The 144,179-nt window shown below is 41.2% G+C and overlaps 4 protein-coding genes across 7 annotated transcripts; 2 read left to right on the top strand and 2 right to left on the bottom strand.

Annotated features, from left to right (window-relative positions):
• Positions 1 to 8,458: 8,458 nt before the first annotated feature.
• Positions 8,459 to 15,880, top strand: SGK1 (serum/glucocorticoid regulated kinase 1). Of its 2 annotated transcripts, none has more exons than XM_052683534.1 (12): positions 8,459 to 8,726; positions 10,512 to 10,587; positions 11,221 to 11,296; positions 11,721 to 11,825; positions 12,291 to 12,374; positions 12,478 to 12,609; positions 12,892 to 13,004; positions 13,175 to 13,298; positions 13,600 to 13,695; positions 13,809 to 13,964; positions 14,077 to 14,166; positions 14,658 to 15,880. In XM_052683534.1, exons 1-12 carry the CDS (start codon positions 8,693 to 8,695, stop codon positions 14,823 to 14,825), a joined length of 1,254 nt encoding a protein of 417 aa, XP_052539494.1. In that variant the 5' UTR covers positions 8,459 to 8,692; the 3' UTR covers positions 14,826 to 15,880. The 2 variants fall into 2 exon arrangements, with proteins under 2 accessions (XP_052539494.1, XP_052539485.1); XM_052683525.1 differs by lacking the exon at positions 8,459 to 8,726 and adding an exon at positions 10,239 to 10,381.
• Positions 15,881 to 41,171: 25,291 nt separating this feature from the next.
• On the top strand, positions 41,172 to 70,872 carry SLC2A12 (solute carrier family 2 member 12). The gene is made up of 5 exons (XM_052675895.1): positions 41,172 to 41,483; positions 48,677 to 49,996; positions 65,552 to 65,674; positions 67,798 to 67,930; positions 68,727 to 70,872. The coding sequence occupies exons 1-5, from the start codon at positions 41,366 to 41,368 to the stop codon at positions 68,821 to 68,823; spliced, it is 1,791 nt and encodes a 596-aa protein (XP_052531855.1). The 5' UTR covers positions 41,172 to 41,365; the 3' UTR covers positions 68,824 to 70,872.
• Positions 70,873 to 74,827: 3,955 nt separating this feature from the next.
• Positions 74,828 to 88,007, bottom strand: TBPL1 (TATA-box binding protein like 1). 3 transcript variants are annotated; one of them, XM_052675878.1, is made up of 7 exons: positions 87,864 to 88,007; positions 81,395 to 81,581; positions 80,737 to 80,819; positions 79,508 to 79,571; positions 77,804 to 77,907; positions 77,623 to 77,717; positions 74,828 to 76,055 (listed from the first exon to the last, which is right to left on the bottom strand). In XM_052675878.1, exons 2-7 carry the CDS (start codon positions 81,527 to 81,529, stop codon positions 75,985 to 75,987), a joined length of 552 nt encoding a protein of 183 aa, XP_052531838.1. In that variant the 5' UTR covers positions 81,530 to 81,581; positions 87,864 to 88,007; the 3' UTR covers positions 74,828 to 75,984. The 3 variants fall into 3 exon arrangements, with proteins under 3 accessions (XP_052531838.1, XP_052531828.1, XP_052531848.1); XM_052675868.1 differs by lacking the exon at positions 87,864 to 88,007 and adding an exon at positions 87,714 to 87,854; XM_052675888.1 differs by lacking the exon at positions 87,864 to 88,007 and adding an exon at positions 86,733 to 87,455.
• Positions 88,008 to 98,952: 10,945 nt separating this feature from the next.
• Positions 98,953 to 101,203, bottom strand: TCF21 (transcription factor 21). The gene is made up of 2 exons (XM_052685160.1): positions 100,515 to 101,203; positions 98,953 to 99,484 (listed from the first exon to the last, which is right to left on the bottom strand). The coding sequence occupies exons 1-2, from the start codon at positions 100,962 to 100,964 to the stop codon at positions 99,395 to 99,397; spliced, it is 540 nt and encodes a 179-aa protein (XP_052541120.1). The 5' UTR covers positions 100,965 to 101,203; the 3' UTR covers positions 98,953 to 99,394.
• Positions 101,204 to 144,179: the final 42,976 nt, after the last annotated feature.

Genomic DNA, 144,179 nt, shown 5'->3' with positions numbered 1-144,179 from the left:
AATAAAAGTTCTTTTATATTATCCTATGACTCAGGTCACACAGCCTAAGCAACTTGGAAGCTTGCTAGTTGTGGTTGCAGCACCAAAGACAAAAACATTTGGGTCAGGATGACTGTTTGACTGATTACAGATCTTCCATCATGGTGATCTGAGAATGGTGAAAGAGTTAGAAGTTCTGTGTTTATTCTATCCTAAACAAGACAGAATAAATACATATTAATTGAAAAAAAATGATCGCAGCTATAACATACTGCATAAAACTAAAGATGTGAAAAATGTATTCTGTAAAAAATAGTTTAGAATGCTGTTTCCAGACAAAACTGAGCATATTTTACTACCACGTACTATCCATGTTGAAGTAGATAAAATGAAATCAAAAAAGGATTATGCAGATACAGAATTACTACTCACTTGAACCTGGTGTACGCAGCTCTGCGTATGTTATATTTTCATACCTCAAACACTGGCACAAATACATTTTCTTCCTTTCTGAGAAATTGGCTTGCTTTCTTTGCTCTTTCCTGTATGGAAATTCTGTGAAAGGTGCTAAGAATTTCAAAACTAGGGAACAAGTCAAAGCTGGAGCTTTATTTGTAAATCTGAGGGAGAGTGAGAGAGAACAGCATTAAATTGATTCAGTGTTCAATAATTGGAACTTCAGTGACTGTTTTGAGTCAGTCAAGCTGAGTCAGTCACTAAATGAGCAAAACTACTGCCAGTTTAATTCTGCATCTTGCAAGAGGTGGGCTTTGTGTGTGGAGCATAGGACCAAAAGTCACATGCCCTACAAGATACTTATTCTATTTTGGGCTCATCATATGACAGTGACCCAAGTAATCCAACTTCCCCATGTCTTCATGCTTTGAAACGTCACTGTTAGTATTTGACTGTGTGAGGGCTTTAAGATCTTTAGATAAAAACACACATAACACACATAAGTGAATATCATTGCAAAGTAAAAATCGTTAATATCAGCACTAGCAGCACAATTTCATGTAATTGTAGAAAACTCTTCAGCATTATACTTTGGAAGTAAGTGAAGCTGCCACTTGTAGCTACACTGGGCATAGCCTTTCTGTATTTAAACTGTGTATTCACCCTCAGTTGTGAACTTGCCAGTATAAGTGGTACAATACCGAAGGCTAAAAATCTTGCTTTCAATCCCCGTCTCTCTGCACAGTAATTTGCTTAGCCTTTTTTTTTTTTTTTTTTTTTTTTTTTTTCTGTTTCCTCACGTGACACTTCATCTGTACTTCTGAACTGCTTGGTAATATTTTCTATTGGAGTAGACTGAGACATGTTTGGAATTTTCCTGAGTTCCGGGGGTTAATTTTTCTGACGTTCTGTTAAAAATACAAGATTACAGTTGATTATCTTTTTCCTTCCCTTCCCTTCCCTTCCCTTCCCTTCCCTTCCCTTCCCTTCCCTTTTTCCTTCACTTTCTCCTTTCCTTTTTCCTTCCCTTCCCTTCCCTTCCCTTCCCTTCCCTTCCCTTCCCTTCCCTTCCCTTCCCTTCCCTTCCCTTCCCTTCCCTTCCCTTCCCTTTATTAAACCTGTCTTGTATGAAAGATCAGCATGTGATTATTCAGCTAGGTAGAGGAGAGAAAGGCTGCGTGCACCTCACTGCAGGCATAGATCTCAGTGTCACACTGAGAATTATGTACCAACCACACAGCATTTGGCAGTAATTCTGTCTTCCAGACATGCTCTTCCTTGTTCCTAAATGCAAATATTTTCCAAAAATATCAAAGTGCTATAAGGTTCTTATGGGAACTGCTGCAGAAGTATCAGTAACCACTTGGAGCAGCACCCTTCCAAATCTGCATCCTTTTTTAATGAAGCTAAAATGACATAGCAGCCAATGTGCTTAAGATCAGTAGATTTTATGCTCCCTGCTCAGGTCACGCACTGGCTGAGCAGGATGGGATGCAGGCCTGCCTCCAGCTCCAGCTGTGCCAGCTGAAGTGGCTGTGCCCAGATGTGCCTGGCTGACTCAGGCACCTGAGTGGGAGGTTGCATGTGGAGACCTGCCAGCTGATCCGCCCAGCACCTGAGTGCTGATGAGAAGCTGCAGGTGTGCTGGGATGAGGAAGACCTTGGTGGAAGCTGAAAGGGTCATGTACTCTCAACTTGGTGTTCATTGCATGATTATGCATGCTTGGGTAAGTGTCTATGCTTGTCAAAATCTCCTGATTATTTTCCTGGAACTGGAAGAAAATTTTGAGATAGATAAGCTTGCATTAAGGGGAAGAAGCAAGAAGCCTGGACCTGAGTTACATTGTAGCAAACACAAGCCAGCATTATGCAGATAGTCAGGCCAGATGTCCTAGTAGATCCTTTTGGTCCTCAAGGGTAGTAAACTTATGGCCAAAACATTCAAGCTCAGATGACTCAAGTGAAGGTCTTCTTTGTGGAGTCATGTACACCACTTTAAAAAAATAAAAATAAAAGCAGCTTCTATCAAAGTAAGTGAAACCAATATCAAAGCTTCCTACTTACTTACTTTAGGGCTTAAGACGTTAAAAAGATTTGGACTAATTGGAGTACTACAAAGAGATACACAGTGCAGTGAATGACTGAGCGGTTTGAAAATAGCATCTGGAAGTGAAAGAAGGTCATGATGCAGAAGTTTGTGGCTTGTTCTTTCTGCATCTGCCTGTGACAAAGGCTGTGGGACTTTTCTGTCTTATGATAATATTTTTTGTGTTGATCCTGTGCTGCAAAAGGGGTGTTTCCCCATGTTCAACAGTGACAGGTGATGTTGCCATTTGCCAGTTGAATGTATGTATAATTATGGAGGCTTCTCTTCACCACAAATCTGGATTCAAGTGACTATCTAATAACAAGAAAAGTTTTTAAGTGACAGTGTTTCTAAGTCCCACATATTTCTTTGTTGTCAGTTTTCTTGCTGGGATGGGATCCAGGGCTACAGTAATGCTAGATAGATACCTAGGCAGGATCCAGAAAGGTGCAGCAGGTACTCACAGTGCCTGCTCTGGCTGATGGTGATACCATCCTAAACTGTCTATTTACAATATGTGTAATTGCGCAAATGAGGTTGGCAGATATGGAATAGATATTGCTGCACAGCAATCATAAAATTACATAATGATTTACGTTTGAAGGGACCTCTGGAAGTCATCAAACCCAATCTTAATCTGTTTATTACAGTGGGATAAAGTTAACTTTGCATTTAATTTTTGGTTCTGCCACAGACTTCCCTGGGATGAGGCACCTTGTCTTCCCTGTGATTTAATTCCTGCTGATATAAAATAGAACTAATGCTTTCAAATCTCACTGACATGTTATCAAGAATGGCATAAGGCAAGATATGTCAATTACGTTTGAGAGAGCTGGTATGTCTTGTCTACCCAGCACAATAGAGAACATACAGGGATACTAACTTGAAACCAAGATGTACAATTGATCCTTGAGGAGCACTGTGGAGAGCTATACTTATGTTACAAGGCTTCTTCCAGGTTCATAGCTAGACTGTCAGGAATTTATAATGTATAGTACTTGCCCTAAGCTTTCACTTTTTATATGAATATGTAAGAAATAGGGAAAAAATGGCCAGAGTCTCAGCTCTCCCCTGGTATGTTGAACACATGATCCTCTGAAGTAATTGTGCACCTTTTACATGTGAAATTTCAGAAATAACAAAAATATTGTTATTGATTATGATTCAAAAGTACCTCTACCTACCTGTCAGTTTCAAGCCCAAATTATTTCAACTAAATATTAGGCATTGCCTAAGTCAGGCCATATATTCACGAAGTCACCTCTGGGGAGCTTATTTTCTCTTCTGACCAAGGAGGGTACCTTTGGTGACTATATGCCTGCTTAAAGTGCCAAAACTTAAGGAAGGTACAGTGAATTAATATATGAGTAGATATTTTGACTCTACTTTGGACCACTTGCCTAGGGCAAAATTAACACTTCTTCTCTAATACTCTAGTTTAAACTAACTATTCTACCCTCAGGAATACTGTTATAACCCCACTAAAAGCAACAAAAACAAGTAACCAGGTAATAACTATGTCCTGAAACTATAGATCACTGGAGATAAATCCCCCCAAATAAAGGCCTGTTTAACATACATGTTGAACATTCTTCTGCCCAGGAAGCCCCTCATGCCTTCCAAAATAAAATCTCACAGAAACAGTAAGGAATAAGAAAGCAGTTGACATGATGGCAAGAGACACAGTGGTATCACCAAAGAGAAAAGATTAAGACCTGAAAGTGTAAGCCTGACTTTAGCATGCCTCAGTTTTCATGTCCTGCTCACCCCTGAGAATCCACGTTGCTGCTTCAAGTTATCAGCTAAATGAACCTCTCTCTAGCAAAAATTCCTCCCTTTGTCTGATTTGCTCACTATTTATGGTACCTTAACTCCAACGCTGCTGGAGGGCTTACAGGCTTGAAGAGATCTTTCTTTTAAGATAATGAACGACAATGGTGATGATGGGTGTTGTATACACATAAAAGGGACTGAGATATCATGGTAGAAAACACCTTGTGGAACATGAGATGAAGAGATAGGGGAAAGTCAGATGATCATTCAGTTAGCCTGGATATCATTTGTATTTTAGCACAAGTATTTAAGTGAGAGGCATAGGGAAACTTGTTCAACTTGCGCTCTCAGAAGAAAATGCCTAAATCCATCTTTGCTATCATCTTTCAATAGCTGAAGTTTTCAAGGGAAAATCTCTCAGATTAAGCAGACAACGCATGCTTATACTCTTCGTTCTGGAGCATGTACCAGCTGCTCACATCAGCCTGCCTTGTGACCAAAGGAGAGCAGCAGCATTAAGAATCTTAATCTTCCTCACAAGCCCTTTTTTATCACCTTCCCATCCTATATTTTCACCTCAATTGCCATACTGGCCTTGCTCATTTCTGATGAGACCATCACAGCACATTATTTTAAGTTCATAATAACAATAATGAATTCAAGTTTCTGTCACCTAACCTGTTTTAATGACTGTAAGCCAGAGAGGCTGCACAACAATGCAAGGACTTACACTAATCTGGGCTGTGAGGGGGGCACATTCTAAGGAAGGCAAACAAATAGTGGCAACATTGGCTCATAAAGTGGTAGGGACATCTATGTTAGATCGAAATCACTGTGCTGAAGTTAAAATGGAAGCAAGGGGCATCATTTATCAGCTATTTTAGCTAGAGGTCAGTGCATCTAGAGGATGCTGTAATTTTCCACTGCTTTCTGCAAGGACGGGAATTACTTTTTTCTCAGTACAGCTCTGCTCCACTCTGTGATCCTGTGAGCATAATCCCTTGACACTAAAGCCTCTTATTGACAATGCAGTAAACCTGCTCTACAGGCATCAGAAAAGGGAAATAAAAGATGTTCCCAATTTGGGTTTGGCAAAACATGACATTGAAATCAGCTAGATATTTCCAGATCAATAGGAGCTTCAGTCAATAACTCTCCTTTCAGAATAATGCCAGCAGACCTGTTGACAGCACTCAGAACCTTCTGATTTAAAATCTCTATTTGGGTTATTGTTAAGGCTGTTATTCAATTCTTATCTATTTGTTGCTACTCATAGACACCATTTGTGGGGACAGCCTGAAAATCTTGACTGAATGCTTTGGCTGTTCTGCATGAACATTAGTTATAGGGTCATGGACTCGTTTGTTGGGGATTTACAGGAGGAAAGCAAAAGCTATTTTTGGGAGAATTTGGTTCTGAGCTCAGATGCTGTCAGGAGCACAGCCTCCTTTTGCATCCGGGATAGCGTCATTCCTGCAGTCCAAGGCCTGAATCCCATCTTTGTTTAATTAACCTGAACTTAATTGTCACTGAAAATATTTGCAGAATTTTGTGAAGCTTCCGCTCAGTCAGCCAAGAAATTCTAGGAACAGCTCAACCTGCCACATCCTAAAGTTGAGATCCAGCAAGATAAGATGCAGGAATTCATTCCCTTAGCACTGAACTCATTGCCAAATTGAAGTTCAGAAGCTATCTGAGAATCTAATTCCTGAAGGATGGAGGCATGAAGGACAGGCGTAAATCATTCCACAGCACACAATGAGCACCGGGACATAATCAGAGGAAGAGAGTTCACAGAATCCAATTACTGAGTGGGCTATGGGAGCATCTGACCTTCCTGAAGGACGAGAGGGAAAAGTTTCTGTGCTCACGAGTACAGTTGAGCAGGACAAGCATCCATTCACTGCAGATGAGATTCCTCCAGCAAGACTTGTCAAGGGAGACACGTTTCCACAGGCAGCATCTGCTGAAGGTGTTTCCAACACAGAATCCCACCAGTGTTGTGTTGTTTGTCCTTTAAGATAAACTGAACCACATTCCCCATGAGTTTTACCTTGAGCAAGTCTCAGCCTCTGTGTAACAGGACCTAGGGTTACCCATAGATGCCACATATGGGCAAGGACACACTGCGCTAGCTCTGCCTTGATGTCTGGGAAACCCATTGCTGCAGTAGGGCTGTGCCTTCCTGCATTTCTGCCAGCCCCACAGCTGGGCTCTGACTTGGATGCTGGCATGGCGTGAGGGGTGACGAGAGTCTGCTTAGCCGCTGATACTCTTACATGCAGCAGAGTTACTCAGCAGTCATGCTTTGTACTAGGTTACAAAATTGAATCAGTTACCTGCCTTCTTGCCAGCAAGCAGCAGTTTCCAGGTTGTGTAAGTGGGTTAAATTGTGAGCACAGACCAAGAACAGTGTCTCTCAGAAGGGGAATGGGAGAATCATAATGAAGGTGTGGAACTGAGTCCATGAAAGTCAATGTATGGGGTTACCTGCACCAGCAAACACCAGCACTTCCAAGGGCTCTGGAGCATGTCCAGAGAAGGACGGCAAAGCTGGTGAGGGGTCTGGAGTACAAGCCTTACGGGGAATTGAGCTGAGGGAACTGGGATTGTTTAGACTGGAGAAAAAGAGGCTCAGAGGAGGTCTTATTGCTCTCTATAACTCTCTCTATAACTGCCTGAAAGGAGATTGTGGCAAGGTTGGACCGCTTCTCCCAGCTAACAGTGATAGTACAAGAGCTAATGGCCCCACGTTGCACCAGGGGAGATTCAGGTTGGATACTAGGAAAAAAAAATCTTATCTGAAGGAATGGTGAGGCAATGAAACAGGATGCCCAAGGAGGTGGTGGACTCATCATCCCTGAAGCGCTCGAGAAACATGTGGATGTGGCTTTTAGGGACATGGTTAGTGGGCATGGTGATGATGGGCTGATGGTTGGACTAGATGATCTTGGGGATCTTTTCCAATCTTAATGATTCTATGATTGGACAACTGCTCTGTGATGTGCCCCTGAAGCATCCCTGACTCCCAGGAGTTTGTGGTTCAGGAATACAGTGGGTCAGACATGCTGCCCTGGCAGCTTACAGCACTCAAATAGGTTTTTTTTCTGTTAAATTTGTGCAGCCATTCTTGTGCAGCTCTGTAGTTCTGCAACTTTTCATACGCCATTTCCTTTTTCATTTTGAATGTTCTAATACTTCATTACTTAACCTTTTTATTATTATTATTATTATTATTATTATTATTATTATTATTATTTTAAAGAAAGAAAAGAAAAAAAAAGAAAGAAAAGTATTAATTTAGAAGTTCAGGAAGATAGACAAAAATTTCAGTCCCAGAGAAAAACACAGTGTGAAACATCATTGTAACTGTTGGATTCTTCCCTTGCGTGTACTTATCAGCACACTCCTGACCCACCGCCTGCATAAGTCATTGGTGCAGACCATTGCAGTTTATTGATGCTCCCAGAACTCCTGATGCTTTTCCATGAGACTCAGCTCTTGAGTAATGGGATACCTCTTGGCTACTTCTCGCTCCTCTATGCTCTATCTTCCATTTCAATGGAAGATGTTTTGCTGACATCGCTGTAGAGAAAAGCTGTAGAACGTATCCTCGGGGCACTCGAGCTTCTAAGAACGCAGTTGACGGCTCCAGAGAAATAACAGCAACGCGTTCCATGCGAAGGAATCGCATTAAACACACCCACTCGGTGATGCACGGGCCGCTTCCCTCCGGAGGGGAGGGGGCGAGGAGTGGTACCCGGACCCATCCCACGGGGCCGCGCAGGTGGGCGCCGGCACGGGCGGGCGGACAGCGGCTTTCCGCAGCGGGGCGCGGCCGGGGTGCGCGGCGCCGGACCGGGCGGGAGGGGGGCGCCGCCGGGGCGCTGCCGGCGGAAGGCGCTGGGTGCCAGCTGGGAGCGGGGCCCGGCCCGCCTCGGCGCTATCCGGCCGCTGCCCCCCCCCGCAGGAGCAGCGCCTGCGTTGGCTCCCTGCCATCTTTTTTTTTTTTCTTTTCTTTTTTTTTTTTTTTTTTTCGAAGGGGGGGTCGAGAGGGCAGCGCCCGCTTCCGTGGGTCCGGGAGGGCAGGGCCGCCCCCCCGCGCTGCCGGGGTTTGTGCGCGCGTCTCGGGCTCCCGCTGATGACAGTAATTTTGACGGCGATGTTGCAATGGGGCAGAGAGTGCGGGGCGGCCCGTGAACTTTATAACGCTGCCTCATGTAAATCGCCCTCGGCGCTGCGCTCATAAGCGGGACAGCAGGAACGGTGCCGGCCTCCCCCTGCTCGCCGCCTCCCTCCAGTCCCGGAGCCGGCCAGGAAGGGCGCGCAGTCGGGATTACGGCAGCCCGCACGCAGCTGCAGCGCACTGCTCCGCGCAGAGCCCGCATCCCCGCGGCGATGAGGGGCAAAGAGGAGAAATCTTCACTGAAAGGTGGGCTCCGCTGCGCTCTGTGGGGGCTTTTTGCAAAGCGCTCTCGACGGAGAAATAAAACCCAGTGTCGTGCGCAGGGCTGGAGCACGGGAAGGGGTCAGGAGCAGTGGCACAAGCAGGACGCGAAGAGGCGGCAGCGGGAGGGGGGTTAAAGGGAGGGGGTGCCGGTTGTGCGGAGGAGAGGGGGACAGTACCCGGGGGGCTGCGGAACGGCGGCCGCCCGAACGGTGGTAGTGTAGAGCATTGGTCTTGTCGCAGCCCCGGAGGGGAGCGCTCCTGCTGCTGTCCACCCGGCTTTTTTTTTTTTTTTTTTTTTTTTTTTTTTTTTTTTTTTTTTTTCTGTCTTTTTGTTTATTTGTTTTCTACTACTGAAAGCGACAGTTTTAGCAACAGAGGGAGGACGGCAACAAGTAGGAGAAGACAGAGCCCCGCCGGCTGCACTCAGCCTTCCGTGCTGCTCCTTGTCGCCCCTTCCTGCCCTGGCGCCGGCTCGCCTCCGTCCCCTGGAGCGCGGCTGCCGCCCTCCCGGCTCTGTTCGCTCCTTCCTCTGTCGTTGTAAAACTGTTTGCGAGAGCCGTGACCGTCCCGAAGGGTCGGTCCTCTCCGCCGCGGGCCGTGCTGTGCCGGGCTTGCTCCCCGTTCCCGGCCCCGAGGAAGCAGCCGAGGGATGCCGCCCAGCGGCCGCCTGGGGTTTCTGGACGGGGGGGGCGAAAGGAGCCCCGGGGGGGGGGGGAGGGGGGGGGGTGATGGGGGCACGGCGCAGCTGGAGCCGCTGGCGGCAGCCCAGGAGATCTGATATGAAATGAGTGCGTGCGTAGTGCCCGCCGGGCGGAGAGTACCCACGGGGGAGCCGGGGGGAGATGCCCGACCAGGCTCGGAGCGCCCGCTGGGCAGCGGATGAAGCGGGTGCACAGGGAAACAAACTGAGTGGAGGGACGGTCCTCCATTTCTGTTAATTTTTGGGTCGTGCGGTTCTTCGTCATCTCCCCGGCTTTTTCCAGCAGCAAAACTCTGCCCTCTCCTCCTCCCAAGTTCAGGGAACTGGGATTTTTTTTTTTCCCCTACATTTCCCTTTCTGGCACAAAGAAGAAACGTGTGCTTTTTTTTTTTTTTTAATTTTATTTTATTCCCTTTTCCCTTTCAGTAATGTCCCGACCGAGCAACCGGGCGTAGGGCCATTTGTTTGTTTTATTGAAAAGCCGGGGCAGGAAATCTCCTTCTCCTGAGTCACTGTGGCTCCTTCAAGGAAACGTCAAACGCCGCCTTTATCGCAGCTCCCCGGGGCCGGCGACTTTCCGAAGCGCCTCTTTAGGGCTCCTGCACCCGGCCAGAGAGGGCTGCGAGCACGGAGCGACTCGATCCCTCCCCCCCGCCGCGGCGTTATCGGAGGCCGGCAGCCTCTGAGGACGTTGCGAGGGTGCGGGGTGGGGGGTAGGAGGTGGGGGGGACGAGCGAAGCCGCCCCGCCCCGATCCCGCCCCGCTCCGCCGCCACTTAAGCGCCGTCGGGTACTGCTCCCGGGCAGTGCGGTGCTGGCAGCAGAGCTCTCGGTGGCTCCGCAGCCCCTTCCCAGCGCAATGACAGTGAAGGCGGCCGAAGCTTCGGGTCCCGCTTTGACTTATTCGAAGATGAGGGGAATGGTGGCCATTCTCATCGGTGAGCGGGAGGAAGGATGCTCGCGGGCTGCATTTTTTTTTTTTTTTTTTTTTTTCCGGCAGGGCAAGCAGATGGCTAAATGCTCTTTGTTTTTTAACACTCCCTGTCTTTTTTTTTGGTTGTTTTATAGCTTTCATGAAACAGAGAAGAATGGGGCTTAATGATTTCATTCAGAAGATAGCCACCAACTCCTATGCATGCAAGCAGTAAGTATTAGCAATTTCAGACGGGTTTCAGTGACAAGGGAGGGTCAGGTTGGGTTTCAGGAAAAGGTTCTTCCTTAGAGGGAGTTGGGCAGTGGAGCAGGCTCCCCAGGGCAGTGGTCATGTTAGTGAGCTTGCAGAGTTCAAGAAGCTTTTGGACAACACTCTCAGCCATACGATCTGATTTTTGGGTGGTCTTGTGTGGAGCCAGGAGTTGGATTCTGTGATCCTTATGGGTCCCTTCCAATTCGGGATATTCTATGATTCTAACAAATCCCACAGTTGGTTAAAAAAAATTGTTTACTGTAGTGCTTCTGACATGACTGTTACAGAAGAGTTAATTGCTCTTCGAGGTATTAGTCACCTTATGGCAAATCTTCCTGAGCAGGGTTTGGGTGAAATTGGTTGGATGGAATTTCTGTTGTGATCCGTACATACGGCATAAATGCATTTCTTTTTATGGCAGAATTTACATTCTGTAAATTAGTTTTACTCCTTAAGCCAAACAGATTGTTGCTTTCTGTAATAGACCAAGCCCAAACTCTTCTTTCCCCAGCGCAGTCCTTGCTTGCCCTCTGGTGGAAAAATCCACCTGATGTTTTTGGTAATGACTAACACATATTCTCATCATTACAGCCCTGAAGTTCAATCTATCTTGAAAATCTCCCAGCCTCAAGAGCCTGAACTTATGAATGCTAATCCTTCTCCTCCGGTAAGCAGATTTTACGCTCCATGAAGCATTTTTAGAACATCAAATGATCTGATAATAGAAGCGTAGCAAAATTAGCATCACGAGTGTTACTTCAGTTTATAGTGCAGCGATGTAGGTGGGGGAAAAGGTGATCAAGTTAGCCTGGAACTTATTTTCAATGTGGAGAAGAAAATTCTTAAATTAACCTTTATTAGTTGTAGCTTCATTATGCAATGTGACTAAGACCTCAGAATTCTTAGATTGGCTATTGCTGTTATACTTCTCTTGAGTAGTACCAAAGAGTGTAAGTCATCTGGTAGATGTCTAGTTTAAAATTTTAGTGATAAGCAGAGTGTTTGTTCTCATTTTCAAAGTTACTTTATCTATATTAAAAAAAAGTCTCACTGTTTTATGAAAACTGTTTTCTGTGTGTTTGTTTTTCTAGCCCAGTCCATCACAGCAGATAAATCTTGGCCCATCATCCAACCCACATGCCAAGCCATCAGACTTTCATTTCTTAAAAGTTATTGGAAAAGGAAGCTTTGGAAAGGTAAGCATAACTTCTTTTTACTGTAGTTGAATTGCTCTTCAGCTCGTGTATGTGGTGATGCATATGGGCTGTGTTTGTGCTGCCTTTGGTGAATGGCAGTCATTTAGAGCAGATATGGGCAGTGCTGCTGCCCAGCGCCTGGCTCTTCTGGGCTGCAGGGAAGGGAAGCAGGGTGCTGCATTTCTGTGAATCACAGTAGAGCAAGGGAGAGAGTAGGCAGGGGTGGGGGTTCTTCAGCTCGGGAGGGTATGTGTTTCCCTTCTGGAAGGGGAGGCCACTAACAGTAAAAACTAGATTTATCTGTGGGAGTGCTGACAGCTTTAGGTACTGCCAGCACAGAGCTTGCATTATGAGCCAGAGGAGTGGAGCAGTGTTCAGCCGTTAACAGAAGGGATTGTTTTCTGTTGTGTTTACTCTGTTTTGTAGTTTAGCATTTCTCACTTCTGGGAATCTGTCTTCTTTCAGGTTCTTCTTGCACGGCATAAGGCAGAAGAGCAGTTTTATGCTGTTAAAGTCCTACAGAAAAAAGCAATCCTGAAGAAGAAGGAGGTGAGCTGCTTCTTAGTGTTTTTGTTGTGATATTTGTCAGATTGATTTTTACTGCTGTTGCTCAGCAAATACTGTTGCTAAACATTGATTTCCGTGTGTTCAGGAAAAGCACATCATGTCAGAGCGCAATGTCCTGCTGAAAAATGTGAAACACCCCTTCCTGGTCGGACTTCACTTCTCCTTCCAAACTGCAGACAAACTGTATTTTGTCCTGGACTACATCAATGGTGGAGAGGTAAGCAGTAAGAAAATCAGGTAGTATTTCCTATCATGTGTGCAGTAGATTTTTTTTTTTTCACCCTTCCTTTTAAATAAAAATTGCTCCAAGGGGAAAAAAACATGGGGAAAAGTTACTAGAATTAATGTTTCCGGCCTGCCAAGTTTTGGACTACCAAAGGATCGTTAGGCCATTTCCTGCCATTGTTCTCCCTGGCTATATATGTTGAGTCTAATTAAGCTCATTGTTAACAGGCTCTGGCGCCGCTTTACAGAACTTTGTTCTTTCTGTCTCCTGCAGTTGTTCTACCATCTCCAGAGGGAGCGTTGCTTCCTGGAGCCAAGGGCCCGATTTTATGCTGCTGAAATTGCCAGTGCGCTGGGCTACCTGCACTCCTTGAACATTGTCTATCGGTAAGCAATGTTGTTGGACTAAAACAAACCATGCCCTTTGTTTAATAAGCATTAAAAAGTTTACATCGATATTAGCCTAGAGATTATCATTTTTTATGACTTAATGAGTAAACAATCTTCTGACTCCAACTCTTCTAATGAACGTCTTTTTTTTTCATCTTTTCCTACAGTGACTTGAAGCCGGAGAATATTCTGCTTGATTCGCAGGGGCACATTGTCTTGACTGACTTTGGACTCTGCAAGGAAAACATAGAGCACAATGGCACAACCTCCACCTTCTGTGGCACACCTGAGGTACGTCCAGTCCGCAACCTGCGGTCACAGCTCATCATTCCCATGTGCTTTTCTTGTGGGTGAGGCACGTGGGGGTTAGGATGGGTAAGGTGATATCAGACTGTGAGGACCTGTGAGAGCTTGTTGATGAGGGGAGAGTGGCTATCAAGCCCGCTGCTGTTTTTAAAAGTACTTGCATCTTCCTGGTAGCTTAGATACTGTTGGGATTCAGTGAGCTGTTTTCAGTCAGAAATGGGGGGGGACTGTACTAACTAAACAGGTCCCTTTTACTAATGTGCTTCTTTTTCCTTCTCTTCCACAGTATCTTGCTCCTGAAGTTCTTCACAAGCAGCCCTACGACAGGACTGTGGACTGGTGGTGCCTTGGAGCAGTCTTGTACGAGATGCTTTATGGACTGGTAAGCAGTGCATCCTCACTGACAGATCAAACAAGCTCACTGTTGCGCTCTCAGAAGGCTCATACTCATGAGTCAGCCCCGTAACCTTGATCTCTCTATTGCTGTTCCCACAGCCGCCTTTCTACAGCAGGAACACGGCAGAAATGTATGATAACATCTTGAACAAACCATTGCAACTGAAGCCAAATATTACCAACTCTGCCAGACATCTCTTGGAAGGCCTTCTGCAGAAAGACAGGACAAAGAGGCTTGGTGCCAAGGAAGACTTTGTAAGTGCCAAACGAGCAGTTCTTCCTGTGTGCGCTACAGGAAGATGACTAGGTCATATTACTTACATTAGCTGGGGTCTGAATTAATCTATTTTTTTTCTCTCCCTAACAGACGGAGATTAAGAATCATATCTTCTTCTCCCCAATTAACTGGGATGATCTCATTAATAAGAAGATTACCCCCCCTTTTAACCCAAATGTGGTACGTATCACTTCTAATTATAGAATGTGTAAGGAAGTGTCTTCCCACATCTTCGTGGGGTGCCCAGAAGCTAGAGGAAACTGGCCACATGGAGATGTGGTTGGGCAGCACAGCTTTCCTCATGGCCATCCAGACAAGATTAAAAACAAGCAGTAGCTAACTTTTTGCTGATGGATTTTCTAAATTTAGATGCCTTTTTTTTTTTTTTTTTTTTGGGGGGGGGGGGGGGGGGGAGCGGCTCTCTGACAAATAAGTACTTAATTTGTGTGGCTATTTTAAACTAATCCCCATGTTACCAAAGGGGAAGGTAAGGTGCAGAAAGTTGGTAGATTCCCATGCATAGAGCAAAATTTGGCTTGTCAGCTAGTAACTAAGTGCAGGCATCTGGTTGTGAAGGTGGTTCTCTTTTACTGTTCGAGCATTTATTTTTCTCCAGAAAATAGGAAGGTCTGGTCTAAATAGTGTGTTTTTCCTTTTGTCTCCTTCACCAGAGTGGCCCCAATGACCTGCGGCACTTTGATCCTGAATTTACAGATGAGCCAGTCCCCAGCTCTATTGGCCAGTCTCCAGACAGCATCCTCATCACCGCCAGCGTCAAAGAAGCTGCTGAGGCTTTTTTAGGCTTCTCATATGCCCCACCTGTGGACTCTTTCTTGTGAACATTTTTCTTTCTTTCTTTCTTTATAATAATAATAACTATTATTTTTATTTTTGTTTGGCCTTCTGGTGGAATTGCCAGTTGACCGGTCACCTTGAAACAGAATTTGCACATTTCCACCATGGCAGCTTTGCAGCCTTAATTTCAACTACACTGTTTGCTGGAAGCTTTTTTGAAGAGCACATCACTCTCTGAATGAGCTTTGCAGGCTTTTCATTTCCATTTTTTTTTTTCTTCCCCCAAAGTGGTGCTGTCTCCTTGGGAAAGAAAAACAAAAGTGACTGCTGCGATAGACTGCTATGGCAGATTGTAGAGTAAGAATGAGCAGTTTTGAAATCGAGCTCTGAAAAGCCTTGCCTGAAGATCTTTCTGAATGTGATAAGGATTTTATGAAATGTGCCTTTTTCTGATGAGATCTTGTTAGCTCCAAAGCTTTCCCTGTTGCAGAGTGTGTTTCTCAGTTCATTTATGTGGGTTTACTATGTGAACAAATGGTATGCGTGTGGTCTGCGTATTACAGATGGACTTAGTGTAATGCATCAATGTGACACTTGCAGGATACCACAATGTGGGGCACTGTTTGTTTCTTCCATATTTGGAAGATAAATTAAGTGTAATTTTGAAATTTTTTTTTGTAAATCTATACAGTCAACTGAAATTATTGAAATGGGCTCTCAATTACTTGTATCCAAATGCTTGAAGAAAGCATTGCTGCTATGAACAGATTTCTATTTTTAGAAAGGGTTTTTATGGACCAAAATGCCCCAGCTGCAGTCAGTCGAAGCTGTTGGTTTCTCTTTCTTTTTTTTTTCTTGTTTAAAAGATGTCATCTGTAAAATGGGCATTATTTATGGTTTTGGGGGTTTTTCATTCCTGGTTGTATGTATTGTAAAAAATATCTGTACATTCAGTTGTAACTCTAGATGTATATTTAAACTTAAAGACTTAACTTGTAATGTATACCATCATTGTTATGTAATATAATTAACATGGTTATATGTATCATATTTTTTTGTGACCAAACCCATTGGTTTGCAGTAAAATATTGAAAAAATACATCCCTGAGTTGGTCTCTGATGTAGACAAAGCATAACTACACTTCAAGAACTAAGTCACTAAGCCAATTGCATAGCAAAGACTAGATTTACTTTGCCACTGTGCTGCAGTCATATGCTAATGCAGATTTTACTGAGGCCAGTGGAAATTCCTTATCTGGGCATCTGTCTTGGAGCATCAAATGGAGCATCAAACATTGCTGCAGTGTGGTAGGGTGCAAGGTGCCTTGAGCTTGTCAGTGGTGACAAAAGGTACCACAAGGGCAGATTTCACCAACTGACTATATGCTTGCTTGAATGGGGTATATCTGAACTTAAAACAGCTGTTAAATACTAACTTTTATTACTGACTACTGCTGGGTGGCTTGCAAGAGGGACCTGCTATCAACTTTCAGCTAAGAATGAAGATAGCTTTTGGAGTGATCCCATTCAATTTCTTTTTTTTTCTGGATGGATTGAGTGCTTGCACCTTGTTTACAGTTTCTATTTCCTCTGGTTACTGCAGTTGGTGTTCCTTGCAATTTGGATAATCAAAATAAGCAGTTGCTTGGAAAAACCTGGATAGAGTCTGCTGTAGCTCAGGTCATTGCAATAGTTTCACAGGGGTGATATTTCTGTTCACTATGTTCCTGAGATACAAGTGTGCAGTAACTTTCCATCTTTCATTATTGGATATAGGAGAGAAAAGCAGTGTGTTGCTCCAGCTATGAACTGTGTGTTTGGGAGATCACACTCAAAGTTGAAAATGCTAATTTATAGCAGCCAGGAAACCCCTCTTCTTTCAGAGCATATTAAGATAGGAAAGGGATGCAGCCACCTTCCCCCTTAAATTCAACAACCCTTGAATTCATGTCATCAGTAATTCTTTGAATAGTGTTCTGATGGGCCTTGCAAAGTTTCCACAGCTATATAGTGTGCCTGAGACATCTTTTGTGTTGATGGCTCCTAGGCCTCTTGAAAGACCAAGAGAAAATGAAACTGGACTTGCTAAGCTATGAAATTGTGATATGTTCTATCTTTGCCTTCTGTTTCCGTCTCACTGGCAAGGTGCTGCACGTAGATATGCAAGCAGAGAAGTGCAGCCCAAATGTAACAACACAAAATATACTTTCTACTGTATTCAAGAAAAAAAAAAAAAAAAACAAACCACTGGAGGCATTAATAATGAAGAAACGGAACTTCAGTGACTCAGAGATGTACACTGTGTGCATTTAATCTTTGCCAAGTACATAGTATAATTTTAATGGGTTACATTTTAAAAATGGTCTGATTGTAATTTTAAGTATTCTACCATGTATAAACTCGTTACATTGCTACTGCTTTGTGCAAAAGTCTGTGACTGTTAGCAATGAATATTCAATGCACCACCTCCATTTTTTAGCGTAGGAAGGGTGAGTAATTTGCCTGTGTTTTCAATCTGCCTGAATCTAACCTACTAAAGGCATGCCTGAAAGGAGATAGTCTACTGGAGTCAGCTGTGCTATAACTGCCATCTGCTTGGGAAGCTTTAGTTAGCAGGGCAATTGAGAGAAACAAAATATCATATTATATCCCAAGTAGTGAGCATGGTAGGGTCCTTCTACACTCATTGGACAGTGTGTACTGATGGTAATACAAACATAAAAATGCACAGGTTCAGATATTTTACACAGTCCTTTCTGTATGATTTGTCCCAATGCATTACAAGCCTTGTTTCATTTCATGAACCTTAGGGAGTTAATTGAAACTTATTGGTGATGAAGGCGTTCTTCATATACTCTCTCTGCAATCAGCAGAGTGGCAGGCACTTCTGGAGAGCTATCTGTATCTTAAGTTAAAACAGGAGATGCCTCTACATGTTTCAAACGCTGTTATAAAGTAGTTTATAACCATCTGCCATTCACTTATTTTAAAGATCTTCCAGAAAATAATTAAGAACAAGACTTTTGTATAGCTTTGTACCTGAAGTGAAAAATTTTTACAAACACTAGAAAAAAAATTGAGGGACATGGCTCAGAAAAGAGATTTGAAGGTGGTCCTAATTAGGCTGGTGTACTTAAAGCATGATGACGTGGATCAGGGCCCATCTGCAGTATTCAACATTACTCTCCTATTTTGCTGTAGCACTAGCTCTACAGATACTTTTGTGATACCATGTGGACAGTTTTCCCCAGTAGAAACAGTAAAATAGCTTACGTTAATTGCGGTTTCTGACACTCCCCACACCTACTATTTTTTTATGTCAAAGTCAACATATAAAGATTGGGATAAAATTTTCCATGTTGGCTGGGACTGTCTCTGGAAAGTTTTCATGGAAATGCTTCCAAAACTTTAAAAAAAAAAAAAAAAAAAAAAAAAAAAAATGCAGATAAGTGTCGCACTTAAGTTTTGAATTAGAGGCAATCTGGTCAGCAGATTCTGTTATTGTCAGGTAAGGCATTAGATAAAAGTTTTTTTCTTCAAGAGATTGAAGCTTAGTAATTTATTTCCTCGCTGTAAAGGTAGGGTAGGTACTCTACAATACTCTTATATAATGACTACAAATTTCCACTCGATCACCTGCAGTTGTGAAATAAGTTTTCCAGCTTTGCTCTTTGGAAACCCAGAAGAGAGATGGGGTCTATTGTTTATTCAGGAGTTTCCTCCCATGTGTTTGAATATATAAAAGTGATGAGAGGGAAAAAAAAGAAGAGTGAACCTCTACTGTTCTCTACAGAGTAAGCACAGCCTAAAGAACCCAACCTGCTCTCACCTTGTGCTGCACTGCCAAACGGCCTTTGCACCAATATCAAAGGGCCATAGCCATGTCTGGAGAAGGCAGTCAGCATCCACATCCATTCAGTCTCTGGTCTTTGTACATGGTACCATGAAAACAGTGATGGTGGAACTTTCTTGTGCAAGTGCTTAGCTGTACCTCAATGGGAAATCCTTTGAATTATCTCACCACTTATGCCAATATTTGCTTCTGCACACAGCTGGAGGCCTCTCTTCAAGCCATGCTGCCCTGCTATGGGCTCTTTTGGGTCTCGGTGCAGGGAGGTGGTGTGGGCTCAACATAAGTCTGGACCAAGGGTGACATCGTGTGGTCAGGTCGTGTAGTGTCTAGCTTCTGAGTGGCCTTAAGCACTCGGCAGTACAGATATCTGTTAGCTTGTCTATCTCGAGATTGCTGTCATTCTGCACCTGGCTCATCAATTGCTTTAACTTGCTATTAAGAGATGAGAGTGGTCTCAGAATTCAAGACCTTGTTCCACACGGGCTTCATCTTCTGATGACAGATGGTTTTCTTTCCTGAAGCTGGGCAGACTGCAGTCTGCCCAGACAAACCCCTCCCTCAGTCAGGTGCCGTCCCTCTGTAATACCTAATACCCCTCTCTAGATCCACCAGCCTTTGAGATGCTCCCATCTGACACAAGTGTTCCCTCCATTTATTTAATTACTCACAAGTGTTTCCCGCATTTTAGTGTTTTGGTACATAGACTGTCAACTGCTACAAAAACTGTTTATTTATTGCCTCCCTCCCTGTCCTCTAGCAGGTAAGCCCAAGCTGTGACAGGAAAACAACATGCACTATGCCAATGGACTCCTTCAGCAGCTCCTGTGTGGGACAACTGAACTGTTCAGTGAATGGGCTATAGCCTGCACTGGTTTGTTCAGGGAGGATCTGTTCATTGTTTTGGTCCTCTTCGCTGTGCAGGGGAATATGAGGAACCCAGTGGTTTATGCAAGGCCTCTCATTTATGAAGAGAAGATATCCCACTGCTCAGACTATCTCTTATGAATGTAATGTATGAAACACATGAATAAGTTGTTATTAGGATAAGGCCTAAGACTACTTCAACTTTATCCTTTTTTTTCAGTACTCGTAAACATCCTCCTGCTTCTTATGATCTATAATAATAACAGTTCTCTGTTGGTTTGATACTGAGATTTTCTGGTCTTTTGAGTTTGAAAACAGAATTAAAATTAGTATATTGGAGATGTAGTACAGAGATCAAACTGTTTCAAAAATATATTCTAAGTCAGTTACTTTTTTTGCTGTTCCCAAGGAGATCAGTTCATTAGTTCAGGTAAATGAATATGTTGCTGTGATGACAGCTGAGTAGATATCTCCAAGTACAAAGTATATGCTATTCAGTGAAGTTTCCTGCTGAGAACCGTGCTGTATCAATTGCATTGTATATGCCAAAAATAGCCTTTAAGTGGATTAGAACAGAAGTAATAGATGCCATACAGCCATAGTTGAAGACTGACTGTACTAAGGCACATTGAAATAAGAAATAGAGCCTATGTGCGAGTATACAGGGACTCAGCTTTTCCAAAGGGACAAAATAACATGCTGACTTCTTTTAATCAACAGTCACACAACAAGCTATGGGAGATGCTTCAGTGAATAATGGTAAAGAGGGTCTCAGACGTGACATGTTTCCAAATTTGGGCACAAAGTTGCTCAGTGCTCCAGGATCACTTGGCATCAGGGTTAGGAGCACACTGCGTATTCTGGGGTAGATGTTATCCTTAAACTCAACAACCAGAAGAGAGTGGTATAGTTATAAGTAATTCATCTGCTATCATTGGTGACTAGAAGCTGTAGAGATAGATTGATATAAAAAAGACGCAGGACTGGAAATCATGAAACTCACTAGGGAGCTGAAGTATTTTACCATTTCAGTTGCTTGCAAGTCTTGTAAGTCACTGAAACAAAATTAACAAAGAAAAGCTACATTTATTTAAAACATCACTGCAAGCCAGTACAAGTCGCATCAAATGTGACTATGAACATACTGGAAAAGCATGGGTTTTTAAATTCTGGTTTATAGGTAACTAGTAATATATTACTCCTTATTCCATGGTCACTAAAATGAAATGTCAGCAGCTGAGAACCAGGAGAGAAGGGGAACAAGTGTTCTATAAACCGAAAAGTGCTGGAGAACAAGAAATATGAAAGCACAGGGAAAACATATTTTTGAACTTTCTGAAGCACTTTAGCTGCCTGCCCTGAAATATATGTGATAAATTAAAAATTAATCACATGACGCTACATCTTTTAGCATGTTTCCATCATGGAAAATATTGTGACAGATAATGGGAGAGTGCTGGAAATAGGTAAGATGCTGGAAATAAATAAGATACTGCAACACTCCATTAGAAAATCATTTGCAGAGCTTTCCATGGAGAAGTGAAATTATGTCCAAAAGTGTGTGCAAATATTTAAACTTCTTCCTACTACTTTTTTCATGCAACATAACAGTGTTGTTAGAGAAGCCATACTGCTAACACCAATCAAACTAATCAAACCAAACGTTTGATGAGGGCGTGTTATTACCATCTGGGTCAAAAATAAATTACCAGCTGTTCTTAATAAAATGCTTGAGTAATTACTACTAGCCAGATTATAGAGGTTGCCAATACATCACGCACACAAAGCACTCACTCCAATTCTGCCTTTGGTTTCAGTGAAGCTGTTTACATGAACAGAAGTTAACATCAGTGAGTACCTGCTCCATCACTGAACATTTGATAGCTCTGGCTGATGTATTCAAATAACCTTTTTTCGTGTGTGATTCAATGCTTTTCAGCATTCCATCTCAACTATGTGTGATAATGGATAAGCTGGACAACCATTGATTTTCATGTCACTTTGATTGCAACTGTCTGAAAGGAAACATTTGGTGACAGAAGTTGCGAATTACTTTGTCTTAATTAAGTATTGCCTATCAAAAGAGCTGTGGTAACCTACACTCTGTCTTGCTAGAAGCTGCATGGTGAACGTTAGAGGGTTCTTTAACAGTTCATTTAACCAAAATGGGAGGGCTCCTGTAAGTCCTCCTTTCTGTCATACCCTGGGGCCAGCAGAGAGGTGGGGAAGGGAAGCTGTAATGCAGAGCCCAGGCTCCATTTTAGCAAAAGTTTTTAAATTGGCTCACCATTCTCATGGGTCTGCTACTGATGGTTTTCCATAGGCTATGGAAAACTGATCCCTTTGAATTCTCTGACTGTGACTTGAGATTACAGGTGGCAACTATGGGATTTGATGGGTGCCAGCTGTGGGCACCAGCAGGCCTTTCCTTGTTTCATTTATGAGTCCGCACATCAGGCTCCGGGCTGTGGACTATGACAGCAATTTTGCAGCACATACTTGCAATTCTGATGACCTCTGCAATATTTTTAATGGGTACCCATGTTTGAGCTGTAGTCCTCACATGAGGGCCCTTGGGGAAACTCTATGATCTTCTAAATAAGTATAAATTGAATTTAGATAATCTCTTAAGTGTGTTCACGCATCTGAGTTTTTTTCCTTTCCATTACGCAGTGAGGCCTTGGGTCACTCCAGAAATCTAGAAATGCTCAAATTAAGTGTTGGTATGCATTTTAATTTGCCAAAATTATTTTGAAAACCTCAATGATAATGAAATAAGGAGAAAAAAAAACAAAAAAAACACAACAGCAAATGAGCTTAATTCTTGCTTCTCTTTCTGATAGTTTGATTCTGTTACAGCAAGGATGACTCTTCTGAAATTAATATGAGATTCTGCTGTGCAATAAAAAAATAGACCAACTCTTTTAAAATTTCATGCAGGTTGTTACAGTGAGAATAAATTTTGACAAGATATACTTACCTTTTTCTGCTAGAGACAGTTTTATGTGACAGATCGTAGTTTTAAAGGAGACAAATGCCAAACCTCTGTGAAGTGTGAGGAATTGCAAACAGGCTACTTGCATCTATTTTATGAGTGGATTTGAACCAAGTGGTAGGTTTTTTTTTCCTCACATGTAGCAAAGTATCTAGTCTCTATGTGTTTCTTCCATTTCAGTTATGCTCTTTCATACATTGCAGCAAGTATACCTTCATATTATCTTGTCATTTTATGAGTCCTTTTCAAGTTAAAAAAAAAAAAAGTGAACAGGTTCCAGAATTTTCTTTCTGTAGACACCATTTAAAAACAGACATCAATACCCTTCTCTGGATGAGTGTTCAAGAACTCAATTTTCACTGCTGTTGTACTCCTGGTACTGTACTCATGGCTGATGGATGACATTCACATATACTGTATTATTCATGCAGCTACACACAGTACCAAAAGCCATTACATGTGGAGATAAAATATGCCTATAGTTTAAAATGCAACAGCTATCTATGTGACTACATATTAAAAACAGGACCTATTTTATCTCTCTATTTATCCAACATCTAGTAGCAAATTATTCTATGAAACTGCAATTACAATTTTCTTTCACAAAGATTACAACTAAAACCCATTGGCCCAGCTGTCTGTGACCCTCTGCACAGTCTTTTGTGTGTCAGATCCCAGTCTCTCTGAATCCTCAGATTCAGGCAAGGTTATGTTCTATGGTGCAAGGAAATATCATGTCTTCTCATAGATAGTGCTGTAGTTTCTTACACATTACAGTGTACTGCAGATGGGTTTCTTTCCGAGGCTTTTGATTCAGGTCCTCCACTGATCATGCATGGCACAGCAAGCCCTAACAGCCTGTTTTTTTGTTTGTTTGTTTTCTTTAAGCTGTAGACAACATTTTTAACAATATGCTGCCAAATATGTGAAGTAGGAATTCATATATTTTTATGGTCAAAACAGCTTTTCCCACATCCTTTCACTTTTTACTTATAGGAAAGATTTTATCCTGCTTGAAATTTCATGAAACTGGTAGTTACTTGCTGTAGAATCATTAAGTTCCACATTAGTCCAGAAAGCTTTAAATCCAAACAGGAACTTATTCCTATGTGAAAGACTACAAACTTTGTTTCAGTCATTTTTTAACTGGCCAGTTTTTAAAAAGGTAGACATTAAAAAAGAAAAAGAAAAAAAAAAAAAAAGGTGGGGAAAAATCTTGTTATTTATGCCCACTTGAATTATAGTGACCCCAACGAGTCATCACAGCTTACCTGAGGTTACACAACTGAAACTGAAAGCAAGGCTTGGCCATCATGGTCATTACTACTTAATAACTGAGTCCTGCTGAAGAACAAAATAGCCCAACAGTAATCTGTTCCCACGATGCTATCTGCTTTTGTTTTTAGCTCTAAGTACAATGCTTTCCATTATCCATCCTAAATTTAGAATATCTGTCTTTACAGGTTTAAAGTCTTTTCTTATGCTTGCCATAGATCAGGATTGTTTTGCAACAGCCCTAAATAAAGTGAGGCTCTAATGCTAAATTACTCACTGCCTAAGGACAAAAATACACCAATTACACGATCAGGATATAAAAAGGATGTCAAGAATCTTTTGATTGTAAGTGTGGTATTTCCAGGAAGCTTAGCTGTGTATACTGTGTCTTCTTTTTGTTATTGAAATTTGCACTCCAAAAAAGCAGCTGGAAAAGGACTGTTACGAAAATGAAAAATTACTTCAGAACCAATCTGATGACATCATCCACTTTCTTCCTTTGCACAGGGTCATCCTGCCAATATATTCTGGAGTGAGGATTATTGATTTCTCACACTATAAATTCTTGATCAAAAAGGCATTTTTATTCTATTTGTTTAAAATACTGTGTATTGGCTTTCCCAAATTAAAGCCCCTTAATGACATCTCCGTAATAACTTGAATGACAAGTTAATTCATGTTCCTAAATTAATGAAAGAGAATTTTTCAATACACATATGAAATCATTGCAGATGTACTCTAATATTTTCTCATTCTCAGCATAGGAGTTTGGTCTTCTGCCTTCATATCTCAGCAATATTCAGAGCCACACAACCAGACAGTTTTTCTCCACTCCAAGAAACTGAGATGAGAAGATTCTACCTCATGGAGTTCACCCAACACTACATGACAAAACTCTCAGTTATTTATTTAGGAATAGGCATGGTACTGCATCATAGAAATAGAAAGTCCTGTTTCCTAACCTCTTACTTGAGCCTCACTCTGGGAGCATGTTTACCCTGCAGCTGGGATGTGACTGCACGAGTGTATAGGCATCCTTGAACTAGATTTAAGGTACCTGCAGGCTGCTCTTTCTGATAGCAGGCTGCTTGGCTGCTCAAATACGTATTCTGCTTCTAAACTGGGTTTGGCAGTCTGAATTAAATTCTGCCGTGGGAACATTGCTAACTTGATTGATGTTTATCCTACACAACTCTGACAGGAACTGCAAGCAAGGCGTGACAGCCTGGCTTTCAGTGTGGGCTCAGCAAACCTACAGGGGACATGCAGTGCTTGCTTCAGCGATGAGCCTGTGCAGAAAACACGTGTGTTGTTCTTCACTTCTGTATATATTAAAGTTGACTAGATGAAGTTTTAACCAAGTACATTTCACTGTCCTGTCATCCTACCTTCATCTGGCAGCAAACTTCTCACTTTTGCTGATTCATAAGAAAGAGGGGTGCCAGGTCATACCTCACAATTAATGTCTTCATGCCAGTTCCTGCCACAAGAGGACAGTATGGGAGCTGGACTGTGGCCACAGACTGTCTCTGCTCCTGGACTTCCTTTGTATCTCTCTTCTCCTCGATGACCTTAGAGTTGTCACATTAAGGAAATACTGAATGATCAGTCCCTGCTATCCCTCTCAGCATCACTTGTGATTTATAGGCAACCAGCTAAAGGTGAGAAAAAGCAATTACCAAGAGGGTGAACATCCACAGTTTCGCGAGAGGCCAATTTTTCTCCATCCCAGAGTCTTTAGCCATGTACGCTACTTTGTTTTGGTTTTTTTCTTTTGCCTCTGAACAAGGGCAAAAATGATGTTGGCAAGGACTGAGAGAATGGAAGGAGTGTCATGCTCTTTAGCAGGTTTTTCCTGAACTACACAGACAGACTTCATTTCAGAGATACTGCTGCTGAGAAGTGTTAGCTGCCATTGGTTAAAGGCAACTGATATCTGTCAAGTGCTGTAAATAATAAAGTTATTCACATTCACAGTGGCTTAGCTGTTCCTTCTAAAAAAATGTAGTGCACAGTGCAGCACTGGAAAGAGTCTGCTTCAATTCCTTCTTCAGCTGTTCCAAACATGAGTGGCCCAGCTAAGCAGGTGGGGGTTTTGCCATTCCTGTCAACTCTGAACCACTGCTTGCTGCCAGAAATGCCTGGAAGTCTTGCAGCTACTTTCCTTAGCTCTCTGCCATGCTCCCCTTGGAGCTGCAAACTGCAGGGAGTGAGATTTTCTACATTCTGGCAAACAGTATAACCAGAGGCAATGCAGTCAGAACATTTGGTACCATATCATGACCCACTATTACTTGACACTCTCACTTTCCTGCAGGCAGAAATTGAACTGCTCCACAGTCACAGGATCTGTGGTGACTAACAGTTTCAAGCAGACAGATAACCCCTTGTCTCTTTGCCTTCTTGGTGGAGCATGGCCAGGGCAATGCCCATGGAGGGGATGAGGATGGTATATCCCAAAATAGACTAACAAACAGGAAATTAATGAGATTAAGTCTTTGCAAAGAGTTGAAGGCAAAACATGGAAGAGGGAAATATCTGCAATGATGCTTATGAACTGGAGAGGTTCCAGAGGATTGGAGGCTTGCTGATGTGACTCCCATCTACAAGAAGGGGCGTAAGGAGGATCCAGGGAACTACAGGCCTGTCAGCCTGACATCAGTGCCAGGGAAGGTCATGGAACAAATCCTCCTGGGAGAGATCACACAGCTTGTCCATGAGATCAGGCCCAGCCAGCACGGGTTCACGAAAGACAGGTCGTGTTCGACCAACCTCATCTCCTTCTACGACTGGGTGACCAAACTGGTAGATGAAGGAAAGGCAGTTGATGTAGTCTACCTAGACTTCAGCAAAGCCTTTGACATGGTCTCACACAGTATCCTTCTGTGGAAAATGGCTGACCATGGCTTGGACAGTTTTACCCTCTGTTGGATAAGGAACTGGCTGGAGGGCCGTGCTCAACGGGTGGTGGTCAATGGAGTGAAGTCCAACTGGAGACCTGTTACAAGTGGTGTCCCCCAGGGGTCGGTACTGGGGCCCATCCTGTTTAATATCTTCATTGACGACTTAGATGAAGGGATTGAGTGTACCCTGAGTAAGTTTGCAGATGACACCAAGTTGGGAGGTTGTGTCAATCTGTCTGAGGGCAGGGAGGCCCTGCAGAGGGATCTAGATAAGCTGGATCACTGGGCTGAGATGAATGGGATGAGGTTTAACAAGGCCAAGTGTCGGGTTCTGCACTTTGGCCACAACAACCCCATGCAGCGTTACAGGCTTGGGGATGAGTGGTTGGATGATTGTGAAGAGGAAAGGGACCTGGGGGTGTTGGTTGATGCTCAGCTGAACATGAGCCGACAGTGTGCTCAGGTGGCCAAGAGGGCCAATGGCATCCTGGCCTGCATTAGAAATAGTGTGGCCAGAGCAGGAGCAGGGAGGTGATCATCCCCCTGTACTCAGCACTGGTGAGGCTGCACCTTGAGTACTGTGTTCAGTTTTGGGCCCCTCACTACAAGAAATACGTGTCCAGAGAAGGGCAACGAAACTGGTGAGGGGTCTGGAGCACAAGTCTTATGAGGAGCGGCTGAGGGAGCTGGGATTGTTCAGTCTGAAGAAGAGGAGGCTCAGGGGAGACCTCATTGCACTGTACAACTTCCTGAAGGGAAGTTGTGGTGCAAAAGGGTCTGGCCTCTTCTCCCAGGCAAATAGGAGGATCCGAGGAAATGGCAAGAAGTTATACCAGAGGAGGTTTAGGTTGGATATTAGGAGAAACTTTTTCTCTCAAAGGGTGGTCAGGCACTGGAATGGCTACCCAGGGAGGTGGTGGAGTCGCCGTCCCTGGTGGTGTTCAAGAGGCGCCTGGATGAGGAGCTACGAGAGATGGTTTAGTAGCTTGTGGCACCGATAGGAATGGGAGGGTGGTTGGACTGGATGATCTTGCAGGTCGTTTCCAACCTTGTGATTCTGTGATTCTGTGATTCATTAAACATTCTGTGCAAGCCATTGCTCAAGGAAGTGTACAAAGTTTGGCAGCAGTGTTTGCCATTGATATCAGGTGATACATGAGCAATACACAATTTCTGGGAAAAGACTCATTTTGTTTCAAATTGCATGGTCTGTGACACAGTCTGGCAGCAATGGTGCACTCAGGGCTGTTACCAGGACTGTGGGATACTGTATGCCATCATCTCCTGCTGCAGCATGATGTGTGTTGGCCTGCTCCCCCCAGAAAAGCATGCCAAGGCCTGAAATTTCATTGTTCATGGAAAAATACAACCTCCTAGTAAGCAAACCAACCTACATAGCCTGTGGCTCTGCATAATGACCTGATCCTTTTATAGGATGAGGTGTCGAGGCGAGGCTATGTTCAAGTCTTGAGATAACAGGTTAAATCAGGCTTGAACCTGACACTGTTACAACACCAAAAGAGATAACTGTGCCATGCAGCTGTGGGGAAAGAACACAGCAGCATTTCTGTGTTGCAACAGGAGGAGAACCATGGGTGGCCTCAGGCTGCTGCAGGGAGCAGCAGGCAGGTTTGGTGCTCCCAGTGCGATGCTCTTGTTGCTAGATGTGTTAGAGACATGGGGTTGATATAAGAACTGCTACTGCCAGCTCTTGATCTGATCACCCCTGTGTTGCATAGCATATCACATAAATTTGGTATTAGCCAACTGCAAAACCACCAGCAACAGAGTTGTGATGATCATGAGCTGAGCACAGCCCTCAGCCTCACAGAAGAGGCACAACAGCAAAAATGGTTTCTGATCGAGTTTGCCCCTAGGGGTCAGATTATTGAGACAACTCTGTACTGCTGCAGGCCTCAAAGTGATCTTGGGGATAAACTCAAAGCCAGGTTTGAACAATTGTTCCAGAATGATTCCTTGGCCATATTCATCATAGAGTCTTAAGTGAATTTCTTAAACTGAAACAATTCCGGTCTTTCCCACAGCCTTCTTTGTAAAAATATTGTGCTGGTGACATCTAGTGGAATAAAAAAAAATATATAGATACCTTTTGATCCTTTAAGACAGACCCTAAAATCCATATTAAAAACAGTGATTTTTTTTCCCAAGCTTTATTAATCTGAACACCATAAAATTAGAATTTATTTCACTTCTTTTGTGTTTAAAAAACTCAAATCAACACTATGAAACTGCTCTTGGGAGCTCATAATCCCAAGTGATTCATGTTACTGGTAAGATCACGGTGTTATTATTAACACAAAGGAGGTATGTGACATTTATAAAGCACATTTAAACTCTGGGTAAAAAGAAGGAATTCTCGGAGGATGATTCCCTCAAAGCCTTTTCGGTGCTTGCTGTTGTTCTTCTCTATGGCCAGACGGTGGAGAACTCGTGGTTTCCCTCTCACAACTGATAGCAGGCGAGGCACTGCGAACAACTCAGCCGCTGTTGAGAACTAACTGCAAGCTTTCTGGTAACAACCCAATTAATATACTTAACAGAAGGAGTTAGTTACCTTTTTCCGTCCATTACCTCAGAGGTTGCCAATGGCTATTGTAAACGTTATTTGGCTGTAACTATACAATTATGCCTTGTTTTGTTTGAGGCCTTTGAGCAGTGATTTTCTGTTCCTACTCTTTCCTTCTGGCTGAGCATCCTGTCCAGGCTCCTTGATTGCCTGCCCAAGTCTTTTTCAAGTTTCCTGGGCAGAGTGGCAGCCTGGAGCACCACCCGACTTCCCTGCACAAATGAAGCCCTGGTGATCAGTATGTACACTTCAGATCTGCTCACGGTGTAACAATGTTCTCTCCACAAGCAGTGCTAGGGAAAAAAAAATGTGTTTGCCAATGATAGAAAATATATTTACTTAGAAAAGCATGACTGCCACGTCCTCCTCCCCCATTCTGCCACATACCAACTATTTGAAATTTAGCAAAAGTAATTTTTGTATCAAGAATGCATGGTTTCCTGCAAAAAGCTGTTTTGGATTTGGTTACATTAGGAGTTCGGATATGTACAGGTGTGCAAGAGCTTACAGGCTGAAGTCTCTCAGGGTGCTATAGAGAACAAATAATTGCACCCTTCCATCCCAGCTGCACCTTGCCCATGTCTCAATCTGGAAGGGAGAGCTGCCCCTGTCCAGCTGCTCAGCAAACAAGGCCAAGAGGTGCCTTAGCCTGGAGGTGGATAGAAGTTGAGATCTGACTGCAGCCTGTGGTATGGAGTTGCAATGTGATGAAGAAGAAGTGATACCAAGCTTTCTGCAGGAGTTTATTTCCAAGTGCCTTGTTTCTTAAATGCACAGTTAGTAATGATAGTAGGATCACTACTTGAGGAAATACTGACAAATCATCATCAAAATGTACAAAAACCTTTTTCAGCTTCCACCATGGACTGTCCTGAGTCTGCTTCTCTTTCCTGCTTTCTGTTCCACTGCTTATGTCATTAAAAGATGCACATATTGAAATTGTGTGGGAGACAACAAAGAACATACGGCTGGGAGAGGAGCTGCAGGCACATGGGAAGGCAGGAAGCAGACTGCAGCGAGTTGAAAGGAAGAAATAATTCAGGTAGGAAGACCACAGAGATTTACATTTAAGTAAGGGTAATTGATTTTCAAATTATAAAAAGGGACCCGATGGGATGGATAATAGTTCTGCAAATAAAGATCAGGGGTTACAGTGTATCCCAAGTTATTCATGAGCAAGAACATGATACTGTTGAAAGAAAAGTGGAGATCACTTCTGGGTCATATAAACAGAAGTAGCAGGAAAGAGGCACAAAGAAATCTTTCTGTCTTACACAGCACCATGAGCCCCTGGTGCTTTGTGTCCAGCTCTGGGCAGCATTCCCCAAGGAGAGGTGTGAGCCAGCAAGCACTCCAGGGGCCAGCAGCAGATCCTCAGTGTGTTCAAAGAGCAGAGGAACATGCAGTTCTGTATGTTCCCTGCAGACAGAGCAAGAAAAGATGGACTGGATACTGTACAGAGAGTTTTGTCTAAACACCAGTCTAACAAGAAACATAATTAGGAACTGGAAGAGACCTGCCTCAGAAGTCAGTTAAATGTCTATTTTTAGGATTTTTTAAGAACAGGTTATGCAGGAACAATTTAACTATGGGAATATCCAGGGAAGACAGCTTTAGCTGACCTTTTCTTAAGGCAGGAGGATGGGCTAGGTGGCCTACAGTGGATCCTTTTCTCTTTGTAAGAGCTGAGATTCTGAAGCTTTATTTTTCAGCTTTGTTTGAGACTCTCAAGTGCAAAGAAAGTCAGTGCACACTGCCTTTGAGCCTATTAAGACTTGCTTAGTGCTCAAAGACAAGAGCAGACTCTAGGTTTTCAGACTGAGCACCTAAATTTAAGGCATGTTTTTGTATTTTAATTATATGTCTCAGTTCCCCAACCCCAAAACTGAGATAATGCTGTCTGCTCATCTTAATAGCATGTTGTGAAGACAGATTAGTTCAGGCTTAGGATTTTTTAATTATTATTATTTTTTTTACATATATTACAGCACCATATAGGATTTTATAGGGAAGCTGTTAATCATAACTCCATGATGGATTATCCCCATCTGACAGCTTAGGACCATATGGCAGAACAAATAGAATCAAAATAGTGAGTAACACTGCACATTATAAGGACAGCAGAAATCATTGCAATTTTGCAGTCTGAGTTCTGATGTAACACAATTATTAGCTAATTGCTATCTGCTCTACGTAGAAAACAAGGTAAGGGTGTATGGAAGAAATCATATGCGGTAAAGCTATTAAACAATGTACTGTGCATATGCACAGAAGAGTTGAAGTACAGAGGCATGAATACTCTCTAAGTTTGGGATTTCCTAACTTCTGCATAACTGCCTTTTATAATAGTCTTTCTAGGTATCTGAGTGCATGGAATAAACCTAAGCAGTACTTGAACATAAAGAACAGATACACAAGATTTATTGAGAGACCTGCCTTTTCATCACTAGGCAGCCTAGACAGGAAATATTTACTTCTTTCTCCTGCTCAGATGAAGGGGCCCAAAGAGCAGCACAACACAATTGTTGTTGAGACAGCTGCAACGCTGTTCCCTATGTTCCCCATCTCCCAGAACAGGAGACAATGTGCAGAGGGCTGTGCAACCCTGTCAGGAACCACATCCATGTCTGTGGCTACTCAAAGATCTCTCCTTTCTGAACTTAGAGCAGCCAAACCTCTGTTTGGTACGTAATCACTCAGGGAAGAAGCAGAGGAATGGAATGACACAAGAGGCCTCAGAAAGCAGCCACAGCAAATACAAGAGTCTGTGCAACCTCTGCAGCTACCCCAGGCTGTAGAGCTGGGTAGACAGTTAATATCATGTGTTGCACCTGACCACCTGCAGCCATAATTCTGAAGGATTAAATCCCTACTAGCTTTAGATTTGCTTATCCTCAATTTTAATGTCATGTATATTCAAGCTAAAGATGAATTGTTAAACTTTTTATATACCTTTCTGAAAGCCAAAATCAAAGGACTGACCTGCACAACTTGGCTGTAAAAAATGAAAAAAAAAAAAAAAACAAAAAAATCACTTGAATTCTTTATGATCATAGTCTCATTTTTGAGTGTCTACTGAATGAAATTAAACTAGCTCAGGCTTTGAAGATTTTACCACTGAGAGAGTGGGTTGGGTTGCATAAGTGTGACAACCATAAGACTGCAGAAATTAGGCACTTCAGCATGTTGGTTATGTTTTCAGTGGCATGTTTGAGAGCTGGCCCAAGTGCATTTGTTTTTAGAATTTGCAAGGGAGCTAAATCCTACAATGATAGATATAAGAAGACATAGAGAACTGGGAGTCAGAAAGTCTGAGTGTGTGCTTGTGGGAGTGAAGGTGTCTTCACTGAAGCATAACTGAAATTTCAGAGCTGTCTGTCAGGAGAGAACAGACACCCAATGCAGAAAGACCAGGTGCAATTCAGGAGTCACAAACATGGAAAAAAGGACATTTCTTTTGGTCAGGATAGTATGTATTTGTCATTACCTAGGAAAGAGAAAGATATGAAGAAGGCAGAGCTTGAGGAAAATGCTCCAAGTTCATTGCCTAACAAGGGAGAATGTGAAGGTAGTGCCAAAACTCCTCACAGGCTTCCCCAGAAGTCAGCAAGATTTGCGTCATCTCTCTGTGATGATACTGGAGAAGGAAAAGTGTTGCTTTGCTGATCCAAAGAAGCTAGGAAAAGCCTCTCATGTTCCCATGCTCTAATAAAGGCAGCTACAAGTAAGCACCCACCCTACTGCTGCACTGGTTTATGATTGCTTTTTGTAATGAGAAAATAACCTTCAGCTGAGTGAAGTAATCCCTGCCTATTGACTCCATGTGCACAAATGCTTTCCTGAGCCTTGTGTCTGTTCAAAGCACCACGCATCTTGTGCAACACTTTGTACCACTGATAGTCTGCTGGCCTTTGCCAATTTCTTCCATGTTAATTTAAACACTTAACGATAAATTTTCAGTGATTAACCTGAAACAGGGAGCCTAAGGCCAAATTTAGCAGCACAGAATCTGAATTTGAACAAGATATGACGAAGAAAGGTTTCTTATAGATGAGGTTTGTCACAGGCTGGCAGACCAAGACAAGGAGAAGCCAAATGGGTGCACCAGGACTGCTGCAGCCTGAGGGGAAGTTCCAGCCTCAGCACTGATGTCTCATTGCACAATCCTTGGGAATAGCTTTGTGCTTGTGGTGGGGGGGGAGCAGCGCCCAGGTGTCTGGGAGGAAGCCCAGAGCACCTCAAGGGCACTGTTTGTAGAAGTCACACCATTAAAGCAGAGGGAAAATTACTGTAATATTCTCTGGACAGAGCTTGCTTCTACCCCAAAGGTAACTACATCAGCTGTCCCAGAGGTGGCATGGGCCTGCAGCTTTTAGAAAACCAAATAAAATGCAAGATCCTGAGCAACCAGCTCTACACCTATACTGATCAGGTCACAGGGCTGGGCATTTGACCTTCATTATTTCTTGCATCTACCAAGAGGAATCCTTTTATTTTTAAATTGAGAAACGAGGCCACAGTTTCCCTGCTCCTCCCAAGCTAGTCAAATGTATACCTGGTGCAGGTATATATGTATATATACATATATACATACCTGGGCAGCAGGGACAGGAACTCTCCATGGGGCCACCCTGTTAAAGCCCTGACAGGCTCTTGCCTCCCCAACTGGCACTGAAAAGACCAAATTTCTGTGGGTGAAGATGCAGAGAAGGATATTGGGACAGAAGCCTCAATTAGTTCTCAGTTGTCCCTGGTTTGTTGTCCTGGCAGATACCAGAGCTGTCAGCCCATCTTCTGAGCTTTAAGTTTCTCCTGCTGTGGGTGAGGATGCTAAAAGACAAACCCAATGCAACTTTCTTCAGCAGCCACATGTTTGTCTATAAGAACTGCCAGAGCTATTTTCTTTTTGTGTGGTGAGGAAAATGCCCCAGGAACTCACCTCCTTCAAAGCACAACTGACAACTTATGGTAACATCTTGGCAAAGCACGCTGGGAGTTGGTCTCATTCCCCATCTGCCTGTGATGGTCTCAGTGTTTTGCTGGGCTTTCAAAAGCTTTACTTGGACATTTGGTATTAATGAATGCCTGTAAGACTCCTTTTGGGCTGCCAACTGTGGTAAAAAAACAGCAAGACATTAAAGAATTGAGGCATTAATGACATTTAGTTGTTTATTTTTGCAACAACAAAATTTGCAGGAGAAAACACAACACTTTCTCAGCAGAAATAATTAAAACCATGAAAATGACTGCATTTCCTATGTGACTGACACAGACCACGCAGGATAAAATGTTCCTCAGCAACCAGAAATACATTATAGTGGCTCACATTTCTCAATACACAATTTTTTCCCTAACCAAAACAGGCAAATTGAACTATAGGTTGCACATTTTTAACAATTCCTCACACGAGGAAGCAGAAATATCCTTTTCCCATGGAGCTGGAAAAATTTCAAAATCCCCCTAACTCTAAAAATAGACATATTTCATAATAGTCTTTCTATTCACGCTATCTGTAACCTGAGTTTATAGCATGACATAAATAAACTTTGTTTATGTATTTATTTATTAATGGTGGGAAATCTTCACTGCTGTGAAAGTAAAAATCTGAAGTAAAAATCTCTTTTTGTTTTTCCCCTTCCCCTTCCCTCCCCTCCCCTCCCTTCCCTTTTCCCCATCTCATTTTTTTTTTTTGTATTGTACTTGTCAACCTCCCACTCATAACTTCAGTTTAATTTTAAGCCTTTGCCAAAACATAATTCTTAAAGTTGCTGACCCTGGTCATATTGCACTTCTACAGAGTACTTTTAAAGAAGATGTTAACAGAAGAATAGCAGGAATAAATAGTTGTGGAACAAATCAGTAGGTGTTCTTGAAGCACTGGAAGGAGTTGTGCAATGAGCTCTGGACTGTATTCATTGTTTGTGCTATCAGAAGAAATCAAGAACTTTTTTAAAAGACTTTTCTCATTAGATAAAAATATGTTGGTAAAAATCAGTGCCTCTCAAAAAGTAAGGACTAAACATAAAGAGAATGACCTACCCTTGGGGGGACTCAATGATCTCTTGAGATCCCCTCTAACCCCTGCTATTCTGTAGTTCTGTGATACTAAGTAAAATATGGAGCTGGGAACGAAGAAGTTTGTGTTCTCAGCTCTGACATGAACTCACTGTATGCCATCAGGCTATTTCATTCATTTATTTCCTTAACACTATCCATTTATTGATATATTTTGAGTTCATTCTTTCGTAAAATGAGGCAAATTAAAGAACATATTATCACGTTTATGAAATTTATCTTACATTTATAAAAAAGGCTCTTTGCACTGCCAACTCTGAATTGCAATTCGTTTACTGCATAATAGTGACAATACTTATCTTTTCTGTATTCAAAACATCTTAAGCACTGATCATTTCATTTTCTGAAGACTGTTCTCTCTATCTCTTTAATCAGTTTTCCATTTCTTTGTGACTGAAATGTTGGTAATTTTTTTCCCTTGTGTGTGAGTGTCCATGTGTCAACACAACTAATGGGAAGACCACTTTCAGATTAGTCCTTTTGTTTTCCTGGAATAAATGGAATTTTTTTGTTTGTTTGTTTATTTGCTCTGCTGCCTTTTCTGCTGTGTATCTTTTTCCTCCTTTCTTCCTCCCAGCCTCTCTCACACTGTCACTTGCTGACTAACCTAGGAAACTCATTTGTAAACACTGAACTATCTATCCTGAGAAGAAAGCCCAGAAACCACGGATTCAGGAAACATAACTTCAGCTGATATGTCAACTAAATCTCTTTCACAGTTCTGCTCCTAATCTCTACTTCCATATTTAGGAAGAAATGAATTGAAAGACTTCCATTATCTTCTTTTCATGAGTCATAAAATCTACAGATGAACTAAGATGATATTCCTTATTCCACCACTTACAAAAACAGCCTGAGAAAAATTGATTTAGAAAGCTGTTCAGCAGTTGGTACATTCCCATTGGCTAAACACTGACTTTTCCATCTCTCCACCATCCCAAATTTGAAGTATTAGTTCACTGGAAATGCAGACAAACACAGATGAGGACCAGAGAATTTAGAAAAAAAGGCAGACTTTAGCCTCATATGTTTTCTGGGCAGATTATTTAGCAATTTAATGCGAATATCTTATCTTCATTTTCCAGCCTCATCATGTTTCTAATCATGAACTTTTAAATCAGTTTTGAAAGCAAGGAATTCTACGAATATCAGAAAGATTATTTCTTGCCAAATGCATTTGGATAAAACAAACAGAGGAATCTCATGACAATGTTACACTCACATTACTGGACTGTCTCCTGACTCTCTCATGTTTTAGGCTGTTTTATCTTTTCCACTCTTTTTTATTCTGAATGGTGTGACCTTCTTCTCAGCTTCAAACTGCACAGTTGTGGAACAGCTGCTTATATACTGCTTGGAGTGTCACTGTTGGTCTCTCCTGGTGTTTGGAATCTTTCTGGAGTATTCCACAGTCCCTATTTCATCAGGACTCCTTATCCATGCAGCAATGAGAGGGACAGAGTGGTGTCATGATGGATGTTCTCACTTTGCAAATCCTCTAGCAGCCCCTTGCCACCTTATTCTGTTTGTAGCTGTTGTGCTGAACTTTTGCTTGGCTGTTTGTTTGTTTGTTCCTACTAGAAAATAGAGTGGGGCTCAGGAACTACAGTGCTGGAGACTACCAGTAAGTGTTTCACCACTGCTGCGTCTCAAGATCCCTGTGCAATTGCCTTGGCTACAGGACCAGCATAAGCTGTTTGCTTTCCTTCCTACTGTCTGCTTTTGTTGGCTACAACCAACCTATTTGCAGTCCATTTTATGGGATGCCAGTTAATACCAAAAATATTAATAGCTCAGCTTTCCAGACATAATTGTGAAACAAGACTCCTGCACCTGCTGAGCTGCAGCTCTTCATTATCAGAGGGCTACCAACAATGATTAAAAAGTCCCTCCTGTCAATTTCACACAGCAGATCTCAAAATAAAGTATTTCACATTTCTACTTGCTGGGTACATTTTCCCCCAGGACCTCTTATAGGAAAGTGTTTATCATCCTCATATAATGTGTTTTGCATGGGGTATTGCTGAGGGAGCAAGTCAAAGCCTTAAAGACTCCCTGGTGCCTCTGCAAGATCATAGAATCACAGAATATTCCACGTTGGAAGAAACCCACAAGGATGCAACTCCTGGCTCCACACAGCACTACCCAAAATTCAAACCCTATGTCTGAGAGTGGTGACCAAAAGGTGCTTGAACTCCAGCATTTGGGATTGTGCCCACTGCTCAGGTGAGCTTGATCCAGAGCCCGACCACCTTCTGGTGAAGAGCCTCTTCCCAGCCTCCAACCTGACCCTCCCCTGACCCAGTTCCATGCCATTCCCTCATGTCCTGTTGCTGTCAACAGAGAGCAGAGATCAGCACCTGTCCCTGTGCTCCTCTCATGAGGAGTTTGGAGGCTATCATGAAGCCTCCACTCAGCCTCCTTGTCTCTGAGCTGCACAAACCTGGGGGCCTTAGCCACTCCTCATACTTGCTCTCTAGGCTCTACACCATCTTCATAGCCCTCCTTTGCATGCTCTGTAATAGCTTTATGTCCTCTTTATACTGTGGCACCCACACCACACTTGATCCTCGAGATGAGGCTGCACAGCATAGAGCATAACAGGACAATTCCTCCCTTAGCACAGTGGCAGTGCTGAGCCTGGTGCACCCCAGCATATGGTTGGCTCTTTGCACTCCCTGCTCATTCATGTTCAACTTGCTGCCAACCAGAACCCACTGATCCCTTTCCACAAGGCTGCTCTCCAACCTCTCATCCCCCCATCTGTACATATACCCAGAGCTGCGCAATCGCAGGTGCAGAATCCAGCACTTGCTCTTGTCAAATTTTATGCAACTTGTGATTGCCCAGACCTTCAATTTGTCAAAATCTCTCTGCAAAGCCTCTATTCTTATGAGAGTCAACAGTTCCACCCAATTTAGTGTCGTCTGCAAACTCTCTTAAGTATACCTTCAAGTCCTGTATCCAAGTCATTGGTTAAAGCACTGAAGAGAAGCAGCCCTGCACAGCCCTTCTAGTGACCCACCACTAGCAGGAGAGGGTCAGCATGGTAAGCGTGCAATGCTCTGGATGGCCAGGCTCAAAACACCAGTAGAGTTCTTTGCCCTTTTAACACTGCCAACCTGTCAGTATCTTCATTTCTGGCTGGTCATTGTGATCTGTGTTCTATACTGGCTTCTTAACCATAAATAAGAGCTCACTGTCTCCTGAGTTTACTTGCTGTGTGACAGCTGTTAAAAGTACCATGAAGTAAAAGCAGAGTTAGGAAGGAAAAATAGAGTATGAGGTCTTAATTTTGAGAAGGTCAGTCTCCCAGCTATCTGAGTAAACACAGAGGTAAACATTTCAAAATCAGCCCAGCCTCTGGTTTCCGAGGGGTATATAGATAGCACTGAACTCCAGGTTGAAATGCAGTTGCAACAAATCCCACTGTTTGCCTAAAATATCTTTTTTTTTTTCTTCTTCCATGTCATTCAAAAATGAATGGAATGCACCCTGTATTTACTTAACATTTATCACTTAAATTTTTTTCATCACAAGATTTGGAAACTTCATGAAGAGCAACCTTTTCTTTGTATTACTCTCACGGGTAGTATGCCTTTGATGATAAATTCATTACAAGTACACAGGTGCTGACAACTGTACATAACCAGTACATTTAGTTGGAGGAGAGGCTCTGAACATTTAGGGGGCTGCAGTCACATTAGACCTCCACTTCAGTCAAAATTAGTAATAGCCTCTAGCTGATTAATCTGATTCAGCTCACAGATGAAGCACGCTCTACAAATGTGATGGAAGTGAAGACATCCGCAAAGGCAGTCCTAGACTTTTTCAGGAACATTTAAGGGTGGAGCAGAGGAATGAGAGGACAAAGGGAAACTGTAGATCTTCACAAATGTGAGGACTGTTACGTATTTCCAGTCCTACAGATGCTATGCTGCAAACTTGTCTAGATAGTTCACTCAATAGTTCCAATTTCCAGCAAAGCAGCCTCCCATCATTTGGATGCTAAAAACTAATATTAAAAATAAGTGGTCAGTTCTTGCATATCTGATTATCTAAGGATGGCGAATATTTTCTACATTGAAATACATCATTTCAGGCTGTCCAGGATGCCTAACATTCCATTGGGTTTTTCTCCATTCATTTTGCCAGAGCTCTCTTAAGAGCCAGTGAGCCTCTCATCACTTCTCTGTGAAACTGAACCTCTCTTCTTCTGCTGGCTCCTTGGTAGGCAGTGGGAATCACTGCCCAGGGAGATCCCCACCTGGGCAGCAGCTCTGGCCTGGGGAATGAACATTCTTCTTGGAAAGCATCCTCCTAGGGCAAATACCTGAGAGGACATGGCAGTCCTCTGACTTCTCCAGGACCACTACACGGAAGATCTCTGGGAGGTGTTAAATGAATTTCCAGATAGCATCACTTAAGCCAAACTATGGGTTATATGAGGTATGGGCCATATAAGGAAGTTGATCACAGATTGGATTGTAACAGAGGAATCTTGTCATAGCTGAAATTTAGGAAAGAGTTCCTCTCCCCTAGTCTGAACAGCCTCTCATTTACAATATATTCTTTAGAAGATGAAATTGTTTATTTCTGTGTAACACATGATGGAGTAACATCTCTCCGGAAGGGGCAAGAAGTTGTTACCAGCCCGGATAGCATCCTGTCCTATTTGACAGGTGAGCATTTTATGTGGAAAATACATCACACATTAGAGGAGAGGTAGCTGTACTCATTTATCATCTCTGTACCAAAGGTGCTGCCACAACCAAACTCCCTGGAACCCATACTCCTGCGGCATCACTGGTTCTCCAGTATCTGAAGCTGATAGCAGTATATCTGTTAGAAGGGGAAGTATCAGAGTATTTTGTCACATTTTCTTGTTAGGCAAGCACTGATAAAAGGCGTGTCATGCTTACTCCAGGAAAAAAAAAAAAAAAAAGAAAAGAAAAAAAAGTTTAGCACTCCTCCTTCTTAGAAATACTGTCAAAGCTACCAACTTTCCACATCTTCCTTCCCTCCCACACTGTATGTAGACATCACTGTGTTAAAACAAAACCAACCAAGACAAAACAACAAGTCATGGAAGAAAGCAAGAGAACAAAGAGTCTGTAGTGCTGCCAGATTATACAACAGCAGTTCCCACTGGGGTTAACTTGGATGACTTGCCACACTGAGGCCTGTTTGCTGAGAGCACTCAGAGGCTCCTGCACAAGGAGCAGGACCAGGATGAGGCAGGCAGCCCCCAAAGGCAGCTTACTTCCCCTGCTGTAGCCTTCTTTGCTCATGTGGTCCACCCCTAGTCACCGACTCTGCTGAAGATAGTAGGCATGGAGCAACTCCAGCAGCTCTCAAAACCAAGCCTTTGTCTCCCTAAAAATGAGACAATCTCAGCTTTTGCCTAAATGTTACAGGAGAGAGATTGGTTTGCCATTATATTTGGTTGTAAAATAGTGTGAGCATTTATGCTATGAAAACCTGCCTTCTGTCTTCCTGGAGTGCAGAGGAATGTCATAGTTTTGCTGCTGTTTCTCAGCACAACTTGCTCATGCCTCAAAAGAATGAAGTGACACTGTGTGCATGTGTGCTCAGCGCCTGAAATTCAGCTGACACAGCACACACTCCAGATCCTCCCTTCCATGTGCCTTCTCTGCTTAAAAAAACATGTGTATGAGCATGAGGGAGAAGAGAAAAAAAGAGATCCCTTAAGCTAGTGGGGAAGGAATGTGCACCGTGCTGTGCACGAATGTCTGATGTCTCCAACTATTTGTTAAAAGGCAACAGCAATGCTTCCGACAGATGTCCCTCCCCTCGCCTGCAATAGGCTCCCAAGAATAGCAACAGCCTGTGTCACTGCAAAGGGCAAAGCCTTCTGAAATAGCAACAAAGTTGTGCACAAACCACTTTGCGGTCCGCATTTGGTTTCAGCCAGCTCCAGCAACTTGTTGCAATGACGAAAATCAGCTGGGCTTTCCTTTCCAGTCTGGGGAGGACATCCACCCTCTGAGAGGCTTCCAGCTGAGGCGACGATGGCACCCGTGCAGAGTGCAGAGGAGCTCGGCCAGCAGTGCCAGGCGATGAGAGCAGGGGAGGATGAGGAAGGTGGCAGAGGCAGCAGGCACCTCCGCCAGCTGCCAGCTGCAGCAGGTAAGGTGGCGGGACCGGGCACAAGCTGTTGCTGATCAGCAGCACATGTGTAGCTTGCAGGGTGCGGGAAGACAGCAGCAAAGCCTGTGGACTTGGACACATACCGTCCCAGTTCCTAGCAGTGTGAGTGGGGAAATAGCAAGCAAGGAGGGAAACACCGTCTGCAGTTTTGAGTGGTGACATACGCAGTACTTTTCCCTCAAGCCCTACTGTTCGTGCATGAGTTGTCTGCTGTGTAAATCTCTTCCTTTTACGAGGATCAATTATCTGAGTAACCAGGGGACCCAAAGCATCCAAGATAAGATAAGAGTGGTGCTTCAACCCATGCAAGCTCAATTCATTCCCAGGAGGGGAACTCCAGGAAGGCCGTGTGAGAATTGCACCTGCTTGTGTAGAGGGAGTTTTTGGGATAGGGTGCCAGGGGCTTCCTCCTATTTCTTCTATCCAAGTATTTCATGAAGAAGCAGGGTTTCCATGCTGACACTTAGAGAAATTAACTGCAGAATTTCTTCCGAAAAAGATTTTCAAGTGCTGAAGCTAAATTTCATAACTCTTCACCTTTGCTGTCCCATCCAGCAGTGTTTGCAAGTCACACATGGTTTCGCATCTCAAAGCTCTTCTGCTGCCAATAAGATCTAGTGAAATGGCCCACAAATGTGACTTTTCTCACACAGAAGACAGCTGTGCCCAAATGGGAAAATATCACTGCAAGCCAGAAATGGCTGTGATGTCAGGAGCAAGTTTTGTTCACTTAAAAATGAATGAGCTGACTGAGCCATGTGTACTCAGACACCATAGGCACAAATGCTTTGTTGGAGTGCAGTAACAGTCAGTCGAGCAGCTTCTACTGACAACTGGGAGCAGAGGAAACAGAGGTTAATGAAGAACAGAAAGCCAGTCGGCAGGCAGATGTATTTAACATTACCCTAGGGTATGGGGGAGCAATGCACATTGTTACAGGATGGCGTTATCAAAGGGAAGCACAGCAGTTGCAATAACCTGAGACTGAAGCTACTGCAGCATGAGAGCTATAGTTAAAAGTGGATGAGCAGATTACACACTTGGCCTTATCCTCAGAAATTAAAGCAGTAATCTGAGAAATTCACTAGGAATTAAAGGAAATTGCTGATTCTTACTGGAAAATAAGAAAACACCAGACTCCATTTAATGTATCGAAGAGCCAGGCTGCCTGTTGACATAATAAAAATGCATGTCAAAGCACTAAGAAAGGTGCTCAGGCTCTGCATTGCACTCTTTCCATTGATTCTAGGATAATTTGTTCATAAAATATCAATTTTATTCACACAATACATTCTCCAAGCTTACAATGTATGAAGCACACAATATTTCCCACCATTGTAGGAATGAAGATGCATGAAAATGCGCAATACATTAGCTTCCTTCTGCCTCTTCTTTTTTTTAACTTCAATTAAAAAAAAAAAAAAAAAAAAAAGCTTTGGGTTTGTCTTTCTTGCTAGCAAGAGATATGTTTGTCGAACAGTTATGACATTACCTGGTGCTAATGCTATTTTGGGGTAAAATTAATATTTTATGAGAATGTCCATCTCTAATTGTAACATAACTTCGTCCCAAAGCAGCATTTTTTTTATTTCTTCCCATAGGGTTTTGTAGAGTAACGATTTCACATCTCACACCAAAATTCTAGATAGATGGCTAGTTCAAAGTTATCCTAGATCATGTAAGTAGTGTGTCTATTGAGCAAGTACGGGTTCTAAATAAATCTCAGACATTAGAACAGATCAGTGGGGTAACATATATTTCTTTACACTGTGCACTTGGATGAGATAGAAAATAATTATGACAGTGCAGCAAAGATCACAATGACATGAAAATGGGAAAATCACCTTTGATGAGAAACAAATCTACAATTTAATTATGTGGTGATTCCCAACACATGCTATTAAATATTTATGCTACAGAATCATGTGATCCACATGCTACTTATTAGCAAAATGCTACCCTGATGACATTTTGGGGAATTTTGAACACTATTTCCTCATCAAGGCAAAATTTTTGGCAGTCAATTGGCACTCAGATGCAGAAAAAAAAAAAAAAGTTCTTAAAAATAGCTTAAAATTTTCAGATACAAATGCTGTATTTTTAATATTTATCATGGACAAAGTAGATGTCCTTGGATCAGATCATTTATCCATAATGCTCATGAAGTACAAGTGCAAACCAAGTTTTGCCTTTGGAAAGAGTGTGCTTGAACAGAAGTAGAAAGGGGCACGCCCTTTTTAACTTGGCCCCATCCTGTCCCATCAGCAGCACACTCAGCTATACTGCAACTGTTCTCGGTCTCTTTTTCAGGAACAAAGTATAAACAGTTCCAGAAAATGTTCTTGAAGACAAGTTTGTTTGCCAAATAGTGCTGCTATTGACCTGAGTAACAGTTATGAAAAAGCATTTTGTTTACATGGGAAAACTAAACAAGAGACTTTCTAATCACTTGTCACATACCAGTCACACACTGGTTAGCCACAGGGCTTGTTGCAAGCAGGAGAAGAAACCTCTCTCTTTGGTGTAAGCCACCACTAAAACAGATTTTCCCTTGAGCTGTACACCACCGTACACTTTGCATGCATCTCCTGAAAATGAGAGGAACAAACATTTTAGGATAAAGGAATAAGGGATAAAGCTAAAGAAAAAGACAAAGAGAGGAGGAAAGAGAGAGAGAAGGAAAGAGAGAAAGAGAGAGAGAAGGGAGGGAAGGAAGGAAGGAAGGAAGGAAGGAAGGAAGGAAGGAAGGAAGGAAGGAAGGAAGGAAGGAAGGAAGGAAGGAAGGAAGGAAGGAAGGAAGGAAGGAAGGAAGGAAGGAAGGAAGGAAGGAAGGAAGGAAGGAAGGAAGGAAGGAAGGAAGGAAGGAAGGAAGGAAGGAAGGAAGGAAGGAAGGAAGCCTTTAACTGCCGGAAACATTAAAAATGACAGCTAAAGGACCGAGTACAACTACTGTAACATGATCTATATTGAAACATTGAAGCAAAATGTATCCTGAAGTCAAAGGGAACTTTGGAGACAGAAGAGTGGATGTGAACACAGTGAGGCTGTGGGTGGTGCATTTCAGCAGTGACAACACTGGGTCATCTTTGCTGTTGCGGTTATTTATGAGTGCTGTATACAGGCTCTTGTTCATCACTGGTGAAAATGCATAGCTGATGTTGCTGACTATGTGAAAAAACAGGTTTTTTTGTAGCCGAGAACTTGTTCCATCAAATAATGTTACTGTGCACTTTGTATTTGTTACAATTTTCTTAGCAATAGTAGGAGACATTACTTTCAGAGCAGATTATGTATAAGCAGCCCAAAACAATTCCTCGTTACTCAGTGCAGCCCAAGCAAGTCAGAAGGTTGGATACCCATGCATTAGAACCTTCTTTCCACTCAGAGGTCTGCTTTAGCTACAGTCAATGGCTACTTCTATACCACTGTGAACATGTGTCACCAGCAAGGATACCAGCTGACACAGTGAAAAACAAATGTGAAGACATTTACCAAGCTGCTTTACTTGGGGGATGCTAAACGTATATATAACCTTAAGTCACACATACGTTGCTGCTCTAGCAACTCCCAGGTGCCCAGGCTCCATCTCCAGCTTGTACAATCTCTCTCAGATTAAAAACAAAAGCAAAAAAAACCCACCTCCATTGCACTGCTCTGAGGGACCAGGGGTTGAGGAGAGGACACTGTGAGATGTAAAGAATAGTGGTGGTGGCAGACTCCTTTAAATATTTGTCTTGGCACTGCCATTTTGAATAAGGAATTGGAACCATACCAGAGAGACGGTTGCACATTTAAAGAATTAAAAGCTGTGCAGAACACAGAGTTCAAAGCATAAATAGGAGACACTGCCCAGGCTGCTTTGTTTCTGCTGGAGATCCTTAAAATCAATTTTTGTTCCTGTTACTTAATAGATTTCTGTTGCCTGGAAAAAGATAATAACATTTGTGGGTGATAAAAGTGATGGGTGAATAATAAATGGGCTATATCACTGATTAAAGGAAATTTGGATGGCCTGACCTATTGACTGCAAGTGAATACCATGTCTGAGGCTCCCCACAGCTAACTTTAGACATTTGCATATGAGCAAGCAAGGGATTCCTTTTATAGTCAGTGGAGAGAAGTAGGCATCTTACCTATTTCAAACATCTAGAAGTGCCTATTTTTTTACAAATAGTAACAAAAGAAATCTAAAGGTGCTGTTTATTTCTCACAGGGAACCTGAACTTGTCCTCTGTCCTTTAACAAAGCCAAATGCTAAGTAATTTTCATTTGTAGTTAGGATATAAGATGTCAGGCTAGTAAAAAGGAAAGGCACTGAGTGCCTTGGAAAGAACTCAGTCAAAAAAGAAATGGGTGGTGCTGGAGAGTAACCAGCTGCAAATGAGTTTCTGTGCATTGCTGTGACAATCATTTGATGGGTATGGAGAGAAATCTGCATTAGGAGCGGAAGAGTTATAGAAGACTCCCATTTGGCACTGTGCAACTACAACAGAAGCACTGGATCCTGTTAACAGTTTAATAAAGAAGCTGACAACCTGGAGAGGGTTCAGTGAACTGGGTTTTGAATGCTTAAGAGACTGGGAAACTTATGAAGACTCACAGGCTAAGAAGATCATTCAGGAGATATCTGTGGGATGACTTGATGACAGGCTATAATTTTTGTACATATTGATCAAGGGTAAGTGAAGGCAAATGGAGAATGAGATCTGATGGCTGTAATCTGAAGATGCAAAAAATAGGGTTAAAAATAAATTACAGATAACTTAAAATTAAAGCAATTAGCCACAGGAACAATGTATGACTTAAACACATTTTTAAATTTTAAAATCAAAGGTAAATATCTCAAGTGCTCTAATTAAAATAAGAACACATGTAATTGTGTCCAAAGTGTTATGTTCCTGTTAGACTAGATGACCAAAGTGATCTCTATTGGCTTCTTACTATTTAAATAAACCAGAATCTTAGGTTAAATCTTCATGGGCTGTTGTTGTAAAATGCAGAGATGTCAAAACAAGCACAGATGTCAGCACTGGGAATTAGCCTGGACAGAGCACTGTGAAAAAAATTAACAATCTCACTTCTGATACCCAAACATTAATTCAGCACAACAGTCTTGTATCCTCAGCCCTGATTTTCAGTCAGGATATACTGGACGGGTATGTTTTCCAGAGCTAGAAATATATAGTCAGCAAACAAGTCGAAAAATAGAAAGGAAGATGGTGGGAGGAATGGAGAGATTAGACTTTACAACAGTAAAATGAATATTGCAAGCATAACTTAACATAAGTCATGTACATAACCCACTGCCTGGAAAGGCTGTGTTTACCCTATCAATGAAGTTGTCCAAGGCCAGGCTGAGATGGGACCCTGGGCAGCCTGGTCTAGTGTCTGATTTAGTGATCAGCAAACCTGCCCATGGCAGAGGGTTTGGAACTTGATGATCTTTGAGGTCCTTTCCAACTTCTATGCTATTCTATGATTCTATGCTTCTAGCTCTGTTCGTAATCAGTGCCATGCTCATGTGCATGCACAATCATGCATTTTCTGCCTGTCTCTTGCCTAGCTGGCTTGTGTCAGAAATCGTGTGCCAGCAGGAGCAGGGAAGTGATCACCCTTCTGTACCCAGCTCTGGTGAGGCCTCATCTTGAGTACTGTGTTCAGTTTTGGGTCCTTCACTACAAGAAATTCCCTGGAGGCATGGCTTATAGTCAGGCTTATACTTATTAAATTGTCCTATGCTCTGAAATAACTCCTGTGGACTGGCTACAGGGTGTGATGATGGCCTTGTGCCACCAGGTCACGTCCAGGAATTGTTAGCAGAGTTCTAGGTGGCATGGGGCAATACTATGCCAGATACTGTGCCAGCAATTTAATAGGATTCATTGGCCCCCTTCCAGGATTGGGGCCGGGCTCTGGCATTATTTGTTTTAGTAGTGCAAACATCCTGCTGGGGTTGCTCTCCTCCTCCACTTGCCTGATTTTCCTTAGAAATGTAATAACCTCTGTCAAATGGAGCTGATTCTCGCCAACACACTCAAAATTATTGGCAAGGACCTTCAGGCAGTCAGCATGAACAGAGAACCTTAATGTCTTAGAAAAATAAGCTAAAAATAAACAGTCTCTGTATAATTTTCAGTTATACCATATAACAGGAGAATTAACTGAACTGTGGACTCTGTTGTGCTGCAAAAGCTACCTCTCCTCAGGCACATGTGATTTCTCCAGCTAAGCAGGAAATCAGAAGTCAGTCTACTTTTTTCTTACTGTGTTGCAGCCAACATCATGGTGAGGGGAAAATCATGCTGGGAGAATGAACAAGACCAACAACAACAAACTGAAATATTCCTCAAAGTCTAGGGTGCAAAAGGCTTCACAGCTAGTAGAACATGATCAGTGAAATCTATCTTGTAACAATAAACAATGAATCGTAGTTGTATAAAATGAGTTTATTTTAAAGTGGAGGTTCAAAGGCGTATAATCTCCACTTAGTTTATGTTTTTGCCATCTGCTCTTTATTCTTAACATTGAGGTTGTCCTAAGTATGTGAAATATCTGTTTCTGATATTCCAAAAAAGCGATGAGCAAAGCCCATAAAGTTTGGAAATTTGTACCTCGGGGATTGGTTTCCCTTGAATATCCTGGCTGTATGCATCAACCTTGGTATGGCAAATTAAAAACACTGATATCTGCAGCTGTCATGGCATCCTTAAGTGAAACAAAGTAATTAATAAGTGGTGAAGGATTATTTTATTACTTATTCAAGTCAAGGTTGAAACAGTTTGGGTGAAAGATTATTGCTTTCCTTACCTTGAGAATGTCTCAAAGCAAAAATTGTTTTCCTATCAAAAGGTTGCATTGTCAGTGTTGCCTTTTGTGAAGATATTCTGCAGAAGATTTAATTATTTAGGGTTCAACCAAAACCTTATCGACTTCAGATTAGGGATATCAGAAACTTAAATGCATTAAAATTAAAGAGAGTGTTATAGGAATTAAAAATTACACACAGTCATATTTAGCATTGTATACAGCTACTGCTTCTGGGTTTGTTTGTACCTAACTGTTTTGCCTAAAAGTTACAAAAAAGTGTTTACTACTGGTTATATCTTATGTTTAGTACTGATTGTGAGTGCTGTGAAGTCACACTTTCAATTTCTTTTTCCCTCTTATTTCAGGCTGTGGAACATTTACTTTACTATCTTCTGCCATTGCTGCTGTAAGTGGACTTCTAATGGGTTATGAGCTGGGCCTTATCTCTGGAGCTCTTCTTCAGATGAGTAGCATATTAGCACTCTCTTGCAAAGAACAGGAAATTGTTGTGAGTTCCCTTCTTTTCGGGGCCTTATTTGCGTCACTTACTGGTGGATTCCTGATTGATCGTTTTGGAAGGAGATTTGCTATCATTATTGCATCATCTCTACTTGTGATGGGAAGTCTGATTTTACTGCCCCACGAATCATATGGAATACTTATTGTGGGACGAATTGCCATAGGTATTTCCATATCATTATCATCAATTGCAACATGTGTGTATATTGCCGAGATTGCCCCACAGCACAGAAGAGGCCTTCTTGTTTCACTGAATGAACTCATGATTGTGATAGGAATTCTCTTTGCCTATATTTCAAATTATGCATTTGCCACTGTATCTCATGGCTGGAAGTATATGTTTGGCCTTGTAATTCCATTAGGTGCCTTGCAGGGTATTGCCATGTATTTCCTTCCACCAAGTCCACGTTTTCTTGTCATGAAAAATAATGATGAAGCTGCAAGAAAAATACTGGAGAGGCTACGGGAAACTTCAGATGCTACTAAAGAGCTCACTGTGATCAAGTCTTCCCTGAAAGATGAACATCAGTATAGTTTCGTGGACCTGTTTCGTTCAAAGAACAACATGAGGGCCCGAATGCTGGTAGGGCTTACACTAGTCTTTTTTGTGCAAACTACTGGGCAGCCTAACATTTTATTTTATGCATCAACTGTTCTGAAGTCAGTTGGGTTTCAGAGCAATGAAGCTGCTAGCTTGGCTTCTACTGGAGTCGGAGTGGTTAAAGTGGTCAGCACAGTTCCAGCCACAGTTTTTGTGGATAAAGTTGGAAGTAAAACTTTCCTGTGTATTGGCTCTTCTGTTATGGCAGTATCATTGGTCACGATGGGGTTAGTGAACCGTAACATACACATGAATTTCACCAATATCTGTAGAAGCCAGTCTCCAGAGGATACCTATCAGAGTCCAGGAAACCTCACTGGTGTCACCAATGGGAGCTTCAAGGACCTCTTTTCTAGTATGGCTTTACCAGAAAGACTCTTATTTGACATACAGAGAAACCTTGACGTCACCAGGACAGGAGAACTGAACAGGACTACTCCAGCAGGAGGCAGAAGCATGATGGGGTCTCACACAGCGAATGGGGAGGTTTCTGTTGCCCTGAAATGGGTCTCGCTGGCCAGCCTGCTTGTTTACGTTGCTGCATTTTCCATAGGTCTTGGACCAAGTAAGTGTTTCTTTTCTCTGATTCTTTGTAATTATTTATTTACAAGTAAGTTAAGTGCTTGGATGACATGCCCATCAGGCAGTTTCCCACATGGGCAAAGTAGTATTTTCTGCTTATGTGCACTGGTATTATTACAGATTATCCTGATGGGCCTAGAGTGTGCCTTTTGCAAAGAGATCCCACCCACTAAAATTATTGGATTTATCTAATTTATCTAGAACTAATTGTTCACCTTCAGTGAAGCTAGGAACTGGTATAAGACTTGTGCAGAAAAGTTTCAGGGCTCCTGTCAGTCTTTCCTCCTCATGTTCTGATATTTCTTTACACTGGGAAGGTTGAGATGCAGACATTTACTTCTGCTAACCCATAAACCTAAGACGATGAAGAGCTCTTGGCCTCTGCAAGTTAAGGCACCACCAAATCCATGAAAAGGTGGCGTGCCTGAGTCCAGTTGAGGATCTGACCTCCTGATTGTATGACAGTCTTCAGATATAGTGGAAAAATTTAAAGCATCATAATTAGTGAGCAAACTTCAGCAGCATCATCATTGCCACCTATGCTGAAACAGCACAAGTGGAAGAACATGAAGGAGGGCTGCTGTGCAACCTTCTCCTGAGGAGAACATTTGTGCCATTTCCAGGTACCAGGAGCTAAATCTCTTCATTCTGTTTTCTTTCAGTTTGTTTCAATAGCAAGTGCATATTACTGTATTTGAAGGGGTTGATTTTTTTAATCTATGCTGCAAAAAAACCCCACATGCACAGAGTTCATTATCTATTAAGTGACTTTATGTGCTCCTGTGCTCTGGCTCAAACCTGACTTGCAAACACACTGTACGTCTGCTACACTATTACAGTAAAAACTTTCACAAGAATAAAGCCCAACAATTACAGAAACAGCAACTCCCCTGCAGTATTTATTTATTTTAAACATTGCTCACTGGGAGAGCTGTGTGAGATAAACATTCATTGCCAGGACAGCAAGCTTGGCCTTGTTATTGCAGTGTTGTTCCCTCTCTTGCAGACCCCGTGGGGACTGATCCTTTGTTCAGCGACACAAGCTCAAAACCAGGGCTGCAGCCCTGAAAAGAAATGCTGCTAGAGCTTTTTCTTGGGTGTTTCAAACACAGAGTTAACGACCCTCAGGGCAGGGATACAGACTCATGCTTGGAGTGCTGCTGCAAGCTACTTTCCTGTTGACCTGGCTGTAACTGGGTTCCTGGTCATTTGGGCTGGTCTGGTGTGACGCTATTGATAACAATGCCCGTTTCCCTGATGGCTATGGAAACTGAGGTGTGTTGCCAGGCTAATCTGAGAAACCTTTGAGGCCATTGTTTGTTTCCTGACCTCTTTCTTTACTGAGAAAATGCCCTCAAACAGCAAACGGGTAAGAACAGGCACAATCTCAGCTCCAGATTGAAAAAATCATGTATGATAAAGCCATGGTCTGTTTGTGTGAAGTGAAGCACAGCAAAGTGAAGTGAAATGAAGTGAAGAGAATGTAAGGTCCAGGAGAGGTACGGGCATTTCCAAATGCAGGTACACAGAAATACAGCGCTCATTCTAAACTAGCAATGTATAGAAAATGCAATGGTAAGATAATCAAGAAGTTGTTGGAGTCTACAAATGTTCTCTTGGTTGTCTTGTGGTTACATAGGCTGAGTTGGGGAGGAGGCCATGGTTTGTGTCTCATACGCAGCCTTCAACATGTGCTACTTAGAGTCCAAACACCTGTATTTTAAAAGCCTAGATTTCTTATTCTTACTCTGCCTTTTTTAGTGTGAAGAATAACAGGGCAGGCTACCCTCTGTAAAATAAACAGTTTTAACATGTTCATGTTATTCATCTCAGTCCAATTTGTGGCCTAGACCAGACTGTTTGCCATCACCTGTTCTGCTGAGGGAGGAGGCATCAAGGCTCTGGCACTGCTTTCAGTGCTCACTGAGCCACAGCTGGGTGATGCTTTGTAGGCTGAAGTACTGCCAACCCACACCTCTGGATTTTCTGTATTATTGTCTCCTATGCATGCTGGCTAGGGTGGTGGCAATACTGGGGATGTGTGATCTACAGATCTTATCAGGCTTTTTTGGACAAATTGCATAGAGGTTCTTGTGCTTTCTCTCCACCCTACTGGACCATTTCTGGAACAAATTCAGCCACTTTGTGTCCTTGCTACGTTCTTCAGAGATAAACAAGAATCTGTGTAGTGCCATTAGGAAAATGGTGCATCCTTCTTAGGGCAGATCATACAATCTGAGATCTACCAACTTGTTATAATTTTTTTTCCCTTCTTTTTCTGGGATTCTAGTCAAAGAGCTAGTTACTGTCCAAATGTGCACAGCAAACATTTGTAAATGCTGTATTTTTCCATTATTTAACATTTATCTCCAAATTAGATGAAGTAGATGGATTAATAAATGAAACATACATTAAATATATTCACTGCCATTTATCAAAGCACTCAGAAAACACACTGATGAGTGTTCATAAATAGACAGTGAGAGATAAAAGCCATTTTTGCATTACAGAAGAATTCACAGATCATTGAGATCTGCATAGTCACTTTTTTGTTTACAGGGTGTTCTGTGTTTATATCGCTAACCCTTAGGCAAGATGAAAGGAGAATTTCTGCTGCTCTGTTTTGGATTTATTATGCTTGATGAAATGGGATCTATTGCTTGTTCACACTCAATTTCACACAGTCTTAAGGATGTTTTGTATGTACAGCAAATGAGTGTTGCATCATGCTGCAGAGCAGCACATACTGTCTCTTCAGGGGTGTTTGCAGAGAGCAAAGGGATCTTATCTGCCAGCTAGCCTTGTCTGACTTGCCTTTTTCTGTACATCAGAAAGGTCATATGAAGATGAAAGATGCTTACAGAGACTATGAGAAATCTCAGTCTACATGAAGAGTGAAGAACATGAAGGTCTGTCTCTGCACTGCATTCCATGGCTGTCTGCAGAGGCAGGCTGCTAACACCACTGGAAATCTCAAAGAAGTAGACTCACCATGCCTTGCACAGGGAGCTGTGAGTGCAGGCAAATGAGATGAGTGCAGTGCAGGGGTAGATCACCAATTTGTTACTGAATCTAAAAGCTAGGCATGACCCTGGAAATGATTGTAACATAGAGGAAACACAGAGAACTTCTATTCAGGGCCATGTCTACATGGCACAGATTAAACTGGAATTGCTGTAGGAATGAGGAAAGCCAAACTCCTGGAGTAGCAGATTTACTATTAAAAAAAAAAAAAAAGGGGACTCCTGGAGTTGGATGAAGTGTATGCAAAAGGCTTTTCATTCTTAACAACTGTAGAGCACCTTTAGCCTTTCTGAAAAAGAATGAGTATCAAGAACTTCTCAAGAACTTGAAGTGCTTCTCTCCCTGATGTAAAAAACAACATCCAGATTTGGGTGTTGGATGGCACTTGTTTACCAAAGATCTGATCCTCTGTCCTCATCTGCTGCTTTTGCACCATTTAGGGTCAAAAACTAAATATCATGCATGTGTGGACAACTTGCCTCCACATTTTCTCATACATCCACAGATATCTTTGAAAGCGTAAACCCATGTCTTTGCAGTGGATGATCTCACCAACAAGTAGGTGAAAGATAGATTGTAGCACCATGCACATTAATACAGAAATGCAGTCTGCCCTGGAGCTAATCCTCTTTATCCTGCAAAAACCAGAAGGGTTCCAGCAAGTCCTGTGGTGAAAAGCAAGTAACGTTAACTCAGTATGCACCCAAATGGCATCTTTTTCCTAGGCCTAAATTTGTTCTAGCACATAAAAAGTAACAATAAAACAGGACTTTGGTAGTACGTCTTACATGTAATGTAGGAGCCCTGCATGCAGTTCAAGGAAGGAGGCCCAGCGCTGCTCACAAGTTATTGGTTTTTTTTTTTTTGATTGTTTGTTTGGGTTTTTTTATTTGCTGTGGAGTGGGGAATGCTTTAATTGAGAGACAGATGTTGAATGCACGTATTTGGATTGGATGTACAGCGCTAGTGTCTTGCTCAGAAGAGCTCTTTCCTCCTCCTCTGCTAATCCTGCATAACTGCAAAGGTATTTATGCAGTTAGCCAATGAACTTCAGTGCAAACTTTATCAGCTCTGTGGAGGATGTGAATGCAAATCAGTGGAAATACCTACAAGTGGGACTGAGAGGAATTGTCTTGAGAAGATCCATCCTCAAAACCATGTAGATGCATAAAGTCCATAGGTACTTATCTCTTTGTGGTGCTGGGACATAACGTGTGCTATTACTACTTATCCGTGAGCTTTGTGCAGCTCTTCAGAGTCCAGGGATGGACTCTCAGAGCTCTGATCTTGAAGGGCATCACAGGATCGTCTTCTAGGAGAATTTGCAGATCTGCTGGGATGCCCTGACCCTGGCATTCAAAGCCCAGATGGCACACACATAATTCTCCCAGGGCAGACTAGTCCCTGCACCTGAAGGAATGTCTTCTAGGTCTCAGGGCTTGGCACAAAGGAAAACCCCAAAGGAAAAAATAAAAGAAGTGGTTTTTTTTATCTCTATATATTTTTAGTGGACAAGTAAATGCATAATGAGGCTAAAGGGAAGATAGAACTTACAGTAAACTTTGTTTATCCACATAGCTCTTATAGCCCCATCAAAACTCCTTTAAGTAGCTGCTTGTAGAACTTTGGTATTAATATCAGCTGAAGAGTGGAATAAGTTAAATACGAGGTGTGTGGGACCCAGATTTGAGCATCCATCTGATACTGGAGCAGGGAAAGATGGCAAGCTACCAAGATGCCTTTTGGTTTCTAGTTTTACACAGTTGAAATTCCTCCCATACGAGGGTCTGCAGTTTCATGTCCTCTGGTACATGTGCCCCGAAGAGTGAGCAGTGACCCTACTTTTCAGCAAGCCCTGCTGGGATGCACCATCTCCATGCAGCTTTCTGTGTGGGGCTGTCAGCCCCACGAAGAACAAATTCCAATGGGGACATCAGTGAAGATAAGCTCCTGTTGAGAACAAAACTTAAGAGCAAATTTTTATAGACGAAGCCCTAATTTGAGTTGACAAATGCCTGTTACTAGTTTAAAGCTGGGAAGATTTGCCCTGTTGAGTGTATCAGAGTTTAATCAATGCTTTAAATTATTTAAATAATTAAATATATATATATTTTTTTCCTGAAAGGGAACCTCCAACCTGCTAGGACATTTAACTGATATGTGAGCCAGATTCCTCAGATAATTACCAGAGGAAGATATTCTCTCTATCTACGGGGAGGGTTTCAGATCCCTGCTCTCTGACTTCTTCTTTGGAGCAGCCCTCCTTTCCTCAGTGGCTATTGAGGGATTTTAGGGTGCTCAGGAATATATATTGGACTGTGAGATTACATTCCCATGTGAAACGCACCTGTTTTGTCTATATTTTGCTGTGAGTTGTTGACATCATTGAAATGCAAAGTTTTATACCTGTGCCGGGGACAATAGGGAAGATGGAAGAATGATGGAAGTTCAAGGATTCCCAAGAAAAGTGAAATCCGTGGAGGTAATGAAGGAAATAAGTCCTTTTTTCAATCTATCACTACCCTTATTCAATTTTATGTGGCTGTTTTTCTTTATATACTTTATTGTATTAGACAAGCCAAAACCCAGACCTGGAACATTTCTCTGGAAGTCCAGAGAATTATGCTGGAAACAGATTTGGTCAACTGGACTTTGCTTCTGTGATTTTTAGATGAATTGGCTACCTAAGTGAAGACATGATTCATTAGCGTGGTTAAATGCAAAACCTTTTATGTCTTTCTCCTAAGTTATATGTATCTCTAAGAAAACCCAGAACAGCTGGTTTCACACATGATATTGAACAGCCCAGGGACCTGACCACAGAGGTCACGTCTCCTGTCATGTTTATGATCCAGACTGTGTAGGGCTGTTTTTTTCTCTATAACAGAATGCTCCTGGACATATACTAGGCCAATAAATGCTCTACCAGAAACTAGAAAACCTTGTGGATGAGAGAGCCATCACTGAGAAAATGCTAACTCTCAGTTGATTTAGTCAGTTGTCCCTATTGTTTTGGAAGCCATATGGCCTTGCACTAACTTGGAAAACTACCTGGAGAAAGATAGGGGTGGCTACAATTCACATCAATATCTGTGGTGTTAGAGCAGTATTTCAGGTTTCTACAAAACATATGGCTATTGTCCTAATTTATAGTGTGCATTAATTTGACATTAACAGGCATTCATGCTCAGCATTGCCTTGCATGACATTTGTTTGCAATGCTTTATTTTTGAGCTTCTACATTTTGCAGAGCATCTGTGGCTCAGCCTTATATTTCACAGAAATGAACAGCATTGGTTTCACATTGTTTTGTCATTTGCTCTGGAAAAGAAGATAGCAGTGGGGAGTATACTAAGTGCTCAAAAATAAGCAAATGCTTAAATGCTTTCTTGGATTTGAACCAGAATAATAAACCTGGAAAATGGCAATGTTGCACTGTGAATCAGTATAGAAAGTCTTATTTTACTTAATTAAAAATGGTCTTGGATTCTTTATTTTAAGCGAAGATTCCTATCACTCTGCATTTGTACTGAATCATAGTTTAATGCATGCATACATGTGGTTTTAATATGACACCTCTAGAATTTATCTGGTTCATTATTCTTGTGTTATTCAAACACTACTTTGTGCGGCCTTTATTTCACACTGTCTGCACCAAGCTGCAGTAGAAAGACAGACATACCACAGTGAAAAATAGAGGAAGAATTGTGAATTGCCCACTCATCCTATTGCCTTGTCCTGGACAAGCTTTACCTACATCCTTTTGTTAGCATGACACTTCATTGAAAAATCAGGTTGTGTCTTCATAGTATGATTAATAGAAGTGAGGTGCAAGCCAGTTAAAGATGATTTTGGATAGCTCGATGTTGAATTACTGAATTTCAAATTGCAAAGGGGGGTTCTTTAAAATACCAGCCAAATGGGTTCATTTTATCTAACTTACTGGGATCTACAGTTCTGGGAGGCCTTTTTAAGTGTGAAAAATTTCATTAGGCAAGGATGTTTTTGTATTACTGAAGCATGGCAAAGCCAGAAAGACTTTCTCCTCAACTATTTTAGAGCTCAATTTTTGCAAGGAACAGAATAGTCTTGTTTAACCACTACACTGAAATTTGGCTGTACATTGAGGTGCACAGTTGAAAACTGGGAAGTCATTTTCACTGGCTTTGTTTCTGTTTCACTGACTTTGTTATGTTCATTATTGTACTTTCAAGAAGGTGAATGAGGGAGTCTCTTTTTGACCAAGGGCTTTTCATTCTGAAAAACAGAATTTTCAGAATGGATGATGACACCATGCCCCAGCATGGCATATTCTTATGCCTCCTCATTGACTGTGCTTCCATTTTCACTTGCTGAGCACAAAATCTGGCCTGAAGAGAACTGTCTAGAAAAGATAGATGAGACTACACATCTTTCGACATAGTATGTTGGATTAAAACAGTAATCAAACTCAATATTCTGATCTCAGTGCACTGAATTTCATAGACATGTCTCTGCTAATTGTTTTATGTTAATAAACCTATAAACACCAAGAAACTACTTGGCTTAAGAGGAACAGCTGTCATGCTTAAAATTATCCATACCAAAGAAGTACCTGTTCAATTCAGGTTAGTTAGTAGCTGCTGGCCAAAATAAGTGCTATATCTTCAAAAAATCTGCATAGTGAATACTGCTGGGATGCTAACTAGTAACTGAACCTAGTAATTCGTGTTTGTTCCACTAAGATATTATCTTCAGCTAAGTGGTGCACTGTCAAAGTGAATCTAGCATACTGTCAAGTAGGAGTTTTCCTGCATTTATCAAGGCTGTCTATTATCAGCCATATTTGCCATTCTTATGTTGAAGGCCAAGAGTTACATCTAAGCATTCAGTAAATAATAGTGGCCTTTGGTAAACATATCAAAGATAATGAAAGATTTTACACTAATTTTCCTTGAGCGTGTTCTTGCAGGGAAGATCATTGTTACAATGGGATCTGTGAAAAAGTTCATAGGGCATATGTCAAGCTTCATAATATCCAGTTTCCATGGAGAGAAGGGGCTGGGACAAATTTTTAAGAGGCAACCTTATCCTGGGCCAGGTTTGTGAAAAAAACTAGAACTGTAAGAAGGATTTTGAGTGCAAAGACAATATTTTATTTTACTTGTAGAGGCCATCAAAAAAGCATGCATTATAAACTATGAGAAAAATATATACCAACAAAGTAAAATTGGGCCACCACATAACTTTCAGTCAGTGCTGAGGAAGGTGGAGACTAGCAGACAAAGTGCAGGATGGCCTGGTGGGTAAGGCACTGCATGGAGTTAGGAGATGGTTCTTCACTTAGGCATCTGAGTTCCTGGACCTTATTGAGTTATGGGAGGAAACCATGGAAGATTTCCTCAAAAGGAAGGGGAGCACAAAAAGGCACCCAGTTTCTGTTACTATTTTGTTTGAAAATCTACTCTTACGAGTGAAGGAGCACTGAAAGGTGTCATGTGATGGGTGAACCTAGAGTCTTCAAAATTCCTCCTTGCTCCCTCTCTCCAGCACAAACCAAAGCAAAGCATGAGCAGCAGTGAATAGATGGACTGAAAAAATGGACCACTGTGGTCCTTTCAGTAAATAAGTCTTTATTTTAGAAGGCTTCTTACTCCTTCCACTGGGAGCTTTCTGAAGTGTGTATACAAATCTCTATTTTGCAAGAACAAGAGTTTAAATTTTCCCCAGTTGTTATGTCCCAGCAGCACTTTTCTGTTATGCACCTCCCAAGGTCCAACATAGGTCCTCAGACACTAGAAAAACAGGTTCATTTACCCCCACCCAGTTGGGTAATTTCTCCCCTTCATACTTTTCAGAAGTGAAATATGTGAAAATACAAATTAATTCATGTTCAGTTTTCATGTGGATTAAGGCCTCTGGCTTCTGCAATCATTCCTCTGCAAATGCCTCACAGGATTATCCTGGATTCAATATTCTGAACAAATAAACACCTCTAAGCAGGAGTACACATTTCAGTTTTTAATTAAAAGACAATTTTCAATGACTGTATGTGATTTATTATAGTCAATCATGTTATCTCTTGAAAGATTGTTTTCATGTTTCCCTCTTCGTTTTTTTTCCCTTTCTGCTTGCCTTTCAAACTTTTCTGTCTTGATGGGTACATATGAGTGTCTACACAACAAATGATGAGAGACAGAGATGCTGGATGTGAAATTCATTTGCAAACAGAATTGTCATCTTGTATGCCATCTTAAATCTGTTTCTATTAGGGGACCTGAGAAGAGGTGTAGATAATGATATACCTGTCTACACTAGAGCTATGATGTATCCTTCTAACGTACTGTTATTGGTTAAGATGGGCTCCAAATCACATTAACTGAGACAATTCCATCACTCTTAGATTCTTATACACCTCTCTGTTCTTGACTTATAATCATTTGGGAAGGAATCACTGATAATAGAAATGTCTTCTAGTTTTCAGCACCTTTGAAACTGCAAGCAGATGGACAGTAATTGAGTATCACTGAAAACGGACCTAGGAAAATATTGAACTGCTTGCATGAAACAGGAAAACACATGCTGGACAATATGTATTTTTTCAAGTTCACAGAGATTAAAATTGCAATAGTAAATAAAAATATGTGTGCTGAAATGTAAGTTTAAAAGCAAAATCACAATGGTGAAAAACAGTTTATGGGAGAAAGACACTGGGATTAAATCAGAGGTGATGCATGTCTTGCTGCCCTCCTCCTCCAATGGCCCAGGCAGTAGGGGAAGCAGCCAGTGCATTAGAATCACAGTTTCTTCCCCAAGACCTTCCTGCAGTTTGAACATGAACGGGGGAGGCAAGAGTGAAGGATGAATTCCCTCTAACACTGTGAGGCCTGTTTGGGCCATCATTTAGTGATGCAAATAGTTTGAACTGTGAATAATTATTTTTATGTATTCTACTACATCCTCAGAGATCAAGTCCCACTTGTATTACCATATGATACTCGAACCTAAAGGGTTAACCATTAGAAATAGAAATGTACTGTATCAGAAGAAAAGATGAATAATTTAAGCTCTGCCATACCATGCTGGCTCCTTTATATCATCAGCAGTGTTAGGCCTCAGAAGCTGTAAAGTTGCTTGGAGAGAAGCAATAGTTGAACTTTACAGCACCTCGAAAGCCATAGAACGAGGTAGCAGCAGAGATGGGATCCAGCAAGAGGCATGAGATCAGCTGTGGCTTCTCCTGGCTCCCCCGCCCCTCAGTAGTAGAAGCACTCAGCTCCCTTCCACGTGGACACAGAAGAAGCAGATACTCTGCTGGCTGCTCACCTGCTCTCCGAATGAATACAGCTTTGCATTTTACTTTGTATTTGCCAGCTATTAGTTTTGAGCAGCCTCTTCAATCTCACGTTCTGAAGCAGAGCTATGGAGACAATTAGCTTTCATCAAATAGATGCAGTGCCTGCTTTGGTCTCTGGCAAAAAAATGTGGGCAGAATTTTAGTCCAGAAACCACATACGTGAAAATCTCAGGGAAGGTCATGAGCCTGGAAAAACTTGTTGTCTTGGTAAAGACACGTCCTTTGAATTCCTTCTTCTCATAGCAGCTCCACAGTTGCTTGCTTGCATTCTTGCTTAATTTTATTAATTTATTACATGTTCTTAGAGGGTCTGCCTGCATTGCTGGTAGGATAATCCCTTCCTCCTCTTCACTTGGACCTCTGGTTGCTACACTCCTTCCAGAGCCTTATGTACTTCTGGCTACTTCCCTGCTAAGCTGTAAACCCCCTTAATCTCGTTCTAGGGTTTGTACCTCAGCAACTTGAATTCTTTCAACAATTCCAACAGCTGCTTCTAAATTTCACCACATAGAGCTTGTTCTCTCAGAATACAGGTACAGGAAAGGAAAAAAAACGCTAAGCAGCAAATGAATAGCAATGGATCTAATATTTGATTAATGAGAGCTGCTGAGCAGTTTCCAATTTGCTTCTGCCTCCTGGCAGGGATGAGGACAAAACAAGGACATTTTTCATTCATGCATCTTGAATGTTGAGTAATCTCAATCTCACAGCATTGCTTAGATATTCTCACTTTTCTTCTTCTCTGAAGTAAGTCTGAGATTTTTTAAAAATTGTTATTATTGTTTATTACTTACCATATAAATAGAATAAGGAAGAAATCACACAAGGGTCCAAGACACCTCTTTACTTATGGCCGTAAGGTAAATTTTATTATATTTTCTACATCAGCTCAAACAAAAGAGCTTCTCAAACCATTACCCATCTCCAGCTACAGCCAGCAGCATATGCTGAGGGAACATATAAAAAGAAGGCACCTGCAACATGCACAGCAAGTCTTCCCTGGTCTTTGAGAACAATGCTGGAGATTTATTTCTACTGTTGTTTGACAGTCCTGATGGATCCTTTTCCACACATATAGGGAAATATTATTTAAATATACAGCATTTCATCATTTTAACTCAATAATAATTTTCGCATATGAAGCATCCTGTGCAAGCCAGTTTTGCTGTTAATATAAGCATTGGCAGGAGAAACACATCCTCCTGTCTCCCCTAACAGCTGTTCCTGCTGACTTTACTCAACTTTTCCTGGTTTGTGTCTTTTAAAAAGCAATGTAAACCTCTCTCCTGCTTGCATTCACAATGTTATAAGCTTCAGGTCTATTTCCCTCCACTGTTTTCTAAGCTGGAGTTCTCATCTGTCTAATTGCCATGTTCAGAGCCAATTCCACAGCTTTCTATGTGGCACTTTATAGCTCTGAGCTCACCAAACCTGCACACAGCACGTCCAAGTCAGGCATATGACATTTATGGGAGGCACTACTGCATTTCTAACATCTTTATTCATTCAGTTGTTTTACTGTGCTGAGATATTTCTTTCACTTTTATTCAGTTGTATCTCTCTTTTAAGCCTCTAATCAGGTAACAAACATTCTCCATACCATCACTAAAGCACTCACTCCAATAGCCCTGTTATTTCCTTACAGAAATCATGCTTTTTCTAATACTGTTCTCCATTTGAAACAAAATATTGTGAGAGGCTCTTTTCATTTCTACAATAATTTTGATTTTGATTTTAAAATATTACAGCCAGTAAAACAGAGCATCTTTGGGACAGTTACACCTTGAACAATCTGTTCAGCTTTAAAACACAATACATTTTTATTTTCTCATTAATTATCAGGTAACTTGCATCATCTATGCCATATAAAATGTAGGCCCAGCAATGTACCTCGTCTTGCAGTTCATGCAGTCTGAACAGGAGTAGCTGAAATCTTCCACCACCATCATTATAATTATTATTCCTTTACAGTCTCTTGTACTTTGTATAGAGATGAATGTCCCAATCCGCCAAATGATTGTGTTGTACCTGCATCCTCTGCTCTTCCCATGTGGGTAAGGAACTTCAGTGCTTGGAGTTTCTGTGATACTGGAACAGTTAAAATCCTTCTAATGCAGATCAATGTTTTCATTGAATTAACCACATCCACAAACCACCAGTGGGTGGTTTTTCTTCTCCGGATTTTGCCGTAAGAGGTCACTCAATTGTACAATTTCCTCACAGGTCAGTGAGGTGAGTGCTACATGCAGCCTCTGCGTGAACCAATCCTCTTGCACAGAGACTCCTGCTGGGCTCCGAGCCTCACTTCTTATCCCACCTGAACTGGAAGGCACCAGCTCTTTCTCCATCTATTCCACCAACAGTAGCTTGGGCTGCTGAATCAGTCACTGAAAACTGTTGTGTGTGTGCAGTGTGGTTCTTACTGCAGTGTCTTTCTGCAGTAATGCTGGATTCCCTAGAAGACAGAGAGGTGGTGGTGGTGGTGGGAGGGGATATTTTTTGGACCCTGGTTTCAAACAAGGGCTGTTTTCTCCTGTACAATGCAACTGCTTAGGTTGGTGGGGGCACAGAAGCCAGTTCTCTCTGTGGAGACTATGGGAGCGTGCAGGTTAAATTTCTGAGGGCTGCATGCACACGGTAGCAGCAGCCATTGTGACTGGAAGCAGAGCCTAGTTCCCGGCTCCCCAGGAGAAAGCCACATCCCTCTGTACCTACAGCAGCTGCTGCTTTTTGGCAACAGTACAAATAGTAAAAACAATCCCGGGGAGGTGCTAAAAGCAAAGAATTGATCGTTATCGCTGCCTCAGCTTGGGGAAGGGGATAAACAGAATGTAATAAGTCTCAGATTTCTACAGTTGTTATTTCTCTCGGGGAAATAAACCTTTCCACTCTTAGCCAGTTAAGAGGAGGTCAGAGGCATGCCAGAGGAAGCAGCTACCATTAGCAGACATGAAGAACAGATCTAGTAAGCCTGCCTGCACAAAATAGATTGTTGAAATGATAATGGCTAAGCACTACTCTAGCTGATGCAAAAGCTCAAGAATTTTGGTTTCTTAACAGGAAAACATCACGTTTTAGCCCCATAGATGAATCACATTAAGACAGAAAGGGACAACCTATCCTTACAAAAATGCATGGTATTGGAGCTGCTGCAGCATTTCAGCTGTGGTACAGTGCAGCCCCTCATGCTCACCCAGCTCAGGGTTTGCCCCGTTAGCAGAAATGGAACGTGGTCCATCTTCAGGGCCTCTGCAAGGAGGCACTGTCAAGTACTTGAATGCAAGAAAGCCCTTGAATGAGCAAAAACAGAGCAAAATACTCAGGGAAAAGGTTTATTCCTATCCCTGTCATCTGGAGATGGCTTGTCTCCTGCAGAAAACGAATTTGAATTATTTCAGAATCTATTTTAACCCTGCACTATGAATATTTTCTTTGCTAGTCTGGGTGTATAATCAATTTCTCCGGTGTTGATCAGCTTCTGGCTGTAATAATATCCTATGGTAATGAAGCCCACAGGCTGGTTACCTACTGCTAGAAACAGTGTATTGCATCCTACTTGCTCTCTGTTGCTTTGTGGCTGGCACTTCCTGCAGTGATGTGTTGTATCACTGTGGCTAACGATCTGTGCTTCAGCAGCCCTGATGCTGAAGCAGCACAAAGCACAGCAGCAAGGTTGTTATGCATTGCTAAGGCTTGACTTTTCTCAGGAGCCAGACAGCTGGCCTGACAGTGAAGAATACCTGCTTCAGATGCCAGGTTTCTTTTTACTTGCCCCTCCCCTTCCGTATTTGTAGAGACCACATAGAACTTCAGACTAAACCATTTATTTAGATGAAAGTTAGCTTTCTCAGCAGATTGTATTGAATTTGCTGTGATTCAAGTCAGAAAACAGAAGTCTCTCTACAGCTTTCTCTGTATGATGCCCATGTCTCTGTAACAGCATCAGGCTCTTATGCATCGTGGTCTTGAATGCTGCTCCAATACCTGGGCTAATATCACCACTGTGCTAAGAGGAACATAGCATGAGAGAGAAGCTCTCTCTGTAATTCTCCATAAAACTAACTAATTAAATAAATCTGAGTCAGCTCCAAAAATTATTACTGAATTTGAAACAGTGGTACAAAGAGATCTAAATTTGAGATTGCTGGAATCTACTCTGTTGAGTTAAGGCTCAGGTTTCTTTCCCTTTCAGTTGGTCTTTTATAGTCTCCTCCACAGCATTTTTCCTTTCATACTCTTGTCACTACAGTCACAGAAGAACCCTGCAATCATCCAAAGGGACAACACAGCATTACACATGCTTGGCCACAGAAAGTCAAGTTTCTCAATATAACTTTCTGCCAAGTGTGTGTCTCCATCTGTTATCATGCAGAAAACATGTATCAAAGAACCAACCTGTAATGTCCAAGGGCCTGAGGATGTAGTTTGTCTGCATGTACCTCTCTGCCCTTTTGCCGGTTGTCTGCTAGCGTATGATTTCTCCACAAAGCAACTTTGAGAAAACGCATCTTGTTAATGAGCTAGAGAAGTTGAGTTGGTTGTTTTAATCCTTGTTTTAGTAACGAGGAATGGTGCAAAAATGTGGTGTCGTTGTTTTTTTTTTTTTCTTGCCACCAAGATTGCTATTCAGCCAGCTCTATATGACTGAATTAATTTTTTATCGACCAGAAACACAAGCACTGAGGTCACTCACATTATGCTGTGATATGAAGGAGCCAAAAATCAGGACGTCTGCCTTAATTTATCCCTCAGCGATCTCACTGATTCATAGCAGAGAGCTGGAAGAGTGAACTTCCCTCAGCATGGTAGGCTGATTTATAAGGTGGAAGAAACACCCAGTGCTGCTCCGAAGCCTAGGATTACTTTGGTTTGCTGCCCCAGCTGCATCAGCATTATGTGACTGAATTGTTTATAGTGTTCCCTTCCATGAGCAGATGTGCTGTCTGGGCTCACTTACTTTCCAGCCTTTCCTATTTCCCAGGTAATGTCTGGAAGGTGACAATGTTCCCATCGCTGGTGTTTCTCAGGGTGGGCCCTCGTGGGGCTGGGCCCATGCATGCCAAGCATCCTCCAAACTACCTTATTCTGCCAGGTGGCTCCAACTGAAGCCATCTGAAGTAACAGCAAGTCATCCTTTCAAAGATATTTTACTTTTTTTTTTTTTTTTCTCCATTTCAGTGTCTTGGCTGGTCCTGAGTGAAATTTTCCCTGGTGGGATCAGGGGACGAGCCATGGCTTTGACATCTAGCATGAACTGGGGAATAAACCTCCTCATTTCCTTGACATTTTTGACTGTCACTGGTAAGATTTCTCTGTGTTCTCTCACGCTGATATTCTCCTCATGGACATAACAGAAGTCTCAACTATGCAAACAGTACTGCTGAAATTGCACCCACTGTGCCCAGGAGACAAACTCAAAGACTTTCTTGGGTGCTCTATGTTAGTTTCCTTCGTACCTTTCTGAGTCTGCCTGTGGCAATTCTGTGTCTCCCACAGACCATTTTTAAAAAGCCATTTCCTTAGAAAGATGAAAATATATGATATTTAGGATTTAGCCCTGCTCCTTCTGAAGTCAGTGAAAGTTCTGCTCTATATTAAATCACAGCTTTTTGGATCAGACATAGTTTTCCTCAGGAAAAAAAAAAAAAAAGAGAGAGAGAACATCCTATAGAAATCAACCTCTTTTTTTTGCAGGATTATCCTGACTTTAAGGAAATTTCATTCAGGAAAAGGTGTCTTTGGAAGGTGAAAGTGTTTCATGTTTTAATACAAGAAAGTAGACTGTCACAGTATAATTTATAATCAAGGGAAAGCCTTAAATTCCAAGTTGGAAATTCATTGATTGGCAAATATTTTTTTCTAATTTAATTTCATAGGAAGTATTGCAAATTTTGGTTTACAACCTTTCTCTGAAGAAAATATGGGCTGAAAGTCAAACTATATGAGAGATCTGAGATTCCAAATTTACTTTAACTCTGCATAACTCAGCAACAGATGAAGAGGCAGGCAAGCAACTGTTATCAGACCCACAAAGAGTTGAGGTGATTTCATCCTGTTAGATATATTTTTAAATTGAATATTTAAATTAAGTGCAATCTATGACTAAAATGAGTTTCACATTGGCATTTTCTGAGAGAGAGAGGGAGAGAAAAAGTTCTCTTTTACCAGAACTAGGGCAAAATATGCCAGGTTAAATTCAGTGTGTCTGTATTGGCACTTTAGCTTCTTCAGAAGAAATTTTTCCAGTTGTCTACACTTGTGACACTTTGGTCTCCATCACAGAGCAGTCCTGAACTGCTTTTCAACAAAACCAAATGGGAAAATGCACCATGAATACTCTCTATCTGCCAATACGTGTTCAGATCTTGGACCACACTAGAGCTAAGGAGATGTTCCTGAAATCAGATGGTGTGCATCTTGAATAATAGTTGACCTGGAATAACTTTTCTGCCATGAAGCACTACTTGTTAATGCATACATAGCCATTGCTTTGGTCTCAGTTATGGTGAACGTAGATCCACAGCAACTTTACTGGTTTAGCGGATGTGATTTGGATTTCTGAAAGTATAACTATATGCAATTACAAGTTCCTAGTCTAGGGTAGAAAGGCAGAATCGGAAAATCTGTCTTCAGACAAATTTATGTGGAGGTCAGTATGGCCAGCAAGTATCTGATGTGTAAGACAGCAGTTGGAACAGAAGCTTCAGCTGCAATTTTTAGCTCGTGATACAACTGACAAGTGTCTCAGCATTCTGGTCTAGTTTTAACAGGGAAGAACACTAAGGACCTGTCTATACAGAAGAGTGTATGAGGTGAGATTTCCAACAACATGACAGTAGTGGCAGAGTCCATTCCTTCAGCCTGAGGTCCTCTCTGCCCCCTTAAACTCAAAACAAAACAAAACAAAACAACAAAACAAAAAACAAAAAACACAAAAACTTTGAGTTTTTAGCTGGCGCCATTAGGAATTATCTTTGGGTCTCTTTTTCTCTCCCAGAAATGCTGGGAACTGACAGCCTGGTGGGATTAACTGAGACAACTGCCACAGTGTGAAAAATGCTCTTATTGCTCCATGAAAGAATTTGCAAAAAAACCAGACATGGGTGGAATTTCAAGGCGCTTGTGACCCCCAGTGCCCTGGCATGAAACAGCAACAATGGTTGCTCACTGTTTCTATCCAAAGTGACAGCAAACAAAATAAATTGATGGGTTTATGGTAAATGGGTCAATATGAGTTGCTTAGTTGTTTTTTTTTTTTTTTCTCATCAAGACTGAAAAAGCAAAAACATTTCACAAATGAAAAAGCCAAGAATAACAGCCTGTTTTCTAACATCTCCTTTGTGTTTGGGGCTGTATCCTATAGAAAGGTTGCAGCAGAAAAAGTAATATTTGAAAATTGAAGAATTCTTTTTTTTCCTTTATAGAGCTTATTGGCTTGTCCTGGGTGTGTTTCATTTACACAGTAATGAGCCTAGCATCCCTGGCTTTTGTTATTGTGTTTATACCAGAGACGAAAGGATGCTCGTTGGAGCAAATATCCATGGAACTGGCTAAAGAGTAAGTACAAAGCATGACTGCATCCCCATGGTGCCAGAGAGACAAAGCCTCCCAGAGATGTGTACCAACAAAACGGGAATACAAGCTGATATTTTTTTAGAAAAGTCATGTATTTTCAAGGCTTGAGCTTGCACATGGTAATCTCTCTGGCAAAGTAAAAAAGCAAAGCTTTGCTGTTGTTGTGGGAGGACTGACCCAGAAGGGATGGTGGTTTCCACAACACACAACACTAATAACTGCCTGACTCCCCAGCACATTTGCTGAGTGGCCTTTTGAGGAGGAGGGAGCCCTGCTCTCCCACTTGGACTGTATGCCTTTGCTTGCAGTTAGGAAAAGGGAAGGACAATGACCCTCTCTCCAGTACTTCAAGCCTCCATGTAAGTTTGGGTAGCTTTATTAGATGGGGGCTTTTTGCTTGTGTTTACTGAATCTAGTGGCCCTGTGGACTCAATTTTTATTATCAGTGTGATGCTCATAATCTCCCCATCTTTTTCAGTTCTTTTTAGTTATTGAATATATATATATATATGTGCATATAGATATATACATAAAAGCAGAGTCCCATAACGTGTTCAAAGAGGATGTGTGCCTACTTTTTTACCAGCCCAAAACTAAAAGACAGCATAGCTCCCACACTCTTCTGGCAGTGGCCCAGGGCATGGGCCTTTTAAAGCCTGTAGGGGTAGTGGTGGTGATTGGGGGCAGTCCTCTCGTGCAACGTGTCCTACTGACACTCAATAGCAATTTTTTATTGTTTATTTATCTTTTTAAAAATTATTTTTATTTTATTCTCCAGTAAATACATAAAGACCCCCTTGTGCTGGATGAGCCAGCGCAGGGAGAAGCTGGTGCCGGTGGAACTACCCAACAGGGAGAAAGAACAGTTCTACTAGAGCTGAGGCAACCAAGGCAGCCTTTGCCAAAAGACTGGCTCCGAGAAAAAAATACTGACACTACAATGGGACACATGGTTTCTTTGTTATACACAAGATAATCTCTCTCTTATTTCTTAGTAGACCTTCTTTCAGTGGTAGTTTATGGCCAGCATTAAAGATTGTTGTAGTTTGTAACTCACTGGAACACCAGGCTCCATCTGTTTCAAACCAGAATCCCTCACCTCCCCTAGGTTACTCTGACACACAGGAGGTGCATGGAAGCCAGAATGCTGTGCACAGTCCTTGTTATCTATACTCAGCAAGTGCTCAGAGCTGCAAGGAGCTACCGGGTGCCAAGGAGAAGGAAGAGTCTGTCTCACAGGAGGAGACTGCCAAAGACTTACGTCACTCCAACTCTTTGTCATTTCTCACCAAATGTATCCTAAATTACTGAACCAGCCTTAAAAAAGGGTTAGCTGTATGGCTCCCATGAAATAACTTCAGTCTATTTTTTCCTAAGAGGTTAATGAACCTCTTAGGAAAATAATGAATAATGAATAGATTAATACTTATTAGCAGATAAGTAAATGGCCCAAGAACCTGCAAACACTTTAAAAGCATATTGACTGTCTCAGCAGCTACATAGTGGCATTTCTCTCAGCATTTAATAGAGGGAGCAAGACTGACATGCTCAGCTGGAATACTGATACTACTTTGGACTACACACATGATCCCATTTTATTTACTGTCTCATAGCATTAAAACCACCTGACCATGTTCTGCACTAAGGGAACTTAACGACCAAGGTGAAGTTCTACTCCTGGACAGATTGAATCAGTTCTGATCAGATTCTGAGACTGTCACACATTTACACACTAATTTTGTAATTCTAGAGGAGAACACCTATTCATACAGTTAGTGTGTGTTCAACCTGAAAAGAAACTATTGACGCCAAGGCCATGATTTACCAATGTCACTAGAAATTTAGCTACCTCAGGACTTTAGCTATCTACTGGTCAAATCTATGCCACAACTTTCTTACACTGTAAGCTTTTAGGGAACTAGCGTCAAAATCTTGTTGGACTTTTTGTACAAAGATCAGGCAAGTGGTCATCACAACACAGGATTTTTAACTATGAAAATCCTATGTCATCTAAAACAACCAAAAATCTTGCTGAAGCTTTTCCACCAAACTTCTAGGTGATTGGTGAGCAATCTGGCTTATAGTTGCCTTATTTTTTCTGTTCTGATCCGAGAGCCATCAGTGCTCACACCTCATGAGTGTTGTAAGACCTATCTGCTTTCAGAAATGCATATAATAGTGCACATAAGGCTCAGCAAAATACAGATTAAGGCACACACATCAAACATTAGGTAAAATCTTCCGATAAGGGTACATATAAGTACTACTGACATAGTCCTTAAGAAGCAAGAAGAGACCAAGCACACACAAGGCTACACAAACAGTGGGGCCGTGCACCTAAGTTTGAGGTGATTCAGGGTGAAGCCTCCTCCAGAAGGAGTAAGCACAAGGACTTCAGGTTCACATTGCAGAAAGGATTAGCCAAGCTGGTAGTAATGTACAGGATTTCCATCCCAAGTTCCAATCCCACTCTGGACCAGATGTACTACCAGCTTTCCCATAGATGTGGAAGAGTTTCGTTTCCATTACTTTGAATTTTCCAATAAAAAAATGAAGACCTGCCCAGAATTTTGCCTGAGCACTACAGTCCTAATAAATAACAAGCTATTTGAAGAGACATCTTTGCCACTGCATGGAAGAGACCCTGCAGCTAAGAGTCTCCTTGCATTTTCCTGGCTGCACCAGGAACAGTTTACTCAACACTGCAGCAGTGACAGAGGTAAGTGTATTCCTGTAACATCTTCAAATAGTTACAAAAAGGATGCAAAATGTGTGAAAGCTCAGTCACAATGCAAGGATAGCTGGGTTGGAGCCATGGTGAAGAATAGTTTTGACAAATATTAGTGCCTTATTACTGGAGAAAAACAGCAACAAAACATTCTATTACTGAAATGGAAAGATATTAAAATATTGGTTAAACTGTTGGTGCCGTGTAGTGTCTAATGAGTGTGTGTGAAGCCTACTAAGCACCAGGAAAAAAGTAGAAGATTCAGGAGATGTTCTCAAGTACCTGTAAGGAGCTACTACAGTTCTGCTAATACTGTAACATTTTTTTTTTACATCAACACTAGCATTTTTTTTTTAATAAAACCTACTAGTTGTACCATCTGTTCTAAACACTTGGCAAGTCATCTCATCAAAAAAAAACCCCCAAAAAACAAAAAAAAACCCCACACCTGACTGGATTCACCATCTTTTGAATTCCGTGTGTTGGCAATTCCCATGTTGCTCGGCACTGAAGTCTACTGAAACCTCTCCATCTGCTGGTGGCTGCGTTTCATTCATGTGCATTGTACTAAACAGCCTTGCAAGACACCTTCAGCCGATTCTGGGTAGTCTTTCAAATATGCTACTGGTTTATCACATTCATTCCTATACTAACAAGCATCTGAGATTAAATCAAGGAATAAAATGTAGTTTTAGTGACAGCAGGAAATTCCTGCATCTGTGATTTGACGGTGATTGTCAGTGCTTCCAATAGCATTACTTGCTCTGGTTGGTACTGCTTTTGGATAGCTGAACATACTTTTGCACATGCGATCCAAGCCCACGTTGGCTTTTAATTTCTATTACATCACACTGAGTGCAATGAGCTTCTGTAAAATCCTGCTAAGCATCACAGCTTCCAAAATAAATTTCTGCTGTAACAAATTCTGTAAGTGTTATCACAAAAATAAATTTAACTTGGAATATACCATGGGAATTGTCTTCTCAGAGACAGAGATTTTGGCTTCATGGTGAGCTTTTGTGAGCTTTCCCCACACACAAACACTTAGTGCAGAAATAAATAAGTAAAAAAAAAAAAAACAACAGTATTTTTGAAGAAGGCATAGTTCCAATGCTGTTTAATTGCAGACTCTAACAGCTTCAGGTACCTCTAAAGGTAGTATTACGAGGTCAAGGGCTTTTTTACTCCTCACAGCTTTAGTCTTAATTGTAATCACTTAATTGTAGTGATGTAGACTTACATAGCCTAGTAAATGTAGCCATAATTATGCCTCTCTTTTATAACAAAGCCTGCACATCTGATGACACAGAATTAAGAGTTACAACTTCCAACTAACTATTAAAATACAGGTGTAGCAGAAATCTTAAGTCACAGCCTAAAGCTGTCTGAGCACCTGGTGGGAAGGCAGGGCCAACCCAGAGGAGCTCAGGTAAATGCAATGCACCTCAGTGACTGGAAGGGGCGAAGCCAGGATCTACTCCTTCCCAGACCTCATTTAAGGGTAGGCAGCGGAGGTGAGAGCATTGTCTGCTGGAGATCCCTGCCTATCTGAGGCCTTTTAAAGGTAGGGAGCTCTTTTCCTTAATTTCTGCATTTGTTGTGCCTGGGCCTGTTCTCATTTGCAGAAGCTAAAGACTTTGCCACCCTGCTGTTACTGTGATACTTTCCATCTCATTATAGCATTACAACAGGGCAAAAAGAGGCATCTTATGCATGACATCCCTCTGAAGGCCTACCCAAAAAGTTTCTGAAGATCTGGAATTATTCACTGACTTGATTAACAGAGTGGATTACAGAACAAATGTGCTTATTAAATTTGCAGGCAGTGTTAAAGTGAGAGGGACTGTGTTAGAACTCAGAGCTTAGGAAAGTTCTGAGAAGGCTACAAAAAAAAAAAAAAAACCAACAGTGTAATTGCAGAAGGGTAAATGCCAATTTCTCTGGTTATGCTGTCTAACTACAAGTCAGTGAATGAGAAAATGGGGATCAGAACATGCAGTTAAAGATCTAGTGGCCATGGCAACTCAAAAGCTAGCAATGAGTCAGTTCTCATTCTGCTGCAAAAACGAGTCCTTAGTAGGTTGTATAAATAGAACTGGCTGTTCTCTCAAAGGAATGTGAAATAGACTTCTTATGGTACTGCTAGTGCTACAGCTGAGCACTGTGCAGAGATCTGTGTGTGATCCGAATGGAGAATCTAGGAGAAAACAGGTAGAACTATGGAAACCAAGGCTATTGAGGAAGAACTGATTGACTGACAGGTTTAATCTAAATGTAAGGAGAGGCATTGTGTCTGTATGTACAGAAATAAACAGCATCAGCAACTCACAGCTGGGACCTGCAGTTTCCCAGTACTGACTGAGAACACAGTGATATCCCTGAAGATGAGTGTACACCACCAACTTCATCATCTGTGGTTTTAGGATGTTTTCGTTACAAACCGACTGAGTCTCCCTTGGAGATAGAAATATATATTTCAAGAAATCTTTTATTTACTATCATTCTCTTTCTTAGTGCTACCCTGTCTGCAGGTTTGGTAGGGTGCTTTTTGGCTCACTTACTGATTGTTTTTACGGTCTCAAACAAAACTAAATCAGCACTACAGCTAATTTAGCATGAATCTAAGAAACACATTATAAGAAACTATTCCTATTTTAGAATAGGTCCCTCAGTTGAAAGATACCTACAAAAATCATATCCTCCAGCTGCTTGACCACTTCAGGACTAACCAAAAGCTAAAGTGACCAAGGGCATTATCCAAATGCACGTTGAACACTGGCAGGTGTGGGGCATCAAGCACCTCCCTGTCCATTTACCATCCACAGGGAGCTTTAGAAGGCAAGGAGAGGTTGCCTCTGAGCCTCCTCTTCTCTAGACTGGACAACTCAAGTACTACCTGCCTACCCTCATAGGTGACAGGTCTGGGAGGCATGTCCTGCTTTGCTGCTCTCCTCTGAATGATTTTGAGGACCTTAACATCACTTCTATATTGTACAGTCCAGAGCTGAACAGAATATTAAAGATGAGGCCACAACAGTGCTAAACATAGCAAGAGAATCTCTTTTAACTATCTGGCTATGCTGTTTAATGTACCCAAAACACAGACTGTCGTCTTGGTTGTTAACTCATGTTGAGCCTGCTGTCATCAGCACCCTCAGGTCCCTTCCTGCTGATCTGCTTTCTAGCCACTCCTCTCCCAGTCTGTCCCTGTACCCAGTATTGCTGTGTCCTAGCTACAGGAAATCACATACGGCCCATGAAGAGCTCAAACCCACTGACACACTAACAAACTGAGCTAACCAGCCCAGCTGGACATACATTGTAGGCTATAACACCTCTTTCTTCCTACAAGAGGTGGATTTCTTACTACACCATGATGTTAATTAGAAAAAGTTTTCTTTCATCATATATAAATTTAGGAGACATACGTGCCTCATAAAAGCCCCAGAATTTCACTGGTATCATTCAAGTGTTTCAAGATTTGATCTGAAAGAGCCTCACCTACTGTAGGTACAGCGGCCAAATTCTCATACATCAGTATAGCAATATGTTCTGTTACTGAAAACCTCATACCATTTTGTTAATTGTTCAAATGCCTTTTTTAAAATTATACTAATACAAGTTCAGTGTTCCCTAATGGTAGTTTGATCACTGCTGTGATGTTACACAAAAATACTGTCAGGAGTTCTGCGGTTCATGCTGTCTTCTGTACTAACTGGAGAGGTCACACATAGCAAGCATTCCTTTGCATATATTTTAACAAGAGTTCTGTGACTGTGGAACTCTACTTAGTATTTCATAGTCACAAATACTTTGCTTTGTTACCTTCACTGATCTAAAAAAGGCTTTTATGAGTATATCACTGTTGTTCTGAAGGGTATGACTGAGCACTTCATAAACAACTCTTCCCATAATTTCTGCATGGAGACACAGCAGATACCCAACTTCTATACCACCCCTCAGACAGACAGTATGCATTATACCAGGCATTTACTTTTCCAGGATATTCTGCCGGTTTCCTTCCACAACACAAGGTGTCTGCTAGTATAATAACAGTTAGTTGTTCAGTTTGCAGGACCCACACGATCACATATTATTTGCAGCACAAGCTGTAGTGTTAAATGTCTTCATTCAGGGAAAAAAGACATACATACATTTATACATATTTATTTTAATTTTTTAAAAGTAGCATTTGCAGTTTCTTTTAAGCATTCACCTCTCTTTTGTTTCAAATGTGCACTTATTGAAACATCTACTGGCTTCCATGTCCAAGATTCATACCTATAATAATACATGCCAGAATCAAGCTTCATTGCTTGTTGGCAGCCTCCTGTCATGAAAATATTATACAGTAACTTGAGTGTAGGAAAGGCCTATGTTTGTCATCAAGCAATAGGCAGGGACTGGATTAGTCTCCTTGAGTCCAAGGGTAACAATGCTTTCCAGAACACTGAAGCTCACATGGTAACTTTTGTTTCCTTTTGTATCCAGTAAGTGAACAAGGTGGTTGATTTTTCTATGGTAGCTTCTTTAGTTGTAAGATTTCCTCAACATCTACAGCAAAACACCAGTTGTAGACTTCAATTATTTAGAAATGTCGTCTTTTAACAGCAAGAAAATACTTGATCTGGCATGTAGTTAAGCGAACTGGGAACAAACCAAATTTCATCCTCAGATAAACATATGTAACTACTATAGATTTTGATCTAACCCACACACAAAATTTTACACATACTACAAATAGAAACAGAAGCTATCAGCAAAAGACTATCTTACATTGTTTCAAATTAATTTGCAACTATACAATTTTAATGTAATAGAAAAAGGAAAGGAATATAACAGAACAGGTATGAAGAGAAATATTTTCCAAACTTTTATTTGTGCACATTCATCAGGTGAAAAAGATAACTTTTACAGCTTCTTTGGTGCCCAATATTCAGCATACAAAAATGTAAAAGACTATTCACAAATAAAACACAAGCTCAAACTAAAAAAAAAAGTTTTTAAGGTAGTGCACATCGTGACAGCTTTGCTTATGAATACACAGAAATTACTGCAAAAATAAATAGAATGTCTTTTTAAAAGCAGCAATTTCATATCTTGTAAACTTCTGTTTTTACAATACAGCACTGTTAAGAGTAAAATCCAAAAGGACTGGAGTTTATACTGTGGCCATGAACAAGAAAAAAGTTCTGTATTCCTCTACTATAGTTGGTCCAGTTTTCCTTTTTGCTTTTAGTCCAATGTGCAGCAGTCTTTAAAGGTGCTTGGTTAGGGAACCTAACCATCAAGTGGTGAGTTATAAAACTTATTTTCTGCTTTCAAACACGAAGGGGTAAATCTGCTCCACAGCACTGGCGACAGCCTTTACGTTTGGCCCTGAGATATATTAAAAAAAGGAAAAAAAAAAAAAAAAAAAGCAATAGGAAGAGAAATAAATCAGACCATCATGAATTAAAGCAACTGTCTTTAACAATTTTAGCTACCATAACTTTAGTTTGTAAACAAGAATAATTTCTCCCAAATTAAGAATCTCCCATCACTTCTACTTACAAGAGAAAGACTCTAATGTGGATGCTGTAAGATGTTCCACCCTGGCCAATGGCTAGAGTACAAATAAACACTATTGATTTCCTTACAAGTTTCATATTTCTTAATCAGTCAGCCCAGGGAAGATTGTAGCAGCTGAGTGTCAGAAATAAAGGAAATAATTTTACTTACACTACTCTTCTAGGAATTTGCACTACCCAGATTTGTATGAGCTAGCTACACTTAATTCTTTTTTTAAATAGCCACTAACAAAAATTAATGCTAAATAATGCTGCATTTAATTTAAGTATGTTTCAAGCAAATTTATCTTTGAAAACTTTTCAATCTTGATTTTGCAAATAGCTCCAAACATTCATCTCAGGACATCTGCAAGCCAGAGAGTGATTATTATCTCAGGATGAAGCAGCTGTAGGGTATCTGATTTATCAACATTTGAGGAAAGAAAACAAACTACCAGTGCTTTTTAATGGAACTAGATTCTTTTCCACAACAAACAATTGAGGTCATAAATGAACAAGCAATGTACATGCCAAAAGAAATTCATCCTGGATAGAAGTTTGGTGATGTATGATAAATGAAATCAGCTATTTCTCAAGTGATTCAATGCCTAAGAACACAATTTCTTTTTACTCTCCTTCTGGATTTCAGAAGTTAATCTCAAGAACTATTCAAAATGGCTCCCCAAAATCACAAATAACTGGCTACATCTTATTTATATAATTTGGGAAATACTGTTTTAACTCACGTGCTAAGTTAGGAAGAAAATGGAGAGGACCAGGATTATTCTTGTTTTCAAACTGACTTAAATGTTCACTTAAGCTTAGGTGAAAGCCTATAATATTCTCCACATTCTAGACAGATGCTGCACCCTTCTCTAAGTTGTCTGCTACTGTACAAACACAAGCTCAAGAGACAGCCTTCAGGAAGCAGCACTGAGACACAAACTTACAGAAAGGCTAAATCTCATTAAGAAGATGATGTGATGCCGAGTCTTCTAAGACTTCAGGGAAGCTCAAGCTTCCAATTTATCTTAAATCTAATTTCTAGTTCAACCAGTTCAGAATACATGCTTCAGTGTAGCTTACAGTATTATGAAGATTAAAAAAAAATAAATAAAATAAAAAAAAAATAATTAAAAAAAAAAAAAAATACAAACAAATGAAGCCCTCAGACCTTGTCCACTCAAGGTAATTTTTAAGCCTATCAATCATAACATTTTCTATGTAAGTCCTCTGGAATTTAGCTCTGAAACAATTTAGATGAAAGCACTGGGAAACAAAATCCACTCCATCTACTCAACATATCTTTTGACTATTTTGACCATCATCTTTTCCTAACTAACTGTCCCTGAAGTTAAATATTCCCAACAAGCTAAATATTTATGGCATCAAAATACCTGTAACTGTGATACTGCCAGTTGAAAAAATCTGTAAGGTAGCTCTGAGAGTTTTTATTCTGTAGCACACAGCAGGATGAAGTTCTGGTTCATAACTAGAAAACAAAATAAGAGGTCAAAACTCAAAATGAAAAGCTTAAGAGGTACACAAGCACTGTTACTTTTTAAAATCCTACTGTACCTAGCATGAGGTCTGTTATTCTTCGTAAATTCTGGCAATCTGATCTCAAAGGGCATGTTGCACACTGCTAAAACATTCACAACTTTAAAATCTGTGAAAATTACCTTTTTAAAAAGAAAGGAAAGAGTCATTAAAAATTCAATTCATAGAGAAGCAGAGATGTATGCATTGCAAAAAATCTTAAACGAGTACTATAAGAATACTAGTTAATAGTATTTTGATCAATGTGATTAATGCATTTCTGATAAGAGTTTAAAGAGTACTTAATGGATTCAAATCATTTACTTTATCCTTCTATAGTATAGTAGTTGTTGAATTAGGTATTTCACAGTTCTACTATGTGGTTTTAGATCAATTTACTTTAAGAATGAGATGCAGGAACAACTCATCGCTATCCTAAACACATCAAATTTGAAAGCAAACCAAAATAATTCATGAGACATCAAAGTAAGCAAAAAAAAAAAAAGTTTCATTGTTACAAGAATTCTTTGCAATATGGAAAAGTGTCTTTAGTGTTTCATTGCTATAAACGATTTTATTAAAGGTAGGAATAAGAAAAGACAAAAATTTCTTCATTTCAAGTCTCCACTCTGGCAACCTCTTCTTTACAGTCTTTGACATTCTGCAGCCTACCACAGACCACTGACATTGTAATTCTCCATTCATGGCTATTCTACATTAAAGTAGCCAACAGACAATACCTAAACAAGTGCACTGATCAATAGTCAGTATTAGTAAGATCACTGGAGAATATTTCAGTGTATTTGAAACAAATTAAACAGAAAGTGATCATTCCTCAGTCAAAACTTTTAAGAAGTATGAGTGGAAGCAAAAAACCTTATAAAAAAGTCAACTATTACTCCAAACCTTAAAGTACATTCCACTTAAACCACTCACTTTATTATAAAACTTTGTGCACCTACACCGGAGGCACCGTTCATCTCCCAATAATCCAATGTTCCGCTCTAGCTTTTAGAGCCTGGTTCTAATGTATACATTAGCAATAAAATTGCCTAACTTCTGCTTGGGTTGAATACAGCCTGAATGGGATAGCCTGTCGGTAAACACAGATTGTGGATAAACAGCACAACTGGCTATCAGGAAGTTTTAAAATACATTTTCATACTCTGAGTCATTCATAACCCTTACAACGCAGTTGAAGTAGTATTTTTGACTAGTAACTGTAATCCAAATAGAAAAGAGGAGCTTCATGCCCTGACTTTTTCATTTGACTTAGTTTCAGCTGTGCAATCTCAACACAGCAGCATTTCCCTCCACTGCAATTAACAGGGCTAAAATGTGCCCTAAACAAGATAGACATGCATTTGCTATTCCACCATAAATGAAGGAAATAGTCTTCAAATGACAGCTTGGTTTATACATTTCAGCACTTCTTCCAAATGAATAGAAAAATACATCGTAAGATTCAAGAAACAATTGTGGGTGGTTCATTTAACAAATACTGTTCATTAGCCAGAGAAAAAGCACAATTCTAAGCTGCCAAATGAAACTCAAATCCACTAAGTAAGACAGATTCTCTTTGATAGCATCTGGAAAACGTATTCTGTAACAAAAGGGGCATCTGAGTGAAAACATGCTGGTTGCCGAATTGTTAAGTTCCCTCATATTATTATTTTTTTTTTTCCAAAAACAGTGTTTACCAGCATTGCTTAAGTCACACAATTCCATTTTCATTAGAATTACCTGAAAACCTAGTTTCTGTAGACAACGAGCTAATCGTCTGGCACCAAATTTAGCTTCTTCTTCACTGTAAAGCAGACAATCTAGCATTAATAGAGTATATATTTATGTTCACACATACTAAGTACATAATCAGAGTATAAAATAAACCATTATGCAAGCATGAAGTGTGATCATGTGGACAGCTGTTTATTTCATCCAGCTGTATGTATCAAATTCCATTTTCACTGTCTAGATATTCAGTCTTCAAATATGGTATAAAGAATTCTATTTCACCGCTCAGTTCGAGTCAGTAGGAGCTGCAGTGGAAGTCATACTTTGATCAAACATAAATGCTCCTAAGAGACAAATATGACCACAAGCAGCCTGAATTTGGCCATCCTGACTTGGTGGTTACTTTTCATTCCACTCTCCTTTACAATGGGTGTGTTAACTTGCCTGGAGGTATAGAAAAGAATGCAGTGCTTAACATTCCTACTAGTAGAAAGCACAACATAAAGTTTAAGAGAAAAGCTCACCATACAGTTACATGGCGTGCAGGGTGAAAGGAAAAAAAAAAAACAAAACAACTCTATTATTTGAATGTTAGTACTGACCAAACATTCTCCATTTTGAGATGAAGAACACACAAAAAGCATACAGATTTATCATTGTATCTTATCCACAGTGTGGACACATTTCAAGAGGAACTTAGCCTAATGAGCCTTAATGGGTTCAGTGAGTTCCTGTATCTGAATTAAATTTGCTCTTGCTTCTTTCCAGTCCCTCAGTAGTATATAACCTAGTTAAATTCAGGTAGGTTTTCATGTAATAATAAAAGAGACATTCCTTAAAAAACATCATCCCTTTCTAGATTTCAAGTTCTGGCTTAAAACAACAACAACAACAACAACAACAATATATATATATATATATATATATATATATATATATATATATCTCTCTCTTAAAGAGTTTTCAAGAGAAATCACTAGGATTTTTTTTTTCATAAAGTAGTTTTTCCAACTGTTCTTCCAGAAGGCTGAAATGAAGTTTCTTAAGATTTCAATTTGGTCCAAAGCAGACACTGCATAGATAAATTCCTCCCAAATGCTTAGTTGGCAAGAATGTGATACAATGTGAGTGAATATTAACAGTAGCAAGCACTGCCTCTTGCTAACTTCCTCATCTGTAACATTATGTTTTAAAATACACATCAATTTCATCCACAGAAAAGATTTTCATGAACTCACCTTGTGGCTCCTGTGCAAATAACTTTTCCTGAGGACCAAATTGTGGCTGTAATCCTAGGCTTTCTAAGTTTCATTAATACTTTCTGAAAAGGAAAATGAAAGCGAAGCACTGGGAATTAGTTCAATTTCATACTAAGGAAAAAAAAATTACACTAATAATATTTTCTTTATTCTTTATAAGTCTTGAACCGTTCCTTTAATCTCTTTCAGCAATTACAAAATAAGCTCCTGAGAACAGCTAAATAAACATGCACTGAATTAGTCGTTCAATTTTAACACAACAGATTGAAAGTTACTCTCCCCTTAAAAAAAAAAAAAAAAGCTGAAAGCCACAGCACCATTATTATTATTATTATTATTATTATTATTATTATTTGTTATTATTATCTCAACTATCACACTGCTAATTCCTTATCAGGATAAATTTTCTGAGAAAAGAAAATCGAATTTGGAGGAGACAAACTAGATCCGAATGCATAGGAGGTCTCATCAGATATCTTAATAAACAGGCTTAGCATTTTATATGACTTGTTAAGCATTCTGCATAACTACAGAAATAAAATTTCTCTATCCATCATACGTGGATATCAGATACATGAAGTTTTAGCTTAAGGAACATATACATAAAAACATAACTGTGTTACATTAAATCTCTTACCCCAACATCACGCTTGTATATCACATTTGCTCCCTCTAATGCAATCTTTCTCAAGTTTAAATGACATCTTGTTCTAAAAACACACACTACATTTGTGATTAAAATGTCCAATGCAACATCACTGTCTGCATCCATTGGGGTGATTTACAACTCAGTTCTCACACCAGTTCACCATGAAGATCACATCCTGAGAATGAAAACAACAAAATTAAGCATACCAGTAGAAAACTGTCTATTAACACTGTTCTTGTATACACTCATCCCTTAAATGAGACAAGAAGCAGAAGTGACTACAGTCTGACTCATTTAAGTTCACTGTGTGTGTGGGGGGGGAGGGGGAAGGAGGGGGGAGGGATGTCTGCATCCTGTGCACTATAAAATAGGAGGTTGCTTGTTTGAAGCTACGTTGCCAGACTTAACAGACATAAAATGTATGTACTTTATTTTTAAATCTACTGGTTAAATATGTTACAGCTCTTAGCAACTATATTAGGACACTGCAAAGCTTATTAAAACATTTTCCATAGCTTCAAAGGATAAATGAGAAATGAGCTGAGGAATGAGTTGACGATGTCACTAGACGCCTCGGGAAAATGCATTTCTCTCACTGCTTACATTGATAATTCTGAACAGCTTATCATTTCTATTGAAATAGATGAGCCTGCTGAGTAACTCTGAAACTCAGAAGTTACACACACTACAGCCTGCAGACAGTCTGTAACCAAAGTTTACCCATTTCTCCCCCAGCATTCTAGGCTAAACTCTCCAAATGTAAGAGCATGGGGTGAACTATACAGACTATCCTGATGGCAGTAACAGGCCATGAGACATAGGAGCCTCTAATCTCCTTTTGCTCTGCCACAGGAATGACACAGAACAAGCATACGCTATGCACACAGAAAAATCAAATGTTTCTAAGGAACAGCATGAGTGTTACTATGAAGGTACAGGACAGCCAGCCAGCACACAACACAGCAAACCTAACACAGCACGGAACTGCTCAGTCTGCCTATGCATGCCAGGGGTGATGCTCCAACCAAACACTTTGACTAGAAGAAGACTGTGAGACAGGGGCAGGCATATTGCTCAATGCCATCCTGCAACTGATGGCATCGCTTCTGTAAGCACACCAAAGCCAAGATGGCTGGCATTTCAGATAAATTCCAGATGAAGTGGAATTCCACCTTTTGGAGAAAGGTGGGGGAAATAAAGAGCAAGAACATTGGTATAAAGTGAAAAGGACTAATATACAAAAATATCAGAGCTTATTAAGGAATTTTTCTTTGTATAAGAATGTAAAAATGTTAGTTCTCATCCAGGAGAATGAGGTTAAGCACAGAGCAGCCTGAGGCTTAGAGGCAATAGTACCCCAGATAGCTCTTGTGCCACTCATCTAAAATGTTAGTAAAATTTCACCCCAAATGAATCCCTATAGAAAGCAAAGGCCAAAATCAAAGAAACTGTCAGATACGCAACATGCTCTATGCAGTCACTGCCATCGAAAAAGCAGAAGACTATGTATCAAAAACACCCATACACATAACACAATGCAATGCACATTTATAATCTTATAAATCTTTTGGTTTATGTATCAAATCTACAAGACACAAACTTACCAATGTTATTATGGATTATACTTATCATTATTTCCACCTTCCTAAACGTCATAATAAAACTCACTGCCAACACAGAATAATGTACAGTGCAGATGTGTGTAATGCACTTGATAAACTGCTGTGACAGTCACCTTCTCCTATTGAGCAGCTGGCTCCCAGCTAAAAGAATTATTCTATAATTATTGGTTTGTCCGATATAAGAAAAGGAGAGGCAGGTGACTAACACAGAAATCGATGAAGAAATGGCAAGATGGGGAGGAAACCAAAGGCAATGTGTGGGGGAGAGAAGGCAGAGAACAAACAGTTACTAATTAGTATTCCCAGATCTTTTTTTTTTTTTTTTTATTCAAAATTATATGAATCCTATGCAGTTACAAATGACTTGTTCCATCTGGTTTTGCTGGACTACTACAGATTGGGTTAGCAATTTATGGCACTGGATCCAAAGATAGCACACGTGCAGATTTTGAGCAGCATGCAGGCAGGGACAGCGTAGAGAGAGGAGCTGGAAGCCATGGCATCCTGAGAGAGGCATTTGTTTTCCATCCTGGCTCCATGTCCTGACTTTTGCTGAGATCACTTACTGGAACCCAGGAACTAATGCTAGGCAAGAAGATAGCTGCAATGGGCACTGTTTCCCAGATTTCACCATGTTCCTACTGGCACATTCAATCTCCACAGTCTGTAAGAATAATGCCATCGTGCAGATGAAAAGGTTCCTAACTGCTAAGCAAACTATAACACTGTATGAGGATATCCCCATGAAACACTGGCAGTTTGTCTTAAATAGAACCTAAGAGAAAAGCTTTAAGGACAAAAAAAAAAAAAAAAAAAAAAAAAAAAGCAATTGAGAGACATGAAAATCACATCTTAAAAGGAGAAGATCTATCACTAAAGGGAAATTTACAGGAAAAATCTCAGTGTTAAAACGTTGTGGAACTGTCTGTAAGAAGGTTTTCAGAAACTACTATGTATCTTGGTTAGGTGTACAAGTTACTTCAATGAGTTTTAAGGGAGAAAAATCGTAAGATATTAGGGTACCATACCCCCATTTTCATTAGCCACATTCTGAAAGCTCAAGACAACAGATACATAGGGAGGACCTTTTTAAATCTGTAATCTAATTTGAGCTGTAGCTAATATTCTAGACTGTGGTTTGCAACATTCAGTTAAAAAGTGACAGAATTTTTCATAAAAGCAGTTATGTAAACACAGCATTTTTGTGACTGTAGCATTATCTGATCTACCAAAAGAAGATCACTGAAACACTTCACTCAAATGCTGAACATTTCAAATATTCGCTTTGACATTTCTCCATTTGCACTAAGATGACTGCATTTGCTGCTGCAAATACCACCCAAATTCCTTCAAAATCTGAGCGTGGACAATTTCAAATTCAGCACGTCCGTTCTCATTTAGCACATAAATACAGCACCAACCTCTTCCAAGGCATGGTTTAGAATTACTAGATGAAACAAGCTGCTTCTATACTTGGATGCTCCTGCTGAACAGTGAGCATAACCTGCTACAAGCTCTGCCTCAGGTGTTCATTTTGATGTCTCATGCTGTATCAGCAACAAAGAAAAAATTGTTCAGAAAAAGACATGCTCCTTCTTCAGGAAGTCTTATAGAAATCCAAATGCACAGCAACCACTTCAACAGAAATTAATGATTTAAAGAAATACTAATATATGCACCACATAAAAACACCCCAAACCATCTTTACAAAAAATAGTGTAAGAAGGATCATTAAAAAAGAAAAAACCAAAAAACCTGTTCTTTCTTCTGTTTCTCTCCAGTAGCACAACCAGCTGGAACACATAGTTGTAACCAATGCTTTGATGGTCCTCTTCCCAAGTTTTCCCTTCTCATCTCTGATTATTGATGCACCCTACTGCATCCCATTCAAGGCCAGGTTGGATGGGGCCTCAGGCAGCCTGATCTTGTGCCAGCCCTGCTAACAACAGGAGAGTTGGAAGCAGATGATCCCTAAGGTCCCTTCTAACCCAAGATGTCCTATGATCCCTTAAGGGTAGCTCTGATCCATTCTCTTATTTTCCAAATTGAATTTCTACATTTCTGTTTCGTATCTGCAAACTAGGAAAAATAATCTTGTCATGCTTTTAGAAAGACATTTTGATATTAAGGAACAGCCTTATGTATGTGCCTTTTACTATCCTGTATTTATGCACTTATATTTGCAGAGTAGTAGGACTGAGTAAAAACTTAACATCTGGTTCTTTCCTGTTTAGGGTTCACAAATTCCAAGTTGATTTCACTGAGCTCAATTTATGTTCTCCTGATTAATATCACCCAAAAGTTCTCTCATCTGAACCTTAAACTTTTGGCAGCTTAAATCCCATTTCAAAAGTATGTTCTGCCAGCCACTGCTAATTTAGTAACAGGCTAAAACAGAAGATAAAATCATTTACTTTTCTATACACACAGCTTTACTTTTGTATTGTACACTTCATTCAGCTTTCTCCAGAGCAAGTAACAAGTCACATATTTGAATTCAAATTTTCTTGTATGAATGCAACAGAATCCACAACAAGAGAGAAAAGATACATAAATGCATCTTCAGAAAAGTTTGTATTATTCTATTTTATCACAGACATTTTGAAAGCTTGTTCTCTCTTTTAAACACGGATGTCAGGGAAACCAATGGAATACTGTCATTAAGGAAAAAAAAAAAAAAAAAAAAAAGAGGAAGAAAAGCAAATAGATCAAGCAAAGAACCTCAAAATAAGAACAATAAAAACTAATCTCAAGAATATATGGCCCTAAGAAGTAGTGCATTCTACCCTGAAACTAGAGAAACTTCCCACTTTAGAGTAAGAACGTGTTGAAGGAAGGAGAGAGAAAAGGATTGCATGCTGCAATTCTTGGACAAAGCATTACCCATACATCCTCAATTAGGATCAAGGCCATACTATTTTTGAAACTATATAAACACACACAGAGAAACACACCCTGCACTGAAATCTTGCAATCTAAAAAAAGCCAGCTTGCTCTGACTTCCAAAAAAAATTCCAAACCAACACCACTGTCATTATCAAAGAGAAAGAAAAGTCACTAGGGAAAGGGTATATAAACAAAGTACTATTTTAAGCTTTTGGCTACCTTTAAGCTGAGAAACTCAGAGTTATGAAGGTAGATGATGGGTACCTAACAACGGTGATGCTAACATCAGAAAAGCTTTATGAACATATCTGTCACACCAGCAGAAGGACAAGCAACTTGTACTGGTTATTTTTAACCTAAGCGCTTTGCCAACCAATTCCAAAACCTGTTCCAACAGCCCAGTGGACAGCGTTCCCAGTGGAACATACCACTGTTGCTGTTGGCATTCCAACAAATAGCTTGAAAAGCATTTCTGACTAAGTTATCAAAAGAGTCCAGGTGAGAATGAAGAACACAAAACATAAATCCTAGTGGGATCCAGGAGATAATTAATTCCATCCTCCTGTTCGCGTTCGGGCCGTGGGGAAACAGGTCCGTACGAACGAGAGCTGACAGACCTGAGGTCTGCTTGAATCCTGGAATACAACACTATCACAGCGATTGGTGGATGACTCCCAAGAAATGAGGGCAATACTGCTACTGTCTGTCCAGGAACCCTCTGACTCAATCAGCTTTCTAAGTGTCAGAGCCAGAGGCACGTACTTTCATTTTTTATTGCCTCCAGTGGCAAGTTAAATTGTTCTAAAAGGGATCATTACCTTCAGACTAGCTCTTTCCAACTTCTGAGATTTACAGTCGCATGACTGTTTCCTATGGAACCAAAGCACATACAGCTTGGAAGAAATTTTACAAATATGTGCAAAAATAGCTGAAGTGGACATTTGTCCAAGAAGAACAACACAAAAAACCATTATACCTGCAATGCCTGGAGCAAGTAGGACACAAATTTCCCATTCTGCTTTGGATTCTTTCGAGTTAGACTATTGTGTGCCCACAGACCCAGGGTCTTCCAACACAAATCCAGCTACAGAAATAAAGCCAAGCTACTTACAGAGCTAGATGAGAAAGCCTGCTTTCAGAGAGTAACTTGTAACAGGCCATTTTCCTCACGTTCTTCCCATCAAAATAAATCTGCTCATAGCCAGAGTGAGAATCACTCTGCATCCAGCTCTGTGCCACTTCTCCCTCAAAGCATCAAGCGATAGCCCAGCTCCAGGTGTTGAGAACTACCAATTCGATCTCAATAGCTAGATAGGTAGAAAACCGTCCGAAGTGCAATAAAAGCCTGGCCCAACAGGCTCGGTGGCCGTTCCACACTGACAAACTAGTGAGAAAAACACAAAACCTGAACGACTTAGAATAAAGGGCACGTCGCGTGTTCCCTTCCTACCCGCCTCAGCTGAGAGAACTCTGCTAGCCGTGCTGCCGAGCCCGGCACGTGCCCGTCCTGTGCCGCAGCACTCAGGCAGCAATCGCCCCCTGTGAGCCGCGTCCCGGAGTTCCCAGCCAAGCACAGCACAGACAAAGCGCGGACACAAGGCCTCGCGCCCACCCGCTCGTCCACCCCGCACCGCACGCCCCGGGCGCCCCTCGGCACTTCGCCTCTTTAGGGGTCGCTCCCCCGGCCGAGCCGCGTCCCTCCCTCCGGCTTTCTCCACCTCCCGACTCCCGCCAGGGAAAGGGGCAGCGGAGGGAACGCGCCGACGCGAGGAGGGGAAGCCGAAGGCCGCGCTGCCTACCCCTGCAGCAGGAAGGGGCGCGGGCTCCCAGCGGCCGCCCGACGGAGCCGGGTCCCTCGGGCAGAGGCTAGCGGTGGAGCCGGGCCCGCTAAGCGGCGGCCCGCGGGCGGCGGGGAAGAGCGCGGCCCGGCGGCACGCGGCAGCCGTTACAGTGCGGGCGGGAAGCGGCTGGCAGGGTTGCTAGGCGCCCCGCCGCTCGCGCCCGGCGGCGTTCCGGATGACGGGCCGAGGCTCCGCGACAATAAACATCCCCCAGCGCCGCGGGCATAGACGCGACGCCGGCTAGAGCGGCCACCGGAAGTCGCTGCGGCGGGAGGGGAGGACGGGGGCTGCGCCTGCGGCGCACTTCCGGTGTCGTGCGGGGTGTGTGTGTGTGTGTGTGTGGGTAGGTGCGGGGGGGAGAGAGGGGGCTCTTGCTCGCGGGGGGTCGCCCTTGGCGCATACTATTGCGATAGGCAGTTGCGACAGGCGTTTTTCAGCGTGCTGATTGGATCCTCCATAGTACAAAGCTGTAGTGTCAGGCCGTGGTGCTTGAGCGGAACGTTGGGCCCGAAGAAAGAAAATGGTGGCAGTGTGCCATGGTGCATACCACGCTGTCCCACTTCTCCAGGTCTATGGGGCTGTAGGTATCTCATGCCACCTCCATGCTTCCACCAGCAGGAGATGCTGTGACAGCAGGTGTCACGCTGGAAGAGGACAGGAGACGCCACAGGCATGGGCCAGCCTGGGAAGGGTCTCTCAAGTATTCCCCTCCAGCTGCTGGCGTGAGGCATTACCACGCTGCCTACCTGCGCTGCTGCACGCACCTCTCTGCGATATCCCGGCTGCCTGCTGCCAGCAGAGTCGGGGTACAGCAAAGTGGCTCTGAGACGACGTCTGAGAGCTGTGCTAGCAGCACCCAGAGCATGTTTCAGTTCCAAAGCTCGCCCTGTCCACACTCCAGTCCTCGCACACACGCTCAGTCGGAGGCCAGGCACGAACTGCCGGCCCGGGCTGCCGCGCCTGGGTTAAAGCTGCGTGTGCAAAGCAGTCAGAATGCGTCGCACAGAGGTGCCACAAACCATGGCTCGGCCGTGTTGCCAGTCCTCACCTTCACTGGGTGACATCACCACCCGTCCCACAGCAATGTCGCTATCCATTGCTTGCTCATCACCGTGCGGCGGTCTCACCTGCTGCACGCGTGCCAGCAGCACTGCAGCCCCAGCACACGTTCCTGGGCTTTCCGCAGCGCTGCTGCCTGCTCCATTCCCCTCCGCCTGGGTGAACCTGATGAGGTTCAACACGGCAAAGTGCAAAGTTTAGCACTTGGGCCAGAGGAATCCCAGGCATCCGTACAGGCTGGAAGGAGCGGTCCTTGAAAGCAGCCCTGTGGAGAAGGACCCGGGGGTCCTGATAGATGAAAAACTTAATATGAGCCAACAGTGTGCTCTTGCGACTCAGAAGGCAAATGGTATCCTGGGGTCCATCAAAAGAGGGGTGGCCAGCAGGGACAGGGAGGTGGTTGTCCCCCTCTACTCTGCTCTTGTGAGGCCCCATCTGGAATACTGTGTCCAAGTGTGGAGCCCGCAGTACAAAAAAGACAGGGAACTGTTGGAGAGGGTCCAGAGGAGGGCCACTAGGATGATCAGTGGACTGGAGTACCCCCCTTATGAGGACAGGCTGAGGGAGCTGGGCTTGTTCAGCCTGGAGAAAAGAAGGCTGCGGGGCGACCTCATTGCAGCCTTTCAATACCTAAAGGGAGCCTACAGAGGGGAGGGGAATCAACTCTTTGAAAGGGTTGATATGTGTAGGACATGGGGAAATGGTTTTAAGTTGAAGGAGGGGAGATTTAGGTTGGACATCAGGGGGAAATTCTTTACCCAGAGAGTGGTGAGGTACTGGAACAGGCTGCCCAGAGAGGTTGTGGATGCCCCGTCCTTGGAGGTGTTCAAGGCCAAGTTGGATGGGGCCCTGAGCAGCCTAGTTTAGCATTAAACGTGCAAGTTGGTGGCCCTGCATGTGGCAGAGGGGGGTTGGAGATTCATGATCGTTGAGGTCCTTTCCAACCCTGGCCATTCTGTGATTCTGTGATTCTTAGACTCATAGAGTGGCTTGGATTGAAAGGGATCTCAAAGACCACCCAGTTCCAACCCTCTGCCATGGGCAGGGCTGCCCCCAGCAGCTCAGCTGCTCAAGGCCCCATCCAACCTGACGTTGAGCATCTCCAGGGATGGGGCACAGAGCTTATTTGGGCAGTAGTGCCAACGCCTCACCACCCATTCAGTGAAATATTTTCCCATCATCTAATCTAAATCTTTTCTCTTTTAGTTAGAAACCATTCACCCCCTTGTTCTATCGTTATCTACTGTGTGATGTTTGGGAACTTGTGAATACTTGGGTGCTGTGGAACCAATTGAGGGCACAGCACCTTACTGAAAGAAAATGGTCTGGTTGAGTTCATAAAGACACATCAGTCTGTGTGTGAGAAATGTATGTGTTTGTACATGTATTTATGGGTGTATAGTGCACAGTATTGACAATTGCATTGACGCTGGATTGACACTTTTCTGAGGATCTGAAGCAATGTGTGAAGTGATTGTGGAATGGCTTTCATTAGGATAGAGGGAACAGTATGAAAATCTTCACAGTTGGAATGTTTTCCTCTGCTACGTTAAATTCAAAAATTGAAATTCATTGCTAAGTTCACCTGACGGAAGTAATTACTTTAGATTCTAACAGAAAGTATTGCAGCGGCTGCACAGATCGTTAACCCAGGCTTTGTCTTCCCGTTAGGGGGGGCTGCGCTAACGCCAGCGCGCAGCAGCACTGCCACCCTGTGGTTTTCTGCTGGAACGGATCCGTTTCATTTTGGTGGAGACGGTAAAATGAGACTCGCTTTTGAAAACGGGAATTCTGGATTTAGGCAACTGTTACCACAGTAATGTTTTTCCTGACGAAGAAATGAGCCCTTACTATGCCACAGTTTCAGCTGCTTTTTCAGCCTGAGTTTTCCCCATTTGAGCTGGGATGTGTTTAGGATTTCATCTCTAAATATATGCTTGGAAAATATGCAATTTTTGAAAGTAGTTGTGATCACAGTGTCATAGAATGCAAATGAGGTGATTAGGCACTGTCTGATTTTATGTGTAAGTTCCTCAGTTGTGCATATCATTTTATTTCAGACTTGTGCAGTTACAAAGCTGATTATCTTTAGCTGTGCCACTCGTGGTAAGCATGGTGCCAGCCAATTTCACCATTAACTTGTATTTGAGGTCTCCATCCCTGTTTGCAACTCTCTAGTCTCTGTGGCTGTGTGGGTGAGGTGTTAGTGATGTCCCACCTGCAGAAACAGTGCGTGCTCTAACTTCACAGATGCTGTACTGACATCTCACAGATAAGGCACTGAAGCCATTTCTGCCACTGTCTTACTATGTAATTTTAAATTTTTCTATGCTTTTGTTTCTCAGTCAATTGTTTGGAAAGCAGAGAGGAGATGAAAATGTAAGGAGGCTGTTTACTATGCTTGAAGGTTCTGTGATGTGGAATTGTGGGTTGCTTAGGACCATCAATATCAATATGAAGACACTGCACATATTTTTGTTTGGTAATTACAGCAATGGGAGTGAGCAGAATGCAATTTTATGACATTGTTATTCAAATGTAATTGCAGGCGTCAGTAGAAAAATAAAAATAAATACATAAATAAATAAATTCAACAACCTAAAGGAAATGTATGATTATTTGGATTTCTGTATTTTTGCAGGATCCATTTCCAGTCAGATAAAATCCAGCGCAAGGTAGACTGTGGGAAATTTGTAGGGTGGGATGAGAGAGCTGGAGGAGGCTCACAGTGAGGCTAGACTAGGATTGTTATGCAGCTGCTTAGAACTGTGAGCTCTATGCAGAAGACTATATTCAAGTATTTGTTTCTGAGGAGGAGATACCTAGGAGCAATCCATATTTTGCACGTTCCATAGAAATGACATTTTCTGGAATGACCGTGAGCTAAATGCATATGATATTACAAGTTAATTATGAGAAAGCTGCCAAGCTGACAGCCAGCAGGACTTGAGCTTAAACCTGTGGCAAGAGCCAGGGAAGGAATCCCTTGCTCCAGGACTTCATTTATCAGATGAAATTATAAACTGTGTTTTCTCACACTTCTCTGATGATGAGGTCCATGTACAGTATGATAACTCCTGCTAGTACTATACTATATTAAAGTGTTACCTCCCTGGCATAAGTGGCACTAAAACCAACTCCACAATACTCAAATGTTCCATCAAGTTTTATGATATATATGATTTTATATTTTTTTATTCATTTTATATTAAAAAAGTATACAGTATATGAGTGTATATAACAAGTAACATAGATACGCTACTTGATACAATAATATGAAAAAAAAAAAGATAGTGAAATAGTCTAAAATAAAAGTTGAATGATCAAGATGAGGTTTTTCTTTAGTAAACTTTAAAATGATTCAGTACATATCTGTAGTTTTGTCCTCTACAACTGGAAAATACTTGTAGACTATGCTTAGCAACCTTGATTGACAATAATAGAGAAACATGTTGAAAATTGTATAATTGGAAGAAGAGCACATTGTTGCCCAGATTGAGATCCTATGAATGCCTGTCAGGAACTTGAGCAAGTGTTCCTTCCTGCTCTTGTGTGAGTGAGAACTCTCCTCTGAGCTGTTACACAAAGCTGTTTCCTGCATTCAGTGTCTGTATTTCTAATGTTGGCTTATTGGGTTTTTCAGGAGTGATGATGAATTTTATTTGCAAGCGTGTGGCATCGTACAGCCCTCAGGCATCCGGCTCATAGAAGGTGCAAAAACTTCACCCAGATTGTGACTCAACCTAAAGCATTACTTTGGCCCTGCTGACTTGCATCCTGCCCCAGAGGAAGGATGTTAACACCTGTTAGTTGTTTCAAGCCTTTTGGCACATTTAAGCTGATGATTATCTCCATTTTAGATCTTTACATGAAGTGTTAGTGGAACTGCTTGGCATGGAAGAGCACATGAGAGTATATCATAGAATCACGAGTCATAGAATGCTCAGGCTGGAAAGGACCTTAAAGATCATCAGGTTCAACCACAACCTAACCATACTACCCTAACTCTAACAACCCTCCGCTAAATCATGTCCCTGAGCACCACATCCAAATAGTTTTTAGACACATTCAGAGCTAGTGTCTCAACCGCCTCCCTGGAGAGCCTATTCTGGTGCTCAACAACCCTTTCAGTAAAGAAGCTTCTCCTGATATGTCAAGCGTAGCCCCTGTGAACACACAGCTCAAGTGGAAAGGGTGCTGTAGAGCTTAGTAGAGTTGAAGAACAAATGAACAGGAGTTTTGTGTTATTTCCAAGTATTATATCTAATAAATTTGGATATAATTTTGTTTCAATCTCATACTTCATCCTTGAACTTGGCCTCTTTGTTCTGATAACCCCTAGCCTACCTCGCCTGTTACTACTAGGTACAAGACTCACATAGCAAGGAGAGTCCCCACTAAAAATTTCTAGCCCATTGGAGAAGATAGCAGGCTGATCTAGAAACCAAGTTAGAGGAGAACAGAGAATCAATGATCTTTCTAATTCTAGCTTCTAAGGGTACAATAGTATGGATCAATGAAACATGGTGAAGGTGTATGGTTTATTTTTAATAGTACTTCACTGTTAGCATGGTCCTTGGCCTGCTTTTGGTCTGGCTAGCTTTCTCCCAGAAGATGTTCAAGCATGTTTTGGGAATAGTGTGTGCCAGGAACTGTGCTCACTGTTTGTGAGAGTGAATAAAACTTCAGTGTGTGTATATGTGACACCTGCTTCACCCTTGGTTTTTTGGAGAATGGTCCGTGGCCTGTTTTACTTGCTGATCCAGATACTGTCTATACATGATAATAAAACCTGACAGTTCTTCCAATTCCTATATTTATGTCGATTTCAAAGAGCAAAGATATCCGGTGATTTCAGAGTGCCTAAAACTGTTCGTAATTTTTTGTGCCAAAAATGTTGCTTCTAAACCTATACCAAGCTTACATGCAACCTTCATCCAGCCTCTTATCTGCTTTCTTTTTTTCCCTCCCCCATCATTAGAATGATAGTAACCTCCTACAGAAAACCTTGGAGCAAACACTCCAAGGTAACTGCTGTCTTCTGCTTAGTTTCTACTCAGTTGTCTCAGAGGTGCCAGTGGCAAAAAGGCCTGTGTAAGAAGAAAACAGCATGTTATCAGTGAGGAAAAGCTATTCCCTTTCTGGTTACCGTCAAAAAGCATCACATGAAACAGGATGCTGAAGCAAGAAGCCATGCTGTCACTTGGACTGCGTGAACACATGATGATCTTTGCTTCGTCCCTGCTGAGGGAGGGATGTGCTGCCAGGAAGCCGCCCAGTGGGACAGCTTTCTGTGAGTGCAGCCCTGGGAACTCACTGCTGTGCCCGCTCCTCCTCCCGATGCAGGCTCTGCAGATGTTCCTTCCAGGGAAGGCAGCTGTGGTTCTCAGATTCTCCGCTTCCATCTTCCCGGTGGTCTGGCCCCACCTGGCTGTGGTGAAGCTGCTCATAGTTTCTGCCTTTCCCATCCCTTCTAAGGACCAAGCGGCAGCAGCCAGAGGAAGAGGGGCTGTCTGTGCTTTTTTCTTCCCTTTCTCCTGTCTCTTGGCTGTGCACAGAGGTTACTTCTGCAGCGAATCTGTGCTCTTCCCTTTTTCGCCCTCATGTTTCTTATCCTTTTTTCTGTTTTTTTCAAGTACGCATGTAAACAACCGAGAGAAAACTTGAGTGTGTAGATAATCCATATTTACAGTTGGATATGGTCTTAGAGTTTACATAGCAGCTGAGGATGTAAATAAGTGTTGTTTTTTTTCTCTTTGCTTAAAGAAAATGGCCTCTTAGACTGTACAGAAAGGAAGGGTTTGCATTGTTTTTTTTATTCTCCTGCTTTTTTTTAATGATCTTTGTTTTCCTTGCGGGAAGGTTTGGATCTTTCCACTCCCCGCATGAGGACTGTTCAGCTTGGTTCACACATGCGCATGGGCTTGGAAATCCATTTCGTCTGTTTACAAGTTTCAGTTTAAGGGCAAAACCCTGAGGCAAGAAAATGCGTCATTTCAGGACTGTCGTGACCCTAGGGTATGTCCACACCACAGTTGGAAAATGCGCTTACTGCATGCCTAGGCCTCAAAGTCATTTTATACAGCTAGTTCAGACACACCAGTGTCTAAAGTGATCTGAAGAAAAATCAGGTCCTTGCAGAGCTTGGCTGGTTGTGGAGTCTGCCGACAGCAAACCTCACCAGGGTAACAAATGGGTATATCCCATCATTTCTGGAGCATACATTTTAGATCAGAACTGTGACATCTTCTCAGTGTTACAGGAAGTCACCAAGCCATAGCACAGCAGCTGTTTTGTAGCACAGGGAACAAAAAAAGTAGGTGTTGCTGGTTGTGCCACTTCCCATCTCACAATCCCACCCATAGTGCACCCTGAGCCTCATAGCACAGAGCATCCCGTGGCCAAATCGTGAGTGCTCAGTTGCTCATACCCCATGGGTTTGATCAGGTAGCACAGCCTTGACAGGGCTGCAGTGTTCACCTGCAGTGAACAGGGATGATTTGGATCACTGGTTGTTGCGAGAGATTCTGTATGTGGACTTTTCTGTGAGTGTATATACGTGGAAATTACAGAGTGCTCTGCTGTTTGCTGATTTCAATTTCTCTGAAATCTCTTCTGAAAATCTGCCGCTATTGGGAGGCTGTGAGTGATGAACTACACTCAGATCCCCAGACAGAAATCAGAAATACCCTGTGTTTTTATCAACTCGTACTCTCTTCTTACACACCAGATGCATTTGAGTTTAGATCCATTAGCCTGCTTATTACTTGCTATTAATTAATGTCTTCTGCCTGTGTTTTACTACAAATAGCAATGAAAAACAATGACAATGGGGTTTCAGAAAAGGTTATCTTTTGAAAAAAAAAAAAAAAAGTCATTTACAGGGAAGCATATATTTCCAGACAGATACAGACATAAAATTACCAATACAACATTACACCCAGGATTAAAACCAGCTTTCCTATGGAATAAACCACACTGATTTTCTGTATCTTTGATTTCCAAGGTGCACTGAGATTTTTGACCTGCTTTCTCAGCAACACTTAAAGAAATTAGCTCAATGGTGTATGCTCTTTGTGCACCTTGGGGCACAGCTTTAACCATGACCTGACAACTGTATCAGTGCCCAGGACAGCAAGGCATTGTGCTGGGGCTGCAGAGGGGTTTCCTGCCATGCTGGAGTCTCCTACTGGCAGATTTCCATCACAAAGAGAATCAGATAAGCCTAACATTTATTTTCTGCAAGAGATAGAAAAATACTTGTTCTTAAAGACCTTGCGGAGTGTGAAAACAGGCAGTGCAGTATGAGCACCCAGCCCAGCAGCTCAAGCCCTGCAGGCAGCTGTGCAAATAAAGGGTTTTCTACTTCCTCGCTGAACTGAAAAATGGGTATGAAGAAGTTCCGTGGAACTGGTTTTCTTTCGGGGATTGAAAAAAAAAAAGAGGAAATAAATAAATAAAAGAATAATAATATTAAAAATTAAATGGGACTAAACTGTTTTTAGATGGCTCTTATCTTAAAAACACGGGTGCGCAAGGAGTGTTGTCCAATTGTCCGAAGACTTGCAGTGGGTGATGGCAGCGGCGCCTGGCTCTTCACCTACAGCTGCCGCTCTGCTGCGGATGCTCTGGTATCTGACAGGGGTTCATGTCAAAAGCTTTCTTTTACTTGCAGAATTTAAAGACTTTTTTTTCTCTTCTCTATTAGCTGACTGTTTTTACAAAAAATTATAGCAATTTGGTTATCTTTGAGACCTCTGTCAAATTCAGTTGCAATCAGGCAATGAGTTCAAACATTATTAGGAGGGAATGTATACAGACACTCTCGCAGCTGCGTGTACATCCATGTAGATAGAGAAAGATAAATCGAGTCGGCTTTGTTTCCACGTGGAAAAAGGGTATAAATAATTATATTTCAGTAAATATTAAAATACATCACTTTGTACAGAAAAGAAAGCAAACAAAATAATTTCTTTAAAGTCATTGACATTAATATTTATATCCATTCCTTCTCTTTCCTTAACACATTTGTGAGTTCCCTTCAAAACCATCAAGTGCTTCAATCAAACTAAATTTACTTTTTTTTTTTTTTCATTTGCAAATAATTTTTCTGTAAAATTGCACTTAATGCAGGGAGGATGCTCAACTCACCTAATGACTGGGGGCTGTTAATGCCATGCACTGGGCTGTGCCCTCGCTCACATTCTAAATCAGGCAGTGATCAGGGACTGCCACCCACATCCACATCTCTGAAAATCTTTTCTTTGTCTTCAAAGTGAACATAAAGCCATAAAAAGTTTTACTGTCTGAGTAAAGCCGCTATTTACCTTTCTGCATATTGCCGGTTGCATTTGTCTGTTGTTTGCTGCTTTTTCCCTTTTTCTTTGTTGCTGGACTGTTGTTCAGTGGCAAGGACTGAGGAAGACAGAGTGTACTTGAGGAATATTTTGGTCCCTAGAGTGCTACGTAAAGTGAGCAGTGACAAGAGAAATAACTGTGTCTACAGCTTCCTCTTTCTGCTCTACTTACATTGCAGCTTTTGGTACATGGTTACAGCTGTGTTCCTCACATTTCATGGAGCAATATTGCATGGAGCACTTCACTCTTTCTTCATGCTGCATTTTAGGTGGTCAATGAGCAGTGAGTGTGGCTAATGGTGGCAAGGATGCTGCCTGCAATTAGTAAGCATTGCAGCGTGGCAGAAAAGCGTGTATCAGAAAATTTAGAATGTAACTCTTAATGTTATGCATATCCCAGATCCCTCTCAGTTTCTGCTTTCTTGAATTTAAACAGCACCTTGCTATGAGCCAGAGCATGCATTAGTTAGTAGGAATTCAAGTCAAGATTTTGAGTGTTTTAATTCAAATATTAATTTTGATTCAGCGGTTAACTTTAGTGGTTCAAAGAGTGCTTGTGCGTTTGCTGCATTAGTCATTTGCTCTGCATTTAAGGTCAGAGGGCTCTGTTCTTTTTCCCGTTAAGAGAACAGAGGTTCCCTTGACTTTGCCAATGTCTGCGGCAGGGACCAACGTCTTCAGCTGTGCTTAGCAAAGCAGAGCTGCTTTTCCCAGAAGCAGGAGCTGTGGCTGCTCAAGGTGATCCCTTTGCTTTAAAGTACATCAAATCTGTGCACGTCTGCCTGTAACTACGTATCAGCTGGCGCAGCCCTGCTCTTGATGGTGAAATTGTGCACTGCTAGGCTGGGCGACAAGGTCTGCTTTTAATTGTGCAGGCTGGAGATAAAGCTGTGAATAAGTGAAATTAAACAGCCCGCCCTTCAAAACCATTAGGACTATCCTGCAGTCCTCAGCCCTTTCTGTAACAAGGTCCACAATGCATGCACAGTTCCCAGCTCCCAGCCCTAATTCAACATGGCCCACATGTGAACCCAGCCGATGGATGTGAATTGCCAGGAGGACTCTGCCTTGCTCAGTTGACCTAGGGGAGATGCAGGCCCCGTGGACAGGGAGCCCCAGATGTCCACTTGCCGCCCACCAGCACCCAGGTATCCAACAGAAACAGGGGACGATATCGAAAGAGCAAGTGAAGCGGAAATTTAAAGCCCCTCTGCTAATAATAACAGTATAAATAACTGAAGACATCTTGTAAACAGTGCGGTCATAACCCCGAAACATTAAACAGCTTGGTGGGATCTGGCGCATCAGCTGCCGACTGCCGTTGCCGGTGCAGGGAGAGCACCCTGCACTCCTGTTTATCTCAGCCCAATCTCCTGCAGGCGCCCTAAGCAACAGAAGGGAGATGTTTGCACTAAAATCCCTGGCACCCCAATCTGGACAAAAATCCTCAGCCCCACACTGATCTGTCTGTCAATAAGCCAGCTCGACACTCCCACGGCAGCCCCGCAGGAAGGCCCACGCCGGTTCCTCAGGAAGGTTAGAACCCGCGGCTTTGCGGTTATTCGACAAAAAAAGAGAGGCAAGGCAGCTTCTTTCTCTCGCTGCTCTCGCCGAGCTCACAGCTGCCCTCCTTGTGGGGTTCAGTGTGAAGATGCTGTACCAACTGTTCCCCCCACTCGTTCTCCCTGGCGTAGGGCTGGACCCCCTGCCCCACTGCAGGAAGCCAGGTGCGGTGCTCCCACTGCCTTGTGAGTTGGAAACGAAAAGTACACCGCTCCATGTTCAATGGAAAGGAAGGTTTATTCACAGAAATAGAGCAAAAACCTGCTTGAAGAAAATATATATATCTTTAGGGCAAATGAGTTCATAGAGATGACTGTCAAAGTCAGTCTTTTTTCTAGGCATCTACATATTCCACAGGTCTCAGACAAAAGATACACGTGTTGTAGGTTTTGTTTGATCTCTGCCTTTCCTCTAGTAGCTCTTGAACCAGCAAGGCTGTTGTTGCAGGACACTCGACTGCACACGCACTCAATAAAGTTAAATAGAGTCGGGCTGTCCCGGGGTGGAGTCTCTGCGTTCAGTCTCCGCGGTGCCGTGCCGACAGAGCGCTCTCCCGTCTCCCTGCCCGGGCCCGGGGCAGCAGCGGGGCAAAGCGGGGCCCTGCCCGCGCCCGTGCCCCCTCCCCGGCCGCACGGGGCCGGTGCTGGCGGGGCCGGGAGTTCAGGATGCCGTCGGGCCGCACAAGCGGTTTGTGTTCACCACTTCTTTCAGGTCACTCTCGGGTTTGCCGGCTACCATAAAAGGCCAGGTCTGTAGCCAGGAAAAGACACGGGTGGTAAGGGGGTTACATACATGAAAAGGCACATCGCGATGCTCATTGAGCCTCAGCGGCAACCCCGGCATCCACCGCCTTGACCGGGGCACGGCTTCAGCTAGGATCCTGTTTTCTTTCCTCGCCTCCCAGCCGCAGCCGGCTCTCTCCGGCAATCGCACTCACCTTGGGAGCAAGGCACACTGCTTGATTCACTTTGAGCCGAGCTGCTCTGGGCACTCTATGTGCTGTTGTCAGGTCGTGAGCAGCGTGGGGGCTGCTCGGAGTGCTGGGGTTTCCTACGAGAGCCGGGTCCCATGAGAGAGTCCCATGGGGTGACCCCGGCAGCTGAAGACCACTCCTGGTTTGCATCCCTTGCATATATATACAGCTAGAAACTAGATGTTTCTGCTGGGGAGACCCGGGGGGCTACTGGGGAGTGCTTTCTGGGGCAGCCACGCAGCCCTCCGAGGTGTCTGAACATTAATTTGTTTCTTCTGTGTGAGTTCACATGGGGGGGTGAGACATGTCCTGGACCCAGCAACTCTGAGCGATTGGGCACAAAGCCTCCAAAGCTCTATCTTTAAAAGACTGCGGCTTGAGTTTTGTTATGGCAGGAAACTTTATGATAAAGCAGACAGACTGCGTAAATCCTGGGTCTTTTCTCTGCCTGAGCCCTTCCTAAAACATACCATTCTCTATCCAAATTCTTATACCTTCCTATCTGAAGGTAGAAAGCTTGTCTCTCTCAGGCATTTCAGGCACAATGCTCCTGCCTTTCTGCTGCCACTTCTGGATGGGACAGCAGGGACTAGTGGAGGGGACTGGGATATTCAGCTCCTGAGATACAGGAAGGAAGGCAGCTGGGAGCCTGTCCCCGTGCTCCACTACTCCCTCGTACCCTGTGGCTCGTACCTCTGTGAGAAGGATGTGAAAGTTTCTCCGTGGACATGCCCCGTCCCAACTCCTCACCCCCCTCTCCCCATCCGCACACACAGGAGTGCCTGGCCCTGGCGGGCTGTGACTTACCAGGTTGACTGGGTGGATGTAGCCATTTTCATACTTGTCGTTGGCAAGGATTTGCCTCAGGTGTGCAATGTAGCTGGAGGCCAGCCTCAAGGTGTCCAGTTTGGAAAGCTTGGTGTCTGGGGGCACCCAGGGCAGGGTGGTCTTAAGCCTGGAGAAGGCTTTGCTAAGGACCCTCATCCTTGCCCTCTCCCTGGCGTTGGCAGCGTTTCTCTGGACCTGCTTTCCTTCCTGGCTCACACCATTTAAAGGGCTCTTCTTGGGGGGAGCCTTCTTCCTCTTTCCCGAGGCCCCTCTCCCTTTCTGAGGGGAGCCATTCTCGCCATTGGATCCCTCCTCGTTGCTCTCGTTGGACGCCCCGAACTCTTTGTTAGTATCCATTTTCAGGCCATCGCACTCCAGCATTTCCACCTCTTGCAGATCTTCCACATCACTGAGGGACCCAGTGGACATGGTCTGGAAGATGCCAAAGGGCTGGCGGGAAAGGGGGCGGAGGGGAGGAAGAGGAGCTCCCCAGACCTACGTGGTGGCAGTGGAGGAGAGAAGGGGCGCAGCACTTTCCTCCCCTTCTCTCCCCCCTCCAGCACTAAGATGTGATACAGGTCCAGAGAGGACCCCCACCGTCCCGCCCCCCAACCCTGCTCTGTCTGTGTTTGAGGGAAGGAGTGAGTGAGTGTGCGTGAGCGGGAGAGAGAGAAAGCTGAGGAATTTAGTGAGGACACTAGTAATTTATCTGGGGGATAGGAGAGGCGGATCCAGCCCAGGGGAGGGGCCCTGCCTGCTGAGCACACCACATCCCCAATCACAGACCTTTGCACAGGACAGGGAGTTAGGTATCCCAGCAAGCGCTTGCAGAGAGCTCAGGACTGGGATTGAAATCTTCGTAACTGGAGAAAAGCAACTTTCTCTCTCCCTCTTTCTCTCCTCCCTGTCTTTCTATCCTCCCCCTTCCTCCTCCTCTTTTCCTTCCCCACTTCCCTTTCCAGCCAGGGCTGCTCTCCTCCTCCCTGCCTCCTCCATGACCCATGCGGCTGGTGTCACAATTCTTGACGAAAGCCAAAATGGGTCATGAGCAGAGATCCACCAGCAAAAGCCTTCCAGGGAGCTTTGTGATGCGTGCCGTCTAAATGCTGTCCTGTAACCTAATCTGAGGGAGATTTGTGGATGATTATACTGGAGAGTGCATCCTGTCCAGCTACTAGTGTGTTCCAGGAAAGGAGCACTTGGACCTCACTATTGCAGCCTGAGCTCTGGAAGCAGAAGGAGCTGATTTTTTCCAGGCTTCCCACTGGACCTCCAGGGCATCCCAGTCCTCTTGCTTCACCCAAACTCCCCCAGTGTGCTGGGTGCTGGGGACCCTGTATCCCACAGAAACAGGCCGGGCACCACGCCACTGCTGGGGCCAGTGGGGCTGTGGGTGCTGGAGGAGAGGAGAAGGGAGCTTCTGGAGGGTAGCGATCACATCAAGCACCCAAAGCTTTGTGGCAGAGCAGGAGCTGGAGTTACAGTCTGTGTCATGTTGACAAAATTCTGCCTGTTGCTTGGTGCATACTCAAACATCAGGAAGTTTTGTCAGAGTAAACAGGCAAGACAAGGCCCCTGGCTATGGGGCTGCACAAACAAGAACGTCAGGACTTGCTCTGCAGCTGCTGGAGTTGAAGAGGAGTTTTACCAAAAGTGTGAATGAGCATATTTCTGTGTAGCTTGAATGAAGAGCTGCTCAGTGCATTCGTGATCAGTACATACATAGTCTGAAGAAAACGCTTTCTAAAGCATTTAGGCAAGGCCTAGCTCTTCTTCCTCACCATGATCAACTTGGTAAAATTTTCAGCTAGACTCATCTATGGAGCCTGAAGAGCCATCCCCAGTAACACCTTCCTTCTTCACACACCTCACAGCCCTCTCAACCTTCTCAGCAGCCAGGATATTTAATGCAGGAGCTGTGGCACTGAGCTCCTGCACATGGCTCTCTCTGGACACACATCCATCATGACTGATCTCCTGGCAGGGGAAAATCCAACTATTCAGCTGTCCATCTGAGGATTGGCATAGCTCCAGGCAAAAATGCACAACCCAAGATGTTGCTGTGGCACACAGCAGCTCCAGAGTTAATCCATGGTAACCAAAGCCGGAGGAAGGTCTTGTACTCACCCATGGGAGCACCATATCAGGATTTCCGCATACACTAAACAAAAAAATAACTAACCAAACAAAAATGGTGGAGGGCCAAATTAGCGCCTGCTAAGTCCTATAAACTCTCATCATATTAAAATTTCAGTGGGATGCGGGGTGCTCTCTTTGACAACTAGCAAGCAAGGCTTTCCTCTCCCTCTATCCATCTTGATTTGTTAGCTTGGTAATCTAGAAGGAAAAGAGCCAATCTAAACTTTAAACCATCTCTTCACTGTTTGGCTGGAAGATAGCACCTTCCCCCTCACAATGGGATAAGTACATTAAGATATCATATCTCCAACCTCCAGGCCCTTGGGAATTCACTAACCTCTAACGTCATGTTATGCTAACCGTGCCCTGTTTGTGTTTTCTCTGTGTATAAACCAAACAGATTGTCAGCATATCAGACCTGATTAATGAATTAGATTTTTTTTTTCTCCTTTCAGATACAAATTATTACTAATCACCAGTGTGGAGATTTATGAGCCTCCTTATTTTCTAGGCTTGATTGTTGTTTGTGCAGGTGGAGATTTAAATGGCTGCATCCACTGCAGAGATTTATAGTCCAAGTGACTGATGTAATAAATAAGCTAGAGGACTCCTATTGAAGCAAGGATGACAGAAAACCAAGTTGAAGTTTCTTGTGTCTCTAAGCATGAATGACCAGAACAGGAATGACTAGAGAGCACAAAACCCCATCCAAGTTTCAACATCAGAAACTCCCAGAAGAACAAAAGAAAATAAAAAAGCATATATTCATGTAATACCTGTCACTTGTTCTTAACTTCATTTTAGTAATTTTTGATTTTGTTGTAAAAACCAGGAGGAATTGTGTCTTCTTAAAAGTGCCTTTAGTGTTCTGCTGCATGTGCATTCAGTGTACAACACATGCATACCTGTCTTTTACAGGCCTTTATAGGTGCTGCACATCTGTAGCTTTTACTGACTTAGGTACATTTTGAATCATTACAGCTGGTAAAATTGATCTGATACAGACAATCCACTGTTGCAAAGACAGAATGCTTTTTTTCATTTGTTTGGTGGAGATTGTAATCTGTGTGTGGTACACACTTGTGCTTGTTCATACAGTGTATTGTACTTGATTCCTTTCCATATGCAGGCTATTATAGTCTTTCAACAACGTGAACATTCTCCCTTTTTCTCCCTCAAAGCCAGCTATGTGCAGATCTCAAAAACAGAACTATATCCTCTCATCTCCTGTTAACTCTTCTTTCCTTACTTATCACATAAGCTGAACCTGTCCTTTTTCAACCTTCTCGTTCCTTGTTTCCCTCCTGGCCAAGCCAGGACTTGTAGCCCTAATCTGGCTCATGTTTCAATCCCTTTCCCCTCACTTTATGTTTTGTCCAGTCCTTTGAAGTTTGGCCCCAGTTTGGGATAGTGACCAATTGAATCTTGAGCAAAGGATAAAGATGGAATATCTACTGCCACCCTAGGGATGGTGTGGACTCTTCTCTAGCTCTGTGACAGAGAACACTTACCTGCCACTGGGTTAAGAGCTGGCTGGGAAAGATTGGTGGAGTTCAGGTCTTTTTGGCCCTTTCAACTTCTTCAGTAATTTTTTTAAGAAAGAAGTTGAAATAGTGGGAAACATGAGTACAAATATGTGAATTTGCCTTTTAAATGTCTGTCATCTCTGTGTTTCTCAGAAAAGCATGTATCTCTTACTTCTAATTAAGATCCACAAAGCCATAAGGCCATTTAGGACTGGACTTGTTGAGAGCAGAGAAGTGGGATGCTTGGTCTGAAGAGTGTCATGTGGGGGACATATTACATGCAGGCTTTTGCTGGTTGGTTAGGGTACAGATTTCCCCTGGAAATAAAGCGCTGCTTTTTATGCCTCTAACCTTCCCTCTCTTGAGCTGGAATAACACAGTAATTTGAGAACAGCTTTGGAACTTGAGGCCAAGATTTCTCGAAGTGTCTAGTGATTTTGCATGGCATTGCTTTTTTTTTTTTTTTTTAATTATTCTTTTTTTCTAGTGTTCTGTGCCGTTTGTCTAGGCACCATAACTTCATTACACAATGAACATTTGCTCAGGGAAAAGCTTAGATCATCCAAAGCTGAGGAAAACAGAATCAGTAGCTGGTGTTGGAGATCTTGACCCTGGCAAAATACAGGTATTTTCTTATATTTGGAGAACAACCAAGGAGGTCACTCAGAGGTAGCCAGCTGATCATGAATCATTAATTATGCTGGGTCAGGGTGACCCCAAGCACAAATACAGTCTGGACAAAGAATGGATTGAGAGCAGTCCTGAGAAGAAAGATTCAGGGGTGTTTGTTGATGAGAAACTTAAAATGACCTAGCAATATGTGCTTGCTGCCCAGAAAGCCAAAGAAAATGCATCGAAAGAAGCATGACCATGGTCTGCTGGCTATGTATGCTTTTATGAGACACCAACCTGAAGTACTACATTTGGCTCTGCGGCCCCCAGTAGGAGACCTACAAGAAAGCTGGGGAGGAATTCTTTTATCAGAGTGTAGAGACAAGACAAGGGATAATAGCTTTAAACTAAAAAAGAGGGTAAATTTAGATATTAGGAATAAATCCTTTATAATGAGAATGATGTGGCACTGGCACTGCTGCCCAGAGAAGCTGTGGGTGCCCCATCCTTGAAGGCATTCAAGGCCAGATAGGATGGGGCCCTGGACAGCCTGATTTGGTGGGTGGCAGCCCTGCCCACAGTAAGGAGCTGGAAATGAATGGTGTTAAGGTCTGTTCCAATCCAAGCCACTGTAGGATTCTATGAATTGCGTTCAGTGAGGTTTGAGAATAGTAAGGAAACAAGATGCAACTAGATTATTGTTTTCATGTTGCCATTTTTATAAAACTCTTGTTGGACTAAAGTTTCTCTGTTTCTCTCTTGGTCTCATTTGGAAACTAAATAAAGAGGCAGAGAGAGAATTCCAAAGGACATCTTTACATACCTTAAGTAAAACAATATTATTCATCATGATGTGAGTATATGAGATTAAAGAAAAAAGAATACTGAAGCTGCAACTGAAAGTCACAAATAAGCAGATTTTAAACCACTTTAAGTATCTTAGAACACAAGCCTGTAATATTTTTTCTAAAGGATTCTGTCTTCCCCATTGTGGCAAATAGATGACACTCAGGAAATGAATCAAAGTTGTTTGTGAAAATGGGTTGACTTCATCAACAGTGCCAGGGCAATTAAACCCTCCCACATCTCCTTCCTAGTGCTATGTATCTGTTTCTAGTCTCAGTTTTGGTTTGACAGGTAAAAGATCTCATGTTACATAACATAAAGTAATAAACCAAGGGAAGAAGTAATGTCACTTTTAAGGCATCAAAAAGGCTATTCTTTGGGAGCACTGTCCCAAGAGGAATGTATTTGTATCTGATATCAGCATGACTACCCCTTCCCTAAGAAGCCCCACTTTCTTGCTTCAAAGTTCAGGGAAGTCAGTGCTCTGCTATAAACAGTTTTCTAGAATAGTTTACTACAGGAGGATGGGAACAAACAATAGCAAAATCAAAACTCCCAAACCAAATTATTTCTTATATTCTCATTTAGGAATGTCTAAAAATTTTAGTCATACCTACAGTGGGAAATCTGTCTGACTGATTACATATTAGAAGATTCAAAAAGAAGTAAACTTCAGCTTCAAGTTACATAGGAACTGTATTGCCATTTCACGTGATTTCTTAAATCTTGAAATGTCACAAAACCAAAAAGATCAAAGCTCTGGGAAGTGTTTTGTTTTGTTTTGTTTGTGGGCTTTTTTTTTTTTCCCATGAATATTGAAAAAAATATGTTATGAAACTCGAAGTACATAATCGCAAGTTTTACATTGTAATCCTTTTGGCACACTGATGACAAAAGGTCTGACACATTTTACAAGCACTCTTGCCTATAGCACCTGTACTCGTAACAATTGCATTGTTTCTACCACTCTGACTTATCCTTTGAGTAACTCCATTAATATCAGCAGGGCCTCTCAGAGCAAAACAGCCTGTATGAACAAGAATGGCAACAGCAGCCTTCATAGAAAAGTGTCATAATTAAATATCCTACTGCATCAGAGAGATGCTGATAGCAAGGCCATTTTCCTAGCTGTGAAGGATACATCAAATCCCTATGGGACTTACCCGCCGTTTCTATGCCAGGTCTCTGGTGAGGGTTTTTAGTATTACAGATGTGTTAAGCAATGTTCTGCCAAGTTTCTTTCAGCTCAAAGCTGAGTACTACAGAAATCAGAAGCATGTCAGATGTAGAAGTTATTGAAATAGAGAGAGCCAGTTCCCAACATGAGCACAGAGCCCAAACTTGTGATTACCTTTTCACAGATATGCAAGAGAATTTCCCTTTTTCTGCATACTTGTAGGAAGAAACTTAACTGGCTGAGTCATATTTGTTTTTTTAATACACATTTATTCATACACAAAAGGAAGCTCACGCTGAGAAAAGGTATCTTCTTTCATCCCTATCCTCTGCTTCCAGGATGCATCTCTGAAATATTGCTAGACAGTTGACACTGTAAACTGCAGCCTCTTTTATGAAGTGGTCAAAAGAGAAATATGCAAAAAAGCCTGTATATCTTATGTGAAATTATTGCTGTAGGATTAAAGTGCAGACATAACTGCTTTATTTTGAATATTTCTTTCCATGATGTTTCTTTATTGGCTAATCCTTTGCATTTTTGTGGTTTTAAAACATGATGAAATTTGTTGATAAGAAATGAGTTCCCTTTTGCCCTCCAATCATTAGCACATTGAAGAAAGTTTTGGAAAATAAGATTTTTCCTTCAGAGGAAAATTTGGAGAAGAGGAAAGCTTTGTAGGGGAGTGAGAGGAATGTCAACTATTCTGATGAACTTTTATTACTCATATGCTTTATGGCACAATACACATGCATGTGAACAGAGATTTTCCAAAGTTCCTATTCACTTAAAGTGCTCACAGCTTCTGGAAGTCAGATCTTCACAGCATCCATTGCTAAATGCAGTAAGTCAGCCTATGTCTTCCATTTCTATCCAAATTAAACATTGCATACTGGGACCATGACTCTTTGTGGGCTGCTTTATACTGTTGCAGATAGCCACAGTTTGTGCTGTTGGACTCCCTGCACTCAATCTGTCATGAGAGGTTTGTTTTTTTACCACCTCTGATAGGGGGCCACACTAATCTTTGAATATGCATGTCTGACTGCAGCAACATCAAAAGGAATGGCCATAGATAGCTGGGAAAATATTTGGGCCAGAAATACTGAAATAACAGCAAACTGGTAACATTCAGTTGCCCGCATGTGTAAATACCCTTAAGGATTCACTCAACACAGTAGTTAGCTGAAGACAGCATGTGTTGTGGATGAGTCTTAAATGGGTACATTAGCTGGTGAGGCAAACAAGAAAGCAGATTATAAGTCTTAGCAAAGTGATATGTAAAGACCACAGTCAATGTACATTTCTTTTGACTCTGACAGGCCTTACTCATGCCTCACACACTGTGATTCTCAAAGCTCCTGGAACATCCCCAAAGTGGGGACATGGCATTTTGCCACAATGTGGTCCTTTGGTTTTATGGTGCATATCATAGACAAAGAGCTATAATACATATAGAAAATGGTGTTGTTTTAGAAAGTGACATTGCAAAAGCACATAATAAAAGTCTATTTAATTAATTTAGAGGAAATAAATAGCTTTAAAAATGAACCACAGGAAGAGCATAAAAAGAAGACCATGATCATGTTTTGTAGTGGAGTTTCATTGGAAAGGTCCAAAGAACAGAAATGACCTAAGTAAGGAGTAAAAAGGGGCTTAAACGGAGATGGAGAGTGCAGTCTAACTCTCTTCTTCCCTCCCTGCTCCCCTCTTTTTCCTTTATGTGCAGATCTGAAGTGATGATCAGACTACCTTGTGTTTGATTCCTAACTGGTGATTGTGTCTAACCTAGAGGAAAGCGGAATAGAGAGATGGACATATAATCTGATCCCGGACTGAGAGCTGAGGCTGTTCAGACAGGTGAAGAGAAGGCTCTGGGGATGGATATAAAGAAGTTTTTTACGATAAGAGTGGTGAGACCCTGGAACAGGTTGCCCATAGAAGTGGTGGAAGCTGCATCCTTGGATACATCCAAGGTCAGGCTAGAGAGAGCTCTGAGCAACCTAATCTAGCTATAAGTGTCCCAGTTCATTGCAGGGGAGTTGGACTGGATGACTTTTAAGGGTCCCTTCCAGCTCAAATGATTCTATGATACAATAAGAAAGTCCAAGTTTTTCATAACTGCTTGCAAGATAAAGCCGATTTTCCAAGGGATGAGTGATTAAAGCAGCCCTCTTTCAGAAAGCATGGTAGGGAACCCACATACATATCTGCTTATGTTTTGAGATCAGATGAGATGATGGCTGAGGGTAGTGTGAGAAGAGAGATGCTATACAAAGCTCATGATTTAAAATAGTAATGAAGGATTCCATGGCTAGTTGAAGGACATTTTATTTTAATATAATTTTGGTTTGCTCTGCTTTGTACAATATACATCAATTAGCCAAACTTTACATGCTGCACCATAATACAGAAGATATTTATTTATCATGCTGGCTATTTGTCTTGCATAGCAAGTATACTGAACACAATGTATCATTTAACGTATACAAAAATTTAGTGGCAGAAATATCCCAACTTGTTCTCTGTAAGGACTGAACAAAGGTGCACCTGTGACATATTGACCAAAACTTCCACAAAGAGGAGAGGATGACATAAATACCTGACAGAACAGCCACAAGTTTTCTTTCTGTGCTCTGGATAAACTCCTCAGAAAGCTTTGCACATCTGCAAAAATCTCCCTGGGGAGCTTCTCAGCTGATCTGTTCATGCTCAGGACATCAGAGGGGAGCTCAGTATGAACTTTCACAGTTTGCCAGGGCACAGTGGGTATCTGGGGCCTGCTTGGGCTTTCCTGTATGAGAGCTGCCCTTCCAGATGAAGCATCCACAAAGAGTCTGGTGCAGCATCTATAGCAAGACATCATGTCACATTTCTCTTTCTCCTCTCTGTGTGTCCTGGCTCACAGCATTTTTCCATCTCTTCTTGCCTGTCTGTAGCTAGAGCTCTTTTTGGGATGCAAGCCCTGGGGAATTCCTGTTTACAATTGTCAGTGGAATTAGTTATGTAACTAGGAGCTCAGCTATGGGCGTAACACAGATGTGCTGCTATAGTTTATGGTGCAGATTAAGGAAATGAAGTACAAACTGGGCTAATTTAAAATCTCTGCTTTGATTAATGTGCTATTCAGAGCCCTGGAGATTGTAGATTGAATACCCGCTATGTTACAGGCTTCCTTGTTGATGACAAAAGGGGGATCCTTTGTGCTCCAGTTTCTCAGTAGTAAAAAGGGATGAGAACATTTCCTTACCCTATGGAAACATTATGAGGGACTTGGACACTCTCGTAGTGCATACTGAGGGTACCTAAGATAAATAACCTGATAGTTGCAAGAAAATGATTGATGTTAGAATGCTACAAATATGTTGAAAGCCTAAAATATCTTTGTGATGTCTCCCCATTTCTTGAAATGCCAATTAACATTTTTCACTCAGATACCTGATGTTTACATTGGCGCATTTTTATGCTCACGTGTCTTACAAAATGGATACTTGCCTGACTTTGATTTTAGATGAAAGCACTCATCCCTCAGCCTCGTAATAGTTCTGAAAGATAGAAAAGTTAGTTTTGCAGGAACTAAACCAATGGATTTTGATTGTGTTAGTGATGAGTGAGAAGCTGAAAGTTTAATAAACAGTTCAAGAGTACCATCATTGGTGACACTATAGCACAAGTAGCAAATCACCATTGACTACATTACTCCAAAGTCCCTGAGCTCTCTGTGAAGGCAAATAAAGAGTTATTTCAGTTTCCTGTAGTCCTTCCTCAATAAAAACACAGGATTCCCGTAGGAGTCAAAATCCATTACAAGGTTTCTTTATGCCTTTTTGTAACTCTGATTGTGTCTTTCATGACGGGTCTTTCTTCTTCAAATGAGCAGCTGACAGACTCTGAGAGTGAGAAAGGTCTCCAAAGAACTCAGCTTTTGGGCCCATTTTACTTCTGCATCCTCTCTTTGGGTTCTCCTGTCCTAGCTGTCAGATTTCTGAAGGCTCCCTCAGAGAGAAGCTCTTCACCAATGGCAGAGTATACATGGTTATCCTCAGCTGATCAGAGAAGCCTAGCTGTTTCTTTTACCCAAGGTGCTTCTTTTTACTATTGACATTAACGTCCCAACTGCATTTGTTTTCTGCCTTTGCATGCCACCCTTCCCCCTTTCAGTCTGCTTGTCTCTGAACAGATTTGTAATTTTTGCAGTTCATTCCATGTGAATGTGTTCTTCAGTGATTTAAATTGTGTATTTAACTTAGGTTGTCAAAGGAACTTCTCATTGATTTTCTCCTTTTTCCTCAAGCAAATGGTAAAATGGTAAAATGTTTGTATATCCACAAGTGGCATTTGAGCTGAGCTTGAGTTCCTCAGTACAAAAATGGAATGCAAATTTTTATGAATAGGTAAATATACTTAAGATTACAATTGTAAAGACAGGGCTAAAATATGAGTTCTTTTGATATTAAACTTCAATGTAAATGGTATGTAATTATATTTGTATTGAGTATGACAACTGTAACAGCAATCAAGTGGTTTCTCTATTGATTTGTCTCTTCTGATTTTGATCTTTATAATAGAAAACTTGTAAAATACATATCTGTCCACTTGAAACTCTGTGCTTTCCTTTTAAGAAATGAGTGAGAAAAGCTAAGCAGTTCCAGGATATACAGCCCTATACAAGGTGTTAGAGGGGGAGGGTGTTTCAGTGATGAATGACCAGTCGTTCAATTGTTTTCTTTCTTGCAGAAATCAGAGACAGAGTACAGTTTATCTTACCCTGACTTTTAGCAAGACAGATTGCTAGGCAAAACCCCCAGGTTGAAGTCATCCAACCACCAAGTAGTGAAGAGAGACCATTGCTATTATTCTGCCAGGACTCATCCCCACCCCCAGCATCTTTCAGAAGTCTAAGGTGTTTCTTTCTGAGATTGCAACATGAACTTTAGCTCCTTTCACACCAATGTTATGCAGAGCAAAACCTGGAATGATTCATTCAGGGCCTGAATCTTCCACTGCTAGACAGGCTGAGAACAGCCCATCCCCATGGATCCTTTGCAAACAAAGAATCTGCTGTAGCAGTCCCCCCTGTGTTTTCTTCCCGCTCATTCTTTCAGCTGCCACTGAACTTGGTTTCCTCTAGTTTGAACATCTCATGCCCAAACAACTATACTGGCATGAGCCTAACCTCTCTTTTGCTGTATGGTTGTAAAATGGGGGGAGAACTGTGTATGCCGAGAGGATAAAATCCCTAAGTAACAACAAGGTGGGCTGTCATTCTTGCAGGTTTTTCCTTCTGTTGTTTTTTTCTCCTCATCTCCAGCTAGTCATTTGGGACTTCTGGATGTGTCTTCCTGAATTTATTCCAACTAAATCTGAGAAACAGCATGTTTCCAATCACACTGAAGGTGCATCTTTCTCTGTGATGACTATAAATGAATCAAAATCTGAAATCAGCTTCAACAAAACTGTGCCAAAGTGTACATTATTGAAATGTTTGATAAAATTCAGGGGAGCATGAAAGGCAGGACAGATACAAAGAGTTAAAAGGGAAAGATAGATGCACTTGCAGTATCTATTACTTACAAGTGACCATAATGTGTTTATACAGCTCTCAGCCTGGCTAGCGGATAATTAAAGGGAAGAACTGACACTAGACACTACCACACCTTATACATTGCAAAGTAGGGAAAGTCACATGAGTGGTATAGTAAGAAAACAGCAGCAAATCTCTCCTACTCCTTTTGCCATACTCAATTTCTTCCCTTTTGTAGTTAGAGAGATGCTTGACTACTCTGCAGTGCTAGAAGGGAGTTAGTATATACTCATAATGTTAGCATCCAAGTGATTCTACAACACTGCAGTCAAGTATTTTATGAATTCTGACAGCAGTGGGACAAAAACTTTTGCCAAACTCCAGTTCAAGAGGACGTACCCTCAGTTGCATAAATTCATCCTGTGTGTACTTCATTACCTCTTACTTTTACAGCTCTGGCTATATTTTTCAGATCAAGCATAGATTTCAGTCCTTACTGAAACCATGGATGACCAGCTTCTGGGTGGTTAGAGAGCCTTGGCAACTATGCAATTTCTGTGCATGTTTTTGATCAGAGGGAGTGATTACCTGTTCTCTGGCCATGTGAAGGGTCAAAGAAGACCATCCTCCCTCTGGACTTCCCAGACCACTCGACCAATTTGTCAAGAATCCCATAGGATAAATAGCTGTCTCCAGAGACCTTTATAGTGACAAATCCAAATAAATCAGAGTCACTTTTACTGAGCACTTCAGCAGACAGCTTGGATTTAATGAATCAGCCTTCAGACCCCCAAGGAAGATTTTCTTTCCCAAGCCTGAGGGGAAGAAATATGTGTCAAAATTTTCTTTCAGGGTAAAACTCCAACCTGTGATGCTTTGTGAATGCAGTTACCACTGACATTATTTTAAAGAGCACAGGGAATGCAGGAAAGAGCTCTGAGGATCAGCAGTATGATGCGAGCCCAGTGCAGATGAAAAGAAGCTGCTATGGATCAGATAGTTTTCCTCATAGGTGAATGGGGATGCATTCCTTTATTAGCGCCTTTCTGCACTTTTGACTGAAACTCTTTGCCAACACACACACTCTCAGAAGAGTGAGAGAGAAAACAACCCTAAAACCAACCACCACCAGGAGTCATCCTACAGATAAAACCTTTCAGGGCAGTCATTGTGGTCATTCAAACAGTTTTAAAGCTTAGCATCTTGATCCCCTCTAAAAACTTCCATCTCCATTTCCTTCCCCCCTTTGGGATCCATCCAGATGCCTACTCAAATACCTGCTGGCGCCAGAGGAAATTCTCCTGTAACAGATACCCTGCAATGTAAAACCAATATTTTGTTTCCAGGGTCATCTCTTTCACACCCCCACAGATCCTCTTGCTTCCTCAACCTGCCTCTTGGTCAAGCCAAAACACGAGAAATTGTGAATCTGAAGGGTGAGATTCTTGAGCAGTTTAATAGGCTTGGTGATTGCTAACCCACACATTTCCTCAGCTTCCTCCTCCCTTTGTGGTAGCCTCCAATAATTTATGTCAGGTTAACAGGCTGCTGGGCAGACACCTCTACTCATAGTTCAGCAGAGGGAAAGAGTGATGGTCATTTAACTAGATCCAGAGTGCTCATGTTGATCAGACTTTTTGTACCTCTCCAGATAGACTCATATATAACATAAAATTGTGAATTGTCCTTCAATAGTAAAATCAGTGGATCTGGATCCATCCTAGGTAAAACAATTATTTAAAAATCAGTGCTCAGTATCACTCACGTGCAAAGAAAAAAGCAGAAACATTTCATTTGCGATGGTTTCTCATTGCTCATTTAGGGAGCCATTTTCATGATAAGAAGTGATTCGGTGCTTGAAATTTGGCCAGGAACTTCTTCATTTAATTCTTTACCCCATTCTACTATTGATTTTTATTTGGACTTTTTGGCTGTTCGTATGCTTGCCAGGAGAGTTCACAAGTTGTCTTATATTACTGCATTGCAATACAATTAACTTCACTAATGGTCATATCAGATACATGAAAACAAATTATTTAGAGAAGAGTGAAAATAATCACTTTTTGTAAGTGACATAATTAGGCGCTTAAATTCTCAAGTATACTTACAATGAATATTATGGGCAAAACATTCAGGCTGGTAATCTAAAAGCTATGGTTATTTACCTGCGTAAAATGGATAATCCTGCCTTTTCTTTAAATTTAATGTAGCTAAATGCAAGAATAAAATAACAAGGAGTAGGCCTATAACTAGATAGCAACTAAATTTTATTTAGGAAACCTTGTCTTTTAAAATTTTCCTCATGAAGGAAACAAAGAAAGTTATTGACATTTTTTTCCTTTTAAGTTTCTAAATAAAAAACAATATGCTGAAGAAAAGAGGTAAAAGAAAGAAGGCATTCTTTTGTCAATGATTGAAAAAAAAACTATGAAAATTTTTTAATGAAATGGCTGCAAGTAAAACTTTGTTATGGAGCAGGCAATTTATTACACTAGAAATTTGTCAGCTAAAATCCTGCAGATTTTGGCTGACAGAATATGCCAGAATATGTGTTTTCTTAGAAAGACTTTAAAAAGTCTCTTCCATGACAAAATATATTGCGTAAAGTGCAGGAGAACAAGAGTAAAAATGTGTTTTTTTAATGATTAGGGACTGATCTTGTTCCAATTGAGTCAATGGCAAAACTCCATGGAATTGAGTTGGATATATGGGTATAGATAAGCTGTTGTTTACTGTGCTCTTGTTTTTTTTTTTTTTCTGAGAGGAAAATGTAAATGAAATATATTCTTTGCACAAATTAGATTATCCCAAGTCATGCACTGATTCCTACTTAAAACAGGCCACAGTGATCTCGCCACATTCTGCAGAAGTTGCAAGCCCTTCATAAACATCTAACCTTGAGGACATTTTTGAAACTGTGTTAATTGGCTGATACACAAAAGAAGGAATTAACGCAGTCATAGATCAAGAGTTCATGAGATTTTGCTTGAATATAGGAGTTAACATAATGTTTGTATGTTCCTCCAGCCTTCTTTCAGCTGCAGTTACTTGGTTTTTTTTGTTGTTGTTGTTTTTTTTTTGTTTTGTTTTGTTTTTTAAAGCAGCAGCACATAGCTTTGAGCAGAGTCTTGCCTGGTTTTACCACAGGGATGAATGGAGGCAAGGATAAGGCTTTCCTCCATGTGTTCTGGCTACATGTGAGTTGGGAAATATGCAGAGGGAACATGAGCTGCCTAGTATATATTGTTGCTCACCCCTCAACAAGTAGATGGGCACTAGGCAAAGAAGAAAACAAATAGTGCCTTAGGTTAGATTACACCAGAATCAGTCAAGTAAAAAATGTGGTAGAGATGGACAAAGATTATGCCAGTGGTGGAAATTATTCCTTCCAAGGAATTAAGCAGAAGAAGAGAAAACATGTCACTGGAAGTCCTTGGTATTCCCAGCTCTCAACCATGGCCATATATCAGAGCTGAGACTCAGTCCCTTGTAAGATGAAAAAATGAAGAATTTGATAAAAGAGTTCTTGTTTTTGTAAAAATAAATAAATAAATAAATAAATATTTTGAATGACAAACAAACAATGTGATAAACTCCAGACTGACAAAGTGTCCTTCAGTGGCACAAAACATTAGTCAGCTCAAATAATACCTTACCAGCAGCATGGAGTTGAATGAAAAAAATAATTACTTTTGAAACAGGAGGTAGGGAACAGTGCTGTAACTGCTTCACAGCAGTGTTATTAGGAAGTGTGAAGGAGTAGAAGGGAGTTGTTTACGATAACATGACCAAATGATTCCTAAGATGTTGGCCATACAATTCATCAGCCCACCAGGTAAAATGTGCAAGGCTAAGGGAATCAAATATTATTATCTCCTTTCCTCTCTGGCCCATCCTGGTGGGTGATAGAGCATAGCAGTGTTGGTTTTGACATTATTAGGTTATCCTGAAAATAAATCACTTTTGAAAAGGTGAATAATTGGACAGAGCTTAGTGCTGACAAGCAAGAGATTGGAGGCAGGGGGAACAGCAATGAGGGGAAGAGGGAAGGGGGGTTGTAGTGCTGGAGATGCATATCCATTCCAGGAGGCAACCAGCATGTGAGGAGCTATGAATCTCATTCTGGTTTGCACTCTGGCAAATAAGTGCAGTTTTTTGATCTGATAAATATCAAAATGCATTTATGGTTTCTGAAAATGTTTTTGATCCAGCAAAGAAATTAGACATACCTTGTAATGTAATCTAAACCGTGGAAGGTATACCCCTGCCCAATAAAATTAAAAGGCAGTAAATTTTGTCCCTATAAAAGGAAATCCCCACTTTTCCCAGCATTTAGCCAATATGTGGAGTTCACTGCTGCAAATGGTCATTGAGATAATATATTGTGGCTGGACTCCTAAAAGAGCTAGATAATTTTATGACTATCAACATCTGTAACTATGCAAACAAAGAGCATGATACTGATTATCCAACCTCTTATTTTACAGCATAGGATAAACCCCCTTTGGGACACAGGAAAGACTTTCTGCACTGGATAATTGACTAGTTATCTGATGGGTGTTTTTGATCCTTTTTCTGACACGTGAGAGACATGGAACCATTAGACCCAGAGTGCTGGACTATTTGCTTGCGTCTACTCCTACTGCAGATGGTGGCAATATTTTAAGCATTTGATGTGAGCTGGAACTTCATGAAGAGACGTCTGATGTTTTGATGCCAATAACATGTTGTAATTTGTCATGTTTGCAAAAAATATAATGAGGTCGATCTACCATTCCTAGAAAATTGTCTTAGTGTGAATGCTGTGGTGCCGTGGTTCTGGCGATGGATTGACAGGGAAGGGATACAGGTTAAAGACTGTGACATTTGCAGCGAGATCAGTTTTAAATTGTGCACAGCTACAATACACATAAGCTTCTCCACTAAAAATTAACGTAATTGCATAAAAATATGCTTTCTTTAATCCAGTGTCTTTCTGTCCTGTTTCATCTTAGTTCATCTTAGTTACATGATGACTGTAATTATGTTTATGCTTGCATTGTGAATTTCCCTGGGGCTTGCTCATGGCAAACTATTTCAATCACTGAATTTATTTTTCATCTATATAAAACTTTGAAAGGTAGGTTCAGCCTGCTACAGTGTGGTATCATTCTACCAAATTTCTTAATTGCTCAAGTTGGACATAGTGTTTGGGGATCAAAAGACTGAAAATGATCCTGAAATGGTGGTTATGAGCAGTGTAAAATTCCTAATCTTTCTTCTTTTTCACTCTTGCTTTTTAACAGGCACTTAAAGAACATTCAGAAATATGTTCTCCCAAAGTTCCCCCTGAAACAACCCCATAAATTTCACACTAGGCCTTGCAAAAGGCTGCGTGGAGGTGCAAGGCGGAATTGCACATGCCATGGTGTGAGCATTTCTCGTGCTAGCCCCTGGAGAAGTGCAGGGCATATCCTTGCTTTTGGAGAGACCAGGCTTGGGGGTTGAAAGGGTGGCCAAAATCTGCTTTCTACAAGTTCCCCACTGTGTGTGCTTGTGATCTGGAGATGGAGACATGAGGGACAGAATAACAGAGGTTTTCAGGGAGCTGAATGAAACACTCACATTTTTTCCTAGCTTTTCTAAAATTTGTGAGCAAGTCTTTCTCATTTAAAAGATGAATAGTAGGGAATTTATGACAGGAAAACACCAACAAATTATACAGGTCATGAGTCATCAACTTTTAAAGATCTGCAGAAGTCCAAATTGATTCTTTTCTGAGGCAACACTTGTAAAGGAGTGCATTTTGCAACCCTGGATGTGGTTCCACATGACTAGTCCTGTGGTGGACCCATTTGAAGAGATTACCACCGCTCTCCTTGCTTTCCCGGCTCCTTCCCCCGCTGCTCCCTGTGGTGCCAGAGTTCACTGTCCGCTTGATGATTCAACTGTTTGGGTGGCTTTGCTCTGAACCAGATTTGTCATAGTGACTGCTTTCAAAACAATGAAGAAATATTTCTTATTTCATGTTATTTATTTATTTATTTTAAAATCAAATAATTCCCCAGATTTGGTTTTGAAGTTCAGCCATCCAAGCCATTGAATTGTCATGACTGAGGGGAGGTAACCCTTGTCAAACAAGAAAGGAATCCCTTAACACTTCTCTTCTTTAAAAGAACTCATGCTCTGGAAAAAAACTCTCCTGCTAGATAAAGGACAACATAGAAAAGCCACCATCCACGAAAAAAGGGAGGGATATTTCAGTCCATGCTGCTATTCTAATAGACCTATTCAAATTCATTATCACTGCATGATACAATCAGCCATATATAGTTATCAGAATTTGGGGCTGTTTTCTTTTTCTGCCACTGACAAATAGGCCAAAGTAAACCAGATCACTGATAAGACAGACCCCTGGGAAGACTTTCTGCCACACTTGATGCATGGATGGGGCTTTCTGTTCATCACTCAGATGATTTTGTCTTGCAGCATCTGTTTATTTTCCTTCTTTTTTCATTGCCCACGTTTGAAAGCAGCCTGAAATAGAATAGAATTTATGTTACAATCTGCAAGCCTTGAACTTTTTATTTAGGAGACCCAAAGTCTACAAGGCTGCAAGAGGCCTTTTGTATCATTTTGTCTGACCTCTGCTACAATCCAGGCCATTAGCTTTCTCTGACTTAATTCTTGTTTGGTCTATCTACTGGAAAAACATCCAGTCTTAACTTTAAGAATTGTGAGTGGTGAAGAGAACTCATCACAACTCTCTATGAACTGTTCTTATGGTCAGTTACCCCAGCTGTTAGAAAATTTCCATCATACTTTAGTTCATATTTGTTCGGCTTCAATTCCCAGCCATTGGCTCTTGTCTTTGTTGTGGCTTTGTAAACTTAGATATCCATCAAGAGTCACATCAGAGAATGGGGCTGTAATTAGGCACACACATATCATTTAGAGATATTTTCAGTCAGGTTGCCTCCTGAGCAGAGATGGGTGGTTGTTTCTGTTTGTTTGTTTTGAGAAATCAATGATAATATGCTATCATTCCAAATAGAACTGTTTACATTTGCTTTCATTTGCATTGCAGGTGAATGATTTTCCAATACCTGTTGAAACATAATTTCCACTTTTAAGGATTACTTAATAAATTTTTCAAGAAGAAATGTTCTGTTTCTGAGAACAGCAGTTTGCTTGGTGTAAAGGTCTGAACATCATCCAAGTGAAGACAGAAGTGAAAAGTGTATTTTGAACCCTTTGGGGCTCAAAACATACTCCTATCATTCTAATCACTAGCACTATTTTCTTTTTCAATGCTACCTGACAACTTAAATAATCTACAAATTTAAATGTAGCTGATTTGCAATTAAACACTCTGTTCCAACTTATGATGCTAGATTACTCAGTGATAAAGGCCATATTGCCATCCATGTGGCAGAAGTGAGAGGGTGGCACATTTTTAAAGTTACAATATGATGATTTACTTTTTATGTGTTTTTTTTCTTTCTCACATTGATGCAGTAGGAATTAATACTACATGTGAATGAACAATAATTATTATTATGCTCTGCAGTTAGAAGTTCCAGTGTTTTTTGTGTTTTTAGTAATTTTCTGGAGTAGCTCACAGATGTTGGCTCTTGTTGTCCAAATATTTCATTTATATTCAACTTTGTAACTGTCCTGAAATGTAACTGGTCATCTGGCCGAAACTAGAAGGCAGCCAATTAAATTCACAGGAAAACATTAATCTGAGCTGAAGAATTCACAGCACATGTGTGCAATCATTTGTCCTTTGCATATCCTTTCTGTTCTGCCCCTGCTCCTGATCCTCCATCTCCCAGCCCCACCTCTTGTTTCACTGGTCAAAGGAGAAGGCGCCAACTCTAACAGCACTGTCCAAGGGAGAGGAAAATTAACACCAGCCCTGCTCTTCTGCATTCAGGACCTGATCCAAGAAGGCCACTAGAATGAATTTAGTTTTTCTCCTGCTTCTACCAGGCCTGGGATCTGGCCCAAGTGTTGTATTGCTAACACATATCTGCACAGTGTGTGAGGATAGAGGAGACAGGAGACAGGGTGTGGGTGGCAATAAATGAACATGGAGATGTGGGCTGGGAAGGAGGAAGGAAATGGAAAGGGAGGTCTTTCAGGAACTGGGGAGGAGGAGCAGGGAAGGTAGGAAGCTGGCTGCAGGAGCAGATGTCTAGAGACTATGAGGGCATGCTTTCTTTTGGGCTGGAAGCTGAGGCTAGGTTTCTTATTCCTCTGTTGTCAGTAAACATCTGTGAAAACCCACAGGAAACGTGTGTTTCTTGTCTCCCTCTCTATGCTGGTTCATTCTACAAAAACTCTCTCAACTCTGCTGCAAACTTCAGCCAGGGAGAGATGTGCTGTGGCTGCAAGGGAGTCATGCTCTTCAGCGAGCCAAGTCAGTGTCACTCTGGCATTTCAGGAGTAAAAGGGAGGGGATGTTTTTCCATGGAAGGGATTGCATCAAAACCCAAACAAACTTATGTTGAAAAGGGCATCCAGGTGACAAAGTTGGGCATTTTCCAGCTGGGATATACTGGAAAGGATGTTGCTTGCACTCTTATGTCAAAAGATAGTTGTATAGCAGAAGGTGGTAAAGGAGTTGTAAATAAGGTGGAGGAATATTAGGCATAATTTCATGGTTGAAGTGCATATTTAACATACAGGATTCCACTCATTACCTGTGCCACAATGCTCCAAAGTAATGCTGGGTCTTAGGTTTCCAAAATGAAGAATCCAGAAAGTAAATAGATATTAATATTAATGTATTCCCCATTTCCTGAGGTACCACAAAGGCCAGATTTGTGCAAGTGCACAGTTCCTAGAAGGAGCCCTGTCCAGAGCTTAGGAGATATTATAAAAATGCTCCACACATTGAATAATCAGATTCTGTGTGCTTCAAGGCCTGCAGCTTTCTAGGCATTCATTGTCGTATGAATGCTATATGCTATCCTATCCATAAAAGTCTGTGGGAAAAAGAAAGGGATTCTGCCATAAAGATACCATGATTACATTTGGCACATGTTAACACCCTTATTGATGGACAGAAGGAAATTAGACTGAATGCATTATCATCTCAACACCAGAGGGAGCCCATTTGGGTTGTCATCCATATAATGGCAAGGGCAGTGGACTTTATTCTGAATGTATCTTATTGATATTTCTCTTTTTCTCTCTGTCATGCATTTGTGTGTGTGTCTGTGCACATTCACACCGAGCTTATTTATGTCACTCACCACAGACTGATACCATACCACACACATACGTGTGTGTATGTGTGTGTGTAACCAAAGTTGTGTGATGTAGTGTGCTTCATACTTTTTGTTTTGATTTTGTTATTTAATTCATAATTCCATTGAGATCCTAGATACAAATGCTAAGTAGTTTTTTGGCTTGATGTCATACAAAGTTTTAACACAATGCTTTTTCTTATGGCTTCCCGCCAATGTGTGTGCCTTGCACGTCATTTGTGGATGCTCTCAGGAAAGAATGTGCAGAATTGCATTTACTTTTTGGCATTATGGGTTGTATGAAAGCTGCTTTAATGCTTATTCTAGGCCAGCAATTCAAAAAAATGTAATACTACTTGAGTTTTATAAACAACAGTTTAAACAGGGCTGTTTTATGTTATTGTTACTTACATTTTATAATGAAGAGGCAACATATTGGCCATCAGAAGTCAAACTCCAATTTGCTTCCTCACTAATGTGTAAGTTACACATATGCTGAAAGCTTTTCCTGCTGTTGAGCCCAACTGTTTCTGACAGAAAGTGCACAACAAGGTAAAGTGCAGTAATGAACGGCATGCAACTCTCATTTGAATAGAAGTTTTGCTGTTGCTTTCAAAGAAAGCAGGGTGAAATACAAATCTGAAGAGCTATCATAAGGCAAAGTCTACCTAGACCATAAGTAAGTGTTTGGAAGCATGGATTTAGTTTTCACTCTGTAGATGTAAAATGCTTGTCAATAACAGCTTTCTGAGTGGTATTCTTTGCAGTATCTTGTGGAAAATATAGGTTTAGCAACCACTCTTTCTACTTGTAAAATCAAGTAGTTCAAAAGGAAGATGGCTGGAGGCATGTATGCCTTGGCTGCATGGATTATAAAACAAAGTTGATCAATATCCAAGACTTGACAACTAAAGTTTAGGAATTTAGATGTGGATCTTGGTCTGGATGTACCTTTCCTCCTTGCAGAAACTTTTTTCAAATACCATGGTATTTCTTGTTCCTATCACAACTTGTGGCACCAGGAATACGATCATTGTTGAGAAACTTCACAGTAGAATTTTGGGATGAATTTGTTTACTGAAACATCAAAATTCAGCCTGTCAGAATGATGTCTGACATGGAAGTGCATAAGAAGCAAAGGGGTAGAACTGAATTCCTCCATGAGGAAAATATGTCAACTCTTGACTGCTCCATCACTGACTAAGCTGAAGGCTTGAAATTCCCGAGTAAGGCCAGAGAAGAAAATCTTTCTTTTGCAACATGATAATGCCAGGCCCCATACCAGCTTGAAATGATAGAGACCTTTGCTAATCTTGGCTGAACACTCACCATGTATGCCAGATTTGGCACATCTGACTTCCATGTGTTCATGCCAGAGTAGCAGATATGAAACAGTGGGTCACCTCTGCTGGGGCAGTTTTGTAAGCATGCCATGCAGCTCTTTTTCATTGCTGGTGAAAATGCATAGCTCGCAGCAGGATTATAGTACAACAACACATCATCAGTAGGGTAAAACTAACCTGTCTCACTATGGACGGAGTGTGTTGAAAAGTAGTGTTTTGTACCTGAGAATTTGCTCCATCAAACAGTATTATTGTGGTCTTTGTATCTGTTGTAGGAGGCATAACTTTCAGGGTGTATAATGATGGTGTTACCAATCTCCATTAACCTTTGTTAATCAAACACAAAGCAGCATCTGTCTTGTTCTAATTCAAGTTTTCCTGCTCCTTACCAGGTGCTCACAAGGTGGACATTATAGAATGGCAGGCTAAGAAGGGCTGAAAGCCTCCTAATTCTGGATATAGAAGCAGGGATAAAATACAATTTCAGAGATTGTTATGTACTGTAACAGCAGTTGAACATATAAACACCTTTCCAGGCTTCTTGCATGATAGCTCAATTCACACCAAATCCGAGCAGGCCAGCAAGAGAGGATGCACCAGCCATTAGCAAAAGGGAGTTAACGAGTGAGGAAGTCAGGAATGTGCTGATGTCTCTAAGCAGAATGAGGGGGATAAAGTGTGGGAAGCCACAGCTTGGTAGAGATGAAGCCACTGTTGAGTTAATTAATTGGGGTGGGATGTCTGCACTCTAAGGGGAGGAAAAGAGCTTCATTTGGTGTGTGCCTGAGTTTCAGGCAGCAGTGACAGGGGATTGTGGAGCTTGGGGAAGGATGGAAGTGTTGGGCACAGCTCAAACTGGCAAAGAGTCAAAGAAACTTGTCAGATATTTGTGAGAATATGCTACAGCTGCTCGGGCTGGAAGTGCTTCACTGTGCAAGCAGCATGCTGGGGCTCAGCAAGACCCTGCTCTAGCTTCCCCATGTTTTCTGGCAAGGCTGTGGCTGCCAGATCAATCTTTGCATGTGGGGCCTGGCTTTGATAATACGAGATGCTGTGAGCTTCCTGAGGTGTAGCATCCCCCCCAGACTGACATGTCAGATGTAGAGGCTTGGTGAAATTTCTTTAGAGGATGAGCTCCATATGCCTGTTCAAATGTGCCTGCAGAATTAGGGGATGCCTCTTGCCCTGACTGTTAGCTGTGCCCCAGCATCCAGATGAGCAGTTTTTATCTAAGGACAAAGCAATGCAGTTAATGTCGCCATAAGTGATAATTCCTGATATCAAGAACAAGTAGAGTTAACTGCTTTACTCAACCAAGAAGTTGTGACTGTTTGCAGAACAGTCTATTCAGAACTGTTGAAAGGCTTCTTTGAACATTCTTTCATTCTCATAGTCCTTCTTCCTTCTCCCTTTCCCTTATAAACCTTCAGATACTTTACACTGATACTCTATAAACTTTATCCCAGAGTTTAATTTTTCTAGCAACTTTGGAAGAAAAGAAAAGAATGATTTCAATACTGATTTCTCTGGAAATATGACTACCTATATGTATATTTCAAAATGAATCTGTCCACAGAACTTCTTGGATCAACAACCCTAACTGTATTTTGAATCATTCATCTCCAGAAAGTGTTTTTTAGTACTGGGAGGGAAAGGATGATGTTGGGAGAAAAGACAAAAAAAAGTCATCAAGATCTGTGGTTTTCTTTGTTTATTGGTTGCTGGTAAGCTTGAATAATACCTGAACAGCAAAGTCATTATTGTTGACATAACTTTGACTTTTAACAATCCTATATTGCAAGATTTCCAGCTATTAATGTCTGATAATAAATATTTTTAGATGTTTTAAGATGGAAATATTATTCTGGAGTAGTTCTAATATGTTGTCCTGGCTTCAGGTAAGCTCCACTGAAGCACAAGTTTTATCTTATTTCTCTCAAAAATACCTGTTGTTTTTCAGAGGAAGAAGGAAGGAAAAGAAGAATGTTGGGCTGTTTTTGCTGTTTCACCCATTAATTTAGTTCAAGATATTAAAGTATAGCAGCATCGAGGCTTTAGAAACTTAACTATCTGTCTGTGACATTAATTTTATGCAAGGCTGGAAACAGCAAGTATTCAGCATGGGTGGTTCTGCCCATCCTAAGTGCTCCCATCTCTCATTTGCTCCTGGGAAGAGTGTGATAGCTACTCATCCTGTGGAGAAAGAACAAAGTGAGATGAAGGCAAAGGAAAGGAATATTTTTCCTGTTTAAAAATACAAAGTAAGCATAAAATAAGTCAAAGGGAGGGCTAAATTCCATGCTATTCAGAGGTCAGACATTGTGGCTATTTATGAACATTTTACAAAATCATAAATATATGTCAGGAACTTCACAGACTATGGAGATGAACCCTGGCACAGAAGGCTCTGTTGGGATGTATCAGGATATCTAATTTACACCTGCTTAGTTTTGGATGAGACTCAGATATTTCACTTCAAGCCTTTGTCTGGCCCTGAGAGCTACTTCATAGATTTTTAAACTTATCTAAATGAGACTAACGATATTTCCACTTTCCCATTATTGAATGTATCTCTTCTCTTTCTAACTTGAACAAAGTGGAAGAGAGGAAAGCACAGAAGAGCAGCTGCCTGCCCTTTTTGTCCAGCCTGCGGAGGGTAACAGAATGTCTAGAGCTCCCCTATCCACCTTCAGAACAGAAAATAAAGGGGAATCTGGAGAAAAATATGATATGGATAAGCTTTTTTTTTGTTTATCTTTCACATCCAGTATCCTTGAACTGAGTGGTTGATGTTTTTATCTCCATTTTCCCCTCTGCTCCATCATGAAAAGAGTTATTCCAAAATCACTTGGCAACTGTGAGACAAGCTATTTCCTAACCCTCAAAATAACTCTTGTTTTGAATAGTTCCCGTCTACTTAAATATGCATCCAAATGTATGTGTGTGTATGTTTTGCATGGGAAAGAAAGCTTATAGTAGAAATAAATACTCATGAAATAAATACTCATGTTTAATAGCTACTAAAACTCTGCTACAATCATTATTATTATTTAATTTGGACCAGTTTTGTGTCTAGAGTCCTAGGAATTAATCAGCATGTATGTGTGATGTAAACTGTGTAAGCACTAAGGAAATGGGCAGTCGTAACCCCAAATTTCTTCCATCTAGGCAGAAAGAGTTAGTTTCTTAGACTCCAAGTTCAAACAGCGAAGGGAATATTTTTCCTTTCTTAATTCTGGAAAGGACTTTTAAACACTTTTGGTTGGCAGCCATATAAAAAGAAATACTAAAGCTGACCTATACAATAAAAAATAAAATTATGGGGATGGTGTTTGCCCAGTTTGGTTCAGCAACTTCATTTTACATAGTAATGAAGAGGCAGTGTATATTGTTGTGCATTTCTGGAGATATTCACTGATAACCTTCATTTGGTCTTGGATGATTTGAGCACGGTCTTGATGTGAGGTTTTCTCCTATCATTGGTCAATAGTGAGCTTGGTTATTTCACTTGCACTATGGTTGTACTTTCTCCCTGCCACTAGGTATTCATCTCTGCAAAATCACCAGAGTCATTAAAGAAGAAACAATAGCAGTAAAGTAGGCCCTGGAAAATAAAACATATCTGTACTTATTGAGAATCAGGAATTACCAAAAGAACTTTTTTCAGCCCACGTATATGGTTTCTTGTCTTTTCCAGTGAACAAGAATTATGAGTAACGCTACCTTGCTTCCATAAAGTCTCTCCTCTTCAGAGTAGTAAGTGAAAGGAAGATAATCATTGCTAGGGAATAATGGCGTGATAAAAACATACTGAAATTTCACATTTCTAAGATGGTTAGCATCTACTTCTTAACCTACCTCTTTTTACTTAAACATTCTCTCTCTTTCTAAGCGGAGCTGTGTAAAGCTGTTGTTGCTCTTCTCCTTCACAGGAGCTTGTTAATTTTTGAGTCCTAACATCTTCTTCCCCTCTGTGAATCCTGGGGAATTTGAAGAACTCCATCTTGCTCAAAGAGAGAAAAACTTTGGTGTGTGTCAAGGTCCTTTCAAAAGCACGTTTGAAAATCATCTCTATTACTGATTTCAGCAGAGAGCCAGCCTAGAGATTCTTGATCTGCTTCTATTCGACTGATAAATAAAAAGTACTTGTTTTATGCATATATTTTCTACTTATTTAGTAAGGCTTATTCAAATTAAAAAGCAATGTAAGGTAGAGTAACAAAATAAAATAAAAGGCCAGGAAAAGCAACAAGTTATAAGCAAGTATTTTACTCTGATGCATTACTGTAATGGAAAAGTTGAACCATTTGACCTCTGAAGGTCTGTTCCAACCTGAACTATCCCATGATTCTGAAACTATTTATCTTTCTCATCCTGCCAAATTGTCTCCAAAATATAAGGCTGATTTAATGTTTGTTTTTTTTTTTTCTTTTTTTGGACACTTCTCATGAGCCTGCACCTCTGCTTGCTCTTTTCTTTGCCATGCTTTCCTGCACTGCAAGTATGGCAGCAAACCCATTTCCCTCTCTGCGCATAGTTTTGGAAAGGGTTGGATACTTAAGGAAGATAATAGATTTGATGAAGAAAGTCAGAAACAAAAAACTGACAAATGAAATAAACAAGTTTATCTTATTTCCTGCATAGGAGCGTAAAAATAAAAGTTTCAAAGGAAACAACTTTCAAGAAACAGAACATGTAATAACATGTGATTTAAATTAGTTTATGAAGTAAGATTTAAATATTGGCTTTTATGTTGTCTGGATGATATTTACACAATTTTTTAAATGTTCTGGACTGTTTTGTTCAACAACAGAAATGATTTAACCTCAACCTTTATTATGTTAGTTAAACAAACGGAAATGTAACAAAATAGATGAAATGAATAAAAACAAACTAAGTCCACCAAGACCCAGCAAAGAAACCACAGTCAGCTTAGGTCTTTAAAACTAACATTAAAATAAGTTAGGAATTAAGCAAGGCAGCTATCAAATCAAGAACAAGCCCAATTATCAGTCTCCTTTACTTGAACTCAGTTCTGGATGTGATAACTTTGCCTTTTGGAACTGCATCAAGGAGTGGTATTACACAACAGACACCAAGAAATCACTCTTGATGAGCAGCATTTGGTAACTTTTCTTTCTAAGATGCAGTAATTTCAAAACCCCGTAGTCTGTAAACACAAATAATAAAACAGTCCTTAACTTGTCAAGTACATTTACAGAGAGAAGACGGAGGAACTCAAAAGCATCATTTTAAGGCAGAGGAAGGCTACAGCAAGTTGTGAGTGAAGGGCAGGCTGTGCTGTCTCTAGTGGATGCTTTGGGTTTTTAGGAACAGAAGGATGGTTTGGCTATGGACATCAATCTGCTAGTTACAGTAATGGATATGGGACCTGCCCTTATTGTCACCCAGCTGCTCATCACAATTCCTCTACTTGAAGGTATGCTTCTTTTTGAGTCTCTGGTGACCCATCTTATGTGAGCACTTCCCATGAAATGCGCCAAGATAGCAGTGGTGCAGATTTGAAACTACTGATTGTATTTTGGCTGTTCTAACTAGCTCTGGGTTAGAAGAGTTCACTAGACAGCCTGCCAGCTCCTATGGCACTGAGCATTGTTAGCACTGAAATACCATCTCTGAAGGGAACGGCTGAAGCTGTTCTGAAGCTGGAGGATGGGTGTCTGCAGTATTATCTCTTTTGATGAGGACTTTGACTGACCCACAGATCTGCAGCAATTCCACAACAAAAGTTTAATGGTTTAAAAAGACTGGGAGGTTTCCCAACTAGAGATAAATCAATAGCTAAAAAAATCCAGAAGACAAAACAGAAAGAAAGGAAAAATATTCAGTTCATGAACTCCATCTTTCACAGTAGTTGAGATTCTTTTAAAGTATACTTGGAGCTCTGTTCAAAAAGGAGACAGTGCTGTAAAGTGCCTTTTGCTAACTGGCATACTACTATTGAAAACAGATTGGGCAGATATTTGCAGAGACCCTTTACCAATACCTTAAACTTCTTTTCCCAAGGAGGTTCACGGAATAATTGAATGACAGCAATGTTCCTTGGATAAGGGGCTTCTTGGCCTTGCCCTGGTGTCTTACCAATGGCTCTGTCTGTTTGGACAGATGTTCCTTCAGACCCGTGGAAAATCAGTTCCTATGGGACAGTGTGAGAGCTCTACAATTTTTCATTCAAATGCAGTTTCTTTGGTTATTGCCTATTTTGGGCAAATTCCTGCTGAATCAAAACTCTGGAAGATTTTCTCCCTTTATATCAGGGTTTATATATGTGTTCTTCCCCTCCAAATTACAAAAATGTAGACTCTGAACACCCCCATTCCTGGAGCAGCCAAAGTTTAATCTGAGTGACAAGGTCCAGGGATGATAGTACGTTGCCAGGTTACGTAAGGTCCAATTCACATATCCAATTAAAAAGAGGGCTTTTGTCAACAACTGACCACTTAAAGTTCATTTATCAGGAGAGATAAGAGTTAGTAAACCAGAGGGCTGACAATCATCTTTCCATTTGGAACACAGCAGTGCATCAGGCAGCTGATCTTCTGGATCCTCTCTCAGTACAGAAAGGCTACTTTAAAATTTCTAAGACAAAATGCAGTTGAGAAATAAATTTATCTCACCCTTGTGTATTATTGCTCTCGCTATTCGTAATGTTCATTTCCTCTCCTGGAATCCTGATGTGCAGCAGCAGGTTACACAGTCCTGGCTTCTGTGAACCCATTGGCTTCACTTAGGATACACATCTTCATTTTCAGCAGTGTTGTCATGTTCCTTCCTAATCCAGGCCACTGTGTCTGCTTATTAACTAATAGGAGGTATTTCCTCAGGACAGTTCTTGTCTTCATTAGTATGTTTGCTGGTTTATCTCAGACCTGCCAAAATAAAGAATGCATAATAAATTTCAAAATAAAAGCCCTAGACATTTTAAAGCTTCCTCCTTATAATGAAGAAGTAATAGCTAGGTTTTTGACCTCTTGTATACTCTTTTGGAGACACAGTTTGAACATGCCAAGAATGGGAATCAAAGCAGCCATTAATTAATTAAGATTTAGTAACTTCAGCCCTTAAATGGGCTCAAAATATAGCTTGCACTTTTGCCTCTCTTCTACCTACCTTTACTTCCAGGTGCCATGCTTCTATTGTATGCCCAGCAAATGAATGTGTCTGGCCAAAATGCAGCCCCTCATAGCAGTAATATTAGTAAAGGTTGCAAAGATTAATCTGGATAACAATAGATAATCTTTTATCTTTTGAATGCTAAAGCTGATACAGTCACACTGCGGAATAAAAAAGCACTGTTGAAATAAACTAAAAACATTCAATAGGAGAACTGTGATAGAAACTGGTATATAAGGAGTTTAAATGCAAAAAAGAAAAAAAAAAAGTTAAATGAATTCAGTCCTATAGTCCTTTTCTTAAAGGCACTTATCTCATAGCCAACGGAAATGTTACCTGATTAAGAACTACATGCTCATGCATGACATCAGCTGAGCTCTTGATATTTATAGTCCTGTAAATTATGGATATGCAGCCATTTCTTTTTGCTGGAGCAAATTCAAACCTGGCGTAAGCTCTGCTAAACTTGCAGCTGGGTAGGCTTGGCCCTTTTCCTCTTGCGCAGATCCTACTCCAGAAAAGCACTTAACTCTTAAGAACGAGAATAATCTGATTAATTTTGCTGGAACCCTCACATTCGAATTTGGGCATGTATTAGACCTACAGGACCCCAGGCAGAGATGTGATCTCTCAGTTTACCGTTGGTGATAAATAAAAATAAAATTCTTTGTAATTACATGTTTCTTTCTAATTACATGAAACATTCAGCTTTGGATGCAACCATTTTGTTTCTGTCTCACTCTGATACTAGCACACAAGAGCAGCTAGATGTCTCACTAGAACAAACTCTGAGAAACTTTTCCCTTCCCAACCAACATCAGTTAGAGGATCTTTGTTACCAGCTATATTTCTTTCCCAATTCACAGCTTCAAGCTTCAAAGCACTTCACGAATATGTCACAAAGAGCTCTTGTTGCATAGGGTCAAAAAAATAAGTGGTGCTGTCCCACTTCCATGTAGGTTGTTCTGAAGTAAACCCCACAACAAACACACAAGAATAACCCCATAGGGAAAAAAAAAACCAACACACACACCCTATTATCACTCACATTAGCCAGACTGAAATCATTTGGAGTATTTGACTGCTTCAGTCCATTTATACAACATGTAACACAAGGAAGTGAAAATCCCTCTGAAAGGAGAACAGTTCCTGTTTTATGTGAGGTTCTATGCACTCACAATTGTTCTCAGAAATCTTCTTGGAAAGACAACTGGAGTTTTATATCTTTTTTATTGACTGTAATCAGTATTGTATCAGGCTTTAAACAATAGGTACAGTTACGTTACTTCTTTACAAGTTAGGCAGCTTGATCTTATTGACTCTTAAGAAATAAATACATTGGCATTAAACAACCTAATGCTGAGAAATGGTTTCATCCCAGAGTGTTACGCTTTAGGAACAGCTTATCAGAGTCTTGTAACATATTGGAAACATTCTCCAGAATACCTATAAAATTCATTAGAGACTAATGACCTGCACTGAAGGCTGATAAGACAGAAGCTCAGGGAAGAGCTGAGAAAAACATGATCCATCAGAGTCATGGAATTCAGGGGTTTGGAGTAAAAAGCACTAAGCATATAGATAGGGAGCATTTTTATTTGGAGAAAAAAATAGTGACATTCAAATATAAATTTTCTCACAGGGAACAGAAAAAGTCTTAGAATTTTTAATGCTGCATATATCCAAGGTGAGAGCATCAGCACCAAATAGTATAAACCATAGGTTTTATTTATATCGCTGAGTCAAAGAGTCTTAGGAATAAAAATTGTATTCACTGACTTACGTTTGATTTGCTTAGGACTTACTTCCTCTGGAATAGACTGACCACATCTACCTAGCATAGTGATGGCTGCCTGAATGATGCTTTAAACCATGAATACGGAGGCAAGTATAGTATAACTTGAAGCCTTTGGAAGTGGACTCTGGTGTGAACAGTTAACAAGCTGTACAAGGGGATACAGCTCTTCAGAGAGCTTGATAAGACTAAATTAGGGATTAAGCAAGCAGTTAAGAAGTATGCTTAGGGGCCAGTGCCTGAATCCCACTCCCAATGGTGGCTTAGTTCATAGCTTACTCGTTCTGAGCCCACAAATAGCTGTGTGCCTGCAATAAACTGCAAACATATGTAGATCTGTAACTGAGTAAGAGGGAAATCGGTTGCTTCTTTTATTATTATTATTACTGTTTCTAGTATAATGATGCTAATGTAAAAAGGGAACAAGTACATTCACTGGCTAATGTAGACATGAGCAGAATTGCACTTGCTGCTATGTTCACAGAATTTCTGTGCTGGATATGGACCTAAACATTAGGCAGAGGGTCAAAATGCATACTACTTAACCTATAAATCTTCCATAAAATAAGAGAACTGGGATAGTTCATAGGCCTCAGGCTGATTCTCTTTAAAAAATAAATAAATAAATAAATATTTATGATGTCAACAGAAGAAGAGAGATCTATTAGCATTGATAATAGACCTGTATGTCTGGAAGCAGAAAGAAATGCCAGGAACAAAAGCTTATACCTATTGAATATATGAAAATATGGTAACAGTGAAGAGATCATTAAAAGGATAAAGTAGCAATGCTTACATAAAGTTGTATAACAGGTGTAAAAAGTAGCTAATGAATAGTATATAAAAGGATAAACTGTAAAATGAAGAGTAATTATTTTACTCCACTTCTAAATTGGCAAGAAAATCCAGATAGGAATCACTAGCCATTTTTTTGAGCTGTTATGTTTTCTAGGGAAATCAAGAGTGATAATGGGATGGCATTGCCTTATATGATTTGTTTCTGTGGACTCTGAGTCTCAAAAATACAAATTAGAATAGAATGCAAATAGAAAACAAACTTGCTGAGGGTGCACTCCACTACTGCGTCCTGATCACTGGTGGAAATATTGAACAGGACTTGCCCAAGAACTGAGCCCCAGGGAACACCTCTGGTGACCATTCACCATCCAGATGTAGTTCTATTAGTTACACTGCTGCCATTGAGCCAGCTCATCACCCTGCACCGTGTGAGCTTGTTTACGTCACAGTTGGACAATTTGTCTAGAAGAATGAGAGACAATATCAAAGGCCTTCTAAAATCCAGAAAGATTATTTTCACCTCCTTCCCTTCTTCTAAGCAGACAACCTTATTATAGAAGGGGATCAAATTACTTGAGGCGGAACTTTTCCTTGATGAACCCATCACCATTTTGCTAAATTACAATTGCCTTTGTAAGGATTTGTAAGAACTCTTTTTATGAATGCTAAGGAAAACTGTTCTTACTGCAAGAATCATAAAATTATGAAATAGAATCATAGAATCATAGAATCATAGAATCATAGAATCATATGTCCTATAACATTTTTTATCAACTAATTTTATACATGCCTGAGTATAATGGAAGTTCAAAACATTTACTTGTGCCACCTGTTTTTCCTTTTTTCTATTCTCTGTCACAAATGCATTAAATACTGAAAGGGCATACTTATACTGCCAGTTTTCATGATTATTTAATTTTCATGCAACCTCCATTGGAAATTGAGAACCCATTTCCAAGGACACGAAACAGTGTTTGCTCCAATGTGCTGCAGAGGTAAGTAGTTTAAGCACAAAAGCATTGACTTTGGACTTTGAATTGATTTTGATCACAGATACCTACATTACATAGTAACTACAGCCAGTAAAGGCAGAACTGTATTTAAGGATACTTGTGATGAAGTGAAAATTTAAGGGAAAAGTAAGATGAGGATGGGAATTCTTGACAGCTAACATTTGAAAAGGTGATCTGTTTTTATGCAGAAAGAAGTTCTCTACTGTGTCACATGCTATTTCATCTATTTCACCAGCTTGATAGAAGCTGTTTGGCTAAATTCTACCTAGAACATGCATTCCAGCTACCCTGTCAGGAAAGATATTGGCTCATTGATTTTATATTCCGTAGGCTGCTCAAAGAAGAAGGTTTAGGCTTGGAAGATACAAGTTCTATTGCCAAACTAAACAAAACATATAAGTTTCAATTTCTAACTGTCTGATTCTTATTTTGGCATATGCTACGCACTATACACTGGCCAAACAACATGATTAACTTTCTTAAACTGAAATAAGCTCCTTGTGTGAATTCCCATCTGCTAAAGCAAATGGTAAAAATCTTTTGATTAGAAGAGAGCCAAAATTCATTCTTGACCTTTCAAGATGACTATTGCTATAAATAGATTAAATGTGACCTTTTTCATGTTTTAATTGTCAGGATATTGAGTCTGTAGTTTTGGAATCTGCTTTGTGTCCGGATGCCTGCAAAACTCTGAATCCTGCTAGAACTTGACAGTCCCAAGCATGCAGATAGCAAAGGGCCAGGACTCAGGCCCTTGGGTTCAATTTATGTAGCAGCTTCTCCCACACACAGCTGCACTAACATCAGCAATAAAGGTTGCAAATGAGGTTTCTAGATATTTTCAGTAAGTTAATTAATTCTATTCTTTTATTGTTTTCAATTTTCTGCAGTTGCTATTTTACGCATTTTTTTCTCTGAAAATCAATGTTCTGTTAATTCTGTTTATATTTGAAATCATTCATAAAACTTCCAGAATCATAAACTTGTCCCATGTAACTGCTCTCCTTAAATGACTGCATAGCAATGCAGTCTGTGTCCAAGTTGATGGTGAAATGATGAAACACACTTTGCAAGGAGATACTTTTTCCCCAGTACCTCTGGTATTCATTCAGGCTGTCAGAGAGATGCTAACTTGTTTGAAAAGCCACTTCACTCTCACTTACTGGAGCAGGCTTCTCAGGACTAGTAAAGACAGTGTCTTGACATGGTTTTGTTAGGGATATTTGAGGTTCAAAACTTTGGTCATTGCTGAAGACTACAGAGTACTCTTCAGAGCATGCTGACACCAAGTGCTGTAGATCCTCCAGCTGGCTATAGAAAAGCCACTGCATTAGGAGCTGTAAAACTCCATGTAATCATGCAAGGTGAGATCTTAGATTTACCCAGGATGCCATGATCTAATTAGGTTTAAATTATGGAGCTGTACAGCTTGTAATTCTGGAACTGGTACAGTGAGTTGTGGAACATCTCTCTATTCACTGCATAGAGACAAGAGCTTCTTAACGGTTTTTCTTTTACTAAATATAATTATAAACAGTAAACAGATACTGAAATACTTTCATAGGTGAGAAATTCAATAGTGTCAAGAATAGAGACGGATGAGTCACTGAGTACTGATACTAATGTACATCACTGCCTGTATATCCCTGCAGCATGGCTGCTTGGGGCAACCTACCAGAAAAGTATGCTTAAGACTAAAAAATAGATAAGTGTGAATTGCAGATTTTTGGTGTATATTGCAAGAGTTGCAAGGTAATAGTTTAATACAGTAAAGCTGCTACTCATTTGTGTTCTCTAAACAGGCATTTCCTAACCTCTGTCTTTTGAAGGGCAACACCTTACCTGAGCCTAACTTTGAGACCTTAGTGGTGAGCACAGCTGAATAGCTCACAAGTCAGAATAAAAATATCATCCTTCTTGAAAAATTGGCCACTATTTAAAGATTTTCCAGTAATCCATTCTTTGGGGGGCAATTGTAATCAGGAGAGTACAAGCAGGGATTTGACTAAAATCTCAGCCACATGCAAAGGTTTCTGGCAGCTCTTCTCAATAGGTTGTGAACTATCTGTCAGAAATACTCACCTGCATTTGCATTTGGATACAGTACAGGCCAGTATACCAATACAAGTCATTTCAAATTAAGACTTACTCTTTTCTGTCTCTATAGCATAAGTTCCAGTGCAAAATGTACAGAACACCCACGTAACCATGGCTTTTAGATCTCAAAGTAAATGTTTTCACATAATCATGGATTGCATCCAAGCAAATGTCTGTAAGATGACATTTCTGGAAGCTTTTGCATCTTTACATTATATTTAGTTTACACAATATACTGTACAACTGGAAAAAATGGCCATATGAGCCAGACCAACATTTGACCTCTCGTAGAGTGCCTTTGAGAACAGGCTATTTCTCTACCCTCCTCTATGCTAACACCTTTTACATCAGACAATTTCCAAATCAGGAATTTCTTTGAAGTTTCTGGTCTTTCTTCCATAGTTTACTTTTCAAAACATCACAAGGCCAGTGGAATTTTTGTATTCATGTGCTGGGGGCCCCCATGCAACTGAGCCTGGATCAAAGTGTCTCTCTCTTCTTGACGTCCACCTTATTTTTTTTCCTCTCTTTCTGATGCAGTCCTGTTGCAGTCTCAGTCACTGGGAGTCCCCGGAGTTTCTGGATGGAGTTGAAGCCTGGACCTCCTGGCCCTAACATCATGCAGCCTTGGTCCACGAGGGCAGGTCATTGTGTTTCTCACCATGGTTCACCATAGCCAACGCACTGGAGCACCATCAGTGCAAACAGAGAGAGGCTACTCATCTCTGTAACGACACCCAGCTGTACATGAAATTGATCCAAAAATATTTAGGGGAAAGGAAACAACACTTTTCTACTGGAAATTTATCAAAGGGCAAAATCCAGCACCTTGTATCATCTGGCTTACTAATGCTACATGCTCTTTCCAGGTCTTCTGTCAAAATAGATGGTGAACCATTCTGTTTCTGGGAACTGCTGTGAGAAGGGCATGACAAGAGAAAATAATTTCTTTTTGAGTGTTCCTGAGTATCCTGTGAAACTCGATCCAAAACCCACTTCAGCCATAGGCAGTAATGACAGAGGGCCTTTAATAGTCTTTGGGTCAGACTTGAGACAAATTTTTTTCTGTCACTAGTTGTTAAGAAATTGCTATGATGACACCTGGGAACAAGGAGAGCGAATATCTCATCTCCTGAAAAGTGATTTTGTTTGCTTGTTTGTTTTTAGATACTGTGAGATTCAAAGATGTAAGAAGAGCCAGTTTTCTCTCTGCTCAGATATCTGGAAGTAGAACTTACCTTTGGTTTTTAACTTTCATATTTTGTTTTTCATTTTTTCCCTGCATTTCTCATATTATATTTTAGCCAGCACAGTCAGAGAGATGGAGCAGAGATCCCTGTCATTTTCAGCTTAGCTATAGTACTATCTAGCTTGCACAATACATCTTTTTGAATGGGAACTGTGACTTGCTTTGCTCAAAGGAAGAAACGCAAGAAGTAGAAAAAGATGGGACAGCAAGTGGCAAGTATGAGAATGTAAGTGAGCTAGGGTAAAAAAATACCTAACGCAAGGAAAGAAATAAGTTTTCTAAGAAATTAATTTGGAATCAGATGTTGAATTCTGAATGTATAATATTCTCTTTTTTACTCAATTTCTCCCTCAGATCTTTACATAGGCAACATCTCTTTGTTGATGCCTGCAGACTGACGCTTTTTGAAATGAACTCTACCTTCCAGTATTATGGTCCTTATTTTGTATCACACCTATTTGAGGCCAAACTCAATTTTTTTTTTACAGGGTGGCTGGTGGGACAATGCCCCAGTGAAGCAAGGGATGTTGTCCAGATCCCTACCAAGAACATATCAACACATAGACCCTAAATCCAGCTGGCTTCCACTCACTGGTGGGATAAACAATACTAAAACACACCCTTCTTTCTCCAGCAGGACAAAAGAGATCACTTTTGATGCTCCTCTGAATGCTCTACCTGTGCATATAGAGAAGGTCCAGGAGTGGCCAAGGGAACAAAGCTTTGTATTGTGAATTGATTTCTTCGGTGTCTCATCACATATAAGGTCAAGTATCAACCTTGTCCTCAGGAATGGCATAAAGACAATTTATTTTCTCCATCTACACAACTGTTTTCCTGAAACATGATTATTTCTATTATTATTTTTAAGTCTGTGAGACTGCTCCTCTCTGGTTAATGTTGGTTAAAACTGAGCAAGAGGGCTGGGGGTGGTAGAGGCACCTGCACGTGCATATACAGAGAAAAGCAACATGTAGTGTGACACTGTGAGCCTCTTGCTCTCAAATGCTGACAAACAATGGGCTTTGCTGCCCAAGATTAGAAGTCTAGCATCAGTCACAGCAAAAACAAATAAAAATAAAAAATTGCTCTAGTGAGGAGGCCTTAGTAAAACAGTAATTATGCTCTGTTTCTTCCCCAGTAAATAAATAAACTAAAAATCTGTTTGAAATTTTTAAAAAGCAAATTCAGCAAGTCTTTCAGAGAGAATATCACAAAACTACAGCAACACTGGTCTCAGTCAAGACGGAGCTTTTAAGAAGTTGGAGTATTTATAAACTGCCACATAAACTGATAAGTCTGTATGATTTTATGCACCATAATTGCTCTTTGCTACATCTCAGGGAACACAGAGGGGAACATGAAGCTTCCCATCAAGCTATTTGTCAGTATAAGAGAACATTTAACAGGAAAATAAAATAGTTAACAACCTTTAAAACAAGCTGAAAACTTTAAAGTAATGGATGTCTTTAAAAACTTCAGGAGTTAGTTCTTTATGGGAAACTCAGAATTGAAAAAAAAAAATGTTTGGAGTAAAGTCAAAATGTTATGAGCAGTGCTCTGCAGTAATGACACATATCAGCAGTATTTGTAACCAGAAGAACAATGCGATAACTTTTAATCACAAGGGACCGGGCTTTGTGGGAAGTGCCTAATACACAGACATCCTTTATAGGTTTCCAGTTATGACCTATGTCTAAAAGACATTTTAATGATAACTAAAGAAAGTAGATAGATTGTCTTCCCAGAGTGTTGAAGGTCCTGCTTGTTGTCATCCGCAGCTTCTATTAAGACCAGAGATTTTCAAAGGTACTCTTCTGTCCTGCTATCAGCACGCAATACCACAAGGATGGGACTATCTAAGATAAAGCATGCCAGAGACATGTACTCCTCAGGATTTCCTGTGGGAGTCTGACCAAAAGAAGGCAATATTAATAAATATAAATTCTGGAACATTATTATCACCAGAACTGTGTCATGCAGTTTACCCTTGAATTCTTATAACCCCTCTAGTTTCTCAGGCAGTTCAAACATTTAACTGCGACTGGTAATAGTGTGAGACCTCCCCGCTGGGACAATTGTTTTCAATTACATTAAAGGCTCAAAGGCTGTGATAGACATGCCAAAGCAAGGAGTTTAGCTTGCGGAATGTTTTAACTCTTTGAACTGATGTGGGATCTGGGAGTCCCTGGCTCCTGAAAATCCTTAAAGAATAGATGCAATCTGAAAGCAGATTACTGCCAAAAAAAAATGTAACAGCCCTCCCTTTGAGGATGCTGTTGTCTTTTTTATTTTCACTTTCTTGGAAGTGGTAGTCAGAGAGCACGACAAATATGTTTTTTTTCTGAAGAAGATGAACTAGGCCACAACTTCAATCAAATATTTAAAGAGAATTCACCTTTGTTTTGTTTTGTTTTGAATCTTTGGAGCTGTCTTTACTTTCTGTTCTTCTTATTAGGGACATCTCTTGGCAGAGCAATGGAAATACCAGTAGTTGGTATTTGAAATATTGCTCTTAGAAGGAAAAAGAAATGAAGAGTAAAATAAAGCTCTTTTAAAAATGCTGATCTTGCAGGTTTTTTGTGTCAAAGTCTGGCACACTGTGCAATGTGGTGTTTATCGTTCTGATTACAGGAATCTACAGGACACCTTGTCTCTCCAAGGTTTGTTTTTCAAAAGTTGCTCTAAATCCTTCATATTACACAACAATTGGACACACTCTGCTGCTGCATGCTGACAGGTTCATCCAATTGATTGTTGTTTTGGAAACTCAAGAACTCAAAAAAGCATTTGGTTCCATACCAGTCCTTTCTTATATAAGTTTTTATTAAGGTAAGGGCAATGGAAGTACTGCAATCTTGCATGCTTTGGGATGGTTGCCACTGGTTACTGCTATGTCGTCTTCCTTTCTAATTCACAGCAAATAATAATAGCAAATAAAAAGTAGTTTACATCAAGTCATGCTGGTTCAGTGGAGTGGTAGCTTCTTGACTGGAAATATAGCTTAAAAGACAGCTGTGAGTGGGTGGATCACAGTCTAATATTGTATCTCAGCTCTGTTGAAAATAACTTTCTTCATCATTTCCTAGGAAAGGACTGATTAAATCTCGGTACAAGTACATTTGCAACATTCTTTGTCTTGTCATCCCAAATGAAAAGCTAGAGCCTGCCTTTCAGGCAATACAATAGTTTTGTTGTTCAAATTGGACTGTGCTGTTCTTTTTGATGGAATGAGCAGTGGAAAGCAACTAAAAGCTTAGCTGTAAATAAGTATAATATACATAAATGCTTTCAGAAAGGAGCTTTCATGATTTTTGCTTTCACAAAGATCATATGAACTTTATAAAACATAAACAATACCTCATAATGAAACACTGTTATTTCAAAGTTGACATCACATCTGACTCAAAGGATGACTTTTTGATTGGGATTAAATTCAGTTTATTGGAAGGTTTTAGTATAACTCCTTAGCTATCTAGGACACAAGATAAACATAACAAACATAACATTTATCTTACAACTAAAATGCTGATAAGTAAAACTTAAATAGTTGAGAAATATCTTTCTCTGTTTCTTTAATTCTTTATATTATATATTTGAGAGCATTCTGTGTATAGAAAAGTCACTGTTATACATGTTAAGATGATTGGATCATCCTCTTATTGTTTACATGGGTTTTTATACAATGGAAAAAGAAAAAAAGGGACAAATGTAAAAAATACAGACCCACATGCTCCAGACCAGCAACTCATGACCTATACCAGATAAACATATTTCTGCATTGACTAGATTTCAGAATAATTCTAGAACATTTCCACTTACTTTGTTTAGAACAGTGATGGAAATAATACCTGGTTTAAATTACTGCGATGGTTAAATACATGCCAGTTACCAAACAGCAACTGTTAATTACAGATCTGTCCAGCCAGTAGCTCTGGCTATCTTATTAATTTTCTGGTTTCCAATCAGGATTGGCAAGGAAGGGGAAGTGTTGGGCAAAAATGACCTTTCATAACCCTGAAGTGTAGCAGATAAGTGAATCTTTGCACAATGCGGAACTCAAATGAACACCCCCAGGACCAAGACTATATTTCTGGATTTGTTCAGTGTTTGTTAATTTATGTTACAGGATTCTAACACTATCAAAATGCAAAAACAAAAGTAAACAAATAATAGTAAAACCCAAAACTACTTTCAAGTATGCAACGATGGTAGTAAAGGTTTCCAAATTCTGTATCATCCTGCAGTTTCCGCTCATAGTCTAGGACTGGTTTTAATTCTTGCATCCTAGGGAAATTCACATTTGACCTATTATCTAATTAGTCAATTGTTATAAAATACAGGTATCAAATGTACTTGCTAAAGCATCTGCTCCTGAATTACTATTAAAATTCTTACACAGCAAGAATAATATTAAAGAGGTCAATGCCTTAAACCAGTATGTGAAATAATTCCTTCCCTATCATTTGGCTAAGACAGGCCAAAACTCAACTATAACTTCTAAAATCTGGGGTTTCTTCAATCAATGGTTTACATGTCTCCTCCCAGGAAAGAGCCTGGTTGGACCTAGATTTCCTAGTGAACTCTTGGAAGAAAAGCTCTCAATTTCATTGTCCAATAGCTATTTATAATTAGTTTCTATTTGTTAAATCTGAAATACAGAATAGAAAGAAAGGCAGAAATTTGTAAGCAAATCAATAGCACATTGGAAATAAACTGAATTCATGATAACCTAAAGTAGATAAATCTGCAATTAAGTTCCTCTCTTTCATATGGAATCAACCTGTCTGCAAACAGTGGCTAGGTCAGCACCCAGCTCTCATCCCTGTGTTCAAACCTAATATGATTTACTCAATTTTTTCTTCCTATGCATGCTGAAGTACAAAGGAAAATATCCCATATCTACACAACATTTAGAAAAGAAGAAAATGACAGCCTGTGACAATCATGGATTTCTGCCCTCTTTGCTATGTATGCTAAAGTGTGGAACCAGACAAAGAGGGGTTAAACAGCAGTGGCAGAGATGCAGCTGGTCCATGTTATGCTAAAGACCAGCTGATGGGCAAAAAGGAGGATTAGAAAATGGAAATAGATGAAACTGGATTGAGAGCTGCTAGACCAAGTCTGGAGTTTTGTTTAGGGGTTCTTATTTAGGATTTTGTAGGGACTTAAACTGTTGAGGGAAGTTGTTTGTTGGTTCCTGTCAATGCTAGTTTGTTTTATGGTTTTAAATTCCAATAGTTATAAGGGTTAGTACTACAAAGACAAATTGGCAAGTGTATATTTAGTTATATAACTATGAAGCTGAATCTAAGTAGGATTTCCTAGGTCACAGGAGTAATGATAACAGAGCGGTCTGATGTAGAAGGATTATAGATGTGTGGGACTGATATCCACCAGAACTATGGTGGAAAAAGAAAAAATATAGCAAGAGAATCACAGAATTACAGAATCACAGGATGGCCTGGGTTGGAAGGGAACTCAAGGATCATGAATCTCCAACCTGCCTGCCACAGGCAGGGCCACCAACCTCCCCATTTAATACTGGACCAGGCTGCCCAGGGCCCCATCCAACCTGGCCTTGAACACCTCTAGGGACAGGGCATCCACAACCTTTCTGGGCAACCTGTTCCAGCACCTCACCACTCTCTCTGTAAAGAGCTTAAAAGAGAGTCTTAAGGTCTTAAAAGAACTTAAAGAAGATCTTCAGAGCTGTGCTTAGAGGAGGTTCTAGCTCTCAGTCTCTCTTCTGTGTCCTTTCTTATGTCACTGAGAATTTGACAGGGTCTTAACATCATTCAAGTAACTATTTACCTCTTTAAGTACCTAACTGTCTCTGAGCTTTTAGGTTGAAAACTCAGTGAGCAATTAAATTGAATAACTATTGGGTTAGTAGTTCTGTAGGTAGAAACCTGTTGGGAACAATTAGTTTTATATTTTTTTTTCAGGGGGGGGTGACAGGATGGGAGAGGGGTTAGGAGGAAATAGTTAAGGTAGAGACATGATGAGAAAGTTTACTTTGCATCATCCCTCGTGTTCTGGTTCATCTATGATTATTCTTCCAAGTATGAACTGTTTGGTTTACTGAAACCCAGTGTTTTTGAGGAAGGTCTGTACTGTAATTTAATGGCGATACTCTTGACCTGGATGTACACATGTGAGCCCAGGCCCTTCAAGCTACTCTCAAAGGGACAAGTAGCAGCTTCTGTGCATGTGTTTCTTCTCAAGTGGGTTTGGAGTTCATGTCAAGCTCTGTGTTGTCACAACCAAAGTCTCTGTGCTGGACTGATGGTTACAGACACTGTACCACTTTGCATGAACAGCATGTTTCTTTTAACATAAATCTTGGTTTGTGGATCTGAATAGATTTGGTGTCCAGACTTGCTGTCCAGAGGAGGAACAGTGGTGGTGCCTGGTTATAGCATCCTTGTCCATCCTGCTGGCCCACTGTTTTATAATATTATTGTGTAGCTGTTGGCCCAGTTATGAGTTATTTCAAAGATGAGACCAGAGTTTCTAGTCCAAGACATGCATCTGTTTAGAATCCTTAAATAAAAAGCTTCAGACCAGATGGAGTTTTTCTCCATCCTGTCATACCACAAAGAGACAGAACGCTCTCTTCATTCTTGCCGAGATTAATCTCTGCTTCAGAGTAGGATTCATAATGCCTTATCTCCTAGAGTTTCTGACCATGCCTGTGCAGGTAGATAAACAGTGTGTGACCCCATTGTTTGGCTTTGTGGCCAACATCTCGCACTGAGTGCTGAACCCTCTTACCCTCCAAACAGGGTAGTTGGGAGTGCTCTCTGATGTGCTGAATTCCAAGTGACCTCCAAGAAGAGAGTGTAATTTAACTGTGCCAGGCCCCCCAGAATGGCCAGGAATGGTCCTAACAGCAGCCTAGGTGATTGGACTCAGATGCAGGAACAGCTGCTGGCACTAATTTGCTCATATACATATAGCTACATAATTGAGAGCGCAGACTGTGGAGCTGGTACCAACTTCTTACCCTGGCATAGATTGATTTGTAACTCAAATGTGCAACTTCAGTGTAAATGAGCCTGACTGTTTTAGCCTTTTGCTTGCAGCAGAAGTGGTGTCTGCTGCTACACCAAGCTTTTTGGTTCTGGGTCTATGATTGCTAGCACTGGCAATGTC

This window comes from Tympanuchus pallidicinctus, unplaced genomic scaffold (assembly GCF_026119805.1).
Source record: "Tympanuchus pallidicinctus isolate F22 unplaced genomic scaffold, pur_lepc_1.0 scaffold1, whole genome shotgun sequence".
Lineage (NCBI taxonomy): Eukaryota > Metazoa > Chordata > Aves > Galliformes > Phasianidae > Tympanuchus > Tympanuchus pallidicinctus.
Note: the sequence above shows the minus strand (reverse complement) of the source record. Positions and strands in the feature narration are given on the sequence as shown.

Excerpts from the sequence above, each read along its gene's own strand:
- SGK1 (XM_052683525.1), top strand. The coding sequence starts at position 10,303 with ATGACAGTGAAGGCGGCCGAAGCTTCGGGTCCCGCTTTGACTTATTCG. Across the intron at positions 13,965-14,076 it reads TTGGTGCCAAGGAAGACTTT|ACGGAGATTAAGAATCATAT; the intron begins GTAAGTGCCAAA and ends TCTCCCTAACAG. Across the intron at positions 14,167-14,657 it reads CCCCTTTTAACCCAAATGTG|AGTGGCCCCAATGACCTGCG; the intron begins GTACGTATCACT and ends CTCCTTCACCAG.
- SLC2A12 (XM_052675895.1), top strand. The coding sequence starts at position 41,366 with ATGGCACCCGTGCAGAGTGCAGAGGAGCTCGGCCAGCAGTGCCAGGCG. Across the intron at positions 41,484-48,676 it reads CCAGCTGCCAGCTGCAGCAG|GCTGTGGAACATTTACTTTA; the intron begins GTAAGGTGGCGG and ends CTCTTATTTCAG. Across the intron at positions 49,997-65,551 it reads TTCCATAGGTCTTGGACCAA|TGTCTTGGCTGGTCCTGAGT; the intron begins GTAAGTGTTTCT and ends TCTCCATTTCAG.
- TBPL1 (XM_052675878.1), bottom strand. The coding sequence starts at position 81,529 with ATGGATGCAGACAGTGATGTTGCATTGGACATTTTAATCACAAATGTA. Across the intron at positions 80,820-81,394 it reads TATACAAGCGTGATGTTGGG|AAAGTATTAATGAAACTTAG; the intron begins GTAAGAGATTTA and ends TTTCCTTTTCAG. Across the intron at positions 77,908-79,507 it reads TACAGAAACTAGGTTTTCAG|GTAATTTTCACAGATTTTAA; the intron begins GTAATTCTAATG and ends CTTTTTAAAAAG.
- TCF21 (XM_052685160.1), bottom strand. The coding sequence starts at position 100,964 with ATGTCCACTGGGTCCCTCAGTGATGTGGAAGATCTGCAAGAGGTGGAA. Across the intron at positions 99,485-100,514 it reads ACATCCACCCAGTCAACCTG|ACCTGGCCTTTTATGGTAGC; the intron begins GTAAGTCACAGC and ends TCCTGGCTACAG.